Source organism: Xyrauchen texanus, chromosome 27, assembly GCF_025860055.1.
Source record: "Xyrauchen texanus isolate HMW12.3.18 chromosome 27, RBS_HiC_50CHRs, whole genome shotgun sequence".
NCBI classification, from domain to species: Eukaryota; Metazoa; Chordata; class Actinopteri; order Cypriniformes; family Catostomidae; genus Xyrauchen; species Xyrauchen texanus.
Window position 1 is genome coordinate 9118709 of NC_068302.1, and position 137478 is coordinate 9256186.

Consider the following 137478-nt stretch of genomic DNA (forward strand, 5'->3'; position numbering starts at 1 on the left):
AGCGGTACAAAATATAATCTCTCTGGAGCGGGTCTGAAAAATCCATCCCACATAGACCTCTACTTTATAATTCAGGTCCAGAACTTACGAATACCCACAGTGCGATTTTGGATAGCTGATGTGGAGGGAGAGAGAGATATTTGATAAGAGGTATTCTGTGATACATTAACAGCAGCCATATGGTCACTGCACACTGAGACAACACCAGGCTTCTATATGGGAACTAAAAACCTATACATTGCACAAAAATATCTCTTATTACCGTTCTCGCTCATGTGACGTCTCGGACTCTCTGGATTGCAGCAGCCACTTGTTGAGAGTGTCGGGGCAAGTTGTCACACTGCCACACATGCCATTAAACCACTGACATAGGTTTCATAATAACATTGAGGGGTTGGCCATCACCAAACACAATCTATGCCTCACTTTAAATCTACGCCTGCATTAAAAAATCTATTATAGGCCTCTCAGCCAAATTTAAAAAGAAAAATAATTGCAAGGCACAAAACAATTCATGAAACAACAACAATAACAAATATAAACAAATGCTAAAATATTCCTTTGGTCAACACATATTTTTAGTGATAAATATTATAAATGTATGACATTTAAAACATGTGCCCCAATAAAAATGTGGCTACAAGCCCCCATCTGATTTTCATTTTTTTAATACCTTCGACCTAAAAACACATAAACCTATTGGTTAAATTGCCTTAATAATATAGTTGGCCCTTGCCTTATGCATGCCAGTGTGGTCTGTTTATGTATACTTGTTTACCCAAGAGCTATCACAAAAATTTAAAATTTAAATAATAATAATATAGTGAAAATTGACTTTGGAGGGAAGAATTTACTTAAAAAGTATATATATATATAGTTGTCATGAAAGTCCATGATGTAATCACTCTTTTTGACATACCTTGTGAGAAGTTTTGCTCCATTTTATATGTTGTAAATATATCAATACAATACTACACAAATGTATCCTAAAACTCTGATACCACCCAACAAAGTACAGCACGATGTCCAGATAACATAGCAAGTATGACATATGCCTTCCTGTCGACAGGGTCAGATTCTAACAAGCCCACATCTGGCACAAAACAAGCAAACGGTGCTACGCATCTTTCTTCCACAATAGTGTAGGGACAAGGGGTCAGGGGAGAAACCAAGAGTTGCATTACACAAGCCGCATGAAATGCTCATCTTATTACTGTTGTTTTGCATGGCCAAAACATGCCTCAGCCACTGAATCTCGCAGTGTAAAGAAGGAACTGAATATGTGTTTGTGCAATTAAGATAGGCATCGAAAGATACACAAAACAGGAAAAAATACTTGATCAAAGACCTAGAGGATAAAGATGAGCAATGCAGGTGGCCTAATCAGTGTGTGTGCGTTTGTGTGCGTGTGCGCGTTTGTCTGTGCGCGCGCGCGTGTCCGTGCGTGTGTGTGTGAAAGAGAGGAGACAGACAGCAAGATTATTCAAGGTGAGCACAATCACAAAAAGCATCTAAAATACAAAGTTTACATGATAACAGATAAAATGGGGTAAACATAAAAAATAAAAAAAAATCCCTAAGCTTTTCCTCTCTTTGTGAATTGCAAGATCAGCTGATAAACTTTCGAACACGAACACAAAAGCAAACAGTTTCAACGTTTCATCTAAACAAATCTATAAAGAAATACAGTTATATATTTATAATCAGTAATTCAACATAATAATGAATACAGTTTTAAATTGCAAACAATATCATGTCTTAATTCATTTACACTACAAAAAACTTTTATGTCTTGCAGTCATGGCTACAAATATTTCAGTGAAATATATAGTTTTCAATTATATAAAAAGTTACATACTTGTACATAAATTGTTTAATATACTACAAAAACACCCATTCCCAAATAATACTGGGATTTGAATATGTACATGTAGGCACAAATATATTAACTATAATTTGTTTTTAAATGCCAATAGGTTTGGTCATGATGGTGCGTTTAATATTATATTACCATTCTGTATCCTAAAATATAAACTCACTGTTGTTAATTCTGAGATGCTATTCTGCTCACTACAATTGTACAGAGTGGTTATCTGAGTTACCGTAGTGTTTCTGTCAGCTCATACCAGTCTGGCCATTCTCTGTTGACCTCTCTAATAAACAAGACATTTCTGTCCACAGAACTGCTGCTCACTGGATGTTTTTAGTTTTGGCACCATTCTGAGTAAACTCTAGAGAATGTTGTGTGTGAAAATCCCAGGAGATCAGCAGTTACAGAAATTCTCAAATCAGCCCATCTGGCAGCAACAATCACGTCACGGTCAAAATCACTGAGATCAATTATTTTCCCCATTATGATGGTTGATGTGAACATTAACTGAAGCTCCTGTCCTGTATCTGCCTGATTTTATGCATCGCACTGCTGCCACATGATTGACTGATTAAATTATCGCAGGTGTACAGGTGTTCCTAACAAAGTGCCCAGTGAATGTAAGCGCAGCGTTGTTCTAGCGAGAAGACTAGCAGCTGTACATCATCGCACCATTAGCTGGGTAATTCCCAGCCAATCACATGTAAGCCATTGCTTTATAAGTCTGCTCACAATCTATCACATTGCTGTTTCAGTGTGCTAACACTGCAACCTCTCACCACCAACCCCACCACCAACAGTTGAGTCCCATCCAGCATGGGGTAGGCTCCTCGCCCCTGTCTCCTATCTCTGGCAGGATATGACGGTTCCGAGTACTACAACTTCGGACCACCAGACGGCGCCTACGCCAAAGAGAGACATTACTTTTCTGTTTTATATTCATCCAATAAATGTCATCTTCAATTTCACTCAAGTCTGCGAGTCTTCCTGATAGAAGTGTATTTATGCAATTTATGTGTTTAAGAGCTTATGAAAACACTTAGTGTACAATTTACACAATCTTTATAAAATGTAAGAGCAGTGGAACCATTCTGCCACATAGTAGACATGGACTGACTTGTTAAGTAAGATATCTACAGACATGAGTATTTCAGGGCTTATGGTGTGAGGTCATGCCGGTGGACAATAGTCCCGTTTGTCACTCTCAGACTTTGTGTTGTTCCAAGCAAACTCCCTATACCCTCCTGGGGCCAGTGCGTCCTCTTTTCCTGTCTCATTCTCTACCTCAGATTGCCTCCCCCTTAACTCCATCTCATCTATGTCCAGGTTTCTCCCTCTCTTACCACTGCCCAACACCGTTGGGTCGCACAGAAGCACAGGAGCACAACAAACATACAGCCATACAACAACGTGTGGGTCAAGAGTAGGAGCCGAAACCAAATATGTTGAACTCATTAACTCCATGGGGAGGGGGCCACCCACCCTGACCCTGCCTGGCCATGGAACCTCCTCCTGCTTATGAACACATACCCATGTGCCCTGGACCTTGGCTTACCCCCGGCTTGACATTCAGGGATGATAGGAGACTAATACAGATATCTTGTTACACTATAAATCTCACCAGATTCCCAAATGACTGAGGATGAGGGGCAGGATGTGCAAGATGTGACAAAAAGTTCTGTGCAAACTACTGCACTAGGCATTTGTTGTATATCTTTCTTTGGCTTTTATTAAGCAGGGGTGTCCTACAATATGTTTGAGAGGAAAAATTCTAATATAAAATATATTTTACAATAAGAAAATTGTAATTAAAAATCAATGGAATTAATGGAATATTCCAGGTTCACTACAAATTAAGCTCAATCAATAGCATTTGTAGCAATATGTTGATTACCATAAAAAAATTATTTTGACTTATCCCTCGCTTATTAAATAAAGAAGCTTAAATCGCAGTTACAGTGAGGCACTTACAATTGAAGTGAATGGGTCCTGTCCATAAACGTTAAGATACACTATTTCAAAAGTATAGCCACAAGACATAAACATTATTCATATTATATCGTCACCTTCCTAAAATAATGTCCTAAGTCATTTTTTCAGGTTTTTTAGAAATTTTACCAGAGGTGGCCAGCATCATGAGGATATGATTTAGGCAAAAACAAATAATCATTTTAGTCAAAAAATGACTTAGGACATTATTTTACGAAGGTGACGATATTAAATATGATTTTAGTGTGATCAAATCACTTACACGATTTACTGTTGTGTCATCATGGCAACGCAGCTGTAATATTAGACATAACTTCACAGATATATGGTTAGTAGGCTATTTTATTCATACTAAAATCAGGTTAACACTTATAATGTTATATCTTGTGGCTATACTTTTGAAACAGTTTGTATATATATATATTTTGTTTTTTTCCTCCCCTTTTCTCCCCAATTTGGAATGCCCAATTCCCAATGTGCTCCACGTCCTGGTGGTGGCGTAGTAACACCTCAGTCCGTGAGGCGAAAGATGAATCTCAGTTGCCTCCGCATCTGAGAATGTCAATCCATGCATCTTATCACATGGCTTGTTGAGCGTGTTACCACAAAGACATAACGTGTGTGGAGGCTTCACTCTATTCTCTGCAGCATCCACGCAAAACTCACCACGCGCCCCATAGAGAGCGAGAACCACATTATAGCGACCATAAGGAGGTTAACCCATGTGACTTTCCCTAGCAATCGGGCCAATTTGGTTGCTTAGGCTTGATTTGGTCCTGACTGGAGTTACTCAGCACTCCCTCGCGACTCCAGGGGTGGCAGTCAGCGTCTTTACTCGCTCAGCTGCAGGCCCCCAAAACATTTAGTAAATTAATGTGTATGTCCTGGCCTCATTCACTTCCGTTGTTAGTGCTTAGCTCTAACCACGATTTTTGCGTCTTCTTCTTCTTTTATACATGAGGGATATCAAAATGTATTTTTGTGGTAAAATGTTGTCGATTGAGCTTAACTTATTTTGAACTCAGAACAGACATTTAAATTATGAGATGCAACATTAAAATAACCTACTATTCAAATTCAAATGTTCAAAAAGTAAGAAGTACTAAGTAATATAGTATAAACTAATACCAAACAAAATTATTACAAAACATACAGAAATATAAATAATCTCAAATCACATAATCACATCTTTATAAAAAAAAATATGCATAAAAATGTCCACAAACTCATCCATAATGTCTTCTGTATGATTTCCTCTATAAAATGTCTATGCCACTGTGTTAGCTATATACTAAGACTTCAGGACATACAATAGCTGTGTCTGGGATTGTGGATTTTGACAGGATGAGGGTCCATGAAGACGTGTCTGTTTTAGCCATCAGTGAGCGTGAACCGATGACGCAACACAAAGCGCTCCTCCAATAGGAGATGAGACAACAACACTCACGCGCTATTTAAAGTGAAGCAGGAGATTTGTGCCAATCACTTACCCGGACCTAAACACTCACCTGAAGGTACGCACTGTATCCGTAGCCTACCATTTTCGGGATTTTAGCAGCATAGATGGCGGCTTCAAACAAGCAGTTAACGTCGTTTTTCATAGAGGACATTCTATCCTTAAACGACGACAAAAGAGAAGACTCCTGTAGCAGTTCATGCAAATCTGAGAGTAGCAGAGGAGAAAGCGACAGCCCTGACAGACGACCAGGTACTGCATTTTGAAGACAACCTACCTACCTTTGCCTTAAAAACAGACAAGTATTGTTTTCAACTCCTTGTAAAATTAGTTAATCGAAATTTTCCTATTTCTTTTACATTAATTAATATAGTTTCCACCTTCCTGTGAAACCAGTTAGTTAGTTAGTTAGTTAGTTAGTTAGTTAGTTAGTTAGTTAGTTAGTTAGTTAGTTAGCTCGCGTGATCCCCAAACAGATTCCAATCAGGTTTCAGCATTTTGTGAGTAGTTTTCCTGAGAGAAAATTATTTAAAATATGTCATGAAAATCGTAAATTCCATACCATGTTCTTCTGTTTACAGATTCAGCTGACATCACGGTTTGTCGGGGCGCTGAAGATAAAGCAACGTCGTTGACGGAGTTGACAGGCGGCGGCGGGAAAAAGAAGCGCTCTCGCGCTGCCTTCACGCACCTACAGGTGTTGGAGCTTGAGAAGAAGTTCAGCCGTCAGCGGTACCTGAGCGCGCCGGAGCGCGCGAACCTCGCGAGCGCGCTGCACCTCACAGAGACTCAGGTCAAAATCTGGTTCCAGAACCGGAGGTATAAAACAAAACGTAGGCAATTAACGACAGAGCACGACAAGGACTACTTTCATAAATCAGACGGAAACCATTTGGTTGCTACGGAGGAAGCCTTTCTCAGAGCGTCACTTTTAGCGACAGTTTATAAATCATATCCATATCGGCCCTATGTGTATGACTTACACGGTCTGAGTGTATGGAGACCGGCACTCTGATGACAGGGACATTAACCTGGACTTTTTGAATGTTCACAGATTATTGTGCATACATTTATTCTTATTTGTGGTCATTTTTTAATTGATATTGTATAGCTTTGTATTCTGTGTAATAAAAGTATATTTTTGAAAGGTGCACAAGTATTGTAAGCATTGAGTGTGAGTGTGGTTATAGCCCCATCTACTATACACTTTTACAAGTGAAAAGTGGGTCATTTTGGTGGTTGGGGTTAGTCTGCTTTTCTGAAAACATTGTAAGTTTAAATGTGAAATGATTCTAGATGCTGTATAAACACAAAACACATGTTTCTATTGCCTCTCTTAGTTAAGAATAAGATAAACATGATATGATTTCTTAAGTCCAACCTATCATTTATTATACTAAATTTTTATCAGTTCCAACACTTTCATTCTAAAATGACTTATGAGGTTAATTTGAACATTTTGATGTGTTCTACTTAAAACATTTACATTTACATTTATTCATTTGGCAGACGCTTTTATCCAAAGCGACTTACAAAAGAGGAAGAACATCAGCGAATCATCTTAGGGAGACAGTGGCACAAAAATTGCCTTATTACAAAGTTTCACTATCATCAGAATAGTATACAAAACAGATTTAAGTGCAACAAGAAATGTAAATAATTATTTTTTTTTTTTTTTTTTTTAGTGACCGGTTAAGTGCTTTTGGAAAAGATGTGTTTTTAGCCGTTTTTTGAAGATAGAGAGTGAGTTAGCTTCCCGGATTGAGTTGGGAAGGTCATTCCACCACCGTGGTATGATGAAACTGAAAGTCCTGGAAAGTGTTTTGGTGCCTCTTTGTTTTGGTACGACAAGGCGACGTCATTGCCATAACAACATTTCAGTATGTTATTCCAAAGTTGCGGTCTTTCAGTGGCAAGACTTGGTACACTAAAGTTCCAACATTTAGGTTTCCTACAGGCATAATTTTTCTTTGAAACCCATCAGACATTAAATCAGAACACTCTTTTATTCCAAAAAAGCATGTGTAAATAATTTTGTCTTCAAGCAATGACTGCAACTATTCTTTATCTTGAACACTTGCCATGTTCACAAGCCATACAGGCCGATAAATCAGAAGGAATCTTTTGTCAAACATGCGGGTCTGCTAAACAGAAGTTTAACATTGCTACAAGAGATAGTAATCGCCCCTATCCTTGTCTAGTTTTGGCAAAGTTGAATTCAACAGAGCAATAGCTTTATAACTGCCTAGACCGGTCTGTTGTCTGAGGGATACAGGTAGACTTCTCCACGAAAGATGACATGATTTACCCAAGAGATGGTTTGAACAATGAGACATGAGAAAACAGTTTTAAAAGAGGGTCAAGCATAATCGCAGGATCTGCATAATGCAATACTAAACAGAAAACTGAATAATTAATAATAAAGCCAATAACTGATCCATTTCATAGTTTACAAAACAAAATCAAAATATTCTGTGTATAATATATTTGGGATTTAGGCTTTGTTTTGAGGAAGCTGCTATCATGTATATCATCAATCACCTTTCTTTAAAGAGCTCTCAGGCATAACCAGACCTCTTCAGCTATTTCTACAAAGTGTCTCAGTAAGTATATGGCTTAATTGTATAGCAGCAGGAAATGTTTGTTACAGAGGTGTTAAAGTGAGGTATTAATGAATATTTGGTGTCTGGACTTTATTTGACTGGACTGGAGCAAAAAGTCTCATTCTGAAAAAGATCTCATTCCAATTTTTATAGAAGTTTTAAATCTTTCAAGTATTCCCTATTAAACATTTGGCACACATTTATGTAAAGTGTTAAGAGCAGTTTTTAAATATCCACATCAACCACCAAAAAAAACTTCCAGGAAGGGAAAAAGCCAAAAATCTGATATCTTGTGTAGTCCACTTGTTGCATCATGTATATTTACAGCACTGATTCACTGCATGTTTATTCTCATTCATTTTTTGATTGATGGGAAAATAATTGTGATACTGTATGCATCAGTCAGACATCTACCCCTTTCCATTTCAAATAATTAAAACCGGTTTTATCTTACCTAAAACTCAAACCTGTCTGGTGAAGTCTGACTTTGACATCAAACTTGTTCTAGATTTAGCCCCTTTCTTTCAGTTGAAGTGAGCTGTTACTGATTCACCCAACCAGGTTATATCCACCCTGCATATTTCTATCTCCACAACAATGTCATGCCACTTAATAATAGTAATCTGTGTGGTGACATTGTTTTGGTTTGTGAGATAAGAGCAGGCTGTGATGTAGGGGATTTCTGTACAGAGCAAGGGTTCACCTAGAACGCCACCCACTTGGCCTGGCTCCAGAGTAACTCTGGAATTTGGTGTCAATCCATTTCTCTCAAAGTCAGTCTTTTGGCCTTTCTTTGTAGAAAGTGGAAAAAAAAATCTTGGTTACACCCCAAAACTCCCATTAAACTGTAATGTTCTTATTGTATGCAAATACACTGCAGAATTTCTTGTGATGCCATATGAAAACGTGTATGGGATTGGCTGCAATGCCATTCTTATAAATATGTCAAAGGTGATTAGTCAATTGATTGACAGAGAATGAAATGTGGCCTGTTATATCCTGTCTACAGAGAACCAGGTAAATCTCTTTAGTCTTACAAACAGTCTTAAAATGTATTATGACAAACACTTAGCTAGCTATGAGCTATGAACATTCTCCAACGTGCATTTTTCCACCAGTAGTGCTGCTCCTCTCCTTAATCTATAGCATGAAAGACATGTCCAGTGTGATCCAATACCAAAACTCATTCCAAAACTCATTCCGGATTCCAAAACTCTTCAGCTCAACCTTGCCAAGATTTATCCCAGCTAACCCATCTGTTGACCACAACCTCACTATTCATCTTGGTTCAACTACACTAACATCAACCAGAACAGCTCAGAACCTGGTAGTGGTGGTAGATGAACAGCTTAATTTTAATGGCCACATCTCATCAACCGTCTTGCAGATTCGTGCTTTACAACATCAGGAAAATTAGACCTTTTCTGTCTTAATATGCTGCACAGCTCCTGGTCCAAGCTCTTGTCATTTTAAGACTGGACTACTGTAATGCTTTGTTGGCTGGCATCTCAGCTAACCACTGCTGATGGTCTAGAATGCAGCAGCACATTTGGTCTTTAATCAGCCAGAAAGGGCTTAGGTCACTCCACTCTTGATTTCACTGGCTACCTGACTCTGGCATTTAGGAGTCAGTACAGCCAATGGAACCGCACCCACTTACTTCAGTTCACTTCTACAGGTTTATGCTCCAACTGCCCCTGGTGGTCCCATCACAAAGAGGCTCAAAGTCGTTCACTTTCTCTGCTCCTCTGTAGTGGAATGAGCTTCCAACCTTCACACACCATCTCAACATTCAAGAACCAGCTGAAAACACATCTATTCTGCGAGCACCTTACCAATCCACACTAATTGCACTTACTATCGAACTTGCACTTACTGTACCAAAAAAATAAATAAAACCTTTCTCTGTCTCTTTCTTCTGTGCTAGCGCCTATACTACTCCAGCCATATTAAGAGCTTGGTAGTACAACACTGCAGATGTTGTTGAGCTTTGTATGAAAAATTGCTTGCTATATTGTTTGCTGCTAAATTATTAAATGTGAATGTAAAAGTAAAACAAATTAGTTTTATGAGCCATTTCCATTTATTCTATAACACAAAACACACACTAGTGTGACTAGCGCAGTTCGAACAAATGGCTCTTGGACTACCTTTCTAGGAAGAGTTTGAAAAACAATTTTTTTCCAAGAAAACTCATAATGGCTTGAATACCTTCAAATATCTTGAGCACTTAGTAATGAAACTACTTTGCCCCTGACAGATCTGTTCTTTAAAAAACTGCTTGGACAATAATTGTCACTTTCGGCTATATTGACTTTTGTTGTAAATAGGAAAAAATAAAATAAAAAAAACATAAACAAATGAAGAAATACAATTTAGCATTTTTTTATTATTAATTAGTTTGTACAGTAGTTATTACCAATTATTCGAGAACTGTCTGTCTGCATCCTACAAGACTACTTCAAGGCATGCCACATACACCCCTATCAAATATCATGTGAAATGTCATGTTCATAGACTGCTTTACACCTACAACTTCACCTATCCTTACCTCTAAATCTAATCACAACCCTACCCCTACATTTCTCCTAATCCTAACCACAAAGATTAAAACTAAACAGTTTGTAAAATTGTTCAATATTATGCAACTTAAAAGTTCTATAGAATACAATCATTCTGCCATATCACTAGGTGGCGACAGTGAGGGGAAACGTAATGAAAATGAAGAGGAGAAGAAACTATGCTAAGATAATAGCAGAGACTATTTGTAGGAAACAAAAAGGTATGTTTTGATTTGTTGCCAGAGGAACAAAACTAATAGATGTACACAATAGATTATTAACATACAATTGTGTACCCAAAATGAAATACTTTCTAGTTTTTTAGTTTTGTTTTTTAAGGTCCATTTTAGGGTACTGTACCACAGTGATGGTTTCTGAGATAGTTGAATTGCATTTATGTCTCTAAAAAGTCATAAACATGCCTTCAAGAATTTATTAAATTTATTTCAGAATTTTTTATATCTGCTATTTTGAAATCTGAAATGATCTTCACATTTGGTGACAGGCTGCTAAGGGCAGTAAATGCAATAACAATTGCATTTCTTATTTCCAAGTATTTCTTCATCAAATGTGAAGGAATAAGAATCGGAACCGGAATCGTTAAATACCTTATGAAGCCGATGCACAAAGCACATGAGTAACATGGACTACTTTCATTGTGTTTTTGTAATTTTTGGAGCTTGACAGATGTGGTTACTATTAACTGTGGAATGGAAGAGAGCTGCAAAAATACCCCCTTTCTGATCCACTATAAAATATTAAAAGCATATATATTGGAATAATATGGGGGTGGAAAATATAAACTGCTTTTTCATTTTGGGTGAACTTTTCCTTTAATATAAGACAATAGACAGGATCACATCACTTGTCCAGGCTTGTGTCACCCGTAACGAAGATATCTGTTTGTCTCAAATTAACCTGTTGTCAAGCCACACCTGAATTATTATTGATTCTGTTTGAGTGGATAATGTAAAATGTTACTTCTGTGTAATTACCAAACCACTTGCCTATTTAATATATTTCCTTTTATCAGCTGCATGTTGAGTATGGTATATAAGCATGCTTGGAGAAATATTTTCATTCTGAAGAAATTCATTTGGAAATGGAAAAGTTGGTTGTGTAATGTTGGTTGATTGGGGTCCAGGTAAGTCAGGTGAGGTGATCTGAATTCTTTCTGACACTATACAGCTGGAGGTCAAAGTGGGTGGAGCAGGTGACCTCCAGGTGTGTGACAGAGTATAAACAAAGCTCTTCATAGTGACTAAACCGCAAGTAATACCTGTCAATCAAACAAGACTCCTCTCTCACGCAGGTACGGGTGGAGCAAACTGTAAGATGAAACATATTATATTAAAGAAGATAAATGCCAACGCATATGCCATTAGGTTAAACAGCCTTGTTGTGTAACGGCAAATGCAGACTTTTTTCTCTATAGTTTCTCGAGATGTGACTTATGAAAATGAAACATAACTAAGCACTCCATTAAGTCTCCAGAGCTATGAAAGAGAAACATTTAACATTTTCCTCTGGCAACGGGTGCTATTTTATTATTGTCCACCAGAACTACATGTTATTATACTGAAATCATTTTCCAGTACATTTGTGAAAACACACAGATCCACAACCAATTAATGCCTGGCCTTCTAATCATCTCACATTTCAAATGTCCAAAGCATTAGATCCTTTCACTGGATCTTTTCTGTGTGGTGCTTCTCTTAGCAATGCCCTTTGGGAGAAAGATGCTGTAGTCTACGTTTAGGGGTAAACAGGATTAAAACCTTTGGGTCCTACTGATCCAGTGTCTCAGCCACTTTGGCTGCATCATTAAAGGATTAAAAGAGTTGGAACCCCTGATAAAGTAGGTTCACCTCCCTCGCTGTCTAGTGCAGGTTTATACACAGCTATTATCAGGAGAGTGACAGTGGTTCTCTAGGGGAGTGTGGCCTGTTCTGAGTGGGGATTAAGCTATGTTGTTGTTTCCGTTATTCACATCCGTAACATCTGCAGATTCATGCTCTGAGTAATGACTATTTGCAATACAATTACAGACAAAGATAAAATCTCTGTGGCGAAATGGCAGGGTTTGTAGTAATGTCAGCTTTGAAGATCATGTCCCTGAAATGTGGATGGCCAAGATCATATGTAAGAAAACTATCATTTCAAAGGTTTGAGAACATTTAGTGATTGAACGTGTTCTAAGGTAAGCATTACTATAACTATTGCTCATATTTTGGGTTAGATATTTGACCCCTAACCTTAAATATTACACTTTGGCATGTAACTTGTCCTGTACAGTTTGTGCTATGTAATTGAATAATACGTTCAACCCAGACTCATGAGAGTCCTAAAAACAGAACAAGATGGAAAAATGTACTTTGAACTTTGAAGAAAGATAAACATTTGGAATATTTGGGTTTGGAACCAGACAAGGGAAGCGTACTACAGGTATTTGGCATACTGTAAACATGGAATTTGTTCACTGATGTTTACCTTTATTAAAAAGTGTTGGATAGGAAACTAGCTCAAATTTGATTCCTGTATTATATCCATTTGAAATTCTGTTGCTCGGTTGGTCTCTATGGGAATAATAGTTGTAAATTGTTCATACAAGCCAAGAAGTACAATATCTTACGATTTCGCCATCTCTTTTTTTCTTTTTGTTACTGGAGAAACACGCAAGCAAGTGCACAAAGAACATTACAGTGAGACACAGAATATAAAACAAGGTAATAGTATACATATACATATAAAAAAATTAGGACATATAACATAGAATTGCATATGTATATGTGCAAGTGGTAATATACACTCACCTAAAGGATTATTAGGAACACCTGTTCAATTTCTCATTAATGCAATTATCCAATCAACCAATCACATGGCAGTTGCTTCAATGCATTTAGGGGTGTGGTCCTGGTCAAAACAATCTCCTGACCTCCAAACTGAATGTCAGAATGGGAAAGAAAGGTGATTTAAGCAATTTTGAGCGTGGCATGGTTGTTGGTGCCAGACGGGCCGGTCTGAGTATTTCACAATCTGCTCAGTTACTGGGATTTTCACGCACAACCATTTCTAGGGTTTACAAAGAATGGTGTGAAAAGGGAAAAACATCCAGTATGCAGCAGTCCTGTGGGCGAAAATGCCTTGTTGATGCTAGAGGTCAGAGGAGAATGGGCCGACTGATTCAAGCTGATAGAAGAGCAACTTTGCCTGAAATAACCACTCGTTACAACCGAGGTATGCAGCAAAGCATTTGTGAAGCCACAACACGCACAACCTTGAGGCGGATGGGCTACAACAGCAGAAGACCCCACCGGGTACCACTCATCTCCACTACAAATAGGAAAAAGAGGCTACAATTTGCAAGAGCTCACCAAAATTGGACAGTTTAAGACTGGACAAATGTTGCCTGGTCTGATGAGTCTCGATTTCTGTTGAGACATCGAGATGGTAGAGTCAGAATTTGGCGTAAACAGAATGAGAACATGGATCCATCATGCTTGTTGCCACTGCGCAGGCTGGTGATGGTGGTGTAATGGTGTGGGGGATGTTTTCTTGGCACACTTTAGGCCCCTTAGTGCCAATTGAGCATCGTTTAAATGCCACGGCCTACCTGAGCATTGTTTCTGACCATGTCCATCCCTTTATGGCCACCATGTACCCATCCTCTGATGGCTACTTCCAGCAGGATAATGCACCATGTCACAAAGCTCGAATCATTTCAAATTGGTTTCTTGAACTTGACAATGAGTTCACTGTACTAAAATGGCCCCCACAGTCACCAGATCTCAACCCAATAGAGCATTTTTGGGATGTGGTGGAACGGGAGCTTCATGCCCTGGATGTGCATCCCACAAATCTCCATCAACTGCAAGATGCTATCCTATCAATATGGGCCAACATTTCTAAAGAATGCTTTCAGCACCTTGTTGAATCAATGCCACGTAGAATTAAGGCAGTTCTGAAGGCAAAAGGGGGTCAAACACAGTATTAGTATGGTGTTGCTAATAATCCTTTAGGTGAGTGTATGTGCAAGGTAGGGGTATGTACAAATATTGAATTAAATATGAGTACATTTACAAATGTACGTGAGATATTTATTTACATTATTGCACTAAGGGGGAGTCCTGAAGGCAGTTTAGTTGTTCATGTGGTAAATTGCCTGAGTGTAAAAACTGTTATTGTGCCTAGATGTCCTGGTGCTCAGTGCTCTGTAGCACTGGCCAGAGGGCAACAGTTCAAAAAGGGAGTGGGCAAGGTGTGTGGGGTTCAGAGTGAATCTACCTGCACGTTCCCTCACTCTGGAGAAGTACACGTCTTGGAGGGTGGGCAGGGGTGCACCAATAATCCTCTCAGCAGTACTGACTGTCTGTTGTAGTTTCCTTCTGTCTGATTTAGTGGCTGAACCAAAACAGATAGATATAGATGTACACAGGACTCAATGATGGCCAAGTAGAACTGAGTCAGCAGCTCCAGTGGCATTTGAGTTACCATAGCTTTTCTGTCAGAACAAACCAGTGTGGCCATTCTCCGTTGACCTCTCTCAACAAGGCATTTCCATCTGCAGATGTGAACATTTCTGAAGCTCTTTACCCATATCTGCCTGATTTTATGCAGATTTACAGGTGTTCCTAATAAAGTGCTAAGTGAGTATATATTACTCTGGTGTTCCACGGTAATACCATTATATTCTTTGAAATACCTTGAGGTGTAATGCAATACCATTGTATATGATAATTTTTCAGTACCATGGTATATATATCAACAGTAAGTACTATGGGACTGTTAGTAACATCTGATACCATCACTGTTCCATCATACTGCCAGAGTACCGGTACATTTGTGTAAGGGGAAATATTGAGAGTAACTCATTTTGAATGTTTTAATATTGCATAATATTAAGCATGGTCAGTAATTGGCAAACAAAAACAGGAATGATGCATACGATTTTTGTGTAGGTAGACAATTGCAGTGAATGCAAACGAAACGGCCTGCATGTCGAGCCTGACAGATAAAGACAGAAACCTGTAAACACACTGATAAGACTGGCGGGTCAGCGGTGTTAGGTGTTGGGTCTGGTTATGGAGAGACAGAATGGTAAAAACAGGTTTATAGTGAGTGTTTGATCAGCATTCCATGAACAAACCATAGTGATGTCCTTTATTTCTTCGAAAAAGGCAGAATCTCCTTAGACAGTTGATGTATTTTCACATCTACGTAAGCTGATATTCAGCATTTTTTTATTTGTTATGCGATATTCTTTCTCACACCTCTAAAAAAAATTATTAAATACATTATATCACCACCATAAATTGATCAGCCTCATTGTTGTTTTACGCCACTTTTAGCACACACACACACCCTCTATGAAAACACTCCACATTTGCTGGTAGCAGGGCATCTTCAGTTTCCATGGAGCTCTTGAGTGATTGGGTGAGGTACATTCATTCCAGTGTTGATTATAAGATATCATTCAACTTAACCACACCTGATCTGACTGTCAACTTTGCATACGTGTCCATTATCACCTGTCCTAAGCTTCTGCTCAAAGTTGTTGGGAAAATCCTTTCCCTTGACATGTGTTTGTTAGAAAGTCAAGGGCATATTCGCTTTAAGAAAACACTGGCTGAAAACGTCTTGTAAATTGAGCACCAGGCACAAGTACATTTAAATGTTCTGATGAAAACATGCTGGCACATTGCGGTGTTGTGTGGTAGGTGATGAAAGAGTGTCTAAGGCATCCCATAAAACCACATGAATTGTAGAAATGGTAAAAAGTTGTGAAATTTGGTACACTGATTAAAGTGGGTCTGAATAGTTCTCTGACCAACTTTTGGGTCTCCAAATCAAAGTCTAGCACCACCAACTACTGAAATGTTGCTGTTAATTCACAAAGACACATAATTCAACACATAAAAACATAACTCTGAGTTCAGTGAAGTAATTTCTGCACACTAGTTTGGCCACCATCATGTATTTTGATAAAAGAAATATAAAAACAACTCAACAATTGGTTGTAGATGATCTACAGGACAAGCAAGATATAAGTATTTGAATTCATTTTTAATCTTTAGGTGGATTTTTCACAATAGCAGTGCAATGTCAATGGTCCTGACATCCTTATTCATATATTAGGGTTGCCAAATGTCCTATATTAGTCTGGACGTCCTGTTTTTTTGGCTGAAATGAAGAAGTCCTGTATTTTAGCTGAAAAGCTTGAGGGAGAACACAACCCTGCCCCCACCCCCTGTTGGATGGTATGCCCCATACCGAAGCTCTGAAAATAATTCACGCAGTGAAAAGTTGGCAAGCCTATCTATTAGTGTGCCATTTTTAATTTGGCATGGATGAAATGTGATTGTGATGGGTACACTTCCCAACAGTATGACCCACTGTACAGACTGCTTCTATCCCTTACAGTAGCTTAGTCAAATTAAATATGGTGTCAACTTTGACTAAGGGCCATTGAAACGAAACTTGGTGGGTATTATTTCCACCCTAATTTGAGCAAACTTGGGTAGTCAGAAAATCATCAAATTAGATTAATGTCAGGCTGCTCTCTTTAGATTACTTGTGTCATACATACGTAAATTATACCCAGTGCCCAAAATGTGATATTTGCAACTTTATTAATGCTGCCTTGTTATTTTATTGTTGTCTTGTAGCTTTTTTACATTTTGCAAAGGCATCATAAACTGTAAACATGTAAACATGGCCAGTGAATCAATTATTGTGAGGCATACCAATGAAAACCTCAAGAGTTAGTCATTAGTGTGATCATGAGAGAATTACATTTTAAGCCAATTTAGTCTACAGTATGTATCTGTTCAGTGGAGTGTTTGACCAGTCCTGTAGGGCCTATCATAAAACAACATCCCCTGTTCTGCCATTATGACCTGACATGCCTGAGGACACGTACACACTCCCCACACACCGCTCTCTCTCTCTTTTGTTTGTTGTTTTTATTTTCTCTTGTATGATGAGATGAGTGTTTATCTGGAAGGTATAAAAAGATAGCCCCCCCATCGTCCTGGCTTGAAATCTCCTCATAACGTCCCTCCCCAATCACTTTATCTGCACACAATTGTCTCTACTTTATGTCCCTGTATTGCAGATAAGGTTGGCCAAGCGCCCAGGTCTTAAGTGTATGTACATTCCCAATAGATTCCCACACAAAACAAATACACTTAGCGGAAACATGATTCTCAAACCATCATACCATATTTTTATCTATACGTTTTCAGAACAGACAAAGACAGACTCATCTTTCCAAAGACTTTTTCTGAACTAGAAAGGCAGAAAAGTGGCAAAACTGGGATCGATGCCTTTTTCACGTCTCGTTAATTGGAAGATTTTCCCGATGATGATTACTGATGTTCTGTAGATTGGGGTTTGTTCAGATATACTAAATAGGGCTTCCCGTTGCACAGACTTTTCAAACAAATTTCTTTGGTTAAGTGTGAGCAGAAGGGCAAACGAAGGGGTCACACCGGACGTGCCTGGCGAATCAAAGGACAAAGATTATTTACTCTAGGCATCAGTGGAAGTTATATTGTATACTGTATAAATGCATCTTTCATATAGACTAGACAATGTATTTTCATTTACAAGTATGTGTTTTTGTAGTTTGACAGCTTGAATGAAACCTCTTCAAAGATACATACAGAGAAATTTAATAATGATTTCAAATCATTCAGTTTGCACAGTTTCATACACTAATCTGCAAACTCATCAACATCACTTTCATACTTGACGATGTACAAAAACCTTCTAAACTTTTGTTTGTATGCGTCCTGTGCAAGGAGCTCTAAAATACCCATCCTACAAAGTGTTGTGATAAGTGTCCTTTACGACCCGCTTCAGTAAATGTTATATCGCCCTCTTGTGGTCTCCCAACACTATTACGCCAGACATTAAACAAGTCCAACTGAGTTGAATTGAAAATTAAGCATCTAAGTTCAATGTCGGCTAATGTTAATATATCAATGCTTCAAAAATATAGTGATAAATTTACGTGCTGATCAATAACTGATATATGGATATTTTATCAAATCAATTCAAATCCCTTTATTGTCACTCAACCATATACATATATATATAAAGTGCAAAAGTGGGTGAAAATCTTAGGTGTGGTTCCAAGCAACATTGCAGTATGACAATGACAATTTTATACATGCTTACTAAAATCTGAGAAAAATAAAAAGTATAATAACATTTTACTTTGTTTAGTGTGGATTTTTACACTCTATTATCTCAATCTGAGCATAGTTAAGCCAAACCAGTCTGTCACAGTACAGTTTATAGTCTGAGTGACCTGCTTTTGTCCATGACTCAATGTTGACTAAATTTATTTACTGCATTTTGCAGTCCCCTACTGTTGCATCCAAACCTGATGTTTTGGTCCTAGCTTGTCATTGCTAAACTGTGATTTGATTTCTCACTATCAGTGGTTGACTTACTTTGCAAATCGTTGTGAGGATGTGCTGTTGAGCATTGTCTTATCAGCATGTCAAATTTATTACCCAGTCATGGCATTTTGGAGCTCTGACAATGATGCTCTTTGTGGAGGAGTTGGACATGCCCATCGTTGCAAAAGAGGAGGTTCTGTTTGTTTTGCCAAGCCTCAGTGGATGCCATAATGTTCTTGAGACCATACTGTGCATTATAAGGCGATACAATTCAGTCCCTGGTTCTCAAAGCATAACATTGCTGTAGATTCAATATATATATTTTTATAATTGCTTTGAAGAAAAACTGAAAAAAAAAATTGATGCTATTGTATGCAAATATTTTATAGTTGTTTACAATAGTGTGCAACAGTTTCCAACGATAACTTATAAACCTTTAAAGAAAGACCTACCTTGAGCTACGAGGATGCCATTGAAGCCATCCATCTGTTTTTTTTTTCAACTTCATTTTGTAAAAATCAAGTTTGATAGTAGAATTCATGGTCAAATCTACATTATCCATGGTCCAACAGAGAAAGCTTCACCAATCAGAGAACTGCCACCAACCAAGCCTGTGAATCGAGCCTCGGATTATCCGCCCTCTCCATTGACGCACTGTGAATGACATAATCAAGTCGGTGTCTCTTCACCCTTAAACTACTTATATATTTGTACATATTGGAATATTTAACATTAAACATAAAATATATTGTTTAAATACTTATAATCAACAACCTAAAATCAATAGTTTTATATATATTTCCATAGTTCTTTATTCTATTATGTCATTAGCAATGCTTCATGGGATTGTAGTTTATAGCCTCATGTAAGACGGTAAGTATCTTTATCTTTTTGTCCGATTCGTTTTACTCAAAACAAAGTTTGTGATGTTGTAATTTACCTCAAAGCTGGTTAGTTTGGTTCATGGCTTACAATTCTTTTGTGATGGATTTAATAAAAAGTCTTTGGGAAAAATACTACCGGAACCCAGATGGCTGAATAAGGTTTGCGGTGGGCACGGTTGCGCTCTATTGCGACATTAAAAATGAATCAGTTTGCATATTATGAGGCTTCTTTATTGGAAATGAATCAGTTTTCAAATTATATTTTGTAGCGTTTAGACTACCTTTGCAGTCTTCTGTGTTGTTTGAGCTTCATTCACTTCCATCCAATTCTGAATACCCTGTAATAATTCACCAATCTGACATTCCAGATTTTGAAGAGCCAGTTTAGTGACATGTTTGAGGATGACGCTCCTACAGTCAGTTTAGATGACAATGAGCAATCACATGTAACCCGGGCCTTTCTATTATTATTTGAGGTTTGTTTATTGGTTTGGCAAGAACATTGTTGAAGTGTGCTCACAAATAAAGCATTTAGACATAGGTTGATGTACTCAGAAAAGGGTGGAGTGAGAGATATTCAGGGAGTTGGTTGTTTGAGTGCTTATTTATTTTTAAAGCATAATATCATCATGTTCTTCTCTGAACAATAGGTGCCAGAAAGATTGATATGTAATTACAATGATGACTTGGGGTTGCACCAACAGCTTACAGTTGTATCTGATGACAGCAATCCTCCACATGGAAAATACCTGAGAGAATAATGAAAAAATCTTTCCACAAAACTGACATTGTACACTATTGTTGAAGAATAACCACATTATAAACGTAATCAATTTCTCACATAAAAATATAAAAAAAAATTATGAATAAAAAAGTCATTTCTGTTGTGAATATCAGAGATAGGAAATCGAGTTGCTCTAAAGTTGCTGATCTAGAAAGACTAATCTGTATTGTATAAAAAACATTGCCAAAAGGTTTTGGTGACAAAAGAGAGACTTGAAAGATGTCCTTGAATGACTTGAGATATGGACTCCCCATGAGGCTTGACTAGGACTTCACGTCAGAGACTTGTGAACATGTCTGTTGAATATAGGTTTTTCTAGTTGTGGTCAGCTCTAAAATATTTCATTGGCCAGACTAGGCGTCGGCAACCTATGGCACTCGAGCCAGCTCTGGCACTGCCACAGAGAGGTAATATCTGGCACGCCAGCAACGGCGAGAGAGGAGTAGACTATTTTATTTATGTAAATGCGGCACCTGCATTCCAAACTACATCTTGATGTAATCCTTCCTCGTGATCACTCAGCGTGTTTTCCTGTGCTGAATGGGAGGCTAAACAATAAGTTAAAATGTGACGAGATTGCAGTATAACTAACAGACATGTGCAGCACGTGCAAGCCATTCGCACATCACGAGCCACCAGCTCGTCACTTTCGTTAATCAAGCGAGTAAACACGCCCGCTTTGCTTCGGTCAGTCTGCGTGGACGACAGCCTACACTCCATGTTTCAATTGTTTATTTTTGCTTTCAGAACAACATGTGATGTAATAAGGAAAACACAACTATTAACCCTTGAGATTTCCAACCCAGCATACAGGTATACCCTCCTTAAGCCACGGTCACACTTAAAATTCATTAACCGATTAAAAGAGAAAACATAAACCCACACGTGGGGTTCAAAAATTGGAGTCTATTGAAGTAAACCCGGAAATAAAGCTTTAGGATTTTGAAGGTACAATTCACCGAAAAAGGATAAATGGTTTATCGGCTTGTGATGCGCGAATGGCTTGCAGCACGAGCCTTGTCACACCAATGGCGTAGCAATTAAATTACTTTTGGGTGGGCCTCAACAAAAATGGATGGTCGAAGTTTTCGCCTAACAATTTTTTTAACAAATTTTCCTTAACAACAGAGAAGCAGCACATTAAAACATTTTTTAAACAATTTTATAGATATATATTTGAAGTCAAAGTATTTTCTATAATACTCCGTGTGGGCCTAGGTCAAATTTGAGTGGGCCCAGGCCCACCCCAGCCTACCCTTGGCTACGCCACTGCATCACACTCCCATTCAGCCAATGAAAACATGCTGCATCATGAGGAAGGAATACTTCAAGATGTAGATTGGAATGCAGGTGTGAAAAACATAATATACTGTAAATAAAATGAATTTCTTCTTTCTCGCTGTTGTTTACGTGCTAGTGATTACCCATCTGCATGATTTTGAAGGAGGAGAAAAATGGCCATGCCAAAAAGGTTGCCGACCCCTACGCTAGACGTTGATTTTGTGTAGAGTAACACTTGTGATGCCCAACTTGTGAGCAAATTGTTCTTTTGAGTTGGTTATTTTCAACGAATTGGTCAAACCAGTTTACAAATTAGTCTGAAATTAATTGGCATTTCAAAATATAAAAAACAGAAATATAGTTTCCAAAAAGGTGGTTTCACAGTGATGCCTTCAAATAACCTTTTTTTTCAGTTAAATGTTCTGAAAAGAACCCATTTTGAAGAAACTTTTTATAGTCTAAATAACCTTTTTTCACTACAAATACATTTTTGTGCAATGGTAAGATTCCATGGATGTTAAATGTTCTTCATGGAACCATACATACTAATTAAACAAAATATATTTATGGAAATGAAAAAACATTTGTCAAAAACTGTGGGATCCCTCTTCTGCGGAAAATAGCATTATTTTTATAAAAAAATACAAAATTCTCCTCTTTTCTCCCCAATTTGGAATGCCTAATTCCCAATGTGCTCTAAGTCCTCGTGGTGGCGTAGTGACTCGCCTCAATCATTCTCCGGGTGGCAGAGGATGAATCTCAGTTGCCTCCGCTTTTGAGACCATCAATCCGCACATCTTATCAAGTGGATTGTTGAGCGCATTACCGCGGAGACGTAATGTGTGTGGAGGCCCACGCTATTCTCCACAGCATCCACGCACAATTCACCACGTGTCCCACTGGGAGAGAGAACCACATTATAGCGACCAACAGGAGGTTACCCCATGTGACTATACCCTCCCTAGGAACTGGGCCAATTTGGTTGCTTAAGAGACCTGGCTGGAGTCACTGATCACACCCTGGATTCGAACTCGCAACTCCAGGGGTGGTAGTCAGTGTCAATACTCGCTGAGCTACCAAGGATCGGAATATAGCATTACTAAGTCAGAGGGTGGTGGTGGAACATTCCGATTTACGTCACCACTTGCATTCATTTGGTGGCACCCATTCTTCAACTTTTACAATTATTTGAATCGCAAACCCTACTGAGATTCTTTCTCTCTATTTTTATATCCCTTCTTCTTTTGAGAGTCCCTACATATTTGATTAATACCCATCTATAGGGGCAGCCTGTCCTACAGGAGATAAAGTCCCGCTTAGTCCCCCCGCGTGCCTAATGGGCCTGAGAGAAAGTGCATAGTGAATGAAGGTATCATGAAAATACACAGATCGCCCACAGCATTAAAACTACCTGCCTAATATTGTGTAGGTTCCCCTCGTGCCGCCAAAACAGTACCAACCCAGATCTCAGAATAACATTCTGAGATACTATTCTTCTCACCATAATTGTACAGAGTGGTTATCTGAGTTACCGTAGACTTTGTCGGTTCTAACCAATCTGGCCATTCTCTGTTGACCTCTCTCATCAACAAGGTGTTTCCGTCCTCAGAACTGCCACTCACTGGTGGTTTTTAGTCAATTCTAGAGACTGTTGTGTGTGAAAATCCAAAGAGATCAGCAGTTACAGAAATACTCAAACTAGCCCATCTGGCACCAACAATCATCCATGCAATTATCTAATCAGCCAATCATGTGACAACAGTGCAGTACATAAAATCATGCAGATACTGGTCAGGAGCTTCAGTTAATGTTCAGTTAAGGGGCTTGCAACATTTGGTCAAGAAAAATCTACAAATAGACAAAACAAAAATAATAATAATTCAGAATGGAAAAATGTATCTGCAAAATAACCAAACTATCCTATCTGCAAAGATCTGCTGTCTAAGACCACGTTCCACAACAATGTTGTTTTCATTTGAAAGAACATATTTTTCTCTACGTTTTGGCCATCCGATTTTGACAGCAAAAACTGAACTTTCCAAATATGCTCTCCCAAGTGAATACATTTGAAAACGCCGTAAACGCATTATAGTGTGGATGGTGAAAATAGAGACATTTTAATATAATGATGTGTTTGTTGTCATGTGACGCAGTCATGTGATCCATTCAACCCAAAACAATCAAGATGGAGGCCCATGTTATGGCGATGTTGTTCTGTATGCTATTTACTTTGATAACGTTGTTAAAAATAAATGTTACTTTGTACAACCTTTACATTGCATTCTTCCAAAAGCAACGGGAAGTATACTCGGAATTGTTGTCCAGCGACGACATGGAACAACATTTTTTTGCATGTGCAGTTAAGGGGTTTCTCGTTTTCAAATGTTTCAGTGTGGACAAGCAACTTTTTGAAAATGCTTGCAGTGTGGATGAAGAGTTTTCAAATGTATCCGGATTGATGTGGACGTAGCCTTAGAGGTATGTTTATACTTTATATAGTTTTTTTGGTTTTTTTTTTCAGTTCATTGAGCAACTACAATGTCAAATTTGCTGGTGAAGGTAGAACATACCAGCTTTTGACATTAACATACTAGTTGACAAAATTTATTTTTGCAAAATAACTGCATGATTGTCCATTTGGTGCATTTTCTGTGGAAACGTTTTTGCACCTCTGTGAAATGGAACTTTACATTTTAAGTTTGTAAAGTCAGGCTCTAAAACGGAAAATCAGGAAATATGTGGGAATTTAAATCTTTGATTTTGACTTCGATGTTATTTATATTTTAAAGTCATGGAAAGGTCTTGAATATTAAAGGGAAACTTGAAAGGCTGAGCACTATGAACTTCACATTGTTGCATCTGCAACTGAGCATACTCACTGAGAAGCATTGTGGCTGAAGACACTACCCACAATTCCCTGCACTGTGAAGCATGCCAACTTATGAGGACATGTAAATAATTTGTACATAGTCTGTTTTTAATAAATGTATTGTAACCTACACCATCTTTTAAGTTGGACCAACTATTTGGTCTATTGGTGGGGCTGATACATGATCTTATGTCAAAATACGAATCTGCTTGAAAAGAATAATTTTATATAATTTTTAAGAATATTGACAGTGATGCTAAGATTAATAAATGCAGTAAAGTATATTGTTCATTGTTAGTTCATGATACATAATAACAAACAGAACCTTATTGTAAACCTGGAACTATTATACTTGCAATTTCCATGGCCTCATTAATTGAGGCCCACTTTCTATTAGGTCTCTTTAACAACTATGTACTTAAACATTTGATACAATGTACTTATGTACATACGTGTTTTTGCATTATACTTACTTAAAGTATACCTGCATTTAATTACATTTGTAGTTACAATGTTAACCTTAACCCCAAAACCTACACGTACCTCAACCTCAGTAGCTGCAAATGTAAATGTTGGGGAAAAATCGTATTGGATAATTAGTTAATAAAGTTATTTTCATCTACTGATCTTCAGAGTGCTTATTTATTTCTCTCTTTTTTTTTTAAAATCCACTCATCACATTTGCAGTGGTTCTATGGATGTATTAAATTCACGGCAATATTCACACCAGTGGGGCCCATTTTCATGATTTTGCCTAAGGCTCTACAAACGCATGGGCTGGCCCTGCCCATGTCTGTTTTAAGGTGCTAAATGGCCTGTAACAGGGCTGCTGGTAAGAGCAATACGTGAATCCATCATGATAATGCTGACAGTCAGAGATCCATGTCTGCGTTCCCCCTGCTATCTGACCCTGCCTGGTCAGACATGATTGGTCACTCTTGATGGGTCAAAGGTCAGGGATGCTGCGATCCTGTGAACACTCCTCACTTAGAGGGTCAATCGGTGCGCAAGTAAACACACACATAGTCTCATAATCAGACATTTAAACCTAAAACCATTCATGTGTCTGCGATGTTTAACATGGGCTGGCAGTAAACTGTCTTTTATCAGTATTAAGCAGTAGTAGAGCTGGAATTCCTCCCATCCATTCTGTCTAAAGCTAAAAACACGTGATTGCTCCTCACCAGTGCGCCCCTGCCTGTTCGCAGAGTACGCACACTGCGTACCCTAACATTACCAGCATTTCAATATGAATTCTCTGTTACATAATTTCTAAATGAAAGGTGATGTGTGTATTTTTATGTTAAAATACACTTGGGAAAAATAACCACACACTAAAATAACTCAATTATAGCACACTAAATTAAATACATCAGAAATAATAAAAATACAAACTGAATAAAAGGTGGTCAGACGTTTCAAACCAGTTGCGAATCTCAAATCATTTTTGAAAGAATGTGATTTGCAGGATGCTCGATGTATTTGTTTGTTAATCTGGAGTTGACAAGGAGAATCAGAATGAGCTTAATTACCGAGTGCACACAGAACATTACAGTGAGACACAGTATATATTCAAGGTAAGAGTATAAATAGACATACAAAAAAATAAAAATAATAGGACCTTTAACATAGAATGGCGTATGTACATGTGCAAGTGGTAATATCTGGGCAAGGTAGGGGTATGTACAGTTATTGAATTAAATATGAGTACATTTACAAATGTACATGAGATATTTATTTACATTATTGCACTATGGGGGAGTCCTGAAGGCAGTTAAGTTGTTCATGAGGTAAATTGCCTGAGGGTAAAAACTGTTCTTGTGCCTGGATGTCCTGGTGCTGAATGCTCTGTAGCGCTGGCCAGAGGGCAACAGTTCAAAAAGGGAGTGGGTAAGCTGTGTGGGGTCCAGAGTGATTCTACCTGCACGTTCCCTCACTCTGGAGAAGTACAGGTCTTGGAGGGTGGGCAGGGGGAACCAATAATCCTCTCCGCAGTCTTGACTGTCCCTTGTATTTTCCTTCTGTCTGATTTGGTGGCTGAACTAAACCAGATGTACACAGGACAGACTCAATGACGGCCGAGTAGAAATGAGTCAGCAGCTCCAGTGGCAGGTTGAACTTCCTCAGCCGGTGAAAGAAGTACCACTTCTGCTGAGCCTTCTTCACAATTGAGTCTATGTGTGTGTCCCTTTTCAGGTACTTAGAGATGGTAGAGTCCAGGAACCTGAATGACTGCACTGCTGCCACAATGCTGTTCAGGATGGGGGGGGGGGGATTTCTCCTGAAGTCCACTATCATCTCCATCTGTTCTGAGTGTGTTCAGCTCAAGGTTGTTGTGACCGCACCAGACAGCAATCTGTTCAACCTACCATCTCTATGCAGGCTCGTCACTGCCGTGGATGAGGCCAATGTCCGTGGTGTCGTCTGCAAACTTGTGGAGAGAGAACACATCCCTGAGGAGCATCAGCGCCCTCACCAGTGGTGAGGGTCCCGGATGCGAGTCTCCTCAGTCTCACTAGCTGCTGCCTACCTGTCAGAAAGCTGGTGATCCGTCGATAGATTGTGGTTGGCACGGAGAGCTAGGTCAGTTTGGTTGAAAGAAGATCAGGCATGATGGTATTGAAGGCTAAATTGAAGTTCCACAGACAAAGTTCGAAAGTACAAAGTCAAGGAAAGTATGAATCCTTGCACATTTCTATCATATATCTTTATCTATTCATCGTGTTAACTTGAGGGAGCCACATTGTCATGGTGGAGCAGCTGAATGACTTCCTGAAAGTTTTATTTGCAGGATTGGAGCAATTGTACCTTGTTTTATCAAATGCTGCCAGGTAAAATAAGTGTAATATCTGATATAAAGAGGGCTGAAATGGGCTGAACAGTTTGCATGCACATACCTTGGAGCACCTGTGCTCAAAACTGTTCTGGTGGATTGTGAGGACCGACTTTGGGGTAAACCTTTCTGAATGTTAATATATTCAAAGAATTGAGTGCCCAGTTCGGTCCTGTCTTCAGGCCAGTCATATAATTTTTACTAATGCAAAACTCTAGAAAACCCACCTCTGCCTAGCGCATTCAATTTAAAGTGAATTTTGAGAGTTTATTTGCATATCAAGCATTTCCATTCAGAATTTTTAATGCGATTTCAAAATTTGTAGGTCTACATACTTAAGGACCTGCAAGATGGAGATGCGCCTCATGGCCTTGGCACTAATGAACCTTCACAAAGACTTTGGAATAAAAAAGTACTGTTTGAATTAAGAAAGCATAATGTAAACAAATAATTGCCGCTGGGTGTTCAAATACGAGTAATGATAAACGAAGAGATATTTTTAGCAGTATATAGCTGTCATGGTTTGGGGTTCATGAAGTTTGCATCACATTTTTGTAAGGAGATGTCTCTCGTTTAACTTATTAAGACCTCAGCTGATAGTATCTTCCTGTGAAGCACCAACAACTCAAATGAAAGTACACCCTAATGACAGATTAGCTAGTAGTGTTTGCAATATTTCCTTTGCTCATGCTTAGGTTTAGGGATTTGAACAAACTTCTCGCCCTGCATTGTTTGTGCTACAGACATGAAAACCTAAAATTGTGTGACTAGAGAAAAATTGTCCTATTACTTTTCTAAGTATACAGATTTATGATTTTTACCAGGTGGATGATAAAGCATAGACATGACCCAAGCCATATTTAGGGACCAGAATATCATAAAGACACGGGGGTGAGCTCTTTGGTTAGTTTTCAACCATAACAACTACCAAGAACAACCTAGAAACCCTGGTGGCAAGATCTTCAGAATCCTAAATTCCTAAATCCATTATAATGTGGTGTATGGTAACGTATCGGCTAGATAGCTGAATAACATACAACAAAAGTAGTATGATGACTTAAGACCTAGATTACAAAAAGCATTGATGACATGTTCAAATAATAGAAATTATAATAATGCATTAAAAAGATATTTGACAACCATTGTTTTATAGTATATTGTGTTTGATAATTCCAGTACCACTCCCATACATTCTCACAATAGTCAGAAACCAGTCCCTTCTGTTATGTAGTTCTTAATGGAAGGGGTACAATATAACATGTTGTACTAGAAGACTTGGAAAAAATACAGTAACTCTAGACTACAGTGCCCTCTTTAGGCAATATACCCTCAGTGAACTGAAATTTGTCAAACAGGAGATGTTACTAGAGCTTTATATATACTACAAACAGCCACAACATTAACACCACCTGCCTAATATCGTGTAGGTCCCCCTCAAGCCGCCAGTCTTTACGTAGGTGGTACGTGTCAAAGTAATATCCACATGAATGCCAGGACCCAAGGTATCCCTGCAGAATATTTTCCAGAGCATAACACTGCATCCACCGGCCAGACTTCTTCCCATAGTGCATCCTTCTGCCATCTTTTCCTCAGGTAAATGATGCACACTCACCCGGCCGTCCACATGATCTAAAAGCAAACGTGATTCATCAGACCAGGCCACCTTCATCCAGTGTTCCATGGTCCAGTTCTGACGCTCAAGTGCCCATTGTATGCACATTTGGTGGTGGACAGGGGTCATCGTGGGCACTCTGACCGGTCTGACCACTCTTCACCTGTCAGTGGTTTTAATGTTGTGGCTGATCAGAGTGTGTGTGTGTGTGTATATATATATACACTCACCTAAAGGATTATTAGGAACACCATACTAATACTGTGTTTGACCCCCTTTCGCCTTCAGAACTGCCTTAATTCTACGTGGCATTGATTCAACAAGGTGCTGAAAGCATTCTTTAGAAATGTTGGCCCATATTGATAGGATAGCATCTTGCAGTTGATGGAGATTTGTGGGATGCACATCCAGGGCACGCAGCTCCCGTTCCACCACATCCCAAAGATGCTCTATTGGGTTGAGATCTGGTGACTGTGGGGGCCATTTTAGTACAGTGAACTCATTGTCATGTTCAAGAAACCAATTTGAAATGATTCGAGCTTTGTGACATGGTGCATTATCCTGCTGGAAGTAGCCATCAGAGGATGGGTACATGGTGGCCATAAAGGAATGGACATGGTCAGAAACAATGCTCAGGTAGGCCGTGGCATTTAAACGATGCCCAATTGGCACTAAGGGGCCTAAAGTGTGCCAAGAAAACATCCCCCACACCATTACACCACCACCACCAGCCTGCACAGGCATAACAAGGCATAATGGATCCATGTTCTCATTCTGTTTACGCCAAATTCTGACTCTACCATCTGAATGTCTCAACAGAAATCGAGACTCATCAGACCAGGCAACATTTTTCCAGTCTTCAACTGTCCAATTTTGGTGAGCTCTTGCAAATTGTAGCCTCTTTTTCCTATTTGTAGTGGAGATGAGTGGTACCCGGTGGGGTCTTCTGCTGTTGTAGCCCATCCGCCTCAAGGTTGTGCGTGTTGTGGCTTCACAAATGCTTTGCTGCATACCTCGGTTGTAACAAGTGGTTATTTCAGGCAAAGTTGCTCTTCTATCAGCTTGAATCAGTCGGCCCATTCTCCTCTGACCTCTAGCATCAACAAGGCATTTTTTCGCCCACAGGACTGCTGCATACTGGATGTTTTTCCCTTTTCACACCATTCTTTGTAAACCCTAGAAATGGTTGTGCATGAAAATCCCAGTAACTGAGCAGATTGTGAAATACTCAGACCGGTCCGTCTGGCACCAACAACCATGCCACGCTCAAAATTGCTTAAATCACCTTTCTTTCCCATTCTGACATTCAGTTTGGAGTTCAGGAGATTGTCTTGACCAGGACCACACCCCTAAATGCATTGAAGCAACTGCCATGTGATTGGTTGATTAGATAATTGCATTAATGAGAAATTGAACAGGTGTTCCTAATAATCCTTTAGGTGAGTGTATATATATATAAAGTTTGGAATAATGTACAGATTTTGCTCTTTTTTTTAAAAAACTTTTATTCACCAAAGTGGCATTAAACTGATCACAATGTATAATTGGGACATTAATAACGTAAAAAATTACTATTAAAATGTAAAAAAAAAAAAATATCTGCACTTCTTAAACTACTTCAGTGAGTTCTCATCAAAAAAATCCTCCACGTGCAGCAATGACAGCTTTGCAGATGCTTGGCATTCTAGCCGTCAGTTTGTCAAGATACTCAGGTGACATTTCACCCCACACTTCCTGTAGCACTTGCCATAGATGTGTCTGTCTTGTCGGACACGTCTCACACACCTTACAGTCTAGCTGATCCCACAAAAGCTCAATGGGGTTAAGATCCATAACACTCTTTTCCAATTATCTGTTGTCCAATGTCTGTGTAGAGACCACTCTAACCTTTTCTTTTTGTTTTTATGTTCCAAAAGTGGCTTTTTATTTGCAATTCTTCACATAAGGCCTGCACCCCTGAGTCTTCTCTTTACTGTTGTACATTAAACTGTTGTTGAGCAGGTAGAATTCAATGAAGCCGTCAGCTGAGGACATGTGAGGCATCTATTTCTCAAAAAGAGTCGTTCATCTGGCCTTCCACATCTCTTTCTGTCCTTGTTAGAGGCAGTTGTCCTTTATCTTGGAAGATTGTAGTGTACACCTTTGAATTAAATATTCAGTTTTTTGGCAATTTCAAGCATTGTATAGCCTTCATTCCTCAAAACAATGATTTACTCATGAGTTTATAGAGATAGCTGTTTCTTTTTTTAAATTTTGACCAAATATTGACCTTAAGACATGTCAGTCAATTCCATACTGTGACAAACACAAATACAATGTTAAGATTCATTTAACAAACCAAATAGCTTTTAACTCTGTTTGATATAATGGCAAGTGATTTTCTAGTACCAAATTAGCAATTTATCATGATTACTCAAGGATAATGTTTTGGAGTGATGGCTGCTGGAAATGGGGCCAGTCTAGATTTGATCAAAAATCACTTTTTTTCCAAATAGTGATGGTGCTGTTTTTCTTTAAAATATGGCCATAAAATGAGCTTCACATTCACTTCAAAATATGCATTTAAAGTAATGCGTGCACATACAATGTCAGAACTTACTTTAATGGAAATGAGTGTGAAATCAGTTAATAAAAACAATGTATAATCAAAAATAAACATTGTGCGTTTTATTTCAGCTCCAGTGTTACAAACTGTACAAGCATCTCCATCAATAAACTTATTGTTTACATTGATTTTGTATTTTCTCAGCTATATATATATATCTAAAAAATTTTTTTACATTTTTTAGTACTCTAGATGGCACTCTTTCAAAAAGCTCCCCTTTCTTTAATGTGTGTACAAAGCTGCTGACATTATTGAAGTTGTTCATAGTGTACTGTATCTTTAAGAGTACAACAGCAGCACAGCTTTACTGTAATGTGTCAAATATTAAGAACACACACTGGTAAATCTGGCTCCCGTTTTCTCAAAACATAGTAGCAAATGAATTTAAGGCAAAACCAAAGGGAATGTTGTCAATATTAACCTATAACAAATATTTTCATAGTAAAATTGACATATCATGTTAAATAGAATAAAATACAATGTGTATTTTAAAAATGCCTGGTTTTGCAAAGCAATTACAAATACTAAGCATTTAAAAATGCTGGACCCATAAATAGCAAACCCATGGGGTTTCCACCATAGAACAACATGAAGCCAAATAGTTATGAATATTTGTGCTGACAGTCAACAAAAGCTTAAACAGGGAATGTGCTTTGTATTGGCCTTAAATACAGTGACCCTGAAAAATGTTTGGACACTTAAAGGGATAGTTCACCCAAAAATGTTGTACACACGCTCTCTGCATGCATCAAGCACGAGGAAGACTGAAGATTGCAAGATTTATAGTGAAAAGAAAGTTAGATTTTGGTTTGTTCGAACCCAGAACCGAGCGTATCGATCAGAGTCATATGGATTACCTTTATGGAACTTGGAAGTGATGGACCCCCTTGACTTGCTTTAAATGGATATATTTGCATCATATCTCCATCAAAATATCCTCATTTGTGTACCTCAGAAAGATAGTCATATGTGTTTGAGACAGCATGGGTGCGTAAATGATTGGGTGAACTATTTCTTTAAGACACACTTAAATATGCATGAATGTCATTACATTAGATGACAAAATATCAAACCAAATGGCAATTGTTTAAGATAGCATAAGGACAATTTTCAAGCAAAACATTGAACAAAAAGTCATTCGTCACCCCTGGAGCCGCAAGTTCGAATCCAGGGTGTGCTGAGTGACTCCAGCCAGGTCTCCCGGTTGCTAGGGAGGGTAGTCACATGGGGTAACCACCACAACCGTTAATGTGATGAACTACAACTGTGGTTACTCTGCTAGGACATCTCAGAATATACTACAAGTCACATTGGCACCAGTTGATTACGTCATTGCAAAAATGGCTTGTTCTGAGAAAAGGTCTATTAACATTTGTTTGCAGATGCCATTTGGTTTGATATATTGTTAGCTAATGCAATGCCATTTACACTTTTTTTGTGTGTGAATAAATTGTCAAAACATTATCACAATCTTAACCAATATCCAAGCTAGGCATACTACCCATACTTGTCTTACTATTTCTGCCATATCTGTATATAAATAGTATGAGCAGTATTAATCACAAGTCATTTTGAACTCATCTATGCAGCCTAAAAAGTAAAAAAATAAATACAAAAATAATTACACCTTAGTAAACATACATACGAAGAACCTTTCGCACCAATCAACAAATTCAACTGATGAATATTGGCATATAATAATGTAGCTGTCTTTAGGTCACTTTATTACAAAACTATAATGTATGGTAGTGACTGAGGGAATGACCAAAGAGACCAATTCTTTGGTTCCTAGATGCTAGTGAGAATAGAAAAACAATTGGTCTGATAGCAAAGCTGGAAATGCATTAGTAATTAAGCAGTAAACCAATATTTCAGAAAGCAAACAAACATATATGTCCTTGAACTCACAGATTCCAGTGTTCAACCTTTCCAAGCTAAAAAAACAAAAAAACTGAAGGCCAGAGACAAGAGTCCAAAGGAACAGGGTCAATATTTAAGTCCTTTTTTTTACCGTAAATCTCCACTTTCACTTTCAGAATTTGAAAGTGGAGATTGATAGTAAAAAAGGATTAAAATATTGATCTGTATCTCACCCAAAGTGATTGCATGGCTTCTGAAGACATGGATGTAAACACTGGAGTCTTATGGATTACTTTTATGCTGCCTTTATGTGCTTTTTGAAGCTGCAAAAGGTCTGGTCACCATTCACTTGCATTGTTTGGACCTACAGTGCTGAAATATTCTTCTAAAATGTGCATGTGTTTAGCAGAAGAATGTCATAAACTCATGTCATCAAAGATGTTCGAGTAAATTATGAGAATTTTCACATTTACAAAAATCACTGCATAGATCATGTTTCATAATTATCTGTCATATACATGCTAGTCTTAATTGGTAATATATCATGTGACAATTATGTCCAAAAACAAAAAATATCTATAGTTGCCACACACAAAAAAAAAAAAGAACTTGCTGATTTCAGCTATTTGATCACAACTTTCAATAAATAAGAGAAAACCATACACAATTGACAAGTGCTTTAGTTTACCTACAGCAGTTAAATCAGGCAATTTGATTTAACTGTGATCCAATTCAATCTTTGGAAATCTATTTTAAATATCGATAGTTTTAATAGTGTTTAAAATCATCTTTGGGACCAATGAACATGTGAAAATGGACACCGTTTGAGGTTTAATCCTTTAAAACCCAGACATCTTTCGCCTGTGATTAGGCATTAAAATAAAACATTTGGTCTGTTTATTCCGAAAACAGAACTCGGGAATGTCTTAAATTAAACAGTAATTTCAAAATACACATCTAAATAAAGGCAAACAGATGTGACTCATCTGACCACAAAAGCCCAGAAAGGCCAATAAAATAAATGAGAGAAGTTAAACATACCTTTTGTTTGTCATTACGATGGCGTGCCATTTAAATATATTTATACACTGATCAGCCACAACATTAAAACCACCTGCCTGATATTGTGTAGGTCCCCCTAGTGCCACAAAAACAGTACCAACCCGCATCTGATAATAGTATTCTGAGATGCCATTTCTTCTTACCACAATTGTACAGAGTGGTTATCTGAGTTACCATAGACTTTGTCAGTTCAAACCAGTCTGACCATTCTCTGTTGACCTCTCTCATCAACAAGGTGTTTCCATCCACAGAACTGCCACTTACTGGATGTTTTTTGTTTTTGGCACCATTCTGAGTAAATTCTAGAGACTGTTGTGTGAAAATCCTAGGAGATCAGCAGTTACAGAAATACTCAAACCAGCACATCTGATACCAACAATCATCCATGCGATTATCTAATCAATCAATCAATCATGTGACAACAGTGCAGTGTATAAAATCATAAGGATAGGACTGTGCAGATACAGGTCAGGAGCTTAAGTTAATGTTCCTATCAACCATCAGAATGGGGAACAATTGTGATCTAAGTGAAAAACAAAAAACTTCCAGTGAGCAGCAGTTCTGTGGACAGAAATGCCTTGTTGATGAGAGGTCAACGGAGAATAGCTAGACTGGTTTGAACTGACAAAGTCTACATAGATACAGTAGATAAACTCTACTATTGTGGTGAGAAAAATGCTATTCTGAGATGCAGGTTGGCACTGTTTTGGTGGTACGAGGGAGACCTCCACAATATTAGGCAGATGGTTTTAATGTTGTGGCTGATCTGTGTATATAAGTGCATGTGTATATACTGTATTATAATATGCAATATATACAAGGATGTATATTAGATCATTTTGCAATCATATATATATATTAGGAGGGTTTAATCATGACTAACATTATCCGAATAGCAGTTATGTTCCATAGAGTGCAGTGTCCATACATCCCCTGTTCTTGCAACAACAACAAACACTTCCAATAAATTAATGCGTTTGCAACAACAACAAAAGTGTGGTGCTGGAGTGTATACTGCATAAGAAATTACTACATTTCCCATTGAGCCAAAAGCCTCTTCAACTTGATTCAGATCAATGGGCATACACATTGATTTACCCACAATCTTCAACATTCTCCTCTATGGATCAGCCGGGCCTTTTGGATTCAGTGCTAACAGGCCAAACAGAGTCACCCTCATGTGGGTCCAACCTTCTCTACATCCCTTCCTGGTTCCTGGATGTGTGGTTCATGTCGAGTAAGAAAGTACTTAAAAAACTCATACACTGACCAGGCGATGGCTGTAGATGGCATCTGATAAATCACTCGCGCTCTGATGCCTTTAAAGAACGCCGGCACGCCTCCCAGGCGGTAAACTGTCCTGAGCGCATTGACCATACCCGAGAGATGTCCGCTAACATGCGCAGAGCTAAGCGCAACATTCTCCTGTGTGTTTAACAGAGTCTTACACACGTCTAAAGGCGTCGTCACGGCAGCTGACACGGCTCCAGCAGCCGCTCCGGACAGGATGTGCGTTTCGGGTCGGTACTGGCGCTGAGAGTTGAAATGTTCCTGCATGAACTCATAGGTGATGAAGTGAACGGCCTGGAATGGGATGTTCATGGTGAGTTGAGTGCTGTAGCTGCGGTAGAAGGCGGCTAGGCCCTCCTTACGACTGATAGTCAGTACACAGTCATATAGGCTGCGGTATGGAGAGTTATACATCTGCATTCTCTGCTTCACCACTAAGAGAACGATAGAACATGAGAGGGAAACTATTGTAAAAACATGATATAATTGTTACAACTATAACAAAACATCTGCATAGCACTTCTCATTCTTGAAAGAATGCATTCGAATGATTTCACACCAGCCAAGAAACTAAAAAACATCTTTGAGATTTAGAGATTTGGTGGCATTTTCCATAATTTTTCCATATACTTAAATAGCTTCTAAGCGCTTTATGATATTTAAATGATGAACAATGCACAATGCTTGTGTTTTAAGACCGTTCTGGGCTGTTGTGACATACCATAGACAGTAGTGATAACCCCATATACATCGAACAGGCTGATTAATCTGCAGATATTTAGACATTTTGAGATTATTGGCATTGGCCGATGACCAGAAGTTGTTTCAGATATTTTGTGTATTTTTAGTAAATTGTGTAAATAAGTATTCATTTAAATTCAGCAATTTTGTGAACTTAATATTGTGTTTGCTAGAATTAAATTCTATCATATATTCCGACTACCCTGCTCTCCCACTAAAAGACAGCAACAACATAGACATCAACATACAAAATTGACAATTTAATGAAATTAAAATTTATGGGAAAATTATCAATTTGCTGCAAACATTTGACTGCTGTCAGGCAGTTTTCATAATTTATGAAATTGCAAATATTATATAAATTTATTTTTTTATTGCCTAATCTTCATACAAGTAATTAAATATATCTGCATTAATGCTTAAGACAAATTATTATACATTTCTCTTAAGATTTAACTTTGTTTAAATGATCAATTTATTCCAAAAAAATCTACTACAGACAGTTTTCATGATCTGTTTACATGAAAAACATTATTCATTTTATTGCCTAATCTTAAAAGTAATCAAACAGATATGCATTGCTGCTTATATAAAAAATATTTGCTTTGATTTAACCAAATGTAAATTTGCCTAATCATAATAAAAATTCAAACATATGTGCATAACTGCTTAATTAAAATAATTTTACATTTTATTTTTGCCTAATCATAACCTGTTCAACTCATGAAAAAGGTTTAAGCTTAAAATGTTCCCCGTATACATAAGTCAGACATATGTGCTATAGTTTGAAAGCTTAGAATCTGAACTTTTCAAAGATAACCATAACTTCGGCTTTTATGTTTCTGAAATAAATTAGACCAATTTTAGGCACAGAATGTGTAAACTGTAAGTTTTTAAATTTGAGTGTGAAATATTGCTGGCGTCAGCCCAGAAATGCCATTGTAGAGGTCAATAAAAGTAATTAAATATATCCAATTATTTATTTGATTTAACCTCAAATTTAAATCTGTAGTTAAATTATCAATTTTACATAGTTTTTATTATCTGTTTAACAAATTGTAAATGTTATATTGCCTTATTTTAGAAGTAATCAATGCATTAATGCTTGATAATTATTATAGATTTGATTAGATTATTTTATAATAAAATGTGGAATTGCTCAGACATTTTTTGCAACATTTATCTTCCAAACACAGAGGTTCCTCATAACAGTATTACAATTGTATGATCCAGTATTCACAGTAGAGATGGCACTAACAGGGCAGGAGGAGAACAATACCTTCTGCTGGGTTCATGACTGCATCATGGAGGACAGTGGCAACACTTCCTGCCACTCCTGAGGGGAAAACAGAATGAAACTTCACATCACAACATGTGGAATAAAGAGAGGAACAGAAACTAATTTACTAACCACTCACTAGCCAATGAAAACCCCAATTACCATTATACAACACAAATTTATATGCCATGTTCACTTCATGTTCTGCCTAACAACACCCTTAACTGTGATAAAATCACTGTAGCATGCAAACTCTCATGGCTTATTGATTGATTATAGGGAGACTGGGGCAAGTTGCCACATGGGAAAGTAGTCATAAAGGCTTTATTTTAGTAACAATATGCTTTGGAGCCAAAAGTCAAATTGCACAAATGCGTTCTTTCCATGCGTACACTTTCACTATCGTTATATTCTGGTAATAGCTCTTGGGTAAACAAGCAAACATTATCAAACCGCACTGGTATACATCTAAAGCAAGGGTCAACTACATTATTAAGGCAGATGTTTATCAAACGGTTTAAATGCGTTCATAGTATTTAAATAGAAAGTAATAGTAATAAGTACATGTATTAATGGTAAATGTATTTTTGTACGTTACCTTTTCCACGTTTGTTGCGTCATGAATTGCTTTGTGTCTTATTATTGTTTTAATAAATTACATTTTGCTGGACATCCCCCAATGTTCACATGAAAACAATGCCACTGGTTTAGTGGCAAGTTCATTGTGACAACTTTCCCCATATATTGTGACAATATGAAAATCTGCCTCAAAGTAGGAACAACACAATAGAAATTTAATAGAAATCTAGTAATGGACACTTATCAGGAAACAATAGATTAACTCCTACCATTTGCGATGTGACTGTTGCCTCCGTTCTGTATGACATCACTAAGGTTGCGTTTGATTCGCTCATAGCAGGCAAAATAGAGTGCGTGAGCAGGGCCGGCCCCCAGCATAGTGATATTGAGGCCCCTCAAGGGCCGAAGGAGGCCCTCCGTCCGCACAATCCTCTTTAGTGCACCATACACGCTGCGGTACTGAGCATTTGGGTCCGGCTGTAAACTCTGCATACGTGTCTATGGAAAAGAATGAGAAATGGAGAGGATAAGGAGATCAAGCAAAATTCTCTGAAGAACATGTAAGCAGTGCTTATCTGTGCAAAACTCACCACCACAATACTAGGGTGTTTTAGGTAGTTGCTTACTGGGCCAAGTAAAAAGTGCCCAGCCCCAAATCTATGATAGTCTGATAACCTCTTAAACTATATGAAACTCTGTGGGTGGAGCGGAAGTGTGCAATAAGTTTAGCTTAAATTGTAAAAGTCCCCGGATACACAAGTCACTTACCATTTGAAATCTTAGAAAATTAACTTTTCATATAACTTTTCATGTAACATAAAATAACAAAATACAAATATAAAACATAGCATATGAATATCAAAGTTTTTTCAAATAGCACTTACATAGGCAAGTGATATAACAAGTGAAAACTCTCATTCTCAGGAACGTGACTGAATTTTGTTGCCCCAACACCACAGTTTGAATGATAATCAAAAGAATCAAAGTGAAATGTGATCTCTGGAAGACAACAAAAGACAAACGTCTCATGTCTGCCCTTATTCCTGCTTCTGTAAGTCCCAAATAGACACAAACTCTACATAAACTCTTACCTTAGACAGTTTTCTTTAAAAAGAGCCAATGTTTACTTATCTGTGAGCTTGCTTGGTTCAATAATCTAATGTTATAGCTCAGATGTCCAGAATCAAATTTGCAGTCCAGCAGAAAAATTATGATAAACAAATGATCTGCAAAATATGTTGTCAACTATTGAAGCTTAGGATCTTAGCTTTCCAATGAACCTAAAAAGCTTATAGTCCTAATAAAGTGCTCAGTGAGTGTGCATTATTATCCTTAACATCAACAAGTATTTCAAACAACCGAAATTATAAAGATATGTAGTTTTGCACTTAATGTAAATGCCCTCCAAGACACAATTGAGATGGACAGCATCCAAAGAATAAAGTCTTTGTGAAGCATGTTAGAGCCTGTATTTTTCATTCTATAATTTGTTTCCTTATCCTGCTAATTCTACCACTTTATATAAAACACAAGACACACATCCGTGTGGGTGTGTGTGACAGGTTAGGGCTTACTTGGAACTAGATCTACAGCTAAACAGGGTATTAAGAGCTCTCCTTTATCCAAGACAGACAACTAGATATGTTTTATTTTCCCCAAAACTCTCATTGCCAAATCCCTGCAACAAACAGCTGAATCTACAATTAGGAGAGTGGGAGTGTGTCAGCTTAACTGAGATCTCCCAATAACATTCATCAGGGGCGTTGAAAGTTGTGGTGAAAGTTTAACATTTGAACTGTTCTGTAAATTAAACTTAAAATAGTTAAAATAATAGGTTAACAGAGATTCATATTATTAAAGAAATACTTGTTGGCCTGACAAGTGGAGCCACTTAGCTGAACACAAAGAAATGCATTCCTGAAAGGCTTTAGGCCTCCATCATAGAAGGAAGCAAATGAACAACAGAAGAATAGCTTAGATGCCCCCAAATTCACTAATAAAATGTACTTTCATTAAATATAGCCAAATATGAGATACATCTCAATAAAAGTACATGTTTGAAAGTCCTAACTTCAATGGGTTATACTTCTCCTGAAACAAACAAACTTCCCTCAAAGGGGCAGTGTAATGCATTTCCAGGGCCCTAAAACATATTTCTTAGAAAAAACAACGATAACAACAATTTGCCTGTGACAGTGGTCAACTATAAAGTTTAGCATTCAATCATTACACAAAAATATTTGACTGTAAAATACCAAAATTGACCAATTGAAATCAAGTATTCCTGAGAGAGTAGTGTAAAAAAATTATCCGTCACTCTGATGGACTGAATTGTAAAATTTCCATCATGGTTTATTTTTATCCGTCACACTTTGTTTTGATTTTGTAAGTACTGCATTCATGGAAAATGTTGAGCATGAGAGCATTATAATGGCATATACAAGACATGACAGTGTAAAAGCTTGGTTTCACCAAGCAAGTCTGGTGAAACCAATGGGTTCTTGGGTGAAATTCTACCTGTCAATCTTTGCCCGTTATGTGAGGTTTTTAAAGGAAATTCACAGAACTTTTCCAATGTGCTTGATATCACAGAACAAACATTTCTGAAGCTCTAATGTAAGTACTGCTCTAAAATAAATGACAATTCTGCTCTAAACATCCTGTTGGCACTTATAATATATGCAAGTAATTGGCAGAAACAATGCTCCACTCTTTTGTTTTCACTAAAGCCCTTTATACTGTAATGGGTTAAAACAGCTGTCGTGAGGTGACCTTATGACAGGAACTGCTGTAGTAACTAAGAGGGACGTGACAGTCTCAACAGTAATTGTGAGTGCAAGTATGCATCTGTGTGTACAAAGCAGTCTGCTAATCAGCTTCAATAGGTTCCACCCCATGTGTAAGAAACTCCCTCGTACATACACACCCTTCTGGACGTGTGAGATTAAGACCCCCAACCCGTTCCACCCAAAAGCAATGAGCACACAAGTCCCCATACATTTGACACTATGTTAATTGTTTTAATCATCCCAACAACAGCCTTCAGTCTTAGCATTGGCATACAGCTTCTCAACGGTGGATCTGTCATGGAAATTAGTCAAATAGTCTTCAATATACCTCCAAATACAGAATTGTCCTTGGAAAATGCAGTGCATTCAGTACCTTTAAAAGAAAACTAAATAATATGTATGGTAAATACAGGTAAAATGGGACACTTTGTTGATAATGTTATTATTGTTGCTTTTATAATATGGTACAAATGGCTAAAACAATGTCATCATAGACTAGTTTAATTATCATTACTTTATTATTAAATATACAGTGTTACTATTATTATTGTTATTATAAACAAAACATGCATATGGCAATAGTATATGCAAGAATGGCCATATCCATACCTCAATGTTACCATTAACAATTTCATTTTTCACTTTATGCACAAAGCTTGTGTTGCGTGTGCAGTTCACCAATGAAGTGAATGAACTGTTTTATAATGTGCTTAAATTGGGTTACATCTGGAGAGGAAAAGAACCATCATTCATGCGGTTTCTCAAGTCTGGTTCTTCTGTTATTGCTGCATCTCTATGAATCACCCCTGCCTCTTACTGTACAAGCGTCATAATAGTAAAAAACACCGCCAAACAAAACCTTGTGATCTTTTGAGGAACGTTCACATGCTCAGATGACACCCACAGAAGCATATTAACAAATAGCAGGAAAGCTCTTCTAGAAGCACAAGATTTCTTCCTGACTGTTTTGCAATGACTTAGCTTCCAATTACAATTATCGCTTGGGAGTTAAAGGCATCATGAAACAGCATACTATGACATTTTAGAGTGAAACCACCAGCATTTGCTTGGGCTGTGAAAAGTGAGCAGTGTGGTAACTGGTTAATAGGGATGGGACGATGCATTGCATTTTGATATATTGCAAACCAACAAAATGGCAAACTCAATGGCATAACTCAATATTTCGAAATTTGCAACAAATTCTGTCCATTTGATAATAAATGCAATGACACGTAAAACATCATAAATCTCTCTATCACTTTATTTTACCACTCTTTCTGTACTGTTTACAGGGTACACATAAGATACTTAAAGTGCTCAAATTTAGCTTTTAGAAATACAAGAACTGAAATACCTGGAAAATCGTATTCTTATGATGAAAAGCGATTGAGATTAAAGCGTATTTCTTCCTCCGTGTAATGTGTGTCAATCAAAAATGTGGTGCCTCCACTTACCCTTACTGTTCTTTACATGTAACAGAAACTAAAAGAAATACACATTTTAATCTCACGCAGTATGGGTGCGCTAAAGAAACCAAGAGTTTCTCGTTAATGTTCCTTGAATCAGAACTCTGCTTCCTGCCAGCAGCTGATGCAAAGCGCGTTGACGAGTTCACAAGAAAATTCAGAAGCGACACTTATTGACAACAGAAGAACGAACGTCATGCAAGTTCACTATTTAAAACAGCATCAGAATTTTCATTTTTGGGTGAACTATTCCTTTAAAAGAAATAATCAGAAACATTTGATCAGAACATTTTAAAATTGAGAATAAATACACAATCACGATTAGTGATTAATTAATTTAGTGTGTTGATATCAACACATGAGAAGCACGAACACTTGAAGCTCCTTTAATACAGGTAACACACTAAAATATGGATAATTCTGCTTGAAATGTTGCATTTGTGCTTAGATTAAATTTCAACCGCATCAGGGAGAAACAAAGTGCAGTTTTTTTTCCACAGTTTAATTCTCTTATGAATTTGCACTTTATTATTATGCAGCAACACACTGACTGATGTATGTCATTATGAAACAGACCCTCCTCTCCAAATCCAATCACAAGTGGTCACAGGAGACGCATTTAAACGACCAGGTGTAAACAGCCATGTGTCTCACCTGACCGCATGTTATCTGATTAGGACTGTCATCTGGGCAGAAGTTAGAATTTTTACCATAAATATTTTCAAATTCTAATAATATAAAAATTTTCAAGTCAGCTGACTTTTTTAAAATTGACGTTGTTTTCTTAGTCCACAAGAGTGTGCATTAAATACATAAACCATACAGCACCATTATATTATTGCAAAGAACATTCCAGTCTGTAAAAAAAAAAAAAAAGCATTCCATTTTCAACTAATGTGCATAAAATAAATAAATAAGTTTTAGCCAGTCCATATTTTCACTTCAATAGACAGTTCACATGGTGTTAGACTTACTGATGTCAAACAAAGACTATGAGCCCAGGACAGGGTCTGTTCAATCAGATGGAACACAACAGGCTGGAAACGAATGAAAGGATCTCAAGACAGACATTTCCAAATTGAACATATTTCCTGACAAAGCCTTTAAAAAAACGAATTGCTTAATCTGAGAAATGCTTATAAGAGAGCAAGATGCAATGGCCAAGTACCTCCACCAACTGTAAGGGGCTGTTCACACCAAATGCTTTTTGCTTTTGTTTCTCTATGTAAACGCATGCTAGATAAACATCTTTATTTTGCTTTGTATTTGTTTATTCAGCATCTCGTGCAGAATCGCTGTTTTTAGATGTTGTATCCTGCTTTTGTTAAACTGTATTTGTTGAACTGTGTCTAGCCTTTTTTAGTGCAAGGATGTGATCGATCTGAAGTCATCGTCAGTGCTTAGCACAAATCCAAAATTTTAATTCACAATTTTAGCATTCGAATGTCCATTTTTTCCTTAAATTCAACAAATATTCAAAATTCAAATTTTAATTTGACAGCCCTAGATTGGATGACCTGAAATGAATCTTAATACCAGGTGGAAACAGGGCCAAAAAGTGACAGTTACCTTTTCAGTGTATTTTTTATACAAATGAATGCAAACTCGATGTTATTATTTGTAAATTGTACACGTCATTATTTTATATACAATTCCATGATATAATATTAATATAATGTGGAATGAGTATTTTTACCAAGTTACGTTTTTATTATAATAATGATGACAAAACACTTTCAGGACAGGTTTTCAGTTCTATTGCTTGTTCTGCACCTGATCAGCCTGAATATAGCCTAACATATAACAAATGTAAGTGTGGTTATATGAATTCGAGAAATTGAATTGTGAACCTCATATCAAATATCTTACCGAATCATGAGATAACCATATCATCACATGCATACTGAACAGAGCTGCACAAACAAACTTTGAAGCGAGCAGACTATTTATAAAAATTATATTTAATAATTATATAAATAATTAAATATCAAAGTGCTGCGCCGCTGTGCTGAGTTGTGTCTTTGTGCACGGCTGCTTTGTCTATAGTCTGAAGTGCTTTCTTAAATACAGGTAAACGAGATCATTGTATTACACATGTGGTTTCAGAGTAGCTCTGTGCTCCATACACACAAACTCTATCTATCTGGTGCCCTGGGTTCAGTTAGGTGTGCTAACGTGTACTGAGAGCATTATTTAAAGTGCCCCAGATTAACTTATATTTGTAATTTCACATTCCACCATGTTTGGTGGCTACAATTTACAAAACACATTTAAAATAAAACCACATGAGAGCGAGTTTTTGATGCCAGCAAGGCAGGTGCGAGCATTTCACTGCATTAAAATGCTGTTGTAAACTCAACTTCAAACAACATAAACTTCCGTCCCTTCAGTTTTTAAAATAAAAGCATCCTCCGAAATAAAGGCTTGAGCATTTACCAGACATGCATAGCAAGTCAAGGAATTATTAAAGAAATAAATTACTGTTAAATAGTAAAAAATTATAATAAAATATAATACTTAGAATGATAATTATTATTCTATATATTTCTATAGTAATTTCTTATCTTAACATTATTATTGCAATAATATAATATTCAAGTTGACTCGTTTAAAAAAAAAAATTCACAGATGATGAAATGTGATTGTGATGCTTCACATAATTTTGTCAAAAATGGAATAGCATGACAGCATTGGCCAAGGGTCCAGAAATAATCCATAAAGGTACTACCAGGAAGTGACACAAATCTCACACAGTTGGCAAGTCCTCCACGGTTTCCCACACACTGGAAATTCCAGTCTGTGCCTTTACAACAGCACAAGTTCTCCAGCAACTGAATTGCAACATCATGATTGAGTAGCATTTTTAACATTACAAAAGATTTGCAATTACAATACAACAACACCGAGCTCAAACCATTCTGATGTGCTTTATTATAATTCATAGAATCCAAGCAGTCAATGATCAACATATTCATCATTACTACATAAACCTTAAACGTATCTCTTGTTCTTGAAGACAACTTTTCAAGCCTTTATCTTTTTCTAGTAGTCTGACAAATGATTTACAGACAGATGAATCATTCCAAGCCTTAAACTGTATCTTTTGTTATAGCTTTAGAGAAGGAAGTGATGACCTCAACTTAATTCTGCTAAATGTAATTCACATGTCTTTCATACGTAATAAAAAGTGACATATAAACTGAAATATACCCATATGGATCGATATCTAATTGAAATGTGAAGTGGGTGAATTGAAAAATCTGTATCAATACCCAGCCCTATGTCATTTCAGAGGTGGAGATATGATTAGGCTATTACATTTTGTTGAAAGATTATGAAAACAATTTTGTTCGTAACGTGCACTAGTGAATAATGCATAATAAATCCAGGAACATTTCTTACGTAGGTAAATGGGATCATTTATTATTTTAGTTGAACTCAGTGTTCTTTAAATACATAATTACAAGACAAACTTTACCTATTAAAGCCAATCTATTCTCTTATCTCAGACCAAGTTTCTTTTTTTCCAAGCCACTGTCAAAAACACATTCACACATACACTAACTAATAATAGCCCAGTTTCATCCAGGTGAAGAGCAGGGCACTCGCGCCGGTCATTGCGGTCTTTGTGGATATGTGTTCTCCAGAGACGTAGTATGTGCATCCGAAACACGTAGTGCTATGGTGACCAGTGAATGAGTTAAAATCTGGCAGCTAACCAAGGAAATGGTGACAATAGCCTACGCAAGTCCCACAGAATACAGGCAGAGACCAATCTGGCAAAGTGACAGATCACTTTCAGTCGCAGGTTAGTTAGGATACTGAGCAAGCACATTTTCAGCACTGACACGGACCTTAACTTTTTTGCCCCACCATCACAAACTATGAGTACTGGCTGACAGAGACAGACCTAGAATTTCTACAATAAGGCACTGGTTCAAAAGGACTGTTCTGTTCAGTGAACTAACCAGCAAGCTTCTGTTTGAATGAACTGTTGTTTTAAAGCCCGGACTGAAGCTAACCCAAAGATTAGTGCTGCAGTTACACGAAAACACCCAGGCATTTGCACTCAACATCATGAGACTGCCATTACACCTTGGAAAAAACAAACATACTAGGGGAGAAAAGAGAAATAACCCCTTGTTCCTCTATAAGAACAGTATTTGTAAGCATATTAATTTAATTGTAATGTCATGCTGATTTAAAAGTGTACCTGAAAAAAGGATCTTTGCTGCTTGCTTAATTTAATTAATTAACATGAACTAAAGCAAAACGATTCTAGAACATTGTCACAACTTGATTACATTGCGTTTTATCCATTTAAATGTGTAGGAGATTTACTTAATCCATTTGAAATGGGACTACATGAATACTGTTGTTTTAATGTAGCATTGATCCAATGGGCAATGGATTTCAATTTCCCAGCATGCCCTATGGGACATGATAGGGAGAGTAAATGTTAAAATTAAGTGTTATTTTATGTGTTTTTTTGCTTGATTAATATAAAGAGGAATACTTGTTAGTGTTTTGTTAAGAGTTTCTGTTATGTTGGAGTTTTGGGGGTTACCATCATAGTGAAGAGTGGAGCTCCAGCTAATGATGAGGACAGGTACATGTCCCACATGAAATTGATTGCTCGCTTTGTTGAGAAAATGCTGTGCTAACCATTTCATAGTTACTAAACTACACTCTTTAGCGCTTCAAACCAGCATGTATTTAGCATGCTAACATTACATTTCACTAGGTAGATCATTGAACCACAAATTTGGATATTATAATTAGTGGTAGGACTGATACACTGCCTGGCCAAAAAAACTTACAGGATTGGGACTAAACAGAAGTGTGTCCACAAGAAAGCCACTTGTTAGTGAGGCTAATTGGAAAAAAATACTTAAAGTTGCTAGGGAGCATAAAGATTGGACTGTGGAGCAATCGAAAACAGTCATGTGATCTAATGAGTCCAGATTTACTCTATTCCAAAGCGATGGGCACTCGTGCATAGTACAAGCCTCTGGAGGAAGTGTTATGATCTGGGGTTGCTTCAATTGGTCAGGTCTAGGCTCAGCTGACTACATAAATGTATTGAATGACCAGGTTATCCAATCAATGGATTTTTTTTCTTCCATATATTCCAGGGTGAAAATGACAATAATTCCTCAGCCTTAAATTGTGAAAGAGTGGTTCAGGGAGCATGAGGAATCATTTTCACACATGAATTGGCCACCACAGAGTCCTGACCTTAACCCCATTGAAAGTCTTTGGGACTGCTGGAGATGACTTTATGGAGTGGTTCGACTCTCCTGACATCAATACAAGATCTCAGCCTAAAATGAATGCAACTCCAGATGGAAATAAATGTTGTGACGTTGCATAATGTTGTCAAAACCATGCCATGACGAATGCGCGACGTAATCAAAGCTAAAAGGCAGTGTATATCGGCTGGTATCTGGCCATTTTGCAGTTGAAAATAACAATCTTGATAATGCACATACTATTTATAAGTGAAATTAGTCAATTGCTTAAAATGTTTCAGCAAATTTATGTAGGCTACTTCTCATTTTGGTCCCATTAAATTGTATTACATCATTTAGGCTGTCAACCATTGAAAAAAAATGTAATCTATATTTGATATTTTATTTTATTTTATTTTTGTATATATATATATATATATATATATATATATATATAGATAGATAGATAGATAGATATATTTGTCCTTATATGTCCATATTCAAATTCAACTAGTATTTGAGGAAATATATGTTGCATAAAATTGCAAGTTTGCAGCTTTTTTATAACCCATATAAGTGAAACCTATATATGAACATATATTTCATACGTTTTGCATATATTGCTATATATCAGATTTCTGTATGGATTGAGTCTTGAAAGAAAGCTTAAGAGTGAAGGTCAGCTGTCACACTGTAATGCTTTTTCAACTACTCTCAAGCATGCTTTTACTCAAGTACTGACTCAATTTGAATGTAGCATGGCAGGGTGACAATCCACGTGTTAACTGCAAAAAGCACACTCAATTATGTAACTTGGGTGTTGTTTTTAAGACATTTAAAAAGATTTGAGTCACCAAGTGATTTGTTATTTAATCTAAGTTTTGTTTTATAAATTAGCAGGAAGGCTACGTTACAAAAGGCTGGACCAGGCAGTTAACAGCACATTTGACACATTAGTGAATGTTTTCGTGCCCTACTGTCTTTTGCGTTACCTTGACGGAATCCACGGGGTACATGACTGTGTGCTCCAGAACTCCGGCCACTGCGCCCGCTGTCATGTGCGTGTATAGGGACGCGTGTTCGGGCAAACTCTCGTAATCGTCGTCGCCCTCCGACGATTCGCCGTCGCTTTTCAACTCCGACATCTCCAGACTCGCCAGGGCCGTTTCGGTGCGCAACTCCATGCGTGAAAGGCGGCGCTGGGAAAGTAAGATTTAAACGCACGGATGATTTGCGGCGTTAATGTGAAACAGCAACACGAGCGAGCACATTACTATCAGCAACGTCGTCATCTCAGCGACGTAGTGACATCATCACCGTGACGCAGCGGTTTCGCGCCGGGCGGGGCTCAAAAATGATGTGCCCTCTGAAAGAAGAATGTGCCATATAAAAAAAATACTAACCATGGAAAGCTTGTCAACTTTTTATGTGACTACATTTTTATCAACCACTTATATTTCAGTCTCACTAGCACTTTCAGGAGTGCAGTCCATCACCACACTTTAAATATTTCATTTGTTTGAGAGATTCTATTCATTGGTTCGTTTCAAAGAACTGGTTATAAAGACAAACGATTCATTGATCCATTGTAGTCTTTGCTCAAATGCGTTTACGGAAAGCTACATTTCACGTGGTATATGTCAAATATATATTTAGAGCTGAAGTATGATATTTCTGCGACACTAGTGCTACCGAACAGAATTGCAAAAATAAACAATGTTTTCAAAACATTCTGAATCACTCTTGTCACGAAACGCTCTTGTTCGTCTGCTGTTCAAACAGTCAGATATTCCTGCTCCCAACTCACGCCATTGGTTGAGTAATGTTGTTTGGGCGGGTCTAAGCAGGTCACTCAGAACAAACACAGGAATTTGTATAGCGCCACAGAGACACAGGTTTTACAGTTTTTGGGAAAATTAACCTATAATTTGCTTAATTGTAGTTGCCTCTGCATTAAGATGGGATAGAAGAAAGTATTTTAACACTGAAAAAGCTACATACTTCACCTGTAAGTAATGCTGTTTATCACAATGTTTTTGATTGATTTATTCAAATTATTGTGTTTTTGTTGCATTTTACGTAAATGTATGCCTACGTTTTCCAATTTATTTTCTGATTGTGTTTGTTCCAATAAATAGCATTTTAAGGTATGTTCGAAGATAATATAAACACATGTCTCACTTTCAATCTTGATTTAAAACCCTTTGAAAAACAGTTGTACCAAAATCGAATCTTTTAAATGATTTAACTCTTAAGGACGATTCACTATACTCCTATCTGCATTTTAACTATTCAATGTCTCTGTATAAACAAACATATCAAACTGTAAAATGCAAAAGTTTCTCTATTATACAACAATGCAATTGAATTTGTCAAAGGCAGATGTTGACTTGTGATGCCTATTGTCATCCCTCATGATATCTAGTCTTTACCATATGTGACAGTGTGATAGTTCAGGCGTAGTCTTTCTCAGAATGGATCTTAAGACCAGCTCCAAAGTGTTCTCTTGTTATCATGGTACATCTGTTGTCTATATAAACATCTGTGTAACAGAGAATGGTTTTCACCAAATGTCCCCTTAACCCCACCCTGCATGCATGGCATGCACTCTCACACAAACACAAAACATGTTAAAACTGCATTCGCTTTTGTGCTCTAGTACTTGGGAATTTGTTCAGAGGTGAAAGCAGTCGATTTAACACATAGTTTAGCACCAGTGCTGGGTAATGTAATCTGGATAGCATGTAATCTGGATTACAGAATCAGATTCCAAAAATCATAGGCTACTTGTAATTAGATTAAATTACATTTTTAAATACTCATATTTGGATTACAGTTACTTTTAATGGATTACATTATTACATATTAATCAGGAAACAGCAGTATATTGTTCATAATTTATTGATCCCCACTTAATTTATTTATTTATTTATTTATTTTTTCAATAGAAATCAGCCTACTGCTGATATATGATACGTAAGTCTTCTAATGTGCTTTCGGAAGAGAAGGGAGGATTGTGGAATTGCACACACTGACCTGATACTTGCCACTTGCCACTTGCCAGGTGGCTATAATTAATCTGAAGATGGAGCGATCTCACTCAGCTTTGAACACTTGATTTACAAAAATACGTTTTACAGAGACACAGAACAAAAACATCACTGTGCAATGTAAACTCTGCCTTCAAAAATATAATATCCTATTCACAGCAAATAATTATGTGTCAAATCTAAATAAGCATTTGTAGGTTTTCTTGCATGTTTTCTCAACTTTACATTGCATGTCTAACTAACTCTTGATGGACACATTTGAATTATTATGTGTCACTATGTCTTTGGAAAGGTTTTGTCCATCAGACTCATCAAAATGCCCAAATACAAGTCATTTGGGATTCACAATGTAGTCCACACAGAAATGCAGAACCGATGCATATATTTCTCCTTGTTTTAGAGCGTTGACATTGAGAAAGCTGAGAGAGACATGACCAATACAGTCATTGGAATTTTCATTGTCCGAGCTGAAGGTGCAGGACCTGAAGAACCACCATTGGATGTTGGGATCATTGTTGAAGGAGTGAAAGTGCTTCAGGAGCTTGGAGATGTCGCCAAGGCTTGTGCTCTGCTCTTGGAAGTAATATATAGCTTGAATCTAAGCTATCCATCTGATCTCAAGTACACCTTTGAGTTTCTTCAGAAGGTGTTAATGGAACTTGATGCAAACAAACTTTCACACAAAATACAGGTATTAAAAACAAACTTATGGAATAAATCATTGCATGTTCAGTTTCTTATTCCAGTGCAATGCTGCGGTTTATGTTGTTGTTTATTTGATTTATTTCTCAGAACGTGAAATTGTATTGCTTTTATTATATTGATCAAAAATATATGCCAGCCATAAATGTTCCTTTTAATAAGGGCTAAAACATTCGAGTTCTGTAGCATTTTGGGGTATGCTGCCAATTTTGAGTGGATGTCATACTCATCAAGAAAAAAAAACTTTATATCAAGGCTTGGCTGTGTTGCAAATAAAAAGCTATTTGTTTCTGCAAAATATGTGTCTGATTATTTAATGGTTTTCTTGTGCGCTTGTGTGGTAAAGTATTACAATTACAATGTAACTGAAATCCATAACAAAATTGTATTGCATACTAAATATTCGTAAATTCAACATAACATTAATTAAACTGTAAATGTATATTTATAGTATGTAATAGTGACTTTACTAGGATTTCTTTAGTTCATACAACAAATTTAAATGAGTTGTATGTAAGGAATATTTGTCAACTTTACATGAACATTTTTGTAAATACAACATACATTTTTTTGTTGAGATTATTTAACAAAGCTATGTGGAACCCACTTGACAAAGTTTTTTTTAAGTAAATCCAACATTTCATTTTTTTGAGTGTATAGTTTTTCAAATGAGTTTAAAAATAAGTGTTCTAAACTCAAGTCCTAATCAGCCATTGAACTAAAAAATGCACAGTTGTTGAAGCGCCTCTAGTGGTCATTTTACCAGGAAACTGTAGCAAAACGTAGAAATTGGAAAGTAAAACTCAGTTTGCAAAGTTTTAGTTTAGTTTTAGTTCATTCTATAAGACTAGGTTTTTTTGTGATGTTGATTCACAAGTATACACTCACCTAAAGGATTATTAGGAACACCTGTTCAATTTCTCATTAATGCAAATATCTAATCAACCAATCACATGGCAGTTGCTTCAATGCATTTAGGGGTGTGGTCCTGGTCAAGACAATCTCCTGAACTCCAAACTGAATGTCAGAATGGGAATGAAAGGTGATTTAAGCAATTTTGAGCGTGGCATGGTTGTTGGTGCCAGACGGGCCGGTCTGAGTATTTGACAATCTGCTCAGTTACTGGGATTTTCACGCACAACCATTTCTAGGGTTTACAAAGAATGGTGTGAAAAGGGAAAAACATCCAGTATGCGGCAGTCCTGTGGGCGAAAATGCCTTGTTGATGCTAGAGGTCAGAGGAGAATGGGCCGACTGATTCAAGCTGATAGAAGAGCAACTTTGCCTGAAATAACCACTCGTTACAACCGAGGTATGCAGCAAAGCATTTGTGAAGCCACAACACGCACAACCTTGAGGCGGATGGGCTACAACAGCAGAAGACCCCACCGGGTACCACTCATCTCCACTACAAATAGGAAAAAGAGGCTACAATTTGCAAGAGCTCACCAAAATTGGACAGTTGAAGACTGGAAAAATGTTGCCTGGTCTGATGAGTCTCGATTTCTGTTGAGACATTCAGATGGTAGAGTCAGAATTTGGTGTAAACAGAATGAGAACATGGATCCATCATGCCTTGTTACCACTGTGCAGGCTGGTGGTGGTGGTGTAATGGTGTGGGGGATGTTTTATTGGCACACTTTAGGCCCCTTAGTGCCAATTGGGCATCGTTTAAATGCCACGGCCTACCTGAGCATTGTTTCTGACCATGTCCATCCCTTTATGGCCACCATGTACCCATCCTCTGATGGCTACTTCCAGCAGGATAATGCACCATGTCACAAAGCTCGAATCATTTCAAATTGGTTTCTTGAACATGACAATGAGTTCACTGTACTAAAATGGCCCCCACAGTCAACAGATCTCAACCCAATAGAGCATCTTTGGGATGTGGTGGAACAGGAGCTTCGTGCCCTGGATGTGCATCCCACAAATCTCCATCAATTGCAAGATGCTATCCTATCAATATAGGCCAACATTTCTAAAGAATGCTTTCAGCACCTTGTTGAATCAATGCCAGGTAGAATTAAGGCAGTTCTGAAGGCGAAAGGGGGTCAAACACAGTATTAGTATGGTGTTCCTAATAATCCTTTAGGTGAGTGTAAATAGTCTGATCTGTTAGCACACATGGATAGAAGCTATTTTATAAGAAATACCTGTTAAACTCAAACATATTTGGTCTAGAGCTACAGCAACATCATGGGGGAAAACATGCAACTCCCTTCATATTTTTACACCATGCAAATACATTTGCAATAATGCTTCTGAATTTGTGGACAAAAGCGCCCCTCAAACAATTTGACCAGGTCTTCTCATGACGAATAATTATACAAGTTATGCAACTATACACTGTAGATGTATAACTGTGAAATACTGTGTCTACATCAGACCCAGTGACCTTCACTAATTATTGATTAGGAAAAAAAAAAATTCAAACATGGATGACAATATTCTAAAAAATTGTCTTCTAAATAAAATAATTCCATCTTTTTTTTTTCTTTGACAAAACATACATATCAGTTAAAATGTGTTTTTGTGTTTCATGGCCCTGTAAGAGCTATTTTGATTCATTTAGTAAGTTTAGTAAGTAAGCAACATTATGTCAAAATTGTAAAGATTATCCTACTCAAATGCATATGACATTAAATAAACAAGAGTTTGGTCAGAAGTAATCCAAGATTAATCAGAGCTGACTTTTGTGCAGTCTTCAGGGGCATTAAAAGCCACATATAGCCACAACCAATGACCTCCATTAATGCTTGTCACACCCCATGTGAGCAGATCATATGGTTCATCCACTGACTGAGAGAGAAGACATGAACCAAACAAGCATCTGAAAACACTGGGACACAGCGAATATAACCAGTTACATGGAAAATCTCCCATAAACAAGAATGTTTTTGATGTCTTGGATGTAAATGTTGTGTGTATTCTTATACATTTTACAGCAGAAATGCATTGAACACAACTTCTGTTTTAGAATAGACCCATTCAAAAATTAATCATAAGGCAATGTATTAATCCTATCTTATATCTGCTGTTAAGTTTGAATTTAACTTAGAGATGTGTTATGTGGTGCCAAGCTAAATGACTCTGCATTCTCAGAAATGAGGATTGAAAGAGTTTAAACTGGTTTCATTTAATAATGTTGCCTTAGTCACGGACACACTCTTTGTGTGTGACACAGTCACGTACAAATAAACAATGTCATTGGCCATTAATGATGAAAATGCTCATAATGAACACTATAATTCTATAACTCAACTCCTCAAACACTTTTTTTCAAATACACAACTATTCATACTCGGACCACACCTTGAGAAGTAATTGGGGCTTAAATAAGATTGGAAAATAAATGTGTCTTCTTATTCACTGTATATGTACGTATAATTATTGCATCTTAGCTCAGCCTCATCCTCGTGTCTGAATGAACAACAGGATCAAATGATTACTTAAGGTAATTGCTGTATTTATTATTAATTATTATATAAAATATTTCTTCAACAATTGTATTCTATTCAACCAAACTTGTCTTAAGAGAGAGAGAGAGAGAGAGAACGTTAACATATTAACACCCACCGGTAGTCCATTTAAATAGGGTCTACTGCACATTAACCATTCACCAAGTAAACTGGAACACTTCTTAAAGGGATAGTTCACCCAAAAATGAAAATTCCTTGATGTATGACTTTCTCTCTACTGCTGAAAACAAGCAATGATTTTAAGAAGAATATCTCAGCTCTGTAGGTCCATACAATGCAAGTGAATGGTGACCAGACCTATGAAGCTCCAAAAAGCACATAAAGGCCACATAAAAGTAATCCATAAGAATCTAGTGGTTAAATATATGTCTTCTGAAGTGATATGATAGGTATGGATGAGAAACAGATCAAAATGTTATTCCTATTATTTCATTAAAATACATTTTCTATAAATCTTCACATTTGACCAGCCCTGATCAATAGGTAGTGATATGCACAAAGAATGCGAATTGCCAAAATAAAAAGAAGAAGAATGTGAAAGTGGAGATTTACTGTAAAAAGGACTTAAATATTGATCTATTTCTCACCCACACATATCATATTACTTCTGAAGATGTAGATTAAACCACTGAAATCTCATGCCAAATGATTGACTGATTAGATTACCGCATGAATATATAGGTGTACATGTGTTCCTAATAAAGTGTTCAGTGAGTGTATATGGAATTATTTAACAATAACCCCATACATTATAATACTTATTAAATTAAATAGCATTAACACTGCCACTGGGGGCCTTTTGCACCAATTCTGACTTTACAATTTAGTTTTAAAATGTAAAAAACAAAATATATATATATATATATATATATATATATATATATATATATATATATATATATATATTTGTATTTAAAAAAAAAAAAAAAAAACATTTCACTAAATACATTACTGTGTCCACAAATTCCCCATTATCAAATAGTCAAAAACTTTTAATATCCAATATAATAAAATGTCACAGATCACTATGTTAGTATGCAACAAAATTAGACCAATTAACCTCAACATTTTCCGATGGAATAAATTGCATTAATGTTCATATTCAGATGAAATGTCAAGATCAAGAGGAGGACAGACATTCATTAAATGTGTTGGAATGAGATTAAGTGTCATCTATGGTCAAGAGAAAAATTAAAGATGTCTTCTGTTTGAATGAAACACAAACTCTGTTTAAGGATGTCAAACATTCTCAAAATGCATCTGGACCGCCTCTTTAACAATTCCGTTGAATAACAAACCCCACACCACAAAAGACTGAGAAGTTATGTAACAATCTCTCAATCTGGGTCATGTGATCACAACAATACATTATATGTCATGTCGGCAGCACTCCAGTAACAAGAAATGCAAGTTGTGAATTCCTGATTTGGGACAAATATATATAATTTTAAAATGCTTCTGATTTTTGGAAAGGAAAAGTGCTTTTTGTTCTGGTCTCAGAGTGTATCAAGATTAAAAAAATTAAATAAAAAATCTATTTTTATTGAATGTTGATAAAACAACATTATTTGTGTGAAAATAAATAACAAAAGGTTGTTTTGATTCAAATTAATTCTAAAAAAGCTGCCCAGGGGAGGCCTTTTACACCACACTTGGAATGTACTTATGAAAACACTTTGAGACAGCAAGATTCTTTTTGAGTAAAAAAATTAAGATCACAATCACAGATGACATGAAGGACCCAGTCGCAGAGATGAAGGCAAAAAAAAAAAGCTTTATTTAACAAAGGCAAAATGCAAAACAAAACACAATTGAGACAAAACCAACTAGTAAATAGTAATAGGGTAGAGGGCTCTGAAAGCCAAACTGACAGACTGGACAAGGAAAACCAAACTCACAAAACAAATGAGCAGGTAACACGAGACAGAGGAGAAAGTAACTAGAGGAGAAAATAAGGGCACACAGGTGCTGCAGATCCAAAAATGAGCGATTGCAACACTGATCGTAAGAAACGAGAAGGAAACACACGTAGACATGACACACAGACAGAGGAAGAGGGAACTGTCATGGCCAGGGGATGGCTCTAGGGTAAGGGTGGGGTCCGGGGGCCTGGAAGGAGGCTTAAGAAAAGGCCCAGGGAGCCAGGACAAATCCAGTGGGTGGACAGAGAGCCCAGACCGAAAGGGCAGATGGCCAGGGAGCCAGGACAGATCCAGTGGGCGGACAAAGAACCACCTCTGCTGGGTCTGTCTGTGGCTTATGTCACAATCACAGATGAGATGAAGGACCCAATCGCAGAGATGGAGGCAAACAGCTTTATTTAACAGAAAGAAAAAATGCAAACAAAAAAAAAAAAAAAAACTCACAATGGAGACAAAATGAAAAGCAAACCAGATCAGTACCAACTAGTAAATAGTAACCAACCGAGAGCTATGAAAGCCAAAACAGACTGGACGTGGAAACACAAACTCACAAATCAAACAAGAGACAGAGGAGAGTTTAAATAGGGGTGAAAATAAGGGGACACAGGTGCTGCAGATCTGTTAACGAGCTATGCTATGGCAACGCTGATTTCTGTTGAACAACACCTGTGAGAAAGGAGAGGGAAACACACAGGCACAAACAGACATGACAAACAGAAAGAATTTGTGGCGTAGTGATGACATCAAAAACATTTCAACTCGTCTCTCCTTTTCTTAAAAACAAACAACAACAAAAAGCAAAAATCTGGGTTCCAGTGAGACACATACAATGGAAGTAAATGGGGCCAATCTGTAAACATTCAAATACTCACTGTTTCAAACGTTTAGACACAAGACATTAACATGATGCATGTTAACATGATTTTAGTGTGATAAAATCACTTACTAACCTTTTCTGTGTAACGTTATAGCCAATTTTACAACTTGTTCCCATGCCATAAATCCTAAAACATCCATAAAATGATAATTTAAACAAATGCTGAGTTTTAACAGAAGAATTCATGTAAGTGCTTTTATAAACTTATAAGCTTCACATGTCTGACTTTAACCCCCCCCAAAATTGGCCCCATTCACTTACATTGTAAGTGTTTCACTGTAACCTTGATTTTTCTTTGTTTTAAAAGAACTTAACTTGTGTTGAACCTGGAATATTCCTTTAATGTAACAAAATACAAGTAAGCATTTTGTATCAAAGTAATCTATAATCTATATGTGTCTCAACTGATTTTCAAATGCTCATTTTAGAACTGTAAATTAAAGTTTAATCTTACATAAATGAATAAATAAAACACAAGGTACGTAACATTTTGTGGTCATTTTAATTTGTAGCATTAGGCAACTCCAAGTATGCTCCAAGGGGTAGACAAGTGGTTTGTTCTCTTCCTAAAATAGCACCGTTCAAGCAGCCCTGTTCAGTCTGAGCTCAACACTAGGTGTACTGTGTTTTCCCTTCAGAGAACAGTGCTGATTCATGCCTGGTTCACAAAGAGATTGTCTCTGCATGGTGAATTTACATTCGGTTTAGATAAATGACCTCTTTCTTCACAGCTGTCTTACCCAAACAGCCAAGACAACTAAATTAGTTACCTTCACGCCAATACATCGCTGGCAGTCACAACACAGGGACGTTAGGCCAGACAGAATATATGAGCGTGTGCATATTGCTATACTTTTTAAAAAGTGTGTATTTTAATGTTTAATCCGGTGAGGTGTCTTGCTTTAGACTTTTAGTTGTGCTTTACTGTACACAAGACTTTAGCTTTTACAAATTGAGGGATGAGTCTAAATTGACAGCATAAAGCTAAATTCTATTGAACCAGGAACATCACTATAATCCATCATGAATGTATTTGTTGAGAACAACGGATATTATCATGGAAATGTTTCACCTGTAGTGTACTCTTCTCAGGATGAAATCTGAGCTCCACAGAGCCACCTTTCCCTATATGCAGATTATACAGTCTGCTGAATAAACTTTCTCTCTTTTCCTCTGAGCTAACATGAGTTAAGTAACCGTGTACAGGACAGTATGTACATGTACTTCACTGTTACATAATCTAAGGACCCCTATATTATCTCCAGGCTAGCAGAAGACAGTAAGGACAGTCTTCTGTATGATAGAAATCTAAAACATTGTCTTTGGTAATTGATAGTATGCAGCAAGTGCTGTCAACAGAGCTTATAGGGATAGTTCACCCAAAAATGAAAATTCATCATTTACTCACCCTCATCCCATCCCAGATGTGTATGACTTTCTTTCTTCTGCAGAATACAAACAAAGATTTTTAGAAGAATATCTCAACTCTGTAGGTACTCACAATGCTAGTGAATGGCGACCACATTTTGGAAGCTCCATAGTGCATATAAAGGCAGCATAAAAGTAATCTATACGTCTTCAGTGGGTAAATCCATATCCTCAGAAGTGATAGGATAGTTGTGGGTGAAACTGTTTAAATCCAGATCAATATTTAAATCCTTTTTTAATATAAATCTCCACTTTCACTTTCACATTCTTCTTTTGTTTTTGCTGATTTACATTCTTTGTGCATAACGCCACCTAACAGGGAGGGAGGAGAATTTACTTTTTACCCATGAGAAATAAATGTAACCACTGCAGCCATATGGATTACTTTTATGCTGCCTTCTTCCTCTAAGTCTATGTGCAAGTGGGTTCAGTACACAAAGTGATAATAGGCTGGGTCAAATTCAATTTAATTCTGAGGTTCTTCTCTGGTTATACCACCAATTGCGTCCTATTATATAGTCCGTTCCCAGTCAAGTACCAACAATATAAACAAAGTCAACACATTGAGAAGAAGTTGAAAGTGTAAATAGACTGTATGCAAAAAATTAGAAGAATTGAAATACAGACTTACGTTCTTTTGTGCATTAACTGCATCCTTGTTGAAAATCAGGCATATTTCTATAATTGTGGCACGCTCCTTTTATATGCTCTGAAAATGTTGTTCTGGACAGTATTTGGATTTACGCTCCATTAAATTATAGAGAACGTAACTATTATTAATCATTTTCATCTACTGACACACAAATCATGGCTAGTATTAACAGTGATTGTCTCTGCACACACTTCACATCTACCGGTCAATTTTGTTTATTGAAACGCAAAAAAAATAAACCAAAGATATTTCTAAATGTAAATCACACTCCAAACTAAATAAAAATATAATTAAAAAAATCCTACCATTTTCAAACATTTTACCCTCTTACCCGGCCTCTTTTGCAGTGACTGATGACGTCTGTGACAACAGGTGGAAAAATACCAATACCAAATGATATCTTAAATACAATTGTAAATATAAACATAATAATAATAACTGAAAAATAAACAATGACCTAAAGATAGTTTAACACAAATCTCATACATTTTTGTTTCATATAATGCCACAACAGTGTATTTCAGTGACATAATTTGATGTTCTTGAAGTAGAGATAATTTGATGTCCACTGTATTTTCAGAGTTTGGTCTTTATTACCACCTGCTGGTGGAATCCCCAAACTGCAAATGTAGGAAATTACTTAAGACTTTGTGCTAAAAACAGATGTGGCATTGAAACATCTTAGTGCAATTACTTATTTCTCAGGAAAACAGCAAATTGCACTTTGCGGCACTTCATTTACATACAATACACCCAAAGTTTGCGTGCATACACCCACAGTAGCGCAAACAAACCCATCCACACTCACCTACACTGGCACGAAAATTGCGCTTAAGATTTACGCTCTCGCAAATATTGGATAAGTCGTTGCTCTATGCGGAGAAGTCTTTAGTCTTTCTTTTCCAACCTGGGATATTGAGGTAGAGACTCATCCTTTTGTACACATATCCAAAAAATAAAATACCTCAGAATTTATGTTTCACCTGACCTAAATGACCTGTTTAAGCTCAACCATTTGTTCAAAATGGAACAAATTACCCCTAACTCTAATTGGCTGTATAGCATCTATAAAAATTAACTAAAACAAATTCAATGATCCTCGTCACCCTGCACTCCTAGGCTAGATCTCCTCTAAATAGTGCAATATTGAAATTTTATAAAAAGCACAAACCCATAACTCAAACCTCCCCAGACAAGACCTGGTTCAACATTTAGATATCAAGCATCTTCTATTTATATAAACTTACCCATGTTATATAGACAATATAACCATTACTACCACATTGAATGCTTGGTGGAAGACACATGACACAATCTGGAACCATCAAACCACACTCCACTATGGTACAACCCAAAGTTTTAAATCAACACTAAAACATTCATTTTTCAACATGAAGTCAGATAGAAGTAATCTATGAAAGGATGGCCTGTTCATGACCTTTGATCCAATCAAAACACAACATACCCGTTCAAGCCTATATTCTATATGGACACTTAAAAGAAGTTATAATAAAATAAGTCGGCTTTGGAACTCAGATTAGTAAAACCATGAAATTACTCAATTATAAAGACTAATAAGCATGACATTACATTAAAGTTCATTTGTTAACATTAGCTCACTACATTAGTTAACATCAACTAACAATGAACAATCATGATTTTATTAACAGGCATTAACAAAGATTAATAAATGCTGTAAAACAATATTGTTTATTCATTATACCTAATGCATTTACTAATGTTAACAAATGGAACCTTACTGTAAAGTGTTACCGTAATCATTAACCTAATCCCACAATATTCCTTTAAATTAGACAAGCATATAGAAACTATCCCTTTAAATGACTAAATATACCACATTCATTTTGAGTGCATAATTTAACCAGTCAAAAATACATTTGGCCGTGTTAACAAATGCACCGTAGCCTAATGATGTTTTTATAAGTGGAGTCGCATCAGACAGCTGAAGACCACATGGTTGGTCATTTAATTTGTTCACATGTTTGTTTTGTAACATAAAAAGGAAAAAACATTAGAGGTCAATCACTCTTTACAGCTCTGAGAGACGAGGAAAACGAGGGGGTTGACCTCTCTGTTCAACACACATCGTAAATAAATGTTGTCTTGGTTGCAAAACTCTCCACTTATCTTTTAGTCTAGTCAAACAATAAACCTTGATTGTTACACATTATAATAATGTTCTATATGTTCACATCAGTTAATACATTAAGTAACATGAAGGAAAAATGATCAACATCAGCATGTTAACTTATATTTTACAATGGTTCACTGGAAGTTCATAATGCATTAATATTAACTAATATTACAACTTTGTGTTAAAATGTATCAGTGTATAACATTTTCATTAACCAAGATTAATAAGTGCTGTAAAAGTGTTGTTCATTGTTAGTTCGTGTTAAAGGTTAATGAAAGTGTTACCACAATGATTTCAAAGCATGTCACTTTGGTCAAGAAGAAAAATCTTTCTTTTCTTTAAGACAGGAAATGTAATTGAGAAGTCGTCTCCTTGACTTAAGAGTGTTGCTAAGGGGTTCTGAGTGGATTTTAGCCTGTTTCTATGTGCTTGCTAAATGGATGCTAAATGACATCAAAAGAGCCCTACCCAAGTGTTTATGATATTCTGGGTCCTAGATACAGATAAAATGTCTTTATTGAATGTCCTTTTGATCTTTCATTCAAAATATTCACAAAAATATATCCTCTAATGATATCAAACAATTGCAACAACACGAGTTTTATCAAAAAATTATAATTATTTTGTCAAATATACAGTACGAGTGGCACAATTATTGGCACCCTTTTATTCAATACTTTGTGCAACTTCCCCTTGCCAAGATAACAACTCTGAGACTTCTCCTTTAATGCCTAATGAGGTTGGAGAACACATGGCAAGGGATCTGACACCATTCCTCCATACAGAATCTCTCCACATCCTTCAAATTCCCAGGTCAATGCTGGTGGACTCTCCTCTTTAGTTCACCCCAAATGTTTTCTATGGGGTTCAGGTCAGGGGACTGGGATGGCCATGGCAGAACCTTCATTATGTGGTCAGTGAACCATTTTGGTTGATTTTGGATCGTTGTCCTGCTGGAAGATCCAACCAGGGCCCATTTTAAGCTTTCTGGCAGAGGCAGCCAGGTTTAGATTTTTTATCTGTTGGTATCCGATAGAGTCCATGATGCCATGTATCCGAACAAGATGTCCAGGATCTCTGGCATAAAAACCACCATATTTAGCCTTGCTGCTTTTTGGCTGGTGTTTGCTGCCAAAAAGCTCTATTTCTGTTCTATCCATCCACAGAAACCATCCCATTTGAAGTTCCAGTAGTGTCTGGCAAACTGAAGATGCTTGAGTTTGTTGTTGGATGAGAGCAGAGGCTTTTTTCTTGAAATCCTCCCAAACAACTTATGATGTCTGGTTGTAGTTTTGGAGACTTTCTAACCCAAAGATCCAACCAATTTCTGCAATTCTCCAGCTGTGATTTTTGGTCACTTGAACCATTCTCCTCACCGCATGTGGAGAAAATGTAGACATGCGTCCAACTCGTAACATCTCCAGTTGATTGGAACTTCTTAATCATTGCCCTGATGGTGGAAATGGGTATTTTCAATGCTTTTGCTATTCTCTTATAGCCACTTCCCATCATAACTTTATTCTTTGGTCTTACCCATTGTCATGTTTGACTAAGGAAATTCTAAGTGTTACCTTATATTTATGCCCCTGAAACAGGAAGTCATGACGGAACATTTTCATGTTCCTAGTAACCCAGGTGCACAAAAAATTGTAATGTGAATGGGAATATACTTCACATATATTTTACTGGTAGAGTTTCTAGGGGTGCCAATAATTGTGGCCAACATGTTTTGGAGTTAAAGATTTAATTATGACATTTCCACACCTCTCCCTCTCTTTTTTGAATGAAAGATCAAAAGGATAAACAATAAAGACATTTTTCTCAGCCTTCATTGCTTATATTTACCAAAGGTACCAATATTTTTGGCCACAGCTGTATGTCTCGGGTTGCTCTTTCAAAGTCAACTAGATTTTTTTTTGTTTACCCAAGCACGCGCCATTAAAAAGGAAATAAGCCCACATAACACGTTTTCAATTATTAATTTCTCTTTATCAACATTGACAGGGGTTGTTATTTGCGTGCAAATTCATCTTCTGAACAGTTTGTCTGAATATGTTCCCTGTGCATTCATAAATACCAACAACAGACAGCAGTGAGCAATGACTCTCAGATCAGAGGTGAACATTTATGAAAAACAACTGAATAAAGGCAAGAGAAAAAGTTCAAATACATGGATGCGCATGTTCAGTCAAGGCAGTGTACTCTGTTTAAACAATCATCATACAAATGGCTCATAGGTGCATGGTTTGTCATTTATCGTTGGAATCCTGTCATAAAACATCCTTACAAAGCCGCATTAGACTTCTAATTTCACAGTACTTGTACCTTGGCAATGGAAAAATGATCAAAACTAACTCTTGCTTTAAAATCATAAACATTCTGTTATGCAGAAGGTGTGAGCTGAACTGAAGACATGAAGAATATTGCACTGATTCTTATCAGATTACCTTTACAGATTTATACAACACAATTTACAGTAGTCCCCCCTCCCTCTGGAGTTATAAAAATGAATGATGGCTGATGGCAAAAAACAACGCTTTACACTAACTAAGGTTACATTTATAAACATTAGTTAATGCATTAGGTATCATGAACTAACAATGAACAATATATTACAGCATTTATTGATCTTTGTGTTCAAACTTTATATTAGGCGTCTATAACTACTATTTACTAACGTTAAAATACATAATACAATGCTTTTATCGTGTAACTACTTGTTCAGCAAAGATTCTCACAAGATTCACATTTGCTGTTATTGAGGATGAGGTATGAGTAGGGGTAAGGATTAGGGTTGGTTTAGGATGAGTGGTTCAGGTTAAAAGTGTAAATACAGATTTGTTGAAATTATCATTAGCCAAGATTAATAAATGCTGTAAAATGATTATTTTACATTTTACAGCATTTATTAATGTTCACAAATGGAACCATGTTGTAAAGAGTTACGAAAAAAAAACAATCAAGGTGCACATACATACCCATGCTCACAATCCAACATACACTCATAGACAAGCAACAACTGTGGTACCTATGATAAAGCAGTCATTTTGAAACTGTGACACTGTAACATTAGAATCAATTTAAAAATTCTTGCATTTGATTTTAAAGCTTTAAACGGATTGGCACCTATTTATCTCTCTGACATTTTGAATACTAAGATCATCAGATCAGAGACTCTTGATGGTCCCTAAATCCAGATTAAAGTCGAAGAGTGATCGCGCATTCGCTATAGCAAGCCCGAAATTGTGGAACAGTCTACAGCTCTCTCAGAATTATTTTGACAGAATCAGAATTTAAATCAAAAGATAAAAACCTATCTCTTCGAGCTGGCCCACAACTAATCCCAGAGCCAGTCCTTGGTCGGTGTACATCTTAATATGTGCTATGATCCCTTTCATTTTTGTGCTTTTTGTCCTATTCTCTTTCAGTCTTTATGTTCGTTCAAATTTGTACACTTTTGGAAAAAAGCTAGATAATCTTATTTTATGTTGTTCTTTCAAGGAAAAGTAATCAGATGGAAAAATAGCCAGAACTTTTGAACTGTAGCGAATTTGCCAAAACCTTCAAAATCTGCTAAGGGATATTTAGAACAGTTTTGCTTTCTATAATTATATCCGTTCGACTACAGCGTTTAAAATCCAAAAGAGAAAAAGTTTTTAACGTTTAAAGAAAAGCAAAACCCTTCCCATGGTGGTATATTTGGTGCTAAAAGAATTTAATATTCAATTAAAATGTATGTAACTCCATTTCTCTTTGGCACCACCATTTCAGCTAATAATTTTCAATTACGTGTGGAATCTTGAGTTTGAGGCAAATGTATCCCAACTCTGGGGCATACACTGTACAGTAAATCAAATTGAGGACATGAATATAAGCACTATTCTATGCTATCGATCTCTTTACACATTGACACTGAAATTGACAAAAAGCCTCAGAATTCTCAGGAAAAGTAATAAATAAACAAATATTAATATCATATCTGAGCAGATGCAACCAGATCATGGCATACAGTCTTTTCCGGGCAACAATCTGTAATCGTACACACATTATGGAAAAAGTTCACTAGCCTTGCCTGAAAATACCATTTTAACAGTTTGTGAAACTGCAATAAGAATAGTCTTCACATTGATGTACTGAGCAGTGAGGGAAATGACGATTGTAGGAGAGGGACTTGTTGGGGTGCAAAACCATGTTAAGTGACAAAACTTAAAACAATACATAACAAAGCACCTTCATTGGAGATATGACATGACAGTGAAAACTCTCCTCCAGCGATTTGTCCGTTTTTGTGATCGACAGGGTCCAGGCCCTATAGGGTAAGTGGAAGGTCTGGTGAACCCAGGCCCTCCTCCAGCCATTGGACGGAAGCAGAGGCACCATGGTGGAGTGTCGAGCGGTGGTGTATGCGCCTCAAACGGAGCAGGTACAGGAGGATGGACAAAACCACCACCAGAAAACAGGCCAGGAAGAGATAGTGGTTATTCATGAAGGAAAAGCTGTGATGCCAGTGGGTGTGAGAACTCTTCAGACTCTCCTGCTGAATGTCCCTGAGAAAGAAATGCAATAAATCACTTCAGGCACACATCTCTCATCCACAGAATGGATAAGTAAATTCTGGATAGGCACTACAGGCGAATATGTTGAACCGCCACTTTTTTTATTGTGGTTGCTTTTTGGATTGTGCAGTTTGGTTCTGTATAAAAGCACCTAATTTTAAAATAAAAAAATAGGCTACAATATTGTTGAAAATTTATTGTTCCATTTTCATTTTATGAAAGTTAATGAATTAATTTAGACACCATTTTGACGATAAAATTGAAATAAACTGTTGATATGGAATTCAGAAAAACCAAACAAACAGTTATGGATATTGGCGAGTACCAAAAAGGAAGTATCAGTATCCGTACTCGTTCTCCAAAAAATGGTATAGGGACATCCTTACTAAGTACTATGATTCTGTGAAAAACGAATCCTCAGGAAAAATTGTAAAAGCCAAGTTGCTACTTGGTATGCAACCATAAATGGTTAGGCAGATGAAATAGATTACTTATTAACAAATGTGTCAAAACAATTATCTTGTTTATGGTAAAATCACTGTAAAACACAGCTTCCCGTGACAAACAGATAGTCCCGCCCCCACACCATTGGTCGAGTCAATGTTATGCTAGACAAGTTGCTTAAAACAAACCGTAACAGAGACAGAGTGCTAACAGTTTAAGAAAAATAACATACAAATGGCTTACTTATCGTTACCTCTGGATATAGAGCTGATATATGAGAAAGAATTTTAACACCGAAAAAGTTAAACACTTTAGTTTTAAAATGTTCAACTGAAGTCAATCGTGACAGAATATTGTACCTTAGAGGTAGAAAACGTGTGCGGTACAAAATGGCTCCTAGTGTCCACTGCACTTCTTTATCATAGACCAGCAGGGCCGTCCTGAGATTCTCATACGCAAGCGGGAACGTGAAACCTGAGTGGAGCACCTCGTGCATCCACGCAGACTTGAAGCACTGATACCTGCAAGAGGAGAGGAGCTTTCTGTATATCCATTTTCTTTTAGCTGAAATTGTGCTGCATTGTGTAGGATGAAGTTGTGATGCGTTAAATTCTAACATGCTATTTGATTTATGAAACAATTAGGAAATACTGCTTGGATCGAATTAAGGGTGTGCTTAGTGACTCCAGCCAGGTGTCCTAAGCAACCAAATTGGCCCTGTTGCTAGGGAGGGTAAAGTCACATGGGTTAACGTCCTTGTGAACGCTATAATGTGGTTTGCTCTTGGTGGGGCATGTGGTGAGTTGTGCCTGGATGCATCGGAGAATAGCGTGAAGCCTCCACATGTGCTATGTCTCCGTGCTCAACAAGCCATGCGATAAGATGTGCAGATTGACGTCTCAAACACGGAGGCAACTGAGATTCGTCCTCCGCCACCCGAATTGAGGCGAGTCACTACACCACCATGAGCGCATTGGGAATTGGGCATTCCAAATTGGGGAGAAAAAGGAAACACTGCTTGGATAGAGGTTTTAAATTGTAAACTTACTTCAGTCTGTGTAGATCAGCATGCGAGGCGTACAGACCCCGATCAAAACGCTCTTTCAGAGTTTTCCACTGGGTGGCACAGTAACTCTGTAAAATGAGATGGATCAGGTAAACAATAACTTTATAAACAATGTGAATCAAATGTATTTGACATGGGTAGGGATGTCAAATGTACCGATACTTTGGTATCAAGTCGATACTAAAATATAAAAGATGTCACGATACCAGTGTTTATGTAGTACCGCACACAGACTCAATGCTGTCTGTCTGAAACACGACTGCTTTTAAATGTTCACACATTAATTTGGCATGTTTGGGAAAAAAATGTATGCACAATTAATCTAATTAAAATAGGTCCGATTGTGACTGTTAAACCGCAAAAGGATATAATTTATTTATATACGGTCTTCATGTGCTGCGCGCTTTACAGTGAATGTCTTAAGCCGCTCGTATGCTAAAATGACAGCATTAAGAGCATCACTCATGATGTGTGTGTTGTAATCGATGACAGAACAGAGTGATTATTCACTGTGAAGATTGAAGAGCCTGCAGACTATTTTTATATAATTAAATCACAGCATTTTTCATTTAAATAATAACACTGGACCATACCGCTTTCTGGAGGTGTGAAGTTACCATCAAAACACAAAAACAGAAATTCCTTCATGTCAAAATAAAAGTATGATTCAACTTGACAAAAACATGTTAATGTTCTCATTTACAGTGCCATTTTGTTTTTAAAGAGACAGAACCGTTTTTAGCACATGCTCAACAAATATATGTAAATACTATATGTAATGTGTAAATAGTATACATTATACATGTAAACAATAAACATGCAATATAGTAACATATTTATTGATTGAATACATGGATTTGATAATTTTTAATGAAACCAAAATTATGAAAAACTTCGTTATGTACTAAGATAGAAGGTCCCCTGTATAATTACCGCATTATCTGGGAGAGAATTTCTTTCATATGTAAGCAAAATGGTCATTATAAGACAAATATACCCTTGTGAATCGGAATTGAATATGGAAATCTGTAACAATAGCCAGAACTAATGATGAATATTCAGCCATAATGATGAATATCCAAGTCAGCATCCTATATGTGCCCCTATCCTACCAGAATGTGTACCTTAGCAGCGTTGGCATATTTGGTGGAGTTGTAGTCCCCTCCCATGCGCAGTACATCTTCAGTACAGTAGTAAAACTCAGAGAAGCCATAGAACTGGCTGTTGTGGAAGTCAATGTGTGGCTGATAGACTCCATTGAGTGATGTGTTGGTGTCATTGGTGTGGTTTAGGAATGGCTGGAGCAGGAGGCGGCAGCGGTTGAAGTCTCCAGTGCCTCTCAGGTGAACTCTCTGGTCTAGAGGTCCCACCTCGTCCTGGAGGTCAGGTGGCAAGCAGGGGTCCAGGACAGGAGAGTCGGCACTTTCGCCTTGATGTTGACCCAGCAGCCTAGAGGTATGCGGAAGAGACTCTGGGTAGTTGACGCATAATGTGTCCATGGACATTTTTTGAACAAAATCAAGATTTTAGATTACAATTTATAAGAATGGATAAGGGAAAAATTATCTGAGGTCCTGTAACTGGTCATCATTTTTTAAAGATTGTAATGAATTTTTGCCTTCAATAGTAAAATTTGTACCTTTATTTTTAGCTATGTATTTTTTGTGCATGATGGCATTTTGCATATTTATATTTCTCATTAAATGAGAATTATTCTACAAGCAAAAAAGGTTGTTAGTTTACAATAATACCACCAAATCATGCAGCTACAATTGGAAACTTACTTGTTTTGGATTTGTGTGTTGCTGATGAGGTTTTCCTCATATCTCTGACGAGCTGCATTTCCCCCGAAACCCAAAAACGTTGAGACATAAACACGATACACATGTTCAGTCTGGTGTGCGTCGCAACCCAGGTTAAATTCTGCCAGTAAATTTTTGGCTATCTCCTCCTGATGCCACACAGCAAAACACAGACAGAATAATAAGAGTGGAAAACAGAAACACTAGAGGCTCCTTTTAGGCAACATTAAAATACTATGACTGAATTGGATTTTTTTTTAAACCCACTACTACAAAATTATTTGAACTAGTCCCAAAAAGCAAAGGAAAACATGTTTACAGTATGCATATACAATGGAAGCTGATGGGGCAATCATTTCAAAAGGGGATTTAAAAGCCAAAAAGTGCTGCTAGTATTTTTTGTTAAAAAGTGCTTGTATGAAATTATTTAGCAAAAATGTTTTAAAAAGTGCCATTTCAGCTGTGAAGCTGTAAAATAATTATATTAGAGATGGGACAACTGTTTAAGGATGCTCCGATCGATCGGCTACCAATTGATATCGGCCAATATTCACATTCCATGACTCGATCGGTGATCAGTAATTTGACTCATATCACAACAGACGCGCGGCACCTTTAAGGCTTGAGCAGCACTGTCATGACATCACAGAGTGTGGGGAATACTGGAATAGGGTGCTTCTCAAACAGAAAGCAGCAGCTTAGTTAGGCTGTGTCCTTCCTAGACCAGACCTTTGGAGGCTGTTGGCTAGAATCCACCTCAGTATTCAGCGTTTGAATAAAACGGTCTAGTAAGTGTGCATGGTGAACCATAACCTTAGAACCATGTGATACTTTGTTTTGAAAACCCATATACACCAGAAAACGAGAACTATGTCCTTAATAAAACCAAAACTTTATATTACACATTTTGCAACACAAATGCGATTAAAAATATGTCATAAAGGTTTCCGCATCTGCGGTCACGTGACTCATTCCTGGCATTTGTAAAATAATTTGGGACATGTGCAAAGGATTGTGGGTGATTGAAGGCCACAAAGGATACACCCGACTGATCCTCCACAATATGGCAAATGAAGGCTACAAAACGAAGGCTGCCATCCAAGTGTCCTCACACTTGAGAAGATTTTCAATGGTGCTTGATGACGTGGCATCCAAGATATCAACCTAACGAGGCTGCAGCCTTCTGATTGAGAAGCACCCCTAGTGTTGTCACAATAAACGTCATTCAGCAGTTAAAAACTGGGAGAGGTATGGCGAATATGAAAAGTTTGTGTACTGTACTGCTAATGTGGCATTTCATATGCGATAAGGCAAAGCGACAACACAGCAAGCTGTAAAACGCTCCTTATTATCGTTCATGGCAGCAGCTTGCCCAATTCCCACTACTTTAGTAGGTCCTTGTGGTGGCATGGTTACTCACCTCAATCCGGGTGGCAGAGGACAAGTCTCAGTTGCCTCCGCTTCTGAGACAGTCAATCCACACATCTAATCACGTGGATCGTTGTGCATGACACAGTGGAGACTCACAGCATGTGGAGGCTCATGCTACTCTCTGCGATCCACGCACAATTTACCACGTGCCCATTGAGAGCGAAAACTGCTAAATCGCAACCACGAGGAGGTTACCCCGTGTGACTCTACTGTCCCTAGCAATCGGACCAATTTGGTTGCTTAAGAGACCTGGCTGGAGTCACTCAGTACGCCCTAGATTCGAACAAGCGACTCCATTGGTGGTAGTCAGCATCAATACTCGCTGAGCTACCCAGGCCCCCAAGGATATCTATCTCAATATAGAGAATATTTTGTTAATTACTGGCACACTCCACCAGAATTAATTAAATAATCAAAAACTATTTAAAGGGGCCATAACATGGAAAACATGATTTTATTGCTGTACTATGTGGCATACTCTAACATTCACAATATAAAGCTCCCACTCCAGTCCACCCAGGCTAGTTATTGAAATCTTCCCAGCGAAAACAGTACAGAAATGGAAACGGTCACATGAAAACAAGTTGACTGTTTTTGGTGCGATAAACCTTGATTAATATCGTAAGCATACTTGAGAAAAAAAAAGTGTATGAAATGGCACCTTTAGTACATAATTCTGTGTTGAAGAGCAGTTAGTACAATTCACAAAGCTTAATCACCATGCTGCTGTATGTGCATGTAGCAGGCAAATCTCTGTCTAAGGCATCAGTTCAACAAATTCACCGTGACTTTATACTGCACTGGGCCAAGGACAACAGAGTACCAGGAGAACAAGAAGCAGAGAATGACAATGACAATCTTTCAACTTCAAAATATGGGAAATTATTATAGATAATAACCTGCTGTGGAGAAGCAAAGCTTACAGTTTTGGGCACTTCATAAGCGATCTGTGTGGAGACGCCACCCATGTCCAACACGCCGGCCGTTCGTTTGCGCACCAGTGTCTCCTGCTGGTCACTGCCAGGAACCTGCACTTCCACTACTGCCTCATTTTCTGACAAACAAAAAAAAGAGAATCAAAATAAAGAGGAAAGGAGAAAGTGATGCTGCAAAATCTTTGTGCAGGTAGTAAATTATTATTAATTGCTTATGAGACAAAATATCTTACCATCTTCGACATGATTGAAACGCCCTAGAACAAAGTTGATTCCTATCCATGCATATACTCCTGTCAAAAAAAATTAAAAAGTAGATTGGTCAGTGTTCATGCTATTGTGCATTTATAAAGGTAATTACTGAGTACTACTATTGAACTACATGTAACTATAATGTACGTAATTACTTTGTTGATTACCTGAATATACATATTATTTTTATTACTATATTAATTAATAATCGTAACACTTAAAATGTGTAACACAAACACTGCATTTGTGGCATAATATTGAATACCACAAAAATGTATTTTGACCCGTCCCTCCTTTTCTTTAAAAAAAGCAAAAATGTGGCTTCCAGTGAGGCTCTTATAATGGAAGCGAATAGGGCCAATCCGTAAACGTTAAAATACTCACCGTTACAAAAAGTATAGCCACAAGACGTAAACAATTATTAAACATATTAAAATAATTTTAATGTTATAAAATCTTTTCTGTGTAAAGTTAAAGCCAATTTTACAACTTCGTTGCCATAATGGTGAGAAGGAGGTTAACCCAACGTGACTCTACCCTCCCCAGCAACTGGGCCAACTGGTTGCTTAGGAAGCCTGACTGGAGTCACTCAGCACGCCTGCTGTAAGCAATGTTCCCATTATTACGCATAGTCCACAGGTTTGTTGCAGGCAGATTAAAGGACTGTATATTTATGGAGTCTGTTGCTGATTCTTTATAGTGGGTTGTCTGACAGATACGCGGAACGTTTAAATTAGACTATGTTGTATGGCAGTCTATTATTGTAGTAACACAATGGCACGTAACAAACAAAAACAAAAAACAAACTGTGAATGGCCATTTACATGTCAATTTTTGGCGCCCTCGTGGCCCTAAGAAAAAAAACATTATAAATCGGCCAAATGGTAAACTGTATTGGCTGATGCAAATAATTACGAAATTCAGAATATCAGCCTCGCCGATATTTCGGTCAACCACTAACAACAAACTGCCTCCGGGATTTTGTTCCTTTTGCACTCTTGTTATCTCCATGTCTGTGACCTGCCGATCCCTAAATTATCTTATTGTTATGCACTTTTGAACGTGGATCTAGGACCGCCCTGCTACTCCAAGCTCTCCAATTACTTTGAAGCTTATCATTCTGCGTCCAGAAGTATGAACAGTAGTGATCGTGATGCTTGACTTGACAAAAAACACTAATGACTCTTCTGTGTGTGCACACCGTGTTCACCATTCAAATGAACTCCAACTTTAAAGAACGGCTGGTTCTTACCTTCCTGTTTGCCTGAGATGACCTCCACATGGGAGTCAGAGAACAGGAAGTTGAAATTCACAGGAATATCAGTCCGCAAATCCTCCAACAGGGCCTCCTGCTGGCTACAAACAAACACAATATAAGCATATGTGGTGGCTCTTGTACTGTGTGCATCCATGGTTTGAATTTGTATTAGTATGAGTGTAGGATGGACAGACTGGACACCTTTCAGGCAGGACTCTCATCCCTGCAGTGCACAAGATGTACAGAGGGGTCTCCTGGTGCTTGTTTTTAGGGATGTGCTGAGCAGCAAAACTGAGGAGAGGGCTGATGTAGTCACTGGCTTTGTCTGGTGTGGATGCATACTCGGAGATACCTGCACACACACAAAAAAGTACAAATTGTCCACACAAACTGTACAGAATTTTTTTCAAATTGCTGGGTGACCTTTATACGAAGGATGGTACATCAGGAGTGTATTTTTTATTTAGTTTTAACTAGGCCTGTTTATCGATTAAAGAAAATGTGATCAAATTAATTACACTAAGCTGCCTGTAGCAGTTACTTCAAGCATGGATTTAACTGGTAGGAAAATCCCTTATTATGGAATTTACATGCAGGTAAGGAGGTATGAATAATTGCATTCATTTCATTATTTTATTCTAATGAACTAAATTAACATGCTGAGGGTTGGGATTCAAAAACCAGTTCTATTGTTAAAAAACAATTTAACAATGTTTTTTGTGAAGTTCTTGATGGTTTGCATTCTTATGGCATAGCGGACAGAACACGGTACTAAAATATTAAGACTGGCAACACCTTGGCAACCACCCAAAATTGTGCAAGCAACTTCTCCACTAGTTATAGAATAATGTATGTAATGGTTAAGGAACCGGAATCGTTAGGTGGATTCAGAACCAAAAAAAGGGGCTGCAAGGATCACCGTGACAAACGCCCCACCCCAGTGGCGTAGTGCCATTGGCGGTCATGTGCATGTAAACGTGTATAGTAAAAGTCCTAGTAAAAAAGGACTTGAATATTGATCTGTTTCTCACCCAGACGTATCATATCGCTTCATAAGATATGGATTTAAACACTGGAGTCTTATGTATTACTTTTATGCTGCCTTTTTGTGCATTTTGAACTTTCAAAGTTCTGGCCACCATTCACTTGCATTGTTTGGACCTACAGAGCATAGAAGAAAGAGAGTCATACACATCTGGGTGGCATGAGGGTGAGAAAATGATGAGAGAATTTACATTTTTGGGTGAACTGTCCCTTTAAATCCTTTGTTGCAATTTTGTGGATTCTTCATGATAGAGATATACAATTTTCAGTTTTTTTAGAGACATTAAGATTTTGCCCAATGTAGTGCATGATTACAGCAACGGCCTATTCAAAATGTGAGTTATGCATCTTGTTCACCACTTAGCTCAAGTTCAGCTGTGCATTTGCTTCAGTCATTTTTAATGTTTTATTTTTTATATAGCCAATTAATTTTATATATTAAAAATGCGTTAATTAACCCGCTAGTATAGCACTTCACTTTACCGGTCAACTCTTTCAGCTCACGCAGCTCAGATGGAGCAATCCTCAAAATACTATGACTGGATCATTTGAATTAACAAGGTTTTTCAACATATAAATCATTGTTAGCGCATTTGTATTGTCTTGCAGTGTTTTTTCTCGCCATATTTATATCAAATGTTTTAATTAAGATTGCTTAATTATCCTCATAATGCATATTTTTCATCTCCACTTCATTAACGAAATCTAAAAACCGCTCAAACAATGTTGCCAGTAATTTTGTTGTTGAGACGAACACTGCTTTTGAACGTGCATTTAGTGCTGGAAACATCATAACCCAATAAGGTCCTTTCTAAAACTGGACAATGTTTTTATTGTTCTGTCAAAATTTTAAACTGAAAAGCTTTCAGACAAGCATGTTTGAAGATATTTAGTCGTGTTGAATAATTGAGTTAATATATTAACAGATTTTGATATTCAGATTACATTCTTAGCTGACCTTGACTTTACATGCTAGTAGGCTGTATGGTGCAATAAGAGACCAAAACCAATAAAAAGTGTTTTGTATTTGTTATTTTGTGACATTTTACAAAGGGTATCATATTTTTTCAGTGTTTGATTCACAATAAACTTGCATGCACACCATCCCCCACCACAACCAGCGTTCACTGGGGGTTGTTGGCCCTTTTCCACCAAAGTGGTAAAAAAAACGGCAAACTCAACAGACCTAACCAGATTCATTAAATTCCTTCCAAACCAATTCTCACCCCTAGTCATGCTCATTCACAATGGCAGGCACATGCCTACTCTTAACATTGTTCATTAATTCCCAAAACTACCAAATGTCATAATCGACAAGTCATCGGTTTTATAAATGACTAGTTTGTTAAAAGGACAATAATCAGGGTTGTCAATTGATCTAATCTATTCATTGGTGTGTGGTGTGTGTGTGTGTTGGGGGGGCACTCTGAAGGGAGCATGACATTACAGTTTGAATGTAGCCATCACTAAAAGTCTTGTGACCGAGCCCTTTTTACTTTTGACCCTTCGAGTGACATCATCTTCTCAAAGTGCCCTTCAAGGGTTTGGAAAACTCCCTTTGTGTGATTTGTTCTCTGTACAAGCTGTGCATTGTCTTTACAGCTGAAGTCACACTTACTACCCCCTGGACAAAACAGGTGGTAATTCAAGCTTAAATTTCTCAAATGGTAGGAATATTGCTTATTACGGTCTGTGGATTAATTGCATACTTTTTCCTTTATGTTCAAATGACCCTGATCAGATGCCTTTAAGAGATGCATATGGACACTTCAACATAGTGACTAAAGGATATTCAACAAATACATAGGCTAAATAACTATAACATCTTATTGCACAAGTAAGATTTTTTTAAGCAGTTTTAAGACGTTTAATCTCTCCACAGCACCTCACAGATACAGAAACATTACTTCACAGTAGTATTTAATATTCGACTGTGATCGTCTTGAACTGTATAGTTGATGCCGTGTTCTGCTTTAACAGCAGCACATAAAAAGACTAAACATGAAGTATTAAAGAAATGAAACTTCTTGCAGAGGGTTTTACTGTGCTGACTGTTAAGCACAGCAAATCTAACATCATGCAAAAACACTCTCTTATAAGTTGCGTCTCTCAAATAATTGGAGAACTCCCATTAAAACCACCACCACCACTAAAAATATTAATGTTAGTAGTCGACCCCACTAATCGACTTGACAACTGTTAGCCAACCACTGGCACATCCTGAATACTGACCTGGCTTGATCTTCATCACTACAGGCTTCCTGTGCTTGTCTCTCATCTGTTTGATGTCCAGCAGTTCATGTGGGTTGCCGTTATGCCGGGGCCAGGTGTACACGAACACACGGGAACCACTGCTTCCACAGTCCACCACCAGCCCATAGTTCAGGTTAGGGTTATTGATGTCCGTGGCCTCCATGTCCGGCACACGACCCAAACGTCTAGTGGGGACAAAACACTGTAAGGTCACGATGGAATTAGGACAGAATGACATGCACAACTGGGAACATTAATGCAAATATGAGAATTAGCATTAAACTAAGTGAAGCACTGTGTGATGAGGAGGAGGGTGGGGCCGGGCTGTGAGTGCTCACGGTCGGCCCCCAATCGGGCTAATCAGCACAGAATAGGGATAAAGCCGAGCCGGATGTGGCAGTTTGAGAGAGAGAGAGAGCCACAGGCAGCTGCCGTTTGTGTTTATGTAATTTAAAATTTTCATTAAACATTATTTTGATGGTTAGTCCTGTTCCTGCCTCTTTTTTAAACCTTGTTACAATGGTGCCGCAACCCAGGAGGGAGGAGGGATGCGCTGTCGTGGAGTCCTCGCCACTGCCGTCAGCCCAAAGGAGCATCCACGCCCGGGGGACAGAGGAATCGTTGACGGCCACCTGGAGCAGTGGAGCCGCTGCCAGGGGCGGATGGGCTCGCTCCCGGCTGCCAGAATGCGGAGGGGTGTTCCGTCTGCCAGGGGTCGGAAAACTTGCTCTGGTCCACCCGGGGAGGAGCTGCTGTTGTCTGCCAGAGGGTGGAGGAGTGGTCAAGGAACAAGCGATGGCGTGTATGGGAACCGGAGAGCAAATTATTTTTTTACTCGCTTTCACTGTCGCTCCACCTCGCTCTTTCCCCCTCCCTTTTTCCCGCCCCTTGTCTCCCTCCATGGTCTGGAAAGGTGGGGAAAGCCTGCCGGCAGGCACGGCCAGAAGGGCAATGCTCCCCGTACTTCATGCCAGGGGCTCTCCGGCCTGAGGCAAAGGATGAAGGAGTGTGACAAGGAGGAGGGCGGGCCGTGAGTGAACACAGAAAGCACCCAATCGGGCTAATCAGATGAGAAGAGGGATAAAGCCAAGCCGGATGCGGCAGTTCGAGATCCACATGCAGCTGCCGTGTGCGTTTATGTTTGTCATTTTAAGTTTTCATTAAAAAATGTTTTGATGGTTCGTCCAGTTCCCGCCTCCTCCTTGCCCATTTAAAAATAAAATTACAATCTGGAAAAACACAAGAACGTTTTACACAATGAAAACACTAGAAGTGAATCTCACAAAACATGTCAGAAACATGGCTAGGTAAAATGCCCCCAAAAAAATAACTGTAACCCTACATCATCATTTATGAAATTCAGCTAATTTTTTATCCCAAATTCTAGTTACCAGAATGCATTCAGACAATTTTGTAACTCATTTTTGTCAAAGATTCTTCTCATTAGAGTAAAATATATTTGACTGAATATTCACAATGAACAATAACTTTAGCGGTGAGGTCTGCTGAATTTCGCTGTACAAATGTAAATGTGATTGAGCCTTAAAGGTGCACTCAGTAATTTTTTCCTTATTTAAAAAGTTTTACTTCAACAGAAATTTAATTTTGAAACATTCATCTAAAACCATGACTACTTACATGAGATGAAGACTGTCATTTTTGTTCTGCATAAAGAGGGTCCCCTCATGACCAGCCGAATACTACTCGCTTAAACTCAGTAACTGCCCTGTTATTGGACACTTTCACTCAGGGATTTAATTAATGATGGCTGGCTGTGAATAGTGAATTTCTACATTGACATCAGTTACTGAAAACTATAGCGTTTGAACAATGTTGCATCCACGCTACTAGGTGTCCAACTCATCGTCAACAAAAAATTACTGAGTGCACCTTTAAGCATGCAGCTAATTAATGCAACTCAGAACTGTTTTTTTTACGTGTGGTAGTGCCTATCTTCTCTTATCCAGCTGTACTGGCCCTTCCCCGTGACCAGCAGCAGGTACAGCAGCCCCAGTACACCAGCCAGCAGACCCAGCAGCAGCAACTGCCTGAAAGAAGGCAACAGGAACCGGGGCAGCACCAACGGAGACAAGGTGAAGTGCCAGGATGCTGGAAACAGGCAGGAAATACTAATCCTATAGAGAGAAAAACAAGTAAGAAATTAGAAATCTAAAACGGTGGACAATATTAATACAGTTTACGGACTAAAAACTTTGGTATACACCACGGTTCTTAGAGGACTGCCTCCTAATGTGCAGCATTTAAGTCTGTGTAAATACAGACTAGGTTTTGAGACACAGAGCCCAAGAGACCTAAAGTGGAGGAATCCATTACATGAACTGACAACATAGTGTCGTTAAGATTTTATTATTCCAACCCTCTTTTGCGGTGTACTTGCCTTCCCATTGCTGGTGTGGATGAACAGGTGAGGTGGATGAACTCAAGCCTTCACGTGCAGCCTCTTCTCTGTACAGGTGCAGTCCTCCATTACCTTATATTTTAATGTTATCCATCATCAGGGGATTTAACGTGTGTGTAGGTGTGTTGAGCAGAATTGGCATACCCTGACATGAGGAAATGAGGGGACAGTTTACTTGGACAGATGTACACTTTTATTAGTCTAAGTTGGTGTCTTACAACCAGCATTGTGTAAGTTACTCTAAAAAAAGTAATTAATTACTAACTGCTAAAGAAATCTTCAACAGTGAAATTAGATTACTGTACTAATTACTAATTGAAAATTAATTGCATTACTTTTTACTTTCTAAAACCCTCACCAACCTTGACCAGATGAAAAATACAAGTTTAGACATGAAACTCTACTTTTAATTATTTCAAATAAATCAAATAAACTATTCATGAACTGGTCAGATAATTTAAGGGGGCGTTATTAAAAGAGAAAACATACTTTTTAACACAAGATATTAAATGTATATTTTAAATTCACTATTGTTTTATTTAGAATTGTTCTAGATGCATTACACACAACACTGCTTACAACCTAGTAGGCTGCCTACATAGCGATTCGAACGTACTAATTAAAACAAGACACAACCCAACAATGCTGTCTAGGTAGACAGCTCACTAGGTTTTGAAACGCAGCCATAGTTAATATCGGTTTCATCAGCTGTGGGCTTCGTTTAAATAAATGAACGCATCTCTGATACTTGATAGCTAACGTGTGCTGTTGTGGACAGACAGAGCGGCCTAATAAAAAGCTGTCAAATGGATTTCAGGATTGTCTGATTGGATAAATATCAGTATGTAAGCAGGCATATGTTCTCACCGTGCGGCTAAATCTAGGACGGATGCGTACGTAACCGAGTCATTCTCTGCTAGTTTATAAATTCAAGACTCCGCGGATTAAAATCCACTCGGTGAACACGTAGATGTGGCGGTTGTAACTCAGAAGGTAGTGGACACAGTATACGTTTGCCCAAATGAAAGCTGCCGATTCTCGGTAGTTTCCAAGCAACAGTTCCGTTCAGTTCTGTATTAGTCAGTGCGCATGCGCGTTGATACCGGAAACTTCTGTCCACGTGCATACTGACGTATACTGACAATTCGCGTTTCCAACCCGTCACGTTATGAATCACGTTATGAAACACGTTATGAAACCAGTTTCTGTAGACTAAAATTTTTAAAACAGATAAAAAAAGATACATAGTTTTGAATATTTTTTATAAAAAAATATAATAACACTATAGTATTTAAAGGGACAGTTCACCCGAAAATGGAAATTCTCTCATCATTTACTCACCCTCATGCCATCCCAGATGTGTTTGACTCTCTTTCTTCTGCTGAACACAAACGAGATTATTAGAAGAATATCTCAGCTTTGTAGGTTCACACAATGCTTGTGACCAGTGAATTTGTGAATGGTGACCAGTGCTTTCAAGAAAAAACAAAACAAAACAAAAAACACTGCATAAAGTCAGCATAAAAGTAATCCATATGACTTCTGTGGTTAAATCTGTCTTCAGAAGTGATATAATAGGTGTGGGTGAGAAACAGATCAATATTTAAGTCCTATAAATCTCCACTTTCACATTCTGAAAGTGATTATTGAAATATAGTTCTGTTTCTTACCCAAAGTGATTTAATCGCTTCAAAAGACATATTAAACCACTGGAGTCATATGGCTTACTTTTATGCTGCCTTTATGGGAGTTTTGGAGCTTCAAATATCTGGTCACCATTCACTTGCATTGTATGGACCGACAGAGATTAAATATTCTTCTAAAAATCTTTGTTTGTGCTAATCAGAAGAAATAAAGTCAGTATCACTCTAAATTGTGAGATCTTTACTGAAACAAATTTTCTTTAGAATGTATTATATTGTTGCTGTTGTTTTTTGCATTCCTATTATGTTTTATTTTTATGTAATCCTATATTATTTATTTTTGTGCATATATTTTCTAGACACGACGTGAACCTTGTGACTTTTAAGTTTGTATTGTACAATGTCATGTAGGCAATTGTTGATTAAATTGTGGAAATATATTTAAAAAAACAAATATTACACACATTCATGCATAACATCTATATATATATAAGTATGCAAGGAGACAGTAAAATAATTAAATAAATAAATGCAGGTATATATATAAAAATAATAAAATACCGGTACATAAATGTTGTTGAAATACAAAAATGCTGAAGAAAAAGTAAACTTGATAATTGAAAAACATTATATTTTCCTCTTTATTTATAAAATGATTTCTGTAGTCATACATTTATGCATTTCGAGAATTATTTATTCTTTCATTTCCTTCCATATTTATTTCTGCACGCCTTCCTCACATATAACGAGGGGCTGGTCAGATAATCCCTATTGGTTGATTAAATATAGAACGCATCTGGTCAACCAAACACATCTTGCTATTTTGCATAAAAAAAACATACCGATATAAACAATGTTTTTATGATTTAAAATCAACATCTCTGTGTACATCTCACTCCTCAAAACAATATGCACTAACAATATACTTTTATTTGGCATCATAATTTGTCATTTTTATTAGAATAATACATTTTACAGACTTTACAAACTCAAAAAGGCCACTATTAAAACTTTGTTTAAAAAACAAAAATAAACATGCTATTTCAAACAAGAATAGAGCTGTTCAGCCTTGACATCAATTTGTAGGCGAACCCGGAACTATAATTTGCCATGGGACCCCTCAGATTTTCCAACGTGTTTTATAATGGGGTTTTTGATTTTGTGTGTAAAATAAGTTTTGTAGTAAATATTACTTGACGATGCCAGGGCGTTTTGTTCTACAGCAAATTACGCACAGTCAACTCAGTCAAGTAATGTTTCGAACAGACCTTATTTTATACAAAAGTTCAAAAACCCCATTTTAAAAACCCAAAAGGACAATCCATAGGGAACCCATGGCAAATTAGACTTTTGGGTTTTTGGACTATATCCTGAGCAGCTCTAAAAGGGCGTTTTACAATGAATGGACACATGTATTTAATGGCTTTCTCAGTATATTATGATTAATTTTTCCATTTTAGTGAATACTTGTACTGAAACGTCACTGTGCCGGCTCGAGCCTCCTCTGAGCAGAAATGCTTCCTTTCTGTACAGCTGAAGAATGGAGAGAAAAAAATATTAAGAAAAACGTTCAAAACATGGACGTTTTACAACCTCCATCAACAGACTCAAGTCTGTTGTATAGCTATACATAATAATATAACTTGATAATGAAATATTACAAATGTAACACTTTGATTGGATCTTATTTCAGATGCCAAATCTATGCTGGTATCCAACATCTACAACCTGCTGCCATGCCAAACAAGTACGCAAAAAGGACATTTTGCAAAACCTGTCAAAGTAATACTGATAGTGGTGCTCAAAGAATAAATCTAAGAAACCTGTGTCAGAGACTGAAAGCTGACTTAGTTCTCTTTCCAACTCCTCGTCTGTGATGCTTAGGCTGCCATCAGGCACCGAGGGCAAAGACTGGAGAAAATAATCGGAGATACCCGTTTTTCTTGCTGGAGAAACAGAATGTGTGGGGACCTCCGGTAGCACATCGTTTTTCTCCAATAATGACTTCAGCTCTTCCTCCAGCTCATCTGAGTCCCCACCTACAATATGAGCATATGAAGCATTTTTTACCTTTTAAGGTGAATTTATAGTTAATAATACTATAGCTTCAGCTGTGAAAGCTTGGTGACTTTATCGCCATTAATTCATGAGTAACAGATTCCTGTAAGGCAGGAAAGATGACATCAAATGAATGTTGAATAAGAATATAATAGCTTAGGAATCCAGTTTCACCACACCCATGAGAACATTGGTGATTATAATTAATCTTAAAGATCTTTTCATTAGTTATAGATTTATTCATTTTGACACAGCATCAGCCATGATAGTGAAAAATGTCAAGTGAAAGTGACATACCAGAATCCAGTGCTCCACTGGCAAGAGTCTGGTTAACTTCATCCTGAGTGTCGCACAACTGATACAACAAGCATAAATGGGAAAATTAAAACCTGTATTTAAAAGCCAAACTATATTGTAACTATTGTAGCATATAGTATTAAACATTCATAGCTACAATGCAAATTTCGTATACATCACCTCCTGTATCTGATCAACCAGGTTCTCTGCCCGCTCCACAGTTACACCCTTCAATGAGATTCTTAGAGCTGCCACACCAGCCTGGTATGCCTGCATCACCTATTTATATATATATATATATATATATATATATATATATATATATATATATATATATATATATATAAATATATTTTAAAAACACTATTCAGTAATGCATAGGCTTCAATATTGTAATGTGATATTTGTGTTGTGCATCAACAGCAAAACAGTCTATATGTTTTGGAAAAGTTCAACCAAAAATGAAAATTCTGCCTTTATTTAACTACTCTCATGTCGTTCAAATTTGCTTTTTTTTTCTAGTGGAATGCAAAAGAGAATCTTTGAAGAATATTCACACTAGGGATGTGCAAAAGTGCCAATTTTCAAAATCGACAAATCGATGATAAGGATAATTAAGTATAATTAACATATATTCAATAAATAAAAAGGCTAAGCTGTGGCTCAGGTGGTGGAGTGGGTTGGTCGCTAATCGCAGGGTTGGTGGTTCGATTCCCGGCCCACATGACTCCACATGCCGAAGTGTCCTTGGGCAAGACACTGAACCCCAAGTTGCTCCCAAAGGCAGGCTAGCACCTTGTGTGGCAGCTCTGCCGCCATTGGTGTACGAGTGTGAATGTGTGTATGAATGGGATACAGTAAAAAGCTGTTAAGTGCTTTGATAACCTCTAAGGTTAATTGCAGACCATTTACCATTTAAACTTGCACAAGTAAGAAAAGAAAGTAAGAAAAAAGAAAGGCTCCAATACAGAATGGCACAAAACCGCTTATGCGCATCCTGAACATGCTTCAATTTAACCAGAGTGTTTCAGGGTATAATATTGCATGCGAGTACAGCTCAAGTTCATGACATAAAGCAGTTTAAACCTTTTTTTACTGAAACTATTTATTTAAGAAGCATCAGACAGGATCAGTAAATCAGGATTTCTCCAAAGCACCTCACAAATATGGGAATATTACTCACAGTCGAAGATTTAATGTCTGACAGTGATCGTCTTATAATGTGTAGTTGATGCAATGCTTTGATGGCTGTAACTAAAGCGGTGCATAAATGGACTAAACCTAGAATTTTCAGACGGCCCCTTACCCGCCGTAGGCATACATTTTCAATGAATATCAAGGTTAAAGGAACAAAATGGCAAATCTTGAACGACTATTCCATCGGACCAGCTTAAATATGGGACAAATCATTTCATTATTTCATCTTTGAATATGGGACGATCCCATATGTTTATGGGATGGGTAGCAACCCTAAAGTAGCATTTCCCTAGTTTACACATCTATTTTCCTACAAAGACAATGCTCCAAAAATACACAAGATGATTTTTAGTAAAAAAGAAAAACAAAACTAAAAACTTCACATCATTATAGGCATGTTCGAACTGCACAAAAACAATATCTAGGCAACTCACATTCTGCTCTGGTTGTATCAAAAGTCATATCGACTGCTTTTCTGATCCGGTAGTTTTATGAAGCTGTACAACAGTAGTCACTATGAACTGTTGTTTTATGGAAAGGGCTGAGTGGATATTCTTTAACATTTCTCTTATTTGTGCTCCACAGAAAACATAGTAGCATATGGGTTTGGAATGACATGAGGGTGAGTAAATGACAATAGAAATTTCATATCATTCCTTTAAGCAGCAGGAAACAATTGTGGAAATAAAAAAAGAAAGTATGTGGCATTTCATTCCATTGCTGTCTTGCATGTAAAACGTGTGGGTGACATCGACTAGTAATGGTGCACAGCATGTGTTGTCACACACACCAGACTGTCGATGCGTCTGTGTGATTGTGCGTCTCACCAGGCGATCGGTTTGGGAGTTTGCTATCCTTTCCAGGATCCCCTTCACAGTCTCAAGCTGAGCGGAGAGACGATTTGCTTTCTTCTCCACCCGCTTGCCTCCACGTAAACACCTCAGGGCCTGTGACATGAAAAGAAAGTACATTCACTTTTCTTATCTATTAGTTTTTAAAACAATTATGTATAAAACACAAAAATGATATATAGTGTGCTTATACCTGGGATTTCTTCCCTTCTTTAAGCAGAGCTTTTGCCTGTTGTTTGCACCTGTACATGTCACACAACACACAATTTAGCTAGAGCAGCATTGTAAAAATTGCAGAATGATTTGGATAAACTGGCTCACTTTTCTGCTTCCTGTCCCAACGCCTCCACCCTCTCTTCCAGAAGTTTCTCACTGCGCTGTAGCTGATAAATGCCCAGGTCCACCTCGCTGACGGGAGACACGCGGCTTTGCCCTGTCTGACTAAATTTCACCAGCTACATATGTGCAGAGAGGCAAAAGTCAGAAATGTTATTTAAAAACACATTGTATAAATATTAGAGCTTGGAAATGTCTGCAATTAATAGTTGACTGTTTAGCATGAAACAAATCTAATTAACATAATTAGTATGTTAATTAGGAATTTGTAATATTTCTAAATACTAGAGACTGTTGTGTGTGTGAAATCCCAGGAGATCAGCAGTTACAGAAATACTCAAACCAACAATCATGCCATTGTCCAAATCACTGAGATCACATTTTCCCCCATTCTGATGGTTGATGTGAACATTAACTGAAGCTCCTGACCCGTATCTGCATGATTTTATGCACTGCAGCCACACGATTGTCTGATTAGATAATCATATGGATGATTGTTTGTGTCAGACAGGTTTGAGTATTTCTGTAACTGCTGATCTCCTGGAATTTTCACACACAACAGTCTCTAGAATTTACTCTAGAATGGTGCCAAAAACAAAAAACATCCAGTGAGCGACAGTTCTGTGGATGGAAACACCTTGTTGATGAGAGGAGTCAATAGAGAATGACCAGACTGGTTTGAACTGACAAAGTCTATGGTAACTCAGATAACCACTCTGTACAATTGTGGTGAGAAGAATATCCTCTCAGAATACTTTTCTGAGATGCGGGTTGGTGCAGATTTGGAAGCACGAGGGGAACCTACACAATATTAGGCAGGTGCTTTTAATGTTGTGGCTGAATAGTGTGTATATATATATATATATATATATACATACATACACACACACACACACACACACACACACACACACACAAAAACACACTCACTCACTGTAAATATATAGACAGAGAGTAATGTGAGTAATGTAACATCATATCAAAGCAAGTACAGTACAAACACACTTTAAGCAAACTTTTTGTTTGTAAGGTTGCAAACTATATATAAAAAAAATATTGTTTAAAATTATCTTTGTATTTGGACACTTTTTGGTTGACATACTTGGAACAAGTCCATCGATAATGTGATGAACTACACCTGTGGTTACTCTGCTATGACACCTGTGTGAACTTGAGGGGAACTGACTTCAAACCTCCACTAAGTCACCTTGACAACAATTGGTTAATTGAAATGGAGAAAAAATTGGCAAGAAAACATGAAAAAGCTATAGTATTATTTGTTCGCAGCTGGCATTTGGTTTGATCTTTTGTATTGTATCTAACAAGAAAATGTGTACACAAAAAGCCTGAACACTATTATTGATTAAAAAGATGACATACACTACTACATGTGAGATATGTTTAAGTTTTACAGCAAGATCGCAAACCTTCCTCAGTGCTTTATTCAAACTGTATATATACTGTATCTAACACTATGGAATTCAGACATTAAGTGTCACTTAAGAGGCCAAAAGTGTCCCAGTGAACAGTTATTCTTTTTTATTCAGTAATGTTAAAAAGAAAATACACCATTTTTCTATCCTTAAGACTTTGTGGTTGTAAGCAGGTTCTTTCATGAACACAAACACACCTTTTCGCCCTCATGGAGTGAAACTGTTACATGTTTTTCCCTCTGTAGCTGTAGCAGGGCCATGCAAAGTGTGCTTTCATCTGGACAGATGTGACTGGAGAGAGCACGCATCTCATGGAAAGACAGCAGAGAGCGTTCTGCTAACGGAGAACTCCGGTATGCCACCAAAAGTGCTGCTGCCTTTTCCTACAAGTGGAAAACAGCCGACACTCAGCTCTCACTGATAACTACCTACAGGCAATATAAATAACATATACATGTTTTAATCATGTTCTGAGCATCCTGGAATGCTCCTCAAAAATTGGGCATGTTAATGCTAAGATGAGGGCGAGTTATCCTAAGTATTTCTAAAGCAGTGATTCTCAACCGGTGTATCGCAGTTCTGATAGGATCGTAGACAAAAAACAATGCTAAATGCAAATAATAAAAAGCAACTAAACATATAATCACGTAAAATTAGGATAGAAAAATAAATAGACTAAATGGGAGGTAAAAACGCCTCTCATATCTTTTGTTGTTGATGTCAAAATCTGTGCGTCCAAATAAACTGAAGTATTTTGTTACTTTGTCTGTCAGTTAGTAGAAACTGGTCATATAAAGCAGATACCAACATTGACAGGTTGCACTCATCCTCAAAAATGAATCATTAACATGTTTGTGCAGACTACAAAGTTCTTATATACAGTGTATGCTGTTAACTACCATCCAACAATGCGAGAAAATATGGTTACATGATATTTTAAATCATAGGGGTTATTCTCTGCTTTTGACGTCAAAACATAAACAGGTACGCACAAAGCACTGGCGCACATTGCATAAGCCGGTAAGACATGTACATGCAATGTGAAATTGGGGTAATGGGCAAAAATGGTAATTGTTTTTTAAAGCATAATCAGTGTAAGAACGTGCATGTAAACACGCTCATTGAGTGCCAAGAATGTGAAACCATCGGAATTCAAGAGAATTTCAGAAAGTTAACGCTCAACAGAGCGCAAAAGTGCTCGCCCACGTTTTCAGCCATATGTGTTCCTAAAGTATCTTTCCCGTTCATTTTTTCCATACGCTTTCCATAAAATCCTTCATGAAAGAGTTGTAAGCCATGAACAAAACCAACCAGCTCCAAGGTGAATCACAACATCATAACATTTTATTTGAAGCAAAAATTCTTTACAATTTGGACAAAAAGACAAAGGTACAAAATTGTGTACTCACCGTCTTTCACAAGAGTACAAACTACAATCCCATGAAGCATTGCGAATGACGTAATCTAATAAAAAACTATGAAAATATATTAAACTATTTATTTTAGTTTACTGCTAAATATTTGGTCATATATAAATATATATGTAGTGACGCCTTGATTGCATCATTCACAGTGCATCACAGCGCTTGCTGCTGGACAATGTTTTCGGGCTTTGTTGGCTGTTGTTCTCTGATTGGTGTATCTATCTTAAGGATTATGGGTAATGTAGTTGGTCACCAGGAATTATGTAATTAAGCATGATTTTTAAGCAATGAATTTGAAATAACATGGACTGATGGCTTCAACGGAAGCATATACCATCGATGAACAACCTTGTGTCTCATTGTGTCTACATTTTTTTGTGGACAAATGAATGGGAGTTTTACTCACGGAACCAAACCGTTGTGCTCTATAATGTTGCATATTGTTGGACCGCTGCAGTTTATTGTATAATTTGTACATTTCAATATTAGATTTTTAAGGAAATTTTTTTACAGTATTGGGACGCCACTTGAACTAATCTAAAATCTGGGTCCAGTACTAATAAAAAAACTGTTGAAAACCACTGCTGTAGAACCATGAACACAGTCATTAATTAAAAGCTATTTATCGGCATCAAGCCAATCATGATGGAGATGAGCTAGATACAAATATATCAGGGAAGGTTATTCTGGTCCAAGGAGATAAGGTTGCTCTGGATTGCCATTTCACCTGAAATGATTGTCAATTTGATTGGAGACACACTTACTTTTACCAGATCTATCACAACAAACGACTCCTCTAGAGGAACTCTTCCACTGCCCAGCAGAGCAGACAGAGTCCATTTCAGAGGCCGAACTAACAAGAGTCCAAGACCCCACGACAACCAGCCCAAGTCTACATTTGCAGCATACTCTGATTCCTTCTGCACCTTCCCACTCCTAGAAGGACAAACAAAATCCATGCCTGTAATAAATATGATCATTCATCATCTTGATCAAAGTTTCAAATTTCAATGAGACACCGAGTCTCATTCACTAATAATTGCGTACAAGTGTTTCTTCTTTTTTGTATTTCAATGGTTTTCAAAATAAATCATACAGAACAAAGAACATCAACAGATAGGTCACATTTTGACAAATACATATGACCTTTCAGTTTAAAACATTCCATGCTTCTAAGGCATCTATGTTTTTTGCGTACATGTGATTGGAGTTCAACATTTTGTCATTTAAAAAACATTTCAGAGCGAACTGATGATAAATCATGATTTCTTTGTAAAACATTCACACACAGGATTTTATCCACAAATACACATGTTTGCATGCACTGACAAAAAAAAAATTCTCTCATCACCCTCATTACTCACCCTCATGCCATCCCAGATGTGTATGACTTTCTTTCTTATGCAGAACACAAACCATTTAGAAGAATATTTCACCCCTGTTGGTCCATACAAAGTCAACAGGGTCCAAAATTTTGAAGCACCAAAAGCACATAAAAGCAGCATAAACATAATTCATAAAACTCCTGTAGTTTAATCAAAGTCTTCTGAAGCAATCCAAATGGTTTTGGATGTGAACAGACCAAAATGTAACTCCTTTTTCACTGTACATCTTGACAGCAGTCTCCTTGGCGATCGTGATTTCAAGCTCGACTAAACGTCTTACTGTGCCTTCTAGCGCATGTGTCAAGCTTGAAAAAATGATCATGCCTAGAGACTGCAATAGCAAGGTGTACAGTGAAAAGAAGTTATATTTTGGTCTGGTCTCATCCAAAACTGACTGGATCTCTTCAGAAGACATGGATTAAACCACTGGAGTCAAGTGGATTACTTTTATGCAGCCTTTATGAGCTTTTTGGAGCTTCAAAGTTTTGGATCCCATTGACTTGCATATGTGGATCTACAGAGCTGAGATATTCTTCTAAAAATCTTTGTTTGTGTTCTGCAGAAGAAATAACATTTTGGGTGAACTGTTCCTTTAAGAGGCTTATTGGCGTCGGGGCATCAACGCTCCACTCCATGCTAGTGTCAAACGCCACTTTTCCCTCCACAAGTCAAGTGCCACGAAAGGGTGGTTTTATATGTTTTCAAGACAAGAAAGGGTGAGGTGTGCTCAGTAAACAATGAAAACATGTATTTGGACTGAAGAGATTAGAGGAAAAAGGTTGTGCCAATTGTTTTGATGCATTAATTGCAGAAAGTAATAGCCTAATTGTAAGAGATTTACATGAATGTTTATGGATGTTTTTGGGGAATTTTTTATTAGTTCTATCTGGATGCTTGGAAACAGTATTTATAAAACTAAATATTTATTACTAAAAATAAATAAAACATTCAACATCTCTTCATAATTTTAGACAGTTTTAAAATATTTCTTATTGCTCTAAAAAGAGATCATTAGTGAGGTAAAAATGTGTAAAAATTACAACAGTGTTAAGTTGGACCTGTCACTGCAGAAACAGACTTTGCATGTATGCAAATTATCCAGTAAACATTGGCTGATTCTATGAAAGTTCAGCAGCAAAAGGGTCAAAGTTGAAATTCACTACATAGAGTGTATGTATTGGGCAATGCTGATGCAAGCCATGTGGAGGCCACAATGAAATTCACTATATTTTAGGCAACAATGAATTACCTGATCATGCTCTGAATTACAGTACTCAAGCCCAGAGGTACAGTCCCCTTTCTTCTGAAATTCTCATTTAGGTCCTGCAGATTCACACATACTGAACCGCGTCGCCTGCAGTGATTAATGATCAGAGGGCTCCAGAAGTCGATCTTCCCATCCCAGTCTGTACAGTCTACATCTCGGTTTTCTTTAAAGGCAGAGAATAAGAAAGCCATACGCTCATCATCCTCCCAGTCTGGGGGTAACCACGCATCTCTCTGCTGTACTGAAACGGACATCGTGCTGTGAATGAAAGAGACAGTTTAATTGATTTCTGCCATGCATCATGAAGACGTGTATGAGGGTAATTCAATTCAACCAATTACATTTTCAATGACATTTCCAGTAAAACATTATGATAATAATCTGCTTCTGTATCATTCACACCAATTAGCATATCGGTTGAAGATATTGAACATTTATTTTTTATTACTGCCCTTTATTTCATTTTGGATTGATTTTAAAATGGTCATGACAATAAAATGTAACAAATCTTTACATTTAAAACCATATGATATTTTACTTAATTTACAAAACCCACATTTTTCTGAAAAACAAAATTGCATGATTGTTTTTTATTATTTTAGCACAGTTTTACATTCAGACAAGAGTAACTCAGAAAAACCCCTCATATATTACCTTCTGTAACACTGATCTTAATATGTATTTGAAACCCTTTCAAACATGAGCACAAAACCAGAACCCTTGTAGATGACAAATCACAAACCTTTTTTTTTCAAGATTTTAGGGTAAAATGTACATAATAATGCATGGTAAAGTGTATATTAAAAGTTCTGAATCTGATAACCATTTTTTTAGCAGTTCACAGCCTAAATAATCATGTGATTTGATCAATTAATAATAGCAAATAGAACAAATACACCATTTAGTCTCTCAATTAATATAAAGATCATAACCTGAATGTATAGGCCAATAATCAAACAGGAATGAGAAAACGTTTTAGATGAAGTTGTCTACATAGACCAATGCTATTGTTTACAACGATTTAAGCGCATGCGCAGTACGTGGTGGCAGAAAGACGATACTGTTGTGTTAGATTTTACAGACTAGACGATTAAACGGAAATACGACACAAAACCACCATAAATACACAAATATTATTAGCTATGCAATTATTATAATGATATGGGCTAATAACATAATACTGAAATAATGTTTGCTTAATATGTTTGCTGCAAAGCAGTGAGCTGAAATGATCTTCTCAGTCCAGTCAGCTCTTGATGTCTTGAAGCCACAGCCGTCTACGGGAACCTCAAAATAAAATTTCAAGAACGGAATCCGATAATAGTTTTCTGTTTGCTGACTATTTCTGCCACCACTTCCGCGTGTGACGTAGACGTAGACAACGGATTGGTTATATTACATGACATTACTTGGTATTTCATGTCAACAACCCTTTTCAACTAGTAAGTAAACATTCAGGCACTCCAACATGAAGAATCTCACAGTATTTCACATTAAAGTGTTATAACTTCATGGTCTGGAACATAAATCATTAAACTCAAAAGATCTACATACACTGCAAAACCATGCAAAAACGTTTTATCCATCAAATTAACTTGGATCAATACATATGATGAATATATACATTCAACGCCTAGTGAGCTGCACGTCTATGATGCACCGTGTGCTGTCTAGGTAGGCAGCTCTATCGGTTTTGAGACAGCCAACAAATGATTTGAGATAGGTTCTGCAGTTGGTTATTATTGAATGATTTTGCAATCGTTCAAGCCCAGACCTCAAGTTCCTGCAACTGGACGAACTTCTCAGCTAAACACTCCTTAGTATTTGGCGTGACGTCCATTTGCAGGAGTCCACATGTTGTTTAAAGGCCAGACGAGGGAGGAAAGGCACAAGAAGAGATTCGTTTTACAGAATGTTAATGACGAGAACACTTCAACCGGAAGACAACAGTGTTTTGTTTTTTTCCCTCTTCCCGTCATTAGACTACTGATTGAAACTTACTGCCACCTCGCGGTCGAAAACTATTACGGTGCTGCGTTCCACTCAAATATCATCTTTATGACTGTGCTCAGCTAGCGCAGGGTTCCCAGGAAAAAGCGAAATGGGGCCTGCCATCTTTGCTCATGGGCGCTCAGATCCGAGATCGGGTGTCACGTGACTGATCACTCGTCTTTTCACACTCAGGTTTTGGAAGTAAATGTTTGTAGGGTAAGCTTCGACAGTGGTGAATGGGAGATCACAGCAAAAATCCATTTTCTCCAAGAGCAGAAGAAAATATCCAGTATTACATTTGAATGGCTTTCCAGAAAAGGAAAAAACAGTGAGCAGTGGAAGACAGTCAGATGGGAGAAGATGCCAAATTGACTGTCACTATCAGAGCGGGTAGAACTGGAGCGTCACAATAGTGTTGGGAGTGAGGTTTAGGGTGGTGAATGTAATGGTGGCCAGCTGATAGATAGCTGTGCAATGTTTATAAACCTCACTCTCCTGACCTCAAGAGGTGCACTAGTGACTGATGCTAGAGGCTGTAACCTTTAGCCTCCTTGTTAGCACACCCGCCTCCCATCTCAGAGATGTCGGTTCGAGTCCCATACAGAGCGGGTAGAACAGGAGTGTCACAATGGTGCCGTAACCCAGATGGGAGTGAGGTTTAGGGGGTGAGTGTAGGTGGCCAGCTGATTGATAGCTCTGCAGTGTGTATAAACCTCACTCTCCTGACCTCAAGAGGTGTACTAGTGACTGACGCTAGAGGCTGTAACTTTTAGCCTCCTTGTTAGCGCACCCGCTTCCATGCCAGAGATGCCGGGTTCGAGTCCCATACAGAGCGGGTAGAACAGGAGTGTCACAATGGTGCCATGACCCGGATGGGAATGAGGTTTAGGGGGTGAGTGTAGGTGGCCAGCTGATTGATATCTCTGCAGTGTGTATAAACCTCACTCTCCTGACCTCAAGATGTGCACTAGTGACTGATGTTAGAGGCTGTAGCCTTTAGCCTCCTTGTTAGCACACCCACTTCCATGCCAGAGATGCCGGTTCGAGTCCCATATGGAGCGGGTAGAACAGGAGCGTCACAATGGTGCCGTGACCCAGATAGGAGTGAGGTTTATGGCTTGGGGGTGGCCAGCTGATGGATAGCTGTGCAATGTTTAGAAACCTCACTCTCCTGACATCAAGAGGTGCACTAGTGACTGATGCTAGGGGCTGTAGCCTTTAGCCTGCTTGTTAGCACGCCCGCTTCCATGCCAGAGACGCCGGTTTGAGTCCCATAAGGAGCGGGTAGAACAGGAGCATCACTAAAACATAATTTTATAAACTTACACTCAATATAAAAAAAAAATATTATATAAAAATGTTTGCTAGATTTACACTGCTAAATAAGGCAGAAACGTGTCATCACAGTCTAAAAAATGTCTATAGATAGGGGAAATATAAATCAATTTCACTCTTTTAAGAGCCCTTCAAAAACATTCCTTCACTGGATGGCGAATGAAATAATTTAAATATATATTTTATTTATTTTGTTGTAAAACATGGCTACTTTTGAATGGCTGTCTATAGAGAAACATGCTTTTTTCCATTATAAATCTATGCCATGACTTTAATAATCTGGTTTATTTCTGATATTTTTGTTTTGGCTATAAAAGTTCTGAATGGCTGTTAATTGAATATCAGCACAGCTGTGATTACAGCCAACGGCCCAGTCCCAGCCCTGCTGATAGTACAACAGCACTCTTGCTTGTGTGACGTTTGCTTAATACTGTAGTTGCTGTTAATTAATTTGATATTTTTTGCATTAAATAATTTAGCATTAATATAGCCTAACAATTTAATGTTTTAAATGTGCGTATTTACAACACTGTCAAATACTGTGTGCCACCCTGAAAATATATCTGTACCATCAAAACCACACCAGTTAAAAGTTCTGGAGCCACTGCTGATTAGAAGCCACTGGCCAGCGTGTGAGTAATGATTCCACTAGGTTTAGGAAACTATTTGATGTACTTATATATTGGGTACTTCCAATAGTGGAAATGCATGAATCACAGAAGAATAGTGTCATTTTTGTCATTTGTTTCTGAAAGTCTGAACATTTCCATCACAGTGCCATTTTCACCACATCTCATCTCATCTTATGTGTTTGATAGTATTTTGTGCTGAAAATTACATTTTAAACATATATTGGAACACAATGGACCGGCTGACTCATCTGTTTTGATAAGGCCAATTTCTTAACATTTTATGAAGGATTGATGGGGAGGCAAGAATGAGAGAAAATGGAAAGGATCCCATGTTCAGCTGGACACCAGATGTCCCTGACTGCTGCCCCACCACTACCAAGAGATGTTCTGGGATTATTGGGGTGAAACATCTATGAGGGTTGGCTCTCGGCTGATGATCACGCAACTGGACTGAACTGAAGGCACTGGCCGAGGTGCGGCATGCAATAATGATACACTCAATGAAATAATATTTTTTCACACTTTTTGCATTATTTGGTAAAGTTGATTGAAAACTATAAAGTTGATTGGAAAATATGCCACAACTGTGGAACAGTCGTTTTTCTAAAATTACGACTGTCCCACAGTTGTGGCATAATTTCCGCCACAACAAAAAATGTGCATTGAATTTTTTTATTATTAAACATCTTAAATGACACTATTTTATATTTTGCATAATTTCCTGCAAATAATGAGAAAATAGACATTATTAATGTGTGATAGCTTCATGACTAATCACTCAATAATTTTTTTTTTTATTATTATTAAGAAAAAACATGTAAACTGAATAGATATTACTTAGGAAATATTAGAATCTCCCTACAAAGTAATGTTTCCACACTTTTTTAAGTTAAGTCAACTAATGACATTTTGCAGTAGCCTATATTTTAAAACATTTAATGCCTTGTATGATAATTTCACCATTCCTGTCAAATGAATTTTATTTAACTTTATAAGAGCTGTCTTCATGACGCAAAAGATTCCAAGTGAAGAATTCTGACGTCATAGTACAGACAGGCTCGTTCTCTGGTTTTTGCTCTCAGTTCTTCTGGGACTCAGGTTGCGACTCTGTGTTCTTCAAGCGGGCTTAAATCGCAATTGCACACAGCTCTGTAGCTCAGATGGATAGAATGAGCGGAATACACCATTCTCATCCGCCGTCTAAATTACAGGACATAATCAAGAAGAGGTGGACACGTCCGGTTACGAATATGGTTAGTCTTTTTTTATTTATTTATTTGTTATATTTGGTATCAAACTCACACAATAATCAAATACAGAATGACAATATCAATAATTGCAATAAAAACAGTATAAAAAACAACAACAATATGAATACAAATATGGTTATGTACACTCGGAAGGGAACATATGCATTCATAAGACTAATTGGCAGCTCACATGGGCTGCATCCGAAAATGAAGGTAGCTGACTTGCTGCCTAATCATTTAACAGCTTAACCGACAGGGTTTTTTTAAATTAATGTAACCCTTAAGGAAACTGATCTCAGAACAGCTCGAAAACCATCTTATTTTCATCCTACCTCCGTATACAGCCTCCGAACGAAGCTTATTCCAGTTTTCGGGCTTAGCCATTGTGCCCAAGAGATCAGACACAGCCTTCTCAATCTATTGCACAATAAATAAATAAATGTAATAAAAGATTACTTAAAAATGACGTCACGACTAACTAAATGTAGCTATACATTGAAGCTATTAAAGGAAGAAAATGTTTTTAATAATGTAACTTTCAAACGATGGGCCTATTATTTAATTCCACTATAAATCGACTATAGCCTACATTTGACAGAATTATGGCAACATTAAATCTAACAAATCATTTTATAAAACATCCTACTGAATTGAACATTAATTTATTTATTGTTAATACAACTTGTAAACCACCATGCGTAGAAGTCACTGAGTCTTCAAAGAAGACTCAGTGACTTCTACGCATGGGCTTAAATGAATCGGTGAATCATTCATTTTAACTGGTTCATTTACATGAAATGCCCGAAGACTCAGATTCACGAAAATGAATTGAAATTCCCGTGTGGCTGTGTCCGAATCTTAAAGTAGCTGCCTTGTTGCCTCGCTGACCTTTTAGTCAGTGAACAGACAGCGCTGCGTTCGACAGTACCTTCGTAAACTGGTTTCAGACAGGCTTCCGATGCACTAAATGGCATCATTGCTAATGGCATTCATTCAGTCCAACCTAACCACCAAGGACTATAAATCTAGAACAGGTTCCCAACCCTGTTCCTAAAGGCCCCCCAACACTACACAATTTGGATATCTCCCTAATCAAACACACCAGATTCAACTCATCAGCTCGTTAGTGGAGACTCCAAGACCTGAATTGGGTTTGTCAGAAAAGGGAGATATTCAAAATGTGCAGTATTGGGAGGCCTCTAGGAACAGGGTTGGGAACCACTGATCTAGAACATAATCAAGAGAGTTTTGGCGATAACCAAGCATACACTCACTGAACACTTTATTAGGTACACCCATCCGGCTCAATGTTTGTTGTGTTGTGCACTCTGAGATTATTTTCTGCTTACTACAATTGTACAGAGTGGTTATCTGAGTTACCATAGCCTTTCTGTCAGTTCGAACAGTCTGGTCATTCTCAGTTGACCTCTCTCATCAAACAAGACTTTTCAATCCACAGAACTGCTGCTCACTGGATGCTTTATGTTTTTGGCACCATTCTGAGTAAACTCTAGAGACTCAGAATAATAAGAGGTACTAAATAAAAGGTGATAAACGTTTAACGTCATAATCAAAAAGACCACTAAAACATGCACACTGGACAGAAAGTGTGGATGAGGAATTGGGTCGTCCGATAATATCGCCGGATTAAACGGCAGCTGGGTGTGCGGTGCAGGGGAGGCATGAGGTATGATGGTACTTCTGGTAACTAGTAAGCATAACAACAATGCTGTTTCTGACCATTTTGATGCCCTAGGTGAGATAGCAGTGTATTAGAGATTTCTTGTTATTGGCACTCCCGTTTGCTAGAGCGATCTCATCATTGGTGCTGGTGGTATGTGTTCACCGTGGTTTTCCTCCATTCTTTGTCTCTGCCATTTAGCTAGTCTTCGAATTTTGGCTTTAACATCTGTTGGCGAAGCTAGGAGCATGCCTTCCTCCCCGTCTGCAGCAGGTCATCCCCGTGTACCTGGATGAGGGAGAGGACAAGGGGAGGGAAACAAAAAAAAAACTGTGGCACCTACATGCCGTGACGGCCATGGTGCCCAATTAACAAAACATTTTAAAAAAAGAGAGGGAAATCCCAACATGGAGCGTCAGTGGGAGAGAGGAGAGAAAGAGAAAAAAAAAACACTTACTTGCCGGTTCTCTTGATACGCCATAGCTTGGTCCTCGGCCACTCCTCCACCCTCTAATGGACGACAGCCGTGCCTCCCCGGGCGGATCGGAGGCAGTCCTCTGGCCCCTGGTGGACAAACCCACCGCATTTTTGGTGGACGGTAGGGGTCTCCCCCGCCCCTGGCAGCGGTAACCGCTCCAGGTGATTGGTTGGGAGCCCCTCCTCGGCGGTCGTTCCTCTGCTTCCAGGTGGCCGGGCTCCTCCGTCCTCCGGTGGATGGCTGCGGCTGCTCCTTTGGGGTTGATGGTAGTGCTGAGAACTCCACTACGTCACATCCCTCCCCCTTTCCAGGTTTCGGCACCAGTGTAAAGGTATTAATGGAAAGGAGGAGGTGAGAACCGGCATGACAATATAAATAATAGTTTATAAAAGACAAACACAGGTGTCGGACATCTGTCCGTAAATCTCTCTCTCTCTCTCTCTCTCTCTCGCACTGCCATCTTCGGTCAGCCTTTATCCCTCTCAAGGGCTAATTAGCTTGATTAGGTGCCAGGTGTGCGGAATCACGACCTGGCCCGCCCTCCGCCATGCCACACTGGGATAGTAGAATGCATTTTGAGATTAAAAAGTTACATACATCACATTTAAGGAAAGAAATTAAATTAGGCCTACATGTGACAGTTTTAGAAATCACACACAACAGGGCAAGACAGTTTTAATGTCAATTAAACTAAAATGGCATTAACTACGTTTTAAAAATGTTAAAAGCAACATTTAATTAAATAATCTCATCAGTCTGTGGCAATCCAACATAAAACAGCAATTCATTATGTGTTCTTGCATGACCTTTAATAAGAAATATCTTCTGTATTGTCACAAAGTCCGTACACAGCTGTCTTTAATGTTACGAGATGATGCGGTCAAAACATTATTTACTTAATATGGCTTGTATGGAACCAAGAGTATCACCACCTAATTTATTTCCATTTTGAGCACTGGCTTAAATGTTACATACAAGATGGTACTGAACCCTTTTTTCTCCCTCTCTTAGCTGGTCCCCATCTGGCCATTGGCTCCCGATGGTCATGTCCCCAACTCTGTTATCAGAGGCTTGGGGCAAAGCCAAGACAAAACAATCAAGCCACGGTTGCCTCAGGTCAAGCCTGATTATTTTTTAAGGAGGAAGAATAAGTATGAAAAAGGCTTGATGCGTCATAAAGAAGATGCATCTCTGATTGCACGCCAGACATATCCTTCTGGCATATGGAAGCAAACAACCAAAGGCAAGTTTGTCGAGGAGAGTGCATCTTCTGAAGTGGAGACAAATATAAAGAAGGATGGCAACTTGGAGCATCTTCAAGAAGTTGTTCCTAAGAGGAAGTGCTTGCAACACAACAGTTATCCTTCTGGGGGGATGAAAAAGAAAAAGGCAGAAGATAAAAAAGGCAACTTGGGACAACAGCTTCCAGAAGCTGTTCCTCAGAGGCAACAGAATGGTTCCTCCATAGAGAGCGCCAAGGAAAGTTGTGAGGAAGTTGTGCCGCAAAATAATTCTTCTTCCGGAGGGAGGCCAAAGGAAAAAGATGAAGACAAGAATGCCAATATGATGCTTCCAAAAGTCATGCTGCAGACCAATCCCTTGCGACAAGAGAGTTCTTCTGGAGAAATGCGAAAGAAAGAGGACGATAAAAACACCACTGTAACTCATCTTCCAGAAATTGTGCGTCAGAGCCAAGAGTTGCCCCAGAAGGAGCAGAAAGATAGAGGCTTCAATCATCTTCCAAAAGTGCCTCAGAGCCAAAAGAATTCTTACTCCTTAATGAAACTAAAATCAACGAAAGTGTTCCATTCAAGGCTGTGTGGCAGAAGGCCTGACTCTATACTTTTCTACATTTTCAAGAAATCAAAGGAAGAACAACCATCTTCTGTCTTCGGTTCAACTGCCCAAAAACGGCAGAAGCTGATTAAGCTGCCTCGCATACAGACAAAGTAGAACCCAGCCAGAAAATATGCATTTCATAAAACAACATAACTGCATGGTTCAGATTGTGGGACAAATGAACTCCTGGGCAAAATAAAACAGATTTTTCAACTTTATTTCCACGGTTACCATCGTTATTTATTGCATAACATGCTGATGACAGCAGAGTGTTTATAAATAGGTACCAATTTGTAATTCAGAGTATTGTTTTCCAACTACAATGATCCAACGTTTTCAGAAAATCATCAGTGCATAGATTAAGCCTTTCTTTAACAGTCTAGCTCAACTGGTGAAAGGAAATGTACATGCTGCTTTTGTTGAAAACACATACTATTCTACAAGTATGAGCTGATGTTTTCACTTTATGCTTATACATGAATCATGGTGTAGCATCTGTCAAAAAATAGAATTTCACTTTTTTATATTAAAGAGCTAAACAATGTACAATCTGTTGGAGTAAGACATTGCAATACACATGGTAAATGTTTACCTTTGGAGGTCCAATGTGTGAATGATGGATTTGGTCACTGTTACAGTAAGTAATGGCTCTAATGTGAACTAATGTGTCAGTAAGGATAATTAGTGATGACAGAATTAATTAATGTATGCAAGCAGAAATGTAGGACCTTTGCAATCCTTGGCATTTATACATTTACAGCCTAAAAGGAACATTTTGGGTTCATGCATGTTGAGCTCATTCGACAGCATTTGTGGTTACAGTGAGGCACTTACAATGCAAGTGAATGGTGGGAATTTTTGGAGGATTTAAAGGCAAAAATGTGAAGCTTATCATTTAATTATTAATTATTCTGTTAAAACATGTGTATTATTTTAGTATATTTGTTTCAACATTTGTTTTATGGTTTTCGGGTTTACAGCATTATGTTAACATTTTATGCAACTTGACACAGAAAAGGTTAGTAAGTGATTTAATTGCACTTAAATCATGTTAACACAAATATTGTTTACTTCTTGTGGCTACATTTTGGCCCCATTCACTTCCATTGTAAGTGCATCACTGTTTTTGTTTGTTTTTAAAGACAAATGAGTCGATTTTTCAAAATGATGCGTAAAATGCTGTCGATTGAGCTTAACTTGTTTTGAACCTGCAATATTCCTTTATAAGCCGCTCACACCGGAGGCGTTTTTGTCTCCATCTGAACCTTTTCAACTGTCTTGTTTTATGTAAATATGCATTAGACAGATGTCTTTGACCAGTCTGTCCAATCCTGCTGTTTTTTAAGAGCATCACGCAGGAGTGCTGTGTCAAGTAAAAACGTAAACTTTTAAAAGCGTGTCTTCAGAAGCCTGTGTTCTATTTTATGCGTGTCGCTGCGTCTAGCCTTTTTAACACAAAAACATGTTCGGTCTGAACGGCCCGTTGGACCCCAGTTTAACGTCTCCAGCAGCCTACTTAGCACTGAGGTCCACAACTAGATGCTGGTATGCCATAGTTTTTCCTTTAAAACTTGCTGCTAATAGAATATCCTTGTTGTCGACAGAGACCAGGCTAAAGCCTCGAGGTGCTAGCATGTTCAGTTCCTGGAAAGGCTGGAACCTCTGAGTGAGGTCATCCCACAGATAAATCCGAGAGAACGAATAATCGCTCCCCAGCAGAATGTACTGCCTCACTCCAACACTGAATGGATACACAGCCATAGAACCACGTGACGGCAGGGTTTGAATCTCTACAAACCGTTGGATGTCCCAGCGCAGGATCTTTGAGTCTCCTATAAAGCGTGTGAGGCAGAGATATAGCACTTTTTTTACCCAGAAGTGCTTCACCATCTGCACGTCACCTGAATCAGTGATCTGGGAATGGTAGACAAATTGCAGTTGGCTGCGGTTCCACTGATACACAACCGGGGGCTGTGAGGAGCTAGAGAGTATGAGGCGAGGTTTGCCGTCTACCTCTAAGAAGTCAATATGAGTGTCTCGGTGCCAGGGATGGAGAGACTGGTGTGAGTAGAAGCCGTTATTGTTCCATCGATACAAGCTGGTTGAACCAGCTTTGGAGCTGTCAACTACAGCGAAATACCATTCTCCTTCGATCTGGAAAGTCTCAATGAAGTTGGGTTTGCGGACACGGGTGGTGTCAATGTCCTGGATTTTGACGAATCGCAATGGGCCCTCCTCCCATCTGACAACAACAACATTATCAGTTGTCATAATAATATTGACATGAAAAGTACTCATTTATAAATCATGAGGTATTAGAATCAATTACTAATAATAAAAAATGAAATTTCTCTAGTGCTACTATTTGATGATAAACATTAAATATATTCACACAATATATGAGTGTCCACATTAGAGTCTATAATATAGACAAAAATGTAAATGGACATACTTGTAGATATGGGATCCTCCAAAGAGTTGGGCCACAACCATGTAAAGAGTGTTGTTGATAACCACAGATTTACAATAGACAGCAGAACGAGCTAAAATGCAGATAACTCAAATTAATTTCAAGACATCTTGAGTGGTAATTACAATCATTTTGAGTAGTAGGGGAGAACTGGTAAGTTGTCACAGGGGTTATATATCTCATTAACCCTCATATGGCATGTAAAATGGCAACTCTCTTTGGTATTCGCGGTCATTTTTGACCGGAAGGGTCAGATGTGTAACCCCCTTTTTTACGATGATAATGATACCGTTTCTTCTTCCTAGAAATAAGAACAATAAAATTGTGCATTTCTTTTGGAATTTTATGCTATTTTGATGTTATTTACATACATATACAATTTCCAAAAGAAATGTACAATTTCTAAATTGTACCATTACTTTGCATATATAAATGAAAATGTTTTGAATTTATATATATTTTTTATTCAGATCCTACACTACTATAAGTTGAAACATGAAGAAATTATGAGAATGTGACATAAATTGTAGGCAAATTTCTGCCATCTGGTGAACAAAATATAAATAACATGTCTTGAAAACCATATCATGCCAGTAACAGCCAGTAGATGGTTGTGGCCACCTGCTGTGTAGTCTGATGGCTTGTTGTAACCTTATTTTACATTTTATCACAAGATATGCATTTGGATATATATTTAGACATTATCAAACGAGTATTTGTCAAAGTTTAGCATTTTTGAATTTATTTGAAGTGTTTGAGAGTTTTGAAGTCATTCTGCTTGCAATCAAACCTAACCATGGTGTTACAAAGAGAGGACACATAATAAGCATTTTTCTACCAATATTTCAAACATAAAAATGTAATAACTCAAAGTAAATGCATAATAATGTCAAGTGTGTCAGATTGCTATCATTAGCTGGAAAACAACAGATTAATTTTAATGCCAAAAATACCAAAAGATGGGTGTAGACCTTCACTTATTGATGACCTGGTTCGCTCTCTGTGTGTTTTTATGTGTGTGTGTGTGTGTGTGTGTGCGTGTGTGTGTTCTGCATGATGAGTGTGTTATCGTCTCAACCATTCATTTCTGAGTGTGTGTGTTAAGCATAGCAGCTGATTTCTTTTTTGACAAATGTAAAAAATCTCTGTGTTATAGTCTCAACAGTTCATTTGTTTATGTATGTGTGTGTGTGTGTGCGTGTGTAAGTGCGTGTGTGTGTGTGTGTGTGTGTGTGTGTGTGTGTGTGTGTGTGTGAGTGAGTGTGTTTGCGTGTATGTTTCGCATTGAGGATGTTTTAGAGTCTCACCCTGTAATTTTTGTCTGTTTTTTCTGTATTGTAACTGATTTATTGATTGTATTTGAAAGATAAAAAAGTGCTCTGTTTTTTGTTCTTTCCCATTTACGTTCAATGGTCAGTTTTGACCACGAATACCAAAGATGTAACTTTTTTACGACCACTTAGACTTATCGAGGCAAGCCCAATTTTATTTAAAAAAAAAATTATGTGTAGATTGCAAATGGAGGAAAAGTCACCAAGTCTTGTACTGAAACCATTTTTATTAAATGAGGGAAATGTATTTAGGTAAAAAATGACCAAATACCATAGGAGGTTTAACTTAAAGGTCTTGAGTCAAAAGTTTATGTACACAGATGTGTTTTTCTTTAGTGGTGGTAATCTATTTTTGTACATTTTTTAAATGACTTTTAATGTTTTGGTTAAAGGCCTATACTACTCTGTTTAATGCAGGCATACATTAAAGGAGAGGTGTAGATTTAGGTTTTGTGAACATTGTCCCATAATGTTCACATTAATCCTTCACCACCAGTTTAATGGAAGGGTTCGTTTGACGTTCACCGTTAGCTTATGGCACATGACACTAATGCCATGCTCCCTTTAGAGTGCTCTTCAAGGCTCTTTGCAGTAAGTAGGGCATAGGGACACTTTTACTTTTAATTCACTGTATAGCTATAACTGTAAAATAAGGTATGTCAATTCCCTCATAGCTTATAGTTTATTACAGCCAGTAAGACATGGAAATGTGCAATCACTTCCATTTCACTGGCACCAAACACCATCACCACCAAACATTATGTTTAGGACTGTCGATTTAACGTGTACATTTAGTGTGATTAATATATATAAAAAATTGCATGTTAAATAATTTACACAATTAATAATTAAATAGTAAATTCCATAATAAATTAATTATTTTCCATTGCAGCAATTCAACCCTGAAGTACATGTAGCTTCTAGTTTTATGAGCCATGTAGGCAGGGGGCAGCTGGGGGTCAGCGCGCTTCAAGAAAGCGAAGTCCTTGAGACACAAAGTGTCTACTTTAAATTTAACAGAGCATCTTAAAAACGCAGTGTTTATGAGGCTGAATACCAGTGAGATGTTCCAAAAGTGTTGGTCTTTAAAAACAATTATTTATCTCAATTATAAAATGGATCGCTGTCAAAAGTAGACTCATGCTCAATAATATCGGGATAAAAACAAACAATATATTGACTTCTAAAGCCACTTTTTGTGGTATCGAATCAATAATTTACTCATCTACCACATTAATGCAATATATTTAAATGTGAATAATATAGCCTATGTACTATAAATATCATTATATGTTATCTTTATTAATTTAATTAATTAATGAGCATGTATTTAATTTGATTAAAGCCCACCGTCTTTGTTATATTGTTTTTTATCTAATAAAAAATCGAATTACAGCTGTAGTTCTTGACTTACATGTGATGTTGTAATGCGTCTTGAAAAGCATGTTCACATGATCCCAAATAAACACGGCGCAGACTCCAGTGTTGGGCTGAGCAAAAACCACATACTGGTCATCTTTATACTCGTATGACTCCACAGACAGAGACTGGAAGGAGTATGTCTCAAATACTGCAAAATCTGGATTAATAAAAGGTTTCATATCAGAGTAAATGCAATGATTTGAGGAAGAGTATTATTCCTGCGAACAATGTGAAAAGCTCTGCAAATAAGTAGTTAATACATAACATGTCCATTCACTTTTTTTATTCAACATCATGATTTTAGGTAACAATGTACAGTCCAAAAAGAATATTGATACTTTTAAAAACATTTAAACCAAACTTAAAAGGTTTGAATTTCATTGCACTTTGTAACATAATATTACACCAAGTGGTATGTGTAAACAAACGATGCTAGGCCTTTTGTTTAGAATTGACTCACTTTTATGTACTTTTTTTTATTTTCAATTGCTTTCAGCAAACTGATCTAAAGATTTTTAGTGGATGCATGAAGTCAGTTCCCCTCAAGGTAACAGGTGTTGTAGCATAGTGTTTTTTCTTTTACTAAAAAATGTTTATGCTATATACAGTATATACAGTAAGGCAAGCTGCTTAGATATTTTGTTAAATAATGCAAAGACATTAATCAAAATGTTGCCATCAATATTTGAAATGGGCAAGCCTTGAGAAAATTTTATTTTTAAACTAACAAAAATTCCACAAGATTTAAGATATATACAGTGGCGATGAAAAGTATGTGAACCCTTTGCAAGTAGCTGGTTTTCTGCATTAATTGGTCAACAAATGTGATCTCATCTTCATCAAAGTCACAAGAATAGAAAAAACACAATGTTAAGCTAACAACACACAAACAATTATAATCTTTCGTGTTTTTTAACACATCCCGTTAAATATTCACAGTGCTTTGGAAAAAGTAAGCGTACCATTGGATTTAATTACTCGTCTATCCTCCTTTTCCACCAATAACCTCAACCAAGCGTTTCCGCTAATTGCGGATTAAACCTGCACAACATTCACAAGGAATTTTGGACCATTCTTCCTCACAGAACTGCTTCAGCTCAGTCATATTCTCAGGGTTTGTGGTGTGAACGGCTCTCTTGAGGTTGCTTCAGAGCATCTCTGTTGGGTTAAGGTCTGGGCTCTGACTGGGCCACTCCAAAAGGTGGATTTTCTTAATTTTTTGAAGCCATTCTGTAGTGGATTTACTTAAATGTTAAGGGTCATTGTCCTGCTGCATCACCCAACTTCTACTGGTCTTCAGCTGGCGCACAGCCACGCTGACATTAACTCTGGGAAAAGCAACAATACTTGATCGAAGATCTTCTGAGATCTCTTTTTTTGCAAGGCATGGTCCAATTCAGGAGATGCTTCTTGTGAATAGCAAATTCAAAATTGAGTGCTTTTTATAAGTCAAAGTAGCTCTAACCCACACCTCCAATCTAGTGTCATTAATTGGATGCCAGGTTTGTCAACTCCTGACTCTACTTAGCATTTGTTGACTCCACTGGCCAAGTGGTTCACATATTTTTTGCAACCTACACTGTGAATGTTTGAATGATGTATTCAATATGTACAAGAACAATACAATAATTTGTGTGTTATTAGTTAAAACAGTTTGTGTTTGTTCATTTTTGTAACTTAGATGAAGATCAAACCAGATTTTAAGACAAATTTTTACATAAATGCAGGTAATTCAAGTCTTGTCACTGTATATATCTATTTAAACATTTTGAATAATCTTGTTTAAAATAGTTTTAAATAAAATATAGCATGCTGCACCGCAGGACACAGTTGAAACTCCTTGAAAATGTAAACTTGCCAAATATGAAATTTCATGAGTTTCAGATAGCATTTAGATTCAACTAATCTTAAATATTATGCACTAGATCGACTAAGTGAGCTTACCTGCACTGATGCAGTTGAAGTCGCTCGGGGTGAGGTCACTGATGCGTCGGCCCTGGAACTCAAAAGGACTGGCGCAGTATATGGCTGGAACTGAGGTGTTGATCTTCTCCATCCAGTCAACCAACCACTTGATCTTACAGTCACAACGGAACGAGTTCCCTCGCAGATCTCTGGAAAGAGTGAAGAGAGAAATACCATGAAAAGATATACAAAACGTTCCCCTGTTGAAAGAACGAAAGAGTACATACAGGTCTGTGATGATGTCTAGATGTTTGAAGAGATCTCTGGGAAGAACCTGTAGATTGTTGTTGGATAGAGAGCTGACACAGGGAGAGATAAGAAAATCAGAGAGGCATATCATCATCTATTTATTGTGATGGACTTAATGTTAACTATATAATGTGATTCACACAGGAACATTTCAACTAACTGGGTTGATTCAAGTAAAAAAAATAATTTTAACATCACTGAATCAACCAGTATAAACTATTTTTAAGAGTAGGATCAAGTAGAAATAGCTAATTAAAGGGACAGTTCACCCAAAAATGAAAATTCTCTCATCATTTACTCAACCTCATGTCATCTCAGGTGTGTTTGACTTTCTTTCCTCTACTGAACACAAACAAAGATTTTAAGAAGAAGATCTCCACTCTGTAAGTCCTTACAATGCAAGTGAATGGGTACCGAAATTTGAATGCTGGGGCTCCCCTGCCTGAGAGAACGAAGGAGGAATGTGACAGGGCGGAGGGCGGGGCCAGGTCGTGATTATACAAACCCGGTCCCTTAACAGGCTAATTAAGCCTCCGAGAGGGATAAAGGCAGATGGCAGATGGTGGTGCAGGAGAGAGAGATCGTTTACGGACATGTCCGTCATGTGTGTGTTGTTGTCTTTTGTTTCAGTTTATAATTAAAATATTATTTATATTGCCAAGCCGGTTCTTGCCTCCTCCTTTCCATTGAACTACGTTAACATATTGAATTGTTTCTCACCCACACCTGCCTCTGGAGATATGGATTTAACCAATGGAGTCTTTTATGCTGCTTTTATATGCTTTTTGGACCTTCAACATTCTCGTCACCATTCACTTGCGTTGTATGGATCTACAGAGCTGAGATATTCTTCTAAAAAACATTGTTTGTGTTCAGCAGAAGAAAAGAAGTCATACACATCTGGGATGGCACGAGAGTGAGTAAATTATGAGAGAATTTTAATTTTTGGGTGAACTATTCTTCTAAGGAAACAACTGCAGGTTATTATGTTACCAATGTAAAAGTTAAATCATTTTTGTTGTGACTAAAAACCCTATATTGATTGACATCTACTCTAAATGATAGTTATTATTTAGAACAAAAGAAAAATGCAGTATAACCCAATCACAGTTCAGGGTTGGAGCTATCCATTTTTTAAACTGCATTAATCGATTTTTGCTAATACTCATTTTTACATATACTAAAACAGTTTTAATATTTAAAGTAGTATATGTTAACATTAGTTTATTAATGTATTTTTAACATGAATGAACTATGATCAATAGTATATTTATAAATTAACAATAACCAAGATTAATAAATGTTTTTGTTCATGATGCCTAATGCATCAACTACTGATAATGTATAGAATCTTATTGAAAAGTTAGATTGTATAAATTACACACTGACTTGGGCACTTTTTCCAGTGTTACATTATTAGTGTAAGCCAGATGGGAGAGTCAATACGTACAGATGAGTCAGAGATTTTAGTCCTCTGAATGTATGTTTAGACAAGGTTTGGATGTCATTGTTCTCAATGAATCTGTAAAAAGAAGGGCCAGACAAAAAAAATAATGAATATAAATGTGGGAATTAAATGAATAATTTAAGGCTTGCAAACAAGTTCAACCAACAACCCATTTGTCAGACAGTCACATAATGAAATACTTCTAGATAATACAGCCAAGCAAAGTCATTAAAAGATTTACGAGTGGAGCGAGATAAAATATTAGGACAGGGTATTGATCAAGTGGCATCTTCTTGCCCTCTCTTTCTATTGAAATAAACAGTAAGGATGGGGTGGCATGCTGTCCGCCCGCTCGCTCGCTCCCTGATGGATTCATGCGTCTCAGCATTGAGGAAGGCAATTAATGCCCGCCTGCCTCTGCAAACCCTGCTGCATTTGTCTTGTTAAAGCTTTTAGCTTTATGACACTGCTGTGGTGGGTGTTTTCATTAATGCTAAAAGCTTTCTGCAATTGCATGTCCTTCCCCTTTGCTCTCTTTTATCACATTCACTCTTTTTCTGTAGTCATTGCATTGGCTGTGCTTTCATCTGGAAGACAACGCTAACTGAATCTTAAGAGGGATTCAAAGGAAACAGCACAGCCTGCATAAACATGAGAGATACAGGCACACACACACCCAGTCACACTGACCAAAGCATTTATTCAAAGCATTTTAATTTGGCACATCCTCATTTGTTGATTCAGCATTGCTTGTGCTAGTACCCAGCAATCGAAAAAAGCAAAGTACAGTATATGAAGTATATAAAGAATATCAATTCTCAATAAATATTAAAAAAAATTATTAAAGGGAAACAATAGAAGTTTTGATATTTGGTCCCACGAATGGTGTATATGTGGACATTTTTGCATGTATCCATCTATTTTAGAGCAACAAGAAAACAGACTTACAGGTACTGCAGGTGTCCAAGACCAGCAAATGCATTATCAGATATCAGAGAGAATGTGTTTGAGTTCAACAGCCTGTGCCAAAAGGAAAGAGAGACAAAGACAGAGTGAGAGATTAGAGATGGTTTAACTTTAATCAAAAGTTTCATTGAGGTATGTCAAAAAATGTATCTTACGTTTTAAACCCAATGTCAGTGAAGGGAATGATTAGTACCTCAGAGCTGCACAAACAGTGGCTCCAAAAGTAATTTGGATATTAAAATCACACCCAATTTTTTTTGAATGCCATTGAATCAATTAAACAAACCTAATTTTTTTTTAAATTAACTTCTCTTTTCTGAGCCATTTATACAATGGCTTTTAAACAACTGGTCCCACTGTGATTTTTAGTAGATGGAAAAAGTCAGTTCAGGTTCAAACAGTAGTCCTAGCAGAGTAACTCCACCTGTAGCCAGGGCCATGGTACAATGATTTAAGTTAGGTGGGCCCTTCAGGCTCCTGTTGGTCAACTCTGGGCCCAGCTGCCGGCCTCTGTCCTTGCCACTGTTCACTAGGATGTGCCCGTTCTCACCACAGTTCGCCTGGAGGTGCCTGTCTTCACTGCATTTTGCCAGAAGTTGCCAGTCCTCGCCGCTGTTTGCCAGGAGGTACCAGGAGGCGTCCGAGCCCGATTGAGCTCCTCAGGAGGGGTCTGAGCCCACTGCAGCTCTCAAGGAGGGGTGTGAGTCCATTGCAGCTCCCCAGTTGGCCATCAACAACTCACCCTTTCACTAGCAGCCACTGAGGAGATGACTGGGTCGCCGGCCACAGGGGAAGTGACTTGTTGGCCACTGGAGTGCTTGAAAGGACAGGGTCTGTTTTGGCCTTTGGCAAAAGGGTATTGGACGGGATCACCAGCGGCCACAGAGGACTGGACAGGGTCTGCAATGGCTGAAGCAAACTGGACAGGGTTGGTGGCCAAAGGGGACTGGACTGGGTTGGTGGCCGAAGGGGACTGGGCAGGATCAGTGCTGGCCACCACAGAGGACTGGTCCGAATCGGTCGGCAGCTGTTAAAGGGTCAGACTCAGTAGCTGCTGGTGAAAGGGGGAGTTCTTTGCGACCGGCACTGTTCCTGGCCTCTCTACGGCCACCACTCCTGAACACACCACAGCGACACCACCGCTACTGACCTCTCCCTTGCGGCCGCTGCTGAGTCTTCATCCTGTCCTGGAGCCAGCTTCCCTGCTGCTGGACCCCACCCCTTCTCTTAAGCAGTCCTCTGGAGTTTTCCCTCCAACCCTCCCCTGGTCTGTTCCACCAGCTCCACCATGGCCTCCTGGGCCATCCTGGATTCTGTGCTCTTCACCAGCTCCGCCTTGGTGTCCTGGCCCACATTGGCTCCCAGTTCCTTCGCCAGCTCCATTTTGGTCGCCAGTTCTATCCTAGTTTCCCGGTTAACCCTAGTCTCCTGTTCTTCTGCCTGTTCCCTCATGGTCTCCTGCTTTATTGGTGCTGTCCCCCTGGTTCCCCCACCCTCCCTCCCTTGGTCAGTCCCCCCTGCACCACCTTGCTCTGTCCCGTCAGCTTCCCCTTTGAAGATCTGGTCTGGTTTTGACACCAAGTGGAGTCCATCAAGGGAGAGGCTGTCATGTCTTGTCTCGTCCTGTCATTATATGTTTTGTTCTTGTTCTTTCCCTCTACTCTTTCACCCTCTGCTGGCCCTTTCAGGTTACTTCTCCCCCTTTCTCTCTTCCTCCAGCTGCTCCTCATCTCCCCTTAATTCTCCGTTAATTCCCTTCCCACCTGTTCCCGCTGATTAGATCTCTACTTCTTTCTCTGCTTTCGCTGCTTTCGTTGTCTGGGTCTCACTTGAGTTTCACACGTTGAAACAAACCATTGTCTACTTGTCGCTGTCCAGTCCTGTCCTGTTGGCATCCGCCTCACTACGTTCTTTTCTCTGATAATTATCTGGATATTTGTGTTCTGTTCAGTTCGCCCCGCGCTGCTAGAAGTCTGGTCCCCACGGTCTCGCCTCGACCCCTGTCTACCCCAGGGAAGCCTACACCCTGACGTCGCAACACTGCAACCCCCGGCTGCTGCCTAAGACACTCGCTAAGAGCTCTGAAGGAGCTTCCTTTATTCGTCGCCCTCTCTGCGTGTTGTTTGTGTTAACTTTTACCTCTCAAGGAGAAGATTCTGTGTTCATTATTGTGCTGCAAAGAACTTTCATTAAAGAACTATATTTCAGTTACATCGCTCTTGGGTCCTCACTTACCTGCACAACAGTAGACTCCAGGGGGCAATGTTAGGCAGACACGAGGGGGTGTTATCTGCTGCGCGACATGCCATCGAGGCCCTGGCTGCTCAAGTCTCCGATCTCACCGGACAGATTCATGCTCTTCGCCTCGATCCTCCGGCTGCCCCCAGGGCTCCCGTGCCTCCTGAACCCAGGATCAACAACCCGCCTTGCTATGCTGGTGAGCCCACGGAGTGCCGCGCGTTTGCAAGGTTGTTTTCTCTCTCCAGCCCACCACTTACTCCCTGAGCAGGGCTTGTGTCGCACACGTTTTATCCCTCCTCTCTGGACGGGCTCATGAATGGGGTACGACCATCTGGGAGGCGGAGGCTGATTGTATTAACCGATATCAGGACTTTAAGGAGGAGATGATACGGGTTTTTGACCGCTCTGTTTTTGGTGAAGAGTCCTCCCGAGTCCTGTCCTCGTTACGTCAGGGTAAGCAGTCCATCACAGATTACTCCATTGAATTTCGGACTCTTGCTGCCTCCTGCGACTAGAACAAGCCGGCGTTACTCGCCCGCTTTCTGGAGGGTCTCTGCGCGGAGGTCAAGGATGAGATTCTCTCTCGTGAGGTTCCCTCCCGAGTGGATTCCGCGATAGAACTCGCCATCCGCATCGAGAAACGAATCGACCTTCATCGCCGAGTCCGTGGGGCTGATTCCGCTCTCTCCGTTGTCCCCCTCTCCGGTGCACTACCATCCTCCTCCGCCGCCGTGTTTTCGGAGCCCATGCAAGGCATGGGAGGCATCCGCATCTCGGCCAAGGAGAAGGAGCGAAGAATCACCTACCGTCTCTGTCTCTACTGCGGCGCTGCTACTCACTTCGTCACCTCCTGCCCGGTAAAAGCCAGAGCTCGCCAGTGAAGGGAGAGCTACTGGTGAGCGCAACAACTCTGGCCTCTCCTTCAAGGTCCTGTTCTACATTTCCCGTCCATCTTCGCTGGACCGGCTTTTCTGCCACCTGTAATGCTTTGATTGACTCTGGGGCGGAGGGCTGTTTTATGGACGAGACTTGGGCTCGAGAACATGGTATTCCCCTTTCTGTTTTAGAGGAGCCCACGGCCCTGTTAGCCTTGGACGGTAGTTCTCTCCCCGGGATTCAGCGTGAGACGTTACCCTTGACCCTCACTGTCTCTGGTAGTCACAGCGAGACCATTTCCTTTTTTATTTTTCAGTCACCGTTTGCTCCTATTGTTTTAGGCCATCCCTGGTTAGTTCGACATAATCCCTCTATTAATTTGTCTAAGAATACCATCCTTTCTTGGAATGTCTCTTGTCATGTGAAATGTTTAATGTCTGCTATTCCCCCCATTTCCTCTGTTTCTCTCTCTCAGGAGGAGCCTGGCGATTTAACAGGGGTCCCGGAGGATTATCACGATCTGCGGACGGTGTTCTGTCGATACCGGGCCACTTCTCTCCCTCCGCATCGTTCATATGATTGTAAGATCGAGCTTCTCCCGGGAACCACTCCCCCCCGCGGAAGACTGTACTCGCTGTCGGCCCCCGAGCGTCAGGCTCTCAAAGATTATTTATCTACTGCGCTCGACGCCGGTACCATTGTTCCCTCCTCGTCTCCCGCCGGGGCGGGGGTTTTTTTTGTTAAGAAGAAGGATGGTTCCCTGCGCCCATGCATTGATTATCGGGGGCTGAATGACATAACAGTCAAGAATCGTTACCCGCTCCCTCTTATGTCTTCAGCTTTCGAAATCTTGCAGGGGGCCAAGTTTTTTACCAAATTGGATCTGCGTAACGCATACCATCTAGTACGCATTAGGGAGGGGGACGAGTGGAAGATGGCGTTTCACACCCCGTTAGGGCACTTTGAATATCGGGTCCTTCCGTTCGGCCTCGTAAACGCCCCAGCTGTCTTTCAGGTGCTGATCAACGACGTCCTAAGAGACATGCTGAACATTTTTGTTTTCGTTTATCTCGACGATATTTAGATTTTCTCGCCGTCACTCCAGATTCATGTCTTGCATGTTCGCCGTGTCCTTCAACGTTTATTAGAGAACCGTCTTTACGTTAAGGCAGAGAAGTGCACCTTCCATGCCCCTTCCGTAGTTTTTCTTGGTTCTGTCATTTCCGCTGAGGGTATTAGGATGGATTCCGCCAAGGTCCAAGCCGTTATAGACTGGCCCGCACCTAAGTCACGTGTCGAGCTGCAGCGTTTCTCGGCTTCGCCAATTTTTATCGACGCTTTATCCGCAATTTCAGTCAGGTGGTTTCTCCCCTGACCACCCTCACATCCGTCAAGACGTGCTTTAAATGGTCCGCTTCTGCCCAGAGGGCTTTTGACCTCCTCAAGAGCCGCTTTACGTCCGCGCCCATCCTTGTCACCCCTGATTTGTCTAGACAGTTCATTGTCGAGGTTGACGCATCCGAAGTAGGCGTAGGAGCTATTCTTTCCCAGCGCTCTCCCTCTGACAACAAGGTCCACCCTTGCGCTTTCTTCTCTCATCGCCTGTCACCGTCTGAGCGTAATTACGATGTGGGTAACCGAGAGCTGCTTGCCATCCGCCTAGCTCTAGGCGAATGGCGACAGTGGTTGGAGGGGGCGACCGTTCCGTTTATCGTTTGGACTGACCATAGAAACCTAGAGTACATTCGCTCCGCCAAACGACTTAATGCGCGCCAGGCTCGTTGGGCTCTGTTTTTTGCTCGATTCGAGTTTGAGATCTCCTACCGCCCGGGCTCTAAGAACATCAAGCCTGATGCCTCTCTTCTTCTTCCCCACTATCTTCGCCATGTTCACCTGGTTTTCCACGTCTCTTGTGTCAAGCCCGCTGTTCGCGCTCCCACTCGCCCCTCTCCCCCCCCCGTTCTTGTTGAAGGCGCGCCCATCTACAGGGTCCGCAAGATTCTAGACATGCGTCCCCGGGGTCGCGGTCATCAGTTTCTGGTTGATTGGGAGGGATACGGTCCCGAGGAGAGAAGTTGGGTTCCCTCTCGGGACGTGCTGGACCGTTCGCTAATTGATGATTTCCTCCGGAACCGCCAGGTTTCCTCCTTTGGAGCGCCAGGGGGCACTCGCTGGGGGGGGGGGGGGGTACTGTCATGTCTTGTCTCGTCCTGTCATTATATGTTTTGTTCTTGTTCTTTCCCTCTACTCTTTCGCCCTCTGCTGGCCCTTTCAGGTTACTTATCCCCCTTTCTCTCTTCCTCCAGCTGCTCCTCATCTCCCCTTAATTCTCCGTTAATTCCCTTCCCACCTGTTCCCGCTTCCCGCTGATTAGATCTCTACTTCTTTCTCTGCTTTCGCTGCTTTCGTTGTCTGGGTCTCACTTGAGTTTCACACGTTGAAACAAACCGTTGTCTACTTGTTGCTGTCCAGTCCTGTCCTGTTGGCATCCGCCTCACTACGTTCTTTTCTCTGATAATTATCTGGATATTTGTGTTCTGTTCAGTTCGCCCCACGCTGCTAGAAGTCTGGTCCCCACGGTCTCGCCTCGACCCCTGTCTACCCCAGGGAAGCCTACAGCCTGATGGCGCAACACTGCAACCCCCGGCTGCTCTCTAAGGGACACTCGCTAAGAGCTCTGAAGGAGCTTCCTTTATTCGTCGCCCTCTCTGCGGGTTGTTTGTGTTAACTTTTACCTCTCAAGGAGAAGATTCTGTGTTCATTATTGTGCTGCAAGGAACTTTCATTAAAGAACTATATTTCAGTTACATCGCTCTTGGGTCCTCACTTACCTGCACAACAGAGGCACTGTCACAATCCTGTTTGGACTGCTTCTCCTTTTCTTTCTGTTTTGGTGGGTTTGTATTTGTTTTTTTGTCTGAGAACTTGGCTTTGTGTTTGTTTGTGTCAGCCATGTGCTCCCTTCTCTTCTCCTCCTCGTATCTCCAGGCCACACTTCCTTGTCTGGTCCTCGTTTGATTCACTGTCATCACCCCCCATATACAGTATTGTTCCTTTTTATCTTTTGTTTTTGTTAGATCTTTTTGTGATTTCTCTAATCATGTTCAGTCTGTTCCTGTCCTGCCTTGGTTGGTATTGTCACTTTCTGTGGCTTGTTGGTTTTCTTGGTTTTGTTGTTTTCCCAATTGTGAGTTTTGTTTTCCATTTTTTTTTTTTGGTTATTAAATTCTCCTGCATTTGGGTCCTCATCCCTGTTTTCTGGCACTTTTGGGTATGGTATTTCACCACTATAACCTGCATCTTTTTCAGTAACCACCCGCAATCTAGTTTAAGATGACGCTATGAGCTCTGCATCTTCAGTATTTAAATAATTTTTGTCATTACTTTCTGCACAAACACACATAATTTCATTCATGTACATTTGTGTACATCAATCATGGCCTCAAAGATTCATCAAAGAGTGAACAAATTATGGTGAAGAGCATTATAACCTGGCCTATATCAAGATGTGCGGTGTAGTCAAGAGTACTTTTGGCATGTTAAAGAAGTCATACAGGTGTCTGGATGATCACAGTTGTTGCAAGGCAATATCTGACGTGCTGCGAGCTACAAGGCAATCGTCTCTGTACCATGACTACTATCATGGCCATGAATAACATATAATGTGTGAGGGAGGGCAGCCGTTGGAGTTTCTGTTGCCCTTTAAGGTAAGATGGTACCCCCTCAGGTAGCTGGTGCTCTATGCAAACTGCGTAATATGTATATGGGGAGCATTTCACTGCTTGTGCGTATCAGCCGAAAGCTGCCTTTTACTAGCTTTACATGGTCATGTTCAAGCTAAATCTATGCTGATTTTAACTCACTGGTCTTAAGTTTTGTGGCTATTCTTCTGAAACAGTGGGCCTCCTTTACACCTGGCATTAACTTGTGTTTCATATACAGAAACTCATATACAGAGTATATGTAGGTCGCCATAATGTGTGGTTCTTGCTCTCATCGTTTTTTTTTTTTTTTTTTTCTTTTACTTTTTTTGGAGTGATTCACTGAATAAAGAATTGGCATGCTGTCATTTGGAAACAAACTTCTCTCTGTCTCTCTCTCATGCACTGGAGGACAGACAGTTCATTGTTGTGTGCATGTGGGCAGTCTGTAAATGGGGGTTCTGTCACTGATACACATCACAATACACACTGCTCAGGCATACACAAACCTTTCAACAAATATATACATAGTAAAGATAAAGATTATTTGGTGAAGTACTTACAGGAACTGCAATAGGTGCATATGTGAAAAGGCTCCCTCGGGGATCTCTGTGAAGGCAACGTTCACCATAGTCCTGACGGAGCAGAGGAAACCACCATTATAATCAGTCATCGTTCATCACAATCCAGGGCCGTAGCAACCACAGACAAGCCCCCTTACAATATTCAGATTAGTGGACAGCTGAAATGAACGTTTCAATGTTTGTTTCTTAAATTGGTATTTTTGGTCCTCCCAATCCTAACAACTGTATGGTTACATTCTCATCACCACAAATTTAGCTGGTGTGACTGTTATCTTAAAAGATCATAATATCAAGAAATCCCAAGTCACAAACTCTTAAAAAATAATTTTAGAAGACTGCACGTGTCTCTCAAACCTTGCCTGGAGTGAGCATTTAAACACAAAACTACAGTAGATTTGTATATTTTCTTTAGAAAATGAGTGGCAATTGACCATGCAAAACTCACCTAATTGTTTGAAAAAGTTAAAGCACACCATTGTTTATCAAGCTGTGCTGAAAAATGTTAACCTTAAAGGTGCTTTAATTAACATTGCTGAATCAACCTAAATACATTAGGTTACACCAACAAACGTTTTAGGGTAGTTCAGGTAGAAATTGCTCCTTATGGTAACAATTGCAGGTTACCACTTTTCCCAGTGTGGCAAGTATCACTAATGAAAAAGTCAGGACAGAAAAACACCACTATGCTTTTCAAAGATTTCTAACAGATTGCGTTATTGAAGAAAACGCTTGTATATAACCCTATAATGCTGTGTGTATTAAATGTGATACACAATATTTGATGGCTAACATTTCATTCTCTATTCAAGCTTATGAGCCAAACAACCTGTGGTATGCAAGTTTCAAATGTTTATGGCACCATCTAGTGGATATTTGCGAATGAAAAGTGGTTTCAATGTTTATGTCGATCTATTTAAATTGCTGGTGGACTTGTGCAAAAAGTGACTCTTATGTTGGGATAAATGACTTATTTTAATGAAGTAAAAGTGACAGTAATGATTATATTGTTACTGATATTTTTTTACTGAAGTGTTTGCTGAAAATAACCAACTTGGTTAAAAAAAATATATATTATTTTATTGAAAATACCTTTTGAAATCCATGTATCAAATATGATACAACAGGCTTTTGAGGAATATCTTTTAATTAATTCCATTCCATTCATGCCCACAAACAACAAAAAACAAATTAGAGCTTTGAAAATACTGACATATACGTTTTAGAAGATATATTTAAAGTGTGAACTAATATTTCTGTGTATTCCCATACATGCAGCCCAATCTGTCATTATAAAGATCTCATTATTTTACATTACAAGCTATTCTGATGTCATCTTACCATAAGTTCCTGAGACCCAGCGAAAAACGTTTAGCAATTTCCCATTTTGAAATGTCAATGTAGTGTTTGGTGCATAAAATACACATTATAAAAATGTATTATTAAAAACAGAATATTTTATTCATATCGTATTTGATGTGCTGAATTGAAATGTGATACATTTCAATCCATGTTTATAGATCAAGGAGAGGAAGTTGTCATGGGAAACTCTCAAACATTTAGTATCTCTGAGAAGCCCAGTGAGTCCTCTGATAATACCCCAAGATGTATCACTGTAGCATGTATGGGATAAGAAAATTTAAATAACAAATGTCCTACACATAAATGAATTGCTGGGCCTCAGAAGGATAATTATATTTAAAGTCTAATGTATCAAATATGATACATAAAAGAAACATGTGCAAAAAAATATTTTATGATTACTTTTTATAGTTTTTAATGGTAATATAAGAAGTTTAATATAAAAATGATATATAATTTTCAGACAATTCTTTCACATGTTAGGCTTTACAGGGTTAAATATAAAACAATGGTCATTAACACAATCTCATGAGGAATTTGTACATTTTAGTACATTACCGTCTGTGGCACAGAGCTACATCACTCCACATAGAGAAACACTTATTTAACAATAACTTCCCACAGCTGAATATATCTCTTCATAAACAAAGGTGTAGTAAAAAGTATGAAGTAAAAGACACATTGAAGTGGAAAGAGACAGGCTATGGTACATGACAGAACAGATTTGTTACTGTTAGTGAAATCCCCCATCAGATCCCTAACTCATGACAACAGGATGTGTGAAGATCAGTGCAGAAATTTGAACCAAGTTTATCACAATATTGAAAGCATCATATAGGACAGCAAATCAGAGGACAGAGTTATTTTAGTTTCAATTTAGCGTCGTAGTTCTCCATGCATGGCATGCATTGTAACAGCTTTGTTTACATTTTTAGTGCAGGTTTATTTAGTTCTTTTTTCAGTTTTAATATTTTAGGTCTGGCTAACTTAATACAATGGCATGTTTAATGATCTATCTATCTATTGACATTATTTACACTAAGGCATAACACACATGCTTCAAGGGGCAAGCAGATTCACCACAACCAAAAGAAAAATATGAATCATACAATTAAGATTTTTAGACTTTCATTAACGTTAGGATTGCATTTTAAATACGAAAACAATGCCGTCATAAGTCACTTGGCAGGTGACATCATGGATGACTCAATTGTCTCCTGGCCATAAAGCATTTACTCTAGACTTTGTATGAGTAAGTAAATGAGTGCAGAAAGTATAAGAAACAATAACAGTCATTTTTATAACAACAAATAGCCTCTACTATGAATTTAAAAAGTAAATGACAAAAGTAAAAGGCAGACATGATATATGACTTTAAGTAAATAAAGTTAAATGGAGAGTACGCCCAAAAATGAAAGCTGTCATTATTTCCTCACGTTATAAAACTGTATAAATGCTGTGTTATCCAGTATCTCAGATTCTCACTGAATCTTTTTTCTATTTAATGAATAAGTGAATAATGACCGAGGCTATCCTTTTGCCTAGCATCTGAATGTGTGTTTGATGGACTAATAAAGTCATACATAATTGGAACGGCATGATGTTGTGTAAATGACAACAACATTTTCATAGATGGGTGAACTATTGCTTTCATAGCAAATATTATTTGATGTACTCACAGGGAGATGATTCCTGGTGGGAAGCTCTTAGGGATGGTTTTGGTGTCCACGCAGAAGGCACTGTCTTTGGTGCAGGAGCATGTGGTTGGACACCGTGGGGTTTTGGGAGCTCTGCGGCCCACTGCGATCCCAAACATACAGAAGAGCAGAAGGCAAACTGTCAGTCGCCAGTCTGGCCATCGTAGTGTCCGACTGGGCCTCGCTTCCACCATCTTCCACCTTCTCTTCTCCTGCTTGAGTTCTCTCAGTCAGGGAAGTTGGATGGCTGGAGAGAGCGGTGAGATGCTGGTTTTTATCCTCCCTATTAAGAAAACTGCAGGGAAAGAAGAGACATAAAATCCACAAGATGAACAGAAGGTGTTAAGCTCAGAAAAGACTGACAAAGAGGGAATGAGAAAATTAGAAGCAGTCGGAAAGAGATAGAGTGGGCAGTGACTGGTGTTCCCTGGACACACGTGTGTATGAGTGTGAATTAGATTTCTCTTTCTGCAGCTCTCTCTCTCTCTCTCTCTCTCTCTCTCTCTCTCTCACTCTCTGCATGAGTCTGTGTCAGTGCTGCTCTGCACACACTCAGACCAGAGTGCAGCACCGCTGACACTGAATTATTAACAATCACATGGACTCACACTTAAGCAGCAGCAGGGATCACAGAAGAGAACATAGCAGGTGTGAGTTGAAACATTCAGCTGGTTATCGCAGACCTGGAAGACGGAACAGGCAGGGGTGATAGACAGATCAGTAGGTGTTATTAATAATGTAAGGAAACATTCATCAATCATAAGCACTAAATTAACACTACTTTTAATATTGTTAAATCTTTGGGTTAGGTATTTAAGCAACACCTTATGTATTCAACTTTTTGTAACTCGTCCGGCACTGTTTGTGCTATGATTTGGAATGATACCTCAAATCAATTTGTGATAGAGGCTTGTTCAGGAGAAGTCTAATCAATCAGACTTACGTTTTTAGCCTGGCGGATGATAAAAATTGGAACAAAATCCTTGAGTTCCATTTAAGGAGGGACAATGTATTACCGTAAAACAATAAAAAAAAAAGAGAAGAGAAGAAAAAAAGAAAAGAGATGAGAAAAGAGAAGAGAAAAGAAAAGAGAAAGAGAAAGAGAAAAGAGAAGAGCAGAAAGGAGAAGAGGTGAAAGAGAAGATAAAAAGAAGAGAAGAGAAGAGAATAAAAGAGAAAAGTGAAGAGAGGAGAGGAGAAGAGTAGAGAAAAAAGAGATGAGGAGAATAGAAAAAGAGATAAGAAAATAATTAGATGAGAAGAAGAAAGAGAAGAGAAAAGAAAAGAGAAAAGAGAAAAAAGAGAAGAGCAGAAAGGAGAAGAGGTGAGAAGAGAAGAGAAGAAAAGATAAAAGAGCAAAGAGAAAAGAGAAAAAAGATAAGCGAAGAGATGTGAAGGGAAGTGAAAAGAGATGAAAAGATAACAAAAGAGAAGAGAAGAAATGAAGGGAGAAAAGAACGAAAGAAATTAGAAGATAAGAGAAGAGATGAGAAGAAAAGAGAAGAGAAGATAAAAAGAAAAGAGAAGAAAAGAGAAGAGAAGAGAAGAAAAGAGAAGTGATGAGATGTGAAGAGAAATGTAAGCGCAGCGTAGTTCTAGCGGGAAGACTAGCAGCTGTACATCATCACATCATTAGCTGGGTAATTCCCAGCCAATCACATGTAAGCCATTGCTTTATAAATCCGTTCACAATCTATCATATTGCTGTTTCAGTGTGCTAACACGGCAACCTCCACCACCCCACCACCACCAGTTGAGCCCTGTCCCGCACGGGGGTAGGCTCCTCGCCCCTGCCTCCTATCTCCGGCAGGACATGACGGTTCCGGGTACAACTACCTCGGACCGCCGGACGGGGCCTACGCCAAAGAGAGACATCACCTCCCGTTTTACATCTATCAAATAAATGGCATCTCAAACTTCACTCAAGCCTGCGTGTCTTCCCGATAGAAGTGAAAAGAAGAGAAGAAATGAGAAGAGATGAGAACAGACTAAAAGAAAAGAAAAGAGATGAAAAGATAACAAAAGAGAAGAGAAGAAATGAAGGGAGAAAAGATGGAAAGAAATTATAAGATAAGAGAAGATAAAAGATGAGAAGAATAGAGAAGAAAAGAAAAAGAGAAGAGAAGAAAAATGAAAAGAAAAAGAAAAAGAAAAGAAAGGAGAAGAGAAGAGAAGAAAAATAAATAAAAGAAGAGAAGAAAAAGTAAAAAAATAAAAGAAAAGAGAAGAGAAGAAAAGAAAAAGAGAATAAAAATGAAAAGAAAAAGAAATGAAAAAGAAATAAAAGAGAAGAGAAGAAAAAGAAAAGAAAGGAGAAGAGAAGAAAAGAAAGAAAAGAAAGGAGAAGAGAAAGAAGAAGAAAAGAGAAGAAAAAGATATAAAAGAGAAGAGAAAAGAAGAGAAGAGAAGAAAAGAGAAGAAAAAGAAATAAAAAGAGAAAGAGAAGAAAAAGAAAAGAGAAAAGAAGAGAAGAGAAGAGATAGATCGAAGTTACTGACCTCAAATTTATGTAAACAATGTTAACATTATATAATTTAATGCTATAGCTATTGTAAACTGTACAACTGACACCAATCACGTAATGCCTGAAACATCTCTGTATATTTTACTGTGAAATTCTGGCAACCACAGCTGCCAGGTTTTCTTTCTTTTTTTACAGTGTAAGCAACATTGTATCATTGCATTAGCAAGCACATATTGATTTGATCTTAAAGTACTCTCTCATCATTTTAAGATTATATTTTCTGCCAGTGCATTGCGTTATCAAAACTGTGCAGAATATGTTGTGTGGCAGGTGAACACAAGGGGGCACTAGAGTGCTTCCTAAAAACATGACAGTTCAGGGCACCTCCGCAGAACGAAGAACAGGCCTCTTTTTCCTTTTTTCCCCTCTACTTCCTCCTCTCTCAGTCACTCTGTTCTTGGCAGGGTGGCACTGCAGTGGCAGGCACGGCTGTCACCGGCTGACACCACACACACACACACACACACACACACACCAGCCCTATTCAGCTAGTCCATGTCCTGTACTTGATCCAACAGTATTTCTTTTGACGAATGTTCTCACTCCAGAGAAGCTCTGGGTGAGGTGGGGAGAGGTGAGCTGGATACCTGGCAGCTTATGTGGCCCTCGAGGAGAGACAGCTGGAGCCAAACATGAGTATATCGGTCCTATTTTCTCACATTGCACAATCAGCAGTTTTCCAACAGGCCTACCATTACCAGCTGTGCTTCTGGAGCTGGGCCCTTTCTTTCCAAATATCTGCTTTCCGCAAACTTTCTGGAGCCAAAGATTTTAATGGTGTCTTTTGGCAACAGTCCCTTTGAACAGTATTAGATCCATCCATCCATCCATCCATCTATCTATCTATCTATCTATCTATCTATCTATCTATCTATCTATCTATCTATCTATCTATCTATCTATCTATCTATCTATCTATCTATCTGTCTGTCTGTCTGTCTGTCTGTCTGTCTGTCTGTCTGTCTGTCTGTCTGTCTGTCTGTCTGTCTGTCTGTCTGTCTGTCTGTCTGCTCTACATGTTTATTCATAACAGATGATAACAGCTGATAGCCTACTGAGTTTATGTTCCAAACCTACTTCCTGAGTTCATCCCGTTGCCAGGAACCAGCAAGTCTTAGTTTGTATTTCCCTCAAACAACATTTGGACTTGCGCTGGCTGGTGTGTAAGACTCAAACCGGAAAGTCCATATGTCCCATCTCACTTCAGGTGCAGTGTTTTTTGGCTTACTTTTAGGATATGCGCTTGGATTCATTTTGGCTCATTGCAAAAGCACAGCTAGATTATGATTAATTTTTGTCTCCTGGACACACTAAAGTAACTTACAAGAAAGTGCATACATAGTGCAAGTGGCAATTACATTCACAGGCCGCAAATTATTCAAATAAAGCACTGAAGCCAAACCTCAAAAGTGCCATGAAGAAGAGGCCGTTACAAGACTGCAGACAAGTTGAGTCAACAAGTCTAACTTTAGGCTTGCAACCAGTGTGTGACTTGCAATGACTTTCAGATAGATCAACTTTTTACAAAGAATTGCTGAAGGTCATTTTCAAGGTCTGCTGCAGTTTTTTAGTATAGTTAGCTAAAAGTTAATTAAATCTCAAAATAACAAGGATTAGTAATTCCTTACATAATCATTTTTGCATGACTTCAAAAGAATTGGAACATTGGACCACTTTTACTAAACTTTTGTTAATTGGTTTTGTCATTTTTAAGCTTGACAGTCCCAGCTGTCATTCACATTTATATGTTGTTGAAAAGGGTGGAAGGATTTTAACATTGTCATTTTTAATACCCATGATGGTACTGAATTAACACTGTCCCAGGACAGTTAAGGCTTCAAAAACAACAGGTTTAAACCACGCATAATGACAGGTTTGAACAGTCGACACTATCCAGGATTGTGTATTTAAGTTAGGTTTAATTTGTTTCTATATTCTGAACATTTCTGAACTGATTTATGATCAATTTAACTGACTTTATGTTCAGCCCTGCAGCTTTACTGAGGAAGAATTGTGTCCCATTTTGAAGTAAACAATAGGAGTCCTGTCATGCAATTTAATTAAGCCCAATTCAATTACGGAAAATACAAAGACATATGCTTCAGGCTTCAGTGATATGATTAGAGAGATTCAGGCAGACATCTGTCTACTGAGTCATTTCTTCCTTCATTTCACAAATCATGAGACCCTGATTCAAGTAACCATTTACTCGGATCTCTCTCATGATTGAAGTAAAAGATGAATTCAGGAGATAGCAAGATATTAATAGCAAGATATTAGATAGCAGTTAAAGGAACAGTTCACCCCAAAATGAAAATTCTCTCATCATTTAATCACTTTCATGTCATCCCATATGTGTATGACTTTCTTTCTTCAGCAGAACACAAATTAAGATTTTAGAAGTATATTTCAGCTCTGTAGGTCCATACAATGCAAGTGAATGATGACCAGAACTTTGAAAGTCCAAAAGCATATAAAGACAGCATAAAAGTAATCAAGTACATTTATAGTAAAAAAGGACTTAAATATTGAACTGTTTCTCAGTGTCGTAACACTATTGAGTTCAGAATGTCATACTACTCTTACTACGTTTGCCATAAATGTCTATAGCATAAATTGTATGAGTAGTTTGCCATTCCGAACTTTTTATATTTCTTTCTATCTTTTTCATTATCTAGCAAAGCCATGAAGCTTTTTTTAGCACCAATGCAACATGAATATCAAAGCCAAGTATTAGGTGTGAAATAATGCTGAATCTATCTATTTTATCATTCTTGTACAACCACATACAGTTTAATGAGTTTTGTTGCAAACGCTTGTTGCTACATTGAGTTTTATTTTCTGGCAAGTGTTATTATTATTCTTCATTAACATAAAAAAAAAAAACTATGCATAGGCTACATACTAAACTCCTCAAAATGTCTGATGTCTGTTTCTAAATGGTGATTGGCTTAACCTGTCAGGCGGGACTTCCTTTATACATCCGTTGGCCATTAAAAATGTTATCCCATTTATTTTAATAGAAGTGGTATCTCTGCTAAATATTCTCTGCTTGAACGCATTGCCCTCTGTCAAAGCTCTGAAATGTACTAAAACAGTTGTATGGACTACAAAATTGCCACATCAAAGTGATTTAATGGCATGTACTTCATTTGGGAGCTAAATTTCTTTCATTTAGTTCCTCATTTAAAGCTATTGCATGCTTCAGAAAATTACAAAATAGTGGCACTATTTTGGTGCTTTTTGTCCACATCCTCTTTTATTACATGGAAAAAAACAGTCATATGGGTTTGGAATGACATGTGGTTAAGTTAAATATTGTATTTTTTTCTCTCTCTCTCTGAGCTTTTTTTTTTTTGTCTTACAAACATTTTAATCATCTTGACTGCCATAATTTGCAGAATAATTTAGGACTTATAAGAGTGTCAATTAATTGTGTTGAGTTAATTGGGCAAAAACATAACTCTAAGTATATCTGTCTGCTTCCTACAAACCAAGGAACACATATTACACGACACGCCCACTCCAAGTAACGCCCCCCTTGGATCACAAAGCGATCCTATTGGCTGAAAGATCTTTTAAACTCCTATGCATTTGCTTTATTAATCATGCTGTCTTAACCATAGAAATACATACATAGATGCCTCATTCCTCTGGTTTGGGTACGTCAACCACAGCGCCATCTTAGAACGGTCAACAAGAAGAGCTGTTTGAATGTTAGTGACTGGAGAAGAAGCCTCAGACCGCTGCATAAACTGCTTTTGTATGGAAACAGTTCAAGTAATGAACTGACTGGGTGCTAATTTTCAGTATGTTTGCCTTGATATATTCATTTATAGAGAACTTTATTTGCAGTTTGATACAGGTGGGAAAAAACTGTATAGATGTCACGATTTTTTATACCATCTAAATATTGCCCAATGTTTATGGACATTTTCATTCATGTGTTGAAGGACGAGCCGATGTATCGTGGTCATTAGAAACAGCTGCTAATATAACAAAAGTAATGTTATATAATGTACATATAACAAAAATATATTTTAAATTAGATTTAACATATATTATTATCAAATCAAAAATATATAAGGATAAATTAAACATTTCTCTGTTCTGTTTTCTCCAGTTATCTCACAAGCTAATTAGTTAGCCTATATTAGCTTAGCATCGTTTCTTTTCCTCTCATTTTCATCAAGTTTACACTCACTGTCGCCACCTAGTGATACAGCCATATGATTGTATTATATAGAACTTTTAAGTTGCGTTGTTTTAATAATTTTGAAAACTGTTTAGTTTTAGTCTTTGCAGATAGGATTCGGTATAAGGGTTATGGCTAAGTTTAGGGGCAAGGATAGGTGGTGTTGTAGGTTTGTGTAGGACTTCAACTAAACAAATCCAAAACATTGAAGAGGGCATAACTTGAAATGGACCTATCTTGTAGTAGTCTTGTAGACCCTTCTCAAAAACTCAATGCCACATCATCATGATCATGGCCTACATTATTATTCTAATTCAGATGGAAATATTGTGTACGTAGAAAGAGCCTGAAGTCAGACATTTCTAAATGTAAAATGATCTATTGTTTTTCTCTCCAAGGTATCACTGTGTCTGTTCAGACAAGAAATATAAGTTTAGCCAAAGGGCTAGTTGACAAATTGGCAGGCAAAGTTCATATGGCCCCACCCTATGCATGTAAGTGTGCTGCGATCAATCTGTGGGGGAAATCCGATCCATTGCGAGAAGGGCAAAGCATAGCCTCAGGGGGACAGGTGCATCAAAGGGGGGGTGGTAGTTTAGACTTTTAAAATTAATAATGACATTTTATCTTATCCTATTTAAACACACAGACATGCTTCATTCCTTTCTTACAATGTTTTGTTGGTTTCCTTTTCAAATTTCAGTATCCTATGGCTTCGTCTTTTCCCCTGTCCTCACACCATTCTTCTGAAGTGCAGAAACAGGAAATAACAAACAATACAGGATTGAAGATTGATTGACTGGTTGAGGCCCTTGTATGCCCTCTCTGTCATTTCTACCCAATAGATTCAGTTCCATACGGACTCCTGTCAGCATCGTAGCCACACACACATGATTTAGTCAAGGGGTCACTGACACAAACATGCCCCACCTATTGTTAATGGGGTTAAAGGTCAAATACCCCTTTGTATGTCATACAGTGAGAGCTGCATCCAGACATTCTAACATTGAAATGTATAGGATAATTAGTAGAGTAGCATACATAATGTTAATATAAAATGCAGCAAATATAAAATGAAATGTGTTATTCCAACAGACCTTCTTCAAAGTAGCGGCATATTTGATTTATGGCTTGAATGAAAACAAAGCTGTGAGGGATAAACTCAAGTCCTCTTCAATGACATGAACTGTATAAATCTCCTAGAACACATCTTAATTTCCACAAATCTGGGGGGTTTTTCTTTCAGCAATAATTTCTTGGAAAGATTTTCTTTTTCTGTTTCTTGAGGGGAACAATCCAAAACACTTAGGCTAAACAACAGTCCAGCCCACTGAAGAGACTGTAAGTCTATCCCTCACAGCCTCTGTGATGGCACTGCTGTGAATAAGGGCCAGCTGCTGCAACCCAGTATCACAGAATGAACGTTACTACATTTTTGCGAACTGATTTTTACATGCCGAATTCTAAGTTTCGGCGCAGTTTCCTGATGAAATGACCACTAGAGGCGGTACAACAACTGTGCGTTTTTGTCACTTTCCCATAAATCACGACTACAACGGCTGATTATGACTTTATAAACAATAATTGTAACACGTATTACTCACACACTGCTATGTTATGATATTGAAACACTTTTACTACAAAGCATCATTTGAAAAATTATAAAATTAGAATTTTTTTTCTCCCCTTTTTCTCCCCAGTTTGGAATGCCCAGTTCCCAACGCGCTCCAAGTCCTCGTGACTCGCCTCAATCCGGGTGGCAGAGGATGAATCTGAGTTGCCTCTGTCAATCTGCGCATCTTATCACGTGGCTTGTTGAGCGCGTTACCGCGAAGACATAGTGCCTGTGGAGGCTTCACTCCACCCACCGAAGCATCCATGCATAACTCAACACGTGCCCCACCGAGAGAGAGAACCACATTATAGCGACAACGAGGAGGTTACCCCATGTGACTCTACCCTCTCTAGCAACCGTGCCAATTTGGTTGCTTAGGATACCTGACTGGAGTCACTCAGCACACCCTGGGATTCGAACTTGTGAGCTCCAGGGGTGGTAGTCAGCGTCTATACTCGCTGAGCTACCCAGGCCCCCAAAATGATACATTTTTACAGACTCACCAACATTTACACACTTAATCCAATGTGATTAGCATGCACAGTATTGTCCGACTTTGGACTTGGAGGACCGCAGTTCGAGAGCAGTCAAGCATGCTAGCTGACATGTGTGACAGAGTGTCATATAATGACATGATATGACGTGGTTGCTTCAGAAAATGCGTTTTTCATTTCTCATTTTGTTTTTGGGTAAGGATGAGTAATTTGTGTCTATCTCTCATTTAATTTAAGAAGAATATTGCTTAGGTGTAATTGAGATTTTTCCTCCATAATATTCCATAATATTCACCTTAAAACCTGGTCTGATTTCGACACCATTTCACTCGCTTTTGGCGTCCCTTGCTGGACATTTCACTAAGAAACTGCAACAAAATGCATGATAAGTCACGCAATTTCATTTTGTTCATGAGACCAGGCTGTCCAGTAGTTTGAATGATATACAGTACACATAATAATTACCTAAGAATTTAATTTATTTTAAAGGATCACAACAGTTTAAAGACTTTCTTGCTGATGAGACCCACCATGGTCGTGTCATCTGCAAACGTAATGATGTGGTTCGAGCTGTGCATTGCTGCACAGTTGTGAGTCAGCAGAGTGAACAGCAGTGGACTGAGCATACAGCCCCGGGGGGCCCCGGTGCTCAGTGTGGTGGTGGTGGAGATGCTGTTCCCGATCCAGACTGACTGAGGTCTCCCAGTCAGGAAGTCCAGGATCCAGTTGCAGAGGGAGGTGTCCAGGCCCAGCAGGTTCAGCTTTCCAATCAGGTGCTGAGGAATTATTGTTTTGAATGCTGAGCTGAAGTCTATGAACAGCATTCGAATGTATGAGTCCTTTTTATCTAGGTGGGTGAGGGCCAGATGGAGTTGGTGGCAATGGCATCGTCTGTTGAACGGTTTGGACGATACGTGAACTGCAGTGGGTCTAGTGAGGGGGGCAGCTGCGTCTTAATGTGCCTCATGACAAGCCTCTCGAAGCACTTCATAATGATGGGTGTGAGTGCGACGGGACGGTTGTTGTTGAGGCAGGACACTGAAGACTTCTTTGGCATGGGGACGATGGTAGTGGCCTTGAAGCACGTTGGAACGACGGCGCTGCTCAGAGAGATGTTGAAGATGTTGGTAAGAACATCTGCCTGCTGGTCTGCACATCTTCTGAACACTATGCCAGGAATGTTGTCTGGTCCAGCAGCCTTCCGTGTGTTGACTCTACGTAGAGTTTTCCTCACATCAGCCGTGGTAAGACAGAGCACCTGGTCATGTGGGAGGAGGGGTGGCCTTACTCGCCACCACATCGTTCTGTGATTCAAACCGAGTGTAGAAGTCGTTCAGCGCATCTGGAAGGGAGGCATCTTTGTCACAGGCAACTGATGTTGTCCTGTAGTTGGTGATGGCCTGGATGCCCTGCCACATGCGCCGCGTGTCGTCGCTGTCCTGGAAGTGACTGTGGATTCTCTGGGCATGTGCACACTTTGCCTCTCTGATGACCCGGGACAGTTTGGCCCTCGGTGTTCTTAGGGCAGCCTTGTCGCCTGCTCTGAAGGTAGAGTCTCGGGTCCTCAGCAGCGCACGCACCTCCGCAGTCATCCACGGCTTCTGGTTGGAGCGTGTTGTGATGGTCTTGGAGAAGGTGACATCATCAATGCATTGCTGATGTAGCTGGTCACAGATGTTGTGTATTCCTATATATATATATATATATATATATATATATATACACACACACACACACAAAGTAATTCTACATTGCATACACATAGTTAACAAACTCAAACTTTAGCAAATCAACAAGCAAATCACAGACACCCACCATATATCAATACATAGACAATGCACCATATAGAACTCATGCAAAAATACATTTATGCCGGTTTGCCCTCACCCTAAGTGAATATAAAAAGATCTTTGAGCAGCTGCAGTGCAAAATTTGTCTGCAACAGTATTTTTAATTTAAAGCAATCTTTGCGACTTTGAAGATTAGTGATCCCTAAATACTTTCTTTATCAACAAATCCCACATTTTCCTTTTCAAAGAGTAAAGATATCAGAGACAGTGATAAAGAGTCTGCTTTGCACTCCACTCACTAAGATGCTCCATTTCTGACTGAGATATCGGATTCTCCATGAGCAGGTTCTTGAATGGTTATATTGGACTGTTTCTACTACCGAAGACACACCTTGATTTGTTAATGTTAGAAACACCAACGTCATGACTAGCTACTTACATAGTTGGTGTGTCCTTGGTTGGGAGAAATGTTGGTGACCTGTCACCCATGACTAAATGAAACATGGGGAGTGGGGCAAAGGAGACCCAATGTCAAGATCAGACCCACATAAATTAAGTCCATAAGAAATAATTAAATAGAGCAATGAATCAAACAAAGTCAGCAGCACCCAGATGAGCAGAGAATTCTCTCAAGACAAGACACCAGCCAGACACCCTTGAAAATATTTGTCATTTTCCACGAATATGGTACACATTGATAACATGATTTGGATCCTTTCTACAGCATGGCCGCATTTATTTTTATTTTTTTTTACACAAATTGTAGTATTGACAGCAACTCTTCAACCCTATTACTAATGATCAAAAGTATTTTCGTTAATACTTGGGAAATAGTTTATAAATTATTATTAACCAAAATTTGGTCTATATACAATCTATCTCTCTATCTATCTATACCAATCAGCCACAACATTAAAACCACCTGCCTGATATTGTATAGGTCCTCCAAGTGCCGCCAAAACAGTGCCAACCTGCATCTGATAATAGTATTCTGAGATGCTATTTCTTCTTACCACAATTGTACAGAGTGGTTATCTGAGTTACCGTAGACTTTGTCAGTTCAAACCAGTCTGGCCATTCTCTGTTGACCTCTCTCTTCAACAAGGTGTTTCCATCCACAGAACTGCCACTTACTGGATGTCTTTTGTTTTTGGCACAATTCTGAGTAAATTCTAGAGACTGCTGTGTGTGAAAATCACAGGAGATCAGCAGTTACAGAAATAATGCCTGTCTGACACCAACCATAACTGCTGATTTAGTTGGTTTTCTGCATTAATCAGTCATAAAATATGATCTCATCTTCATCAAAGTCTCAAGTATAGATAAAACACAATGTAAGTTAATAAACAATAATAATCTTTCACGTACTGAACACATCCCATTAAACGTTCACAGTGCTGAGTAAAAAGTAATTGAACCCTTGAATTTAATAACTGGTCAATCTTCCTTTGGCAGCAATAACCTCAACCAAGTTGACGTTTGCATCAAGCGTCACTGTGGTCTTTGGCAAATTTAGGCATGCAGCAATGTTTTTGTTGGAAAGCAGCAGCTTCCTTTTTAGTGTCCTGCCATGGACACCATACCTGCTTAATGTTTTCAGTTTAGTAGACACATTAACGGAGATGTTAACCACTTACAATGATTCCTTTCAAGTCTTTAGCTGATTCTTTTTTACCTCATTGAGCATTCTGCGGTGTGCCCTTTGAGTCATCTTGGCTGAATGACAACTTCTAGTGAGGGTATCTACAGTACTAAATCATCTCCATTTATAGAAAATGTGTCTAACTGTGGACAGATGAATATTTAAGCTCTTCACGATAACTTTGGAAACCATTCCAGCTTCATGCAAAGCAACAATTCTTGATCGTAGGTCTTCTGAAATCTGTTTATTGCAAGGCAAGTTCCACTTCACCTGATGCTTCTTGTGAATAGCAAACTCCAAATGTTTGAGTGCTTTTTATAAGTCAAAGTAGCTCTAACCCACACCTCCAATCTGGTTTCATTAATTGGATGCCAGGTTTGCCAACTCCTGACTCTAATTATCTTTTTTTGTCTTCCTTAGCTTAGGGATTTATTTACTTTTTCCACAGCACTACTCATGTTTAATGGGATGTGTTCAATAAAGGCAAGAATAATAATGTAACGAACACAAGTTGAGACAGTCACAATGTCGGGGTAAAACTGCTTTATTGAAAAAAAGCAGGCAACAGTACAAAGGGCAAATCCAGAGAAGCGTAGTCAAGCGGAGCGTAAGGTCGAAGCCGGGAAATCAGTAAATATCAAAAGGGGCAAATCCACAGAAGAGTAGTCCAGGGGAGCGTTAGGTCGAAGCCGGGGAATCAGAGTATATCAAAGGGGCGAGACAAGCGAGAGGAAAAGACAGGGGATACTAGGGGAACACTAGAGCTGGCAAAGCGAAGGGGTAAACTAAACAATAACCAACAAGAGTGAAGCGAAAGGGCAGCGTATATATAGGGGAAAACGAACAGTGCAGGTGAGACTAATAATCTAGTGATTAGAACGAGTGCGGGTGAAACTAATACTCTGATGAATGTGAGCGAGCGCGAGAGCCAGAGGGGGCGGGTGCAGGTGAAACTAATAACAGGGAACGTGCACGCTAACAAGGGAAAAACGGGACAAGGTGAATGTTACATAGCCCCCCTCAAGGGATCGGATACCAGACGATCCCAATGAACAAAACCCCAGAACGGAAAACCCACAAAAACCCAAAAACAAAAAGAGGGCAGTCCAAGGGGCACAAGAACAAGAGGGCAGTCCAAGAGGGCAACGAGGGGCAATGAAACAGTCCACAGGGTAAATGGGCAGTTCAAGGCAAGGTCAGGGGGAACATAGCGGACAGGTGGGTGGCCGGGAGATCTGGGGGGCAGACATAGGGAAGAGACTGGGTCAGGGGGCCTGGAAGGCGACTGTAGGACAGGGACTGGGCTAGGAGACCTGGGAGGTGGCCACGGGACAGGAACAGGGTCAGGAGGCCAGGGAAGAGGCCACAGGACAGGAAGAGGGTCAGGAGGCCAGGGGAAAGGCCACAGGACAGGAAGAGGGTCAGGAAGTCCGGGAAGACGAACGGTTACTGGGGGAGCTGGCAGAACCAGGTGAGGAAGGGTTTCTGTGGGCAGAGCCGTGAAAGGCGGGGCCGTGGAGGACTTGGGAGACGGAGCCCTGGAAGGCAGAGCCGTGAGAGACTCGGCAGGCGGGGCACTGAGAGACTGAGGAGGCGGTGCCGAGGAAGGCTCGGGGGGCTCAGGAGGCGGTGCCATAGGGGGCCCGAGAGACAGGGCAGAGGGAGGTGGTGCCGCAGGAGGCTCTAGAGGCGGAGACCTGGAAGGCTCTGGCGGCGGAGCCGACGGAGGCGGCACCGTAGGAGGCTCTAGAGGTGGGGGCCTGGAAGGCTCAGGAGGTGGAGCCAATGACGGTGGCGCCGTGGGAGGCTCTAGAGGCGATGGAGGCGGCACCGTAGGAGGCTCTAGAGGCGGGGGCCTGGAAGGCTCAGGAGGTGGAGCCAATGACGGTGGCGCCGTGGGAGGCTCTAGAGGCGGAGGCCTGGAAAGCTCTGGAGGTGGAGCCGAAGGAGGCTTTAGGGGCGAAGACCTGGAAGGCTCTGGAGGCGGAGCCAAGGGAGGTGGCGCCGTGGGAGGTTTCTGAGGCGAAGCCTTGGAAGGCTCTGGAGGCGGAGCCAAGGGAGGTGGCGCCGTGGGAGGTTTCTGAGGTGAAGACCTGGCAGGCTCTGTCGTCTCTGGGGGTAGAGCCGTAGGAGGCTCGGGAGGCGGAGCCGCAGGAGGCTCGGGAGGCGGAGCTCTAGAAGGCTCTGGAGTCCCTGGGGGCAGAGCCGTAGGAGGCTCTGGAGGCGGAGCCGTAGGAGGCCCGAGAGGCGGAAACGTAGGAGGCTCGAGAGGCGGAGCCCTAGAAAGCTCTGGAGTCTCTGGGAGCAGAGCCATAGGAGGCTCGGGGGGTGGAGCCATAGGAGGCTCGGGAGGCGGAGACATAGGAGGCTCGAGAGGCGGAGCCCTAGAAAGCTCTGGAGTCTCTGGGAGCAGAGCCGTAGGAGGCTCGGGAGGCGGAGCCGTAGGAGGCTCGGGGAAAAAGGCCGGGGAAGACTCGAGAGGCTCTGGAGGCGGAGCCCTGGAAGACTCGAGTGACTTGAGGGTGGAGCCCTGGGAGGCTCGAGAGACTTGAGAGGGGGAGCCATGAAAGACTCGAGAGACGGAGCCTTGAGAGGCTCGGGAGGAGGAGGAGCCTTGGAAGACTCGAGAGACGGAGCCCTGAGAGGCTCGAGAGGAGGAGGAGCCCTGGAAGACTCAAGGGACGAAGCCCTGAGAGGCTTGAGAGGAGGAGGAGCCCTGAAAGACTCAAGAGACGAAGCCCTGAGAGGCTTGAGAGGAGGAGGAGCCAGACTCGAGAGACGAAGCCCTGAGAGGCTTGAGAGGAGGAGGAGCCCTGAAAGACATGGGAGACGGAGCCCTGAGAGGCTCGAGAGGAGGAGGAGCCCTGAAAGACTCGAGAGACGAAACCCTGAGAGGCTTGAGAGGAGGGGGAGCCCTGAAAGACTCAAGAGACGGAGCCCTGAGGGGCTCAAGAGGTTTAAGAGGCGGAGCCCTGGGAGGCTCGGGAGGAAGAGCCCTGGGAGGCTCGAGAAACGGAGCCCTGGGAGGCTCGAGAGGCGAGGCCCTGGGAGGCTCGAGAGGTAGGGCCCTGGGAGGCTCGAGAGACTTGAGAGGCAGGGCCCTGGGGGGGCTCGAGAGACTTGAGAGGCAGAGCCCTGGGAGGCTCGAGAGGAGGAGCCCTGGGAGGCTCGAGAGGCGGGGCCCTGGGAGGCCCGAGAGGCGGATCCCTGGAGGACTCTGAGGGACGAGCAGAGGCCGGCAGAGCCGTGGAAGACTCTGAGGGCCGAGCAGAGGCCGGCAGAGCCGTGGAAGACTCTGAGGGCGGAGCAGACGCCAGCAGAGCCGTGGAAGACTCTGAGGGCGGAGCAGAGGCCGGCAGAGCCGTGGAAGACTCTGAGGGCGGAGCAGAGGCCGGCAGAGCCGTGGAAGACTCTGAGGGCGGAGCAGAGGCCAGCAGAGCCGTGAAAGACTCTGAGGGAACCTCTGTGGTCTTGAGCACAAGACGAGACTGGGGAGAAGGTGCCCTCTTCCTTCTCTTTCTCCTTCGGCCAACAGGGAGCGTTGCCATGGGGATGGTCAAGGTTACAGGCGCTGGCTCTGGGACGGTCGAGGCTACAGGCACTGGCTCACTGACCGTGGCAGGCGTGGGTGCTGGCTCGCTGGCCTTGGTAGGCTTCGGGACTGGGGCCGTGGCAGGCTTCGAGACTGGGGCCGTGGCGTGGAACTCTGGTTCAGTGTCTGCTTCCCCCACAGTAAATGAGGAACCAGCGAACAGTAGGGCGAGGTCAATAAATTGAGCCAGGTTGAGGGAGCAGCGACCACCAGGCATGAACGATGAGGTTGGCTCATTCAGTCCACATTGAAAAATGTCTTTCAGAGCCACCTCATCAAAGTTCACCTGGTTAGCCAGGGCATAAAAGTCAACCACATAAACCTCCAAGGGTTGACTCCCCTGACGCAAAACCAAGAGTTGGGCCGCTGGGTCCATAATGTTAAGGGAACGGTTTAAAGTTCTAAAACCGCTGCCCTGCATAAAAAACCCTTGGCAAGCG

At 38.9% G+C, this 137478-nt stretch overlaps 6 protein-coding genes across 7 annotated transcripts; 2 read left to right on the plus strand and 4 right to left on the minus strand.

Annotated features, from left to right (window-relative positions):
• Positions 1–5358: 5358 nt before the first annotated feature.
• On the plus strand, positions 5359–6665 carry LOC127621368 (homeobox protein Nkx-3.1-like). The gene is made up of 2 exons (XM_052094929.1): positions 5359–5567; positions 5897–6665. Exons 1-2 carry the CDS (start codon positions 5423–5425, stop codon positions 6328–6330), a joined length of 579 nt encoding a protein of 192 aa, XP_051950889.1. The 5' UTR covers positions 5359–5422; the 3' UTR covers positions 6331–6665.
• Positions 6666–31802: 25137 nt separating this feature from the next.
• Positions 31803–49334, minus strand: LOC127621378 (mitoferrin-1). Its single transcript, XM_052094942.1, has 4 exons — positions 49045–49334; positions 38836–39064; positions 37988–38044; positions 31803–36401 (listed from the first exon to the last, which is right to left on the minus strand). The coding sequence occupies exons 1-4, from the start codon at positions 49234–49236 to the stop codon at positions 35854–35856; spliced, it is 1026 nt and encodes a 341-aa protein (XP_051950902.1). The 5' UTR covers positions 49237–49334; the 3' UTR covers positions 31803–35853.
• A 14961-nt stretch (positions 49335–64295) lies between these two features.
• On the minus strand, positions 64296–80848 carry entpd4 (ectonucleoside triphosphate diphosphohydrolase 4). 2 transcript variants are annotated; one of them, XM_052094936.1, is made up of 13 exons: positions 80648–80848; positions 79760–79925; positions 79299–79496; positions 77341–77546; positions 74266–74416; positions 74059–74162; positions 72788–72847; positions 72543–72673; positions 70171–70337; positions 69511–69835; positions 68369–68454; positions 67680–67841; positions 64296–66867 (listed from the first exon to the last, which is right to left on the minus strand). In XM_052094936.1, the coding sequence occupies exons 2-13, from the start codon at positions 79765–79767 to the stop codon at positions 66630–66632; spliced, it is 1836 nt and encodes a 611-aa protein (XP_051950896.1). In that variant the 5' UTR covers positions 79768–79925; positions 80648–80848; the 3' UTR covers positions 64296–66629. The 2 variants fall into 2 exon arrangements, with proteins under 2 accessions (XP_051950896.1, XP_051950895.1); XM_052094935.1 differs by having other exon boundaries at positions 72519–72673.
• A 1199-nt stretch (positions 80849–82047) lies between these two features.
• Positions 82048–93606, minus strand: chmp7 (charged multivesicular body protein 7). Its single transcript, XM_052094939.1, has 11 exons — positions 93446–93606; positions 91654–91929; positions 89784–89955; positions 87793–87978; positions 86148–86281; positions 86020–86068; positions 85803–85922; positions 83959–84057; positions 83779–83836; positions 83247–83462; positions 82048–82956 (listed from the first exon to the last, which is right to left on the minus strand). Exons 2-11 carry the CDS (start codon positions 91923–91925, stop codon positions 82904–82906), a joined length of 1359 nt encoding a protein of 452 aa, XP_051950899.1. The 5' UTR covers positions 91926–91929; positions 93446–93606; the 3' UTR covers positions 82048–82903.
• Positions 93607–96747: 3141 nt separating this feature from the next.
• LOC127621377 (uncharacterized) lies at positions 96748–101081 on the plus strand. The gene is made up of 2 exons (XM_052094941.1): positions 96748–96883; positions 100051–101081. The coding sequence occupies exons 1-2, from the start codon at positions 96791–96793 to the stop codon at positions 100990–100992; spliced, it is 1035 nt and encodes a 344-aa protein (XP_051950901.1). The 5' UTR covers positions 96748–96790; the 3' UTR covers positions 100993–101081.
• Positions 101082–101089: 8 nt separating this feature from the next.
• On the minus strand, positions 101090–121618 carry lgi3 (leucine-rich repeat LGI family, member 3). The gene is made up of 9 exons (XM_052094938.1): positions 121169–121618; positions 118110–118181; positions 110711–110782; positions 109766–109837; positions 108294–108365; positions 108046–108215; positions 106094–106258; positions 103331–103421; positions 101090–103120 (listed from the first exon to the last, which is right to left on the minus strand). Exons 1-9 carry the CDS (start codon positions 121378–121380, stop codon positions 102391–102393), a joined length of 1656 nt encoding a protein of 551 aa, XP_051950898.1. The 5' UTR covers positions 121381–121618; the 3' UTR covers positions 101090–102390.
• Positions 121619–137478: the final 15860 nt, after the last annotated feature.

What these genes read in the sequence shown, in the direction of transcription:
- LOC127621368 (XM_052094929.1), top strand. Translation starts at nt 5,423, where the DNA reads ATGGCGGCTTCAAACAAGCAGTTAACGTCGTTTTTCATAGAGGACATT. An exon ending in CAGCCCTGACAGACGACCAG is followed by an intron (nt 5,568 to 5,896) that starts GTACTGCATTTT and finishes TTCTGTTTACAG; the next exon opens with ATTCAGCTGACATCACGGTT.
- LOC127621378 (XM_052094942.1), bottom strand. Translation starts at nt 49,236, where the DNA reads ATGGAGTTGCGCACCGAAACGGCCCTGGCGAGTCTGGAGATGTCGGAG. An exon ending in CAACAGTCACATCGCAAATG is followed by an intron (nt 38,045 to 38,835) that starts GTAGGAGTTAAT and finishes TTTTCCCCTCAG; the next exon opens with GAGTGGCAGGAAGTGTTGCC. An exon ending in AGTCATGAACCCAGCAGAAG is followed by an intron (nt 36,402 to 37,987) that starts GTATTGTTCTCC and finishes TCGTTCTCTTAG; the next exon opens with TGGTGAAGCAGAGAATGCAG.
- entpd4 (XM_052094935.1), bottom strand. An exon ending in AGTGATGAAGATCAAGCCAG is followed by an intron (nt 74,417 to 77,340) that starts GTCAGTATTCAG and finishes GTGTGTGTGCAG; the next exon opens with GTATCTCCGAGTATGCATCC. An exon ending in ATGAGAGTCCTGCCTGAAAG is followed by an intron (nt 74,163 to 74,265) that starts GTGTCCAGTCTG and finishes GTTTGTTTGTAG; the next exon opens with CCAGCAGGAGGCCCTGTTGG.
- chmp7 (XM_052094939.1), bottom strand. Translation starts at nt 91,925, where the DNA reads ATGTCCGTTTCAGTACAGCAGAGAGATGCGTGGTTACCCCCAGACTGG. An exon ending in CAGTGGAGCACTGGATTCTG is followed by an intron (nt 83,463 to 83,778) that starts GTATGTCACTTT and finishes CTCATATTGTAG; the next exon opens with GTGGGGACTCAGATGAGCTG. An exon ending in GCTTTCAGTCTCTGACACAG is followed by an intron (nt 82,957 to 83,246) that starts GTTTCTTAGATT and finishes TCCATTCTTCAG; the next exon opens with CTGTACAGAAAGGAAGCATT.
- LOC127621377 (XM_052094941.1), top strand. Translation starts at nt 96,791, where the DNA reads ATGGATAGAATGAGCGGAATACACCATTCTCATCCGCCGTCTAAATTA. An exon ending in CACGTCCGGTTACGAATATG is followed by an intron (nt 96,884 to 100,050) that starts GTTAGTCTTTTT and finishes TCCCTCTCTTAG; the next exon opens with CTGGTCCCCATCTGGCCATT.
- lgi3 (XM_052094938.1), bottom strand. Translation starts at nt 121,380, where the DNA reads ATGGTGGAAGCGAGGCCCAGTCGGACACTACGATGGCCAGACTGGCGA. An exon ending in CTAGACATCATCACAGACCT is followed by an intron (nt 108,216 to 108,293) that starts GTATGTACTCTT and finishes CACTCTTTCCAG; the next exon opens with AGATCTGCGAGGGAACTCGT. An exon ending in GACGCATTACAACATCACAT is followed by an intron (nt 103,422 to 106,093) that starts GTAAGTCAAGAA and finishes TCTGCATTTTAG; the next exon opens with CTCGTTCTGCTGTCTATTGT.